Consider the following 144,179-nt stretch of genomic DNA (forward strand, 5'->3'; position numbering starts at 1 on the left):
TGCATTTTGCATATTGGCTTCTATTTCATCCAGGGGAACACAAAACAGCAAACTCTCTCTATGCCTGAAAAAATGGTGTTTGTGACCAAAAGCTTGCACAGAACAATTTTTTCAACTATTTATTTGGTCAAATAAAAGATATCACATTTACCCAAAGAAACTTGTCTCCCTAAAATCAATTTCAGGTGTCAATATGCGGACAATCCAGAGGTTCAGAGTTCCAGGATATGCCCAAAATTACCATGTAACAAGGCCCTCAGTGCAGGATAGGCCTGTCCACCAGCCATTCTACTATAGTAAAGTAAGTATAAAATAATAATAATAAAATCTTAGAAAAACAAAGCTCATGATAAAATAACAACAACAACAAAAAATCTCCTCGTATCTTTGGGTACTAAATACATTTTTTTCCTTCTATTAAAATTACTTGCTTTTCCATGGGTTCTGAGTAATGACAGAGCCCCTAGAGTTAATTTAAAATATGGCTCAAAATATTCATATCAGAGTCTGATTCTATGTTCTGACTATGTCTGATTGTAGTCTGTTGCAATATTTTAAACAAATTTGCACAGTCTGAGGCAACTAACTGGCCATGATAACCCACAGTACTTAATATAACTAATAAGTCACCCTAAGGTTTCTTGACTAGATAGCTTAAAGTTCTACTTTCAATCTCACAACCTCACAAGGAGAATTACCTGGCTTACTTGTTCTTTATATTTCTTTAGTATTCCTAAACATTTTGCAAACTAGAATCTGTATGCTTTGCAGGTTCCAACCACCCCAGCAAACAGAGACAATCTATGCATAAGACATGTATTCATATTTAAAGGGAAGGATTTAAAATAAAATAAAAATGTCAACACATAAAAGCATCTTCACTGCAATAGCTTTGGGCAATCAAGTACATGTGTAAAGGTAAGACACTCTGACATTTCTGAATGTGCTCAATTATAGAGTTATAGCTTTATTATAGAATAGAAAAATAAAAATAGTTCTCACGTGCACATGCACACACAGACACACACACAGTCTCTAATGCTTAACTGATCATGGGTGACTGATGATGCCTTGGGGGGGGCACATACCCCCCCCCCACAGTGACCAGTCAGGGACTGGGGGAGGGGGTCACCCTGTGGCCGATCTTGCTGACTGGGTGATCCTCCCGTGGCCGATCGCGAGATGGCCTATTGCTGTGGTCAATCGTTGCAGCCATTTCCAGGAGTGGCTGCAGCTGATTCCAGAGTGCAATGAAGCTGCACTTCCCGGTCAGCGCTTGCAGGGGAGGCACCTCCCTCCTGCTCCCCCCCACCCATCATGTAAATGGTGAGTGTAGCTGCTCAGGGGGTGTACCGGTGCTCTCAGGGGGTATACATGCATCCTTGTGCAACCCCTACATGTCACCACTGTATATGATAAATATGCAGCATAAACAACTCTTGAATATATGAAGGCATCTCTTTCTGCTATAAGGAAGCATAGCTATTGAGTATGAAGGAGGCCCTTTCATAGGCATATTCCTGACCAGATTAAAAATAAGAACTGAATAAATTGCTTTAGGTACCAATCTGATAATGGTATGCCCTTATAGACTTGGAATAATTATCAATAAATGTGTTTCAAAATGAAGTATTTGAAAGCAAGATATTTAAAATATTTTCCTGAGCAGTCATAAATAATATATCCCCCTTGTGAGAGAGTGTTTCAAGGGAAAAAAAGTTTTAAATTGTGAAAGAAAGAAGTCATCTCTGTAGAAATATACTTTTCATTTTTCTAAATTAAGTAGAATGAGTTACAATGATCCATGAAATATTAAACATTGTCAAGACTGCACATCTCCTCCATCATCATGTCCCTAATAAAGAAGGCAGATGTATTTATTTTTCAAGAACTATGGAGAGATTTCATTTATGCTTATGCCAATTTACCTTAACTGTGCACTACAATCCTGACTAGAGTACATTTTCCTTAGTGGGTAATCTCATTACAGAGAATACCTTTTGTTGAATACCATTTTTTCCACAACAGCTTTGGCAGTGGTCTACATGAAAGACCCATTTGAGAAAAGTGGAACAGATGCAAGGTACCATACAAAACACTTGCTTTTTCTCAGGTAGCAGTAGATGTGGTTAAAATAGAAAAAGAACAAATCTGTTTTATTAAGGCTGTTTACTTCTAGAAAAAATGAATGTATCTATGCAGAACTCAGTAAGTAGGTGCAGAATTATGGATTGAGAGATGCAAGAATTTCAAACTTTAGGAAACTTCATAGTAATATTTTTGCTCATCATAAGTTATCCAGGTGTATTAGCAGAATTTGGGAATTGCAATGAAAACAAGAGACCGATGTAAATATTAACTGTGTCCAAGGAATAAACCCCAATCTAGCCACATCTACAGTAAATTTTCATTCTTATTGCTTGATTGCTCACTCTTTTTTTTCTCTCTTCTTTACATAATCTGTTAGTATTGTGTGGCTCCTTGGGCATGTCTACATGTGCGTAAGTGTGCTGTGGTTACTGCACATTAAATTTAGTACCTGTAATGTATTAACTAAATGTGTAGTAACTTTTACTACTGTATGGTAGTGATGGCTCATGCCCTTTAAGTGACACTAATACACAGGAGAATTGGTCTATTGTGCATTTAGCATCTTATATAGACACACCCCTTGTATGTGAGCTTAGAGTCTATGTCTTTACCTGCCAGTAACTGCACTATAATGAGTGAAAGTGTTGTCCTGTGGGGCCAGGCCAACTCTCAGGTTCTCAAAATTGCACTGCTAGATGGGAGGGTGTGACACAATTGTACATATACACACACGAAAGTCAATTAGGTGCATACACACATACCCACTAGGTGCATATACCCCCACCAGGTGCATACACACACACTATCAACTCAGGCACATACACATCCAGAATTTCCAGCCTAGGCACATGCACACCTCTCACCAATTTGAGCACATACACACTACACACACCAAAAATTAGACAAAATCAGTTACCAATACCTGCACACCCAATACACATACATTGATCACTTATTTGTATATCACGCACATGATAACATATATATATATATATATATATATATATTCACCAGTTCACACACATACCACCCACCTACACATACACACAGGTGAGTTCCTAACTTGGGTGGTATGGTTTGTATGTGTGTGCTTGGGGTAACTGGGATACCTAGGGGCAGATTAAGGTGAGAGAGTGAAAGTGTAGGGAGTGAAAGTTGCTGGGATTGGTATTAGAACCAATAGACTAGAGAGAAGCTGATCTGAGGAACTGAGTCTTGGGGTTACTTTAGGTTAATTGATGATAATTGATTAGAGGACAATGGCCAAAACTGGCAGAAAAGAGGAGCAATGCCAGGGAGAAGCTGGCACAGGGGCTGGGGCCAGAGCCAGAGCTGTGGGGGAGCTGAAAGGTAAGTGGGGAGAGGGAAACTGGCACTGGGGGAGCCAGAAGGGCCAGCAGGAAGCTGGGATCTGGGTTGGGGAGCCATGGGTGCTGGAGAGGGGCTTCAGGGAGAGCAGGGAAACTTCAGAAGCTGGCGGGGAAAAGAAGGACTCCAGGGCAGCTGGAGAAGCTGATAGGAGAGGTGGTGGGTGCCAGGAGCTGGAGAAGGGCTCCAGCTGCTGGTGAAGAATGCAGGGGAGCCAGAAGGAGCTGCAAGGTGCTGGGGGAACTGGGGGGCAGTGCTGGGAGAACTGGGGCTGTGAGGGTGTGCTGAGAGGATGGGAGCTGGGTTGGGAGACCTGAGACCAGGCTAGAGGGCTGTAGGGGGAATCAGTGAAGAATGGGGCCGGGTCAGGAGACTGCAGGGAAGTACCAGGAAGACTGGGGCTGGGTCAGGGGACCCAGGGCTGGGCTGGGAGACCTGGGGCTGGGCTGGCAGGCTGTGGGGAAAGTTGGAGGCAGGCCAGAGGGCTGTGGGGGTGGGGAGGGAGTTAGAGCCAAGAGGGACTGGAATTAAGATCAGGACAGAGCTGAGACGCGGTAACACACAACCTAACTTGGGGTTCCAAATAACAGGTGGGTTTATTGGACAGGAACAGATACAATATACTGGCTCTGGACTGTATTGGTTCCTTTACGCCCACTCACACACGCATACATTCAATGGCAGCATGGGTCAAAGATGCTTGGTAGTAGGGCTGAAGTCCAGGAGGAGAGAGATATAGGGTTCAAGATGGAGGATGAAAGGTATGGGTAATATCTACCTATGCTAGGCTGAAGACCAGGTGGAAATGGCATCCCCACTGGGTCTGTCTTCACTGCCTGCATTTATAGGACAGACCTTCTTTGACCCTAGAGGCACGGACATACCCAGGGAAGGGTCAGCCCCGGTATACTGAGTATGTGCACTCCAGGCTAGGACATGCAGTTTCAGGTGTGTGTAATGGTGGTTTGGCTGGTTTCTGCAGTAGTCTTTGTCTTCCAAAACCTGAGCCAGAGAGGGTCAATGCAGGGTGATGGTTGGGTCACTGAGTTGATGGTTCGGTCATTCTGAGGGAGCTATTTTTAGACCTACTGCCATTGTCTGTCAATCACCCACTCACTCATGAAACCAGTTTACATGGGAGGAGGGTCATGAGTCACACAGTTACAACAGAATTACAATAGGGTATGCCTGGGCAAGGGACACAAGATGGACACTTGACATTACAAGATGGCGGCTTGACATGACTTATGCTGACTTACACATGGAGGCCTAAAAAAAGGTAAAAATCAGTAATACAGTAGTTACATTAATATAAACATAATAATTATACAATATAAAACTGGATATCCATAAAGGAGAGAAAAACAAAAACTTGCTACCAAAAAAAAATGCTAAAGCTTAGTCTTAGCTTACTCTACGTCTTTCTTATCTATAGGGAATAAAGAGGGAGAGAAAAAGTCAGAAATATTTGGGGAAGGGAAGGAAATGCATACACACACACACACACACGAAAAACTGGTTGTTATGTTACAAAAGTACCATCCAGCACTTACGTCCTGCATCATCTTTCAAAATGCTGAAGTGGAAGTTAAGTGCTCTTACTGCTGAACCCCACTGAGATTGAGCAGAGATTACATGTACCATAGTATTTATTTCTCACTCCAATGAACACTCAGGGAAGAATTCTAAGAGGCATGTTTTTCTTGAGTAAAGGATCCAATATCTCATTCATTTTGATTGTCTCTAGTTACCATTTGACTTCAGAAATTCATTTTTTATAGGATGAGGTGATTTATGATACTGACTTTTTACTGATGTATGTATTATCCAGATATGCAGTAACTAAAGATACTGAAGCCTTCTAAAGTTTGACTGCATAACTTCCTCATCACCCTCCCAAAAAGTTATGCCTTGTTATTACAAATTAAGGGGTTAGAGACTTTAGATACAAAATACCTTACTCCTTCACAGCCCAAAGATATGAGACACCAAAACAATTGTGTACAGAATAGTTTGAACAGTGAAGATCCTACCTTTGACAGGGAGCTGGGCTAATGACCGCTGGAGCCCTACTTTTCTATGATATTGAACATATTGGAAATAAAGACAAGTGAAAAAAACATATAAGGAGCTATACATACAATTTTATACTGTATTAATTAAGAAATTCTATTCAGTATACAATCAGACTATCAGAATACATATTCATTATGATGCAGCAGCATCTATGAAACTTTACTGTTGTAATATCTGACTTAGATGATAGACTTTTCTACTCACTTTGGGCATCATTTTCAAGCCACCTGACTTAGAGAAGACTTGATATTAGCATAATAGGGGCCACTACCTGCACCACTGTTCACAGGTACCTCTTAAACCGCTCTCTAATCAGTTATTTTCAACTTTACCTTATGATAAATGTTGACTATTGGTTTTGTGCCATTATTTAGCCTGAGATACCACATGTTTGGGCTGTATTCCCAAGCCACTTGACTCCAAAAAGACCTGATCCTAAAAAAAAATAAAAAATCAGGGCATTGAAAAATTGGATCAAGACTCATAACTGTTCCTCTCTATGGACATTTTTAGTAAGACCTAATCCTAATCATAACCTTCAAATAAATCTATCAAAATTTTATTCTGTGTGAAAAACTTTATTTAATAATAGAAACTTTTTTATAACTTGATTGTACTGAATCCAAACTCTAAACACCTTACCTAAAAATCACTAGCAGAAAGACAAAGGAAAAATCTCCACGGGATATTTATAGTTCAGGTTTGGTCACATCAGAATTGGACCTGCCAGCAGAGGATGTTCTTTATTGTTATAACAAGGCACCATCCCCAGGACAGTCAAAAACTCCAGGTGACACCCCAGAGTCCCCTTTATTCCAATTCACTTTTGGGAACAGTCTCTTCTTCATTCATCTGCCACATCTTGATATTTCTTTGGGTTCTCAAAGGGTAGTTTGCCCCAGGGCTTCCCAGCTCTGGTCCTCAATCCAAAGAACACCCTGTGGTGGGGTGCTCCTGCCTTAAAGGCTAATTTCACAACTGATTGCACATGCCTCATGTGGCGACCAAGTTGACTGGTCACGGTCTGGGCTGACACGATCGAGCAGGTGGGGGCTAGCGGGGAGAAGTCAGGTGGTTAATATTCATATGGTTGCAAAAAAATTTTATTTTTCTTTTACTTACGCCACCAGGTAAAAGTAATGTAGCACAGGTCAAGCTTAGTTACAACGACAGCTGTAAAACAAACCAATCGATAGCTAGGAGACAGACAAACGAGCTGTTGGTCGGAATGAAGTCGAGCATGCGAGGGTGGGGTACACTGGGAGATAGCGGTGGCGGAGAGATGATCACAAGTGGCCAGCCTGTTAGGTAGCTCTGGGCTCATGCGAACCAGGTTTCTGCAAGAGCTGGTCTCCGCCTTGGGCGGAAACGGGCTGGCTTAAATACTTTCCAGGTAGCCAATCATACGGTTCTCTTTTTGGAAAGTTCTAGTCAGATTACATAATGATTGTCTGCCTAGTGCATGACTGGGCATGCGTGCTTTGCCAATTCAAATATCTCACTCAAATTACATACTGACCACATGTGGGGCATGTTTGGACATGTGTGCTGGCTTTAGGGGCTTTCCACTTGCCTGCTCGCACTAGTTTCTTTTAACTCTATGTTATCAGCATCCTTTTCAATTCTGGTTCAGAAACCTCATAGATGTTACTGTCTGTTGGGACTTTGGCTTCCTTGGCCTGTGCTTCTGTACTCTAGCTAGGCCATCTAACCTAGCCCCACTGCATTGGGCCTGGCTTTGAGGCTGTAGCTCACATTTACACCAGGACCCTGGCCCTTGTATGCCAGGCCTCAGACCCCTCTGTGGCTGCCACCTAACACTCTCTCTGCCTACTCCAGGCTTGTAACAGGTTAGGTCTTCAGCCTGCCCCTGGCATGGCTCAAGGCTATCACATGCCCGTCATGCACTAATGGGACCTCCATAAACCTCCCCTTATAGTCGCAACCTGAACTGTCGATTTTAAACTACAGCATAAATGCTAAGCCTCTCAGCTATAACAAAGGAGAAAAATAATAGACACAGCATAGATTTCATAGATTTCATAGACATTAGGGCTGGAAGGGACCTCGGGAGATCATCGAGTCCAGCTCCCTGCCCAAAGGGCAGGAAGTCAGCTGGGGTCATAGGATCCCAGCAAGATAAGCATCCAATTTACTCTTGAAGGTGTTCAATGTAGGTGCTTGAACCACCTCCGCTGGCAGGCTGGTCCAGACCTTGGGGGCTCGGACAGTAAAGAAATTCTTCCTTATGTCCAGCCTGAAACGGTCTTGCAGGAATTTGTGACCATTCAACCTCCTCATCCCTTGGGGCGCTTTGGTGAACAGACGTTCCCCCAGATCCTGGTGGTCACCCCCGATAAACTTATAGGTGGCCATCAGATCACCCCTGAGCCTGCGCTTTTCCAGGCTAAAGAGTCCCATGGCTCTCAGCCTGTCATCGTAAGATCTGTTTTCCTGACCTCTGATCATGTGCGTGGCTCTCCTCTGGACTCTCTCAAGCTTCTGCACATCCTTTTTGAATTGTGGAGCCCAAAACTGGACGCAGTACTCCAGCTGCGGCCTCACCAAGGCCGAGTACAAGGGAAGAATGACGTCCCGGGATTTGCTCGAGAAGCATCTATGGATGCAAGCCAGCATTTTGGTCGCTTTACTAGCCGCAGCATCGCATTGCAGGCTCATGTTTACCTTGTGGTCAATGATGACCCCCAAGTCTTTTTCTTCTGTAGTGCTATCCAACGTAGCACTGCCGAGCCTATATGGGTGCTGCAGGTTTTTCCTCCCAAGGTGGAGAACATTGCATTTTTTGGTGTTAAACACCATCAGGTTCTCATCTGCCCATTTGCTGAGCTTGTCCAGGTCAGCCTGGATCACCTGCCTATCTTCTGGCGTGGATGCTTTGCCCCAAAGTTTGGTGTCATCGGTGAACTTGGCCAGTCCACTCCTAACTCCAATGTCCACATCGTTAATGAAGATGTTGAACAGTATGGGTCCAAGGACAGAGCCTTGAGGGACCCCACTGGTTACACGGCACCACGATGAGTGACTGCCATCAATCACAACCCTCTGGGTCCGACCACGAAGCCAATTTCCCAGCCAGCGGATCGTGGTGGAGCCAAGGCCACAACTGGCCAGTTTGGCCAAGAGGTGATCATGGGATACCAGATCAAAAGCTTTTTTGAAGTCAAGATATAGGACATCAATCTCTTCTCCCTTGTCCAGGAGATAGGTCACCTGGTCATAGAAGGAAATGAGGTTGGTCAAACAAGACCTACCCACAACAAAACCGTGCTGGCTGTCTCTTAGAATGTTAGCCTGGGCCAGTCCCTCAAGGATGGCCTCCTTAATAAACTTTTCTAAGATCTTCCCCAGGATAGAAGTCAGGCTAATGGGCCTGTAGTTAGCCGGATCCACTCTCCTCCCTTTCTTGAAGATCGGCACCACATTGGCCTTCTTCCAGTCTTCGGGCACTACACCAGAGCACCAGGAGTTTTCAAAGATCCGTGCCAGGGGCTGGGCTATGACGCTCGCCAGCTCCTTGAGTACCCTGGGGTGCAGGTTGTCAGGGCCAGCTGACTTGAAGGTATCCAGCTTCTCAAGGTGTTCCTTCATGAGGTCAGCATTGATGGAGGGTAGGGGATTCCCCTCACCCAGATTTCCCTGTCCCATAGCAGGCATGGGCATCCCGTGTGACTGATGAAAGACTGACGCAAAGTAGCTATTTAATAGGTTGGCTTTTTCCTGGGCGTCAGTTGTCAGTAGCCCCATCTGGTTTAGCAGGGGTCCAACATTGCCCTTGCTTTTCCTCTGGTTCCCTACATATCTGAAAAAGGACTTTTTGTTGTCCTTGATGCCTGAAGCTAGTTGGAGTTCAGTTGCAGCCTTGGCTTTCCTGGTTTGCTCCCTGCAGGACCGGACCAGTGTGGAGTAATCCTCCATGGAGGTGAATCCCATCCTCCATCCTTTGTAGGCCTTCCTTTTTAGCCACAGTAGGTCTGCTAGGTCTCTGGAGAGCCAGGGGGGCTGCTGTGCCTTCTTGCTGCCTTTCCTCCGTGTTGGAATAGATTTAGCTTGTGCACTGAGGATCGCTTCCTTGAGAAGCAACCACTCTTCTTGAACTCCCATCTCCCTGGGGTCATGGTCCCTGAGGGCCTGACCGACTAGCCTCTTGAGCTTGTCAAAGTCGGCTTTTCTGAAGTCAAGGACTTCTGTGTTGCTGACTGACTTGCCAGCTTTACGGCGGATGGTGAAGGTGATCAGCTTGTGGTTGCTGTCACCCAACTTCCCATCAATCACTAGGTCTGCTTAACCTGTGTCTCTTCTTAACGGGGTCACTTTGTCCTGTGCCCTGGCCTGCGGACCTGTTTCCGAGCTGAGATATTCAAGAGACCCACGCTCTGCCACAGCCTGGCCTGACTGTTCCCTGGCCAGCTCAACCCAGAGCTTATATATTGCTCTGGTCTGAGCTCTCTTCCAATCACATGACAGCACCCAGCCAGCTGACTGGCCTGCATGGCTACCCTTTAACCCTTGCTCTGCTGGCAGGCTGTGTTCTGAAGATTCTTGACTTAAAGGGGCCATGCTACTTTCTAGTAACTGGGCTAGTGTTCCCTGTTACAACCATCTTAATTTCAAGGTGGTACTATAATAATAACATTGATTCCTGCTGGACTGAAAGCGAATTGCCATTTAACACACATAATGTATTTTTGCGATTGCTTCATGCAGAGTTATTCCTCCTCTTTCTCCCCCCCATTGAACATTTCTTGCATCTTAAAAAAGGAGGAGGAGAAGATGGAATGGGGAGGGAGAGAGAGACATCATTGCAAAATCTGATTCTGCTTGTATACCAATTATAAAAATTACAAATATGGAGGGGTTAATTATTTACATTATTTGTATTCAATGGTCTGTCTTTCTCTACATACATAAGGGTATGAGAGTGTTGGCTCAAAAACTAACTAACAAAACCAAAAAAAAAACCCCCACCTAAGCAATGACCACATCAATGGTCTTCAATAGTTTGGTTTTTTTTTAAGTATATATTTTTAATCTATACTTTCAAAACTAGAAACTCTAGGAAGTCCTATTTGTATTTTTCCATAGCTAAATATATGAAAATTCATGAAAGACACAGTTATATTCACACTAGTAAACAACAACAGATGTAAAACCCATCTGCATTTGCCAACCATGTGCAATACCTATATAATGTTACACCACCAGGTTGCTATTCTTGTCTCTCCACATGCAGAAGTGGGAAAGCATAAAAGCAATGTTTTCCTGCTTGCCCTGGTGCCTTGTGGTTCAGGGCTTCCAGCCAGATCATTATGAAAGTTCAAATGCCATCAACTTATTTGTCCATTTACTGTATGATCTTAATTTTCTAACCACACTCTCTCACAGTGGTAAATCACCCTTTTCTATGACTCATGCCCCACAGATCCATCATGTCCCAAAGGAATACACAGGGTCTAGTGTTAGACCCTGGGCTCCTTACTGCTCAAACTCCATTCTTTTGGTCTCTCACCTCCCCCTGATTCTCTGTGGCCCTTACACAAGGAACTAGTATCCAGTTCATTTTCTGTTGGGATGACCGGATACATCCCACATTTCCAAACAGCACAGCAAACAGTCTTGTTAAAGGACTTTATTGGAGTAAAGGCCAGCCAGCCAAATGTTCCCTGTCTCTCCAGTGTGGAGTTAAGCAGTCTCTCTTCCCCCCAATTCAGCCTGCACAGCCTTGGTTACCTGCAAAGATATTCAGCTGTTCCCTTTCCAGTCTCACCAGCTACATAAAGTGCTCTACTTCTTTCCTCTCACCAGGAACTCCCTTTTTTCCAGCCTGCTCTCCTATTATCATTGTGAGAGGATGGGGGGTGGGTCAAGCTCAGTTTCCCTCTGAACGTGACTCCCATGTCTTGGATAAAAAAGAAGAGACATCCAGTGCTAGTTTTGGAGCAAAAAAACACCACATACCACCCAGGTGATGTGCTCACACAGTACAGGTTTTATTTCTCAGCCGGAGGTTACAGAGTTACCCCACCTCACTAATTACTCTTTAGTGAGGAAACACTGTGTCACGGGGTCACGTAGGTGCCCCATGACTGGGATTGAGATTGACAGAGCTGGCAATCATCAGGGCAGCTCAGGTGCTGGTTGCCAGGGTGACCAGGTGGGTCAGGTGGCCAGAAGGGGGCAGGGCCGGGCCTTTATAAACAGCCCGGGCCAGAGCCTGACTAGCAGTTCCCTTCTGGCAGCCACAGGAGCAAGACCTCTGTGGCTGAGCTGAGCTGAGCAGCCTGAGTTGGTAGTTGCAGCCTTACCACACTGACCAGCTGCGATGATGCCAGGGATGAGAAAACCCTGAAAGGAAGTATGGTGCAAGCCCTAGTGGGGCTTGGAATTTGCCTTACAAGCAGGGAGGCTCTATGGTGTTTGTGTTATAGCCAGTTGGCTCAGGTTTCAGTTATGGTTAACCGGAGGACCGGGTGAGGCTGTAGGAGTGAGAGGAGGCCTCACGGGGGCACCCCAGCAGCTTGGGGGTTCCCAGTGCCCAGTAGGGGCACAGTGCCAGTGGGGCACAACTTTGCGCTGGAGAGGCGTGATGTGTGGGGTTTTGGACCCCAGCCCGTAAGGGCAGTGTTTTGCCCAGTGGGGCAAAGGACCCAGAGAAAGGTCAAGGGGCCAGGCACGGCTGTGGCCACCTGAGCCCCAAGCACGAGGAGCACGGTATAGGCCCCAGAGAGGGCGATGCCCCAGAAGGGGCAGAGACCGTGCGCAAAGAGTGCAGTGTAGGCCCAGAAAGGGAGCAACGGCCATGGAGAGTGCAGCAGAGACCCCGAGAGGAGCTAGAGGCGCAGCAGAGGCCCCAAGAGGGGCGGGGAAGCCCAGAGGTGGGCGATAGGCCCCAGAGTGGGGCGGTGTGCTAAGTAGTAGCCCAATAGCATGCCGGGCCCAGGGGGCACCGGTAACAGGGCGGCGGCTGCGTGCCGGGCCCAGGGGGTGCCGGAGAGAGCACCAGAGGGCAGGGGACCACACAACGTCCCAGGGAACAGCTGTGAGGCTTGGGGCATGCTAAAGGGGAGGTTTGGAGGCACGCATAGCCCTTAAGGCAGGGGTGCACAGAGGTACCCCATATGGAGTAGGGGCAGGAACATACGTACCATTCACCAGGGGTAAAGGCAGTTTCCCATCTAAATCTATTTACCATCAAAGTCATGGTGGGTGAGAATCTGAGGGTGCTGAGTCCACTTTGAGTGACGGTAGGGGGCACTAAGGAGTTCACAGCTGCTCCTAGGCCCCACTCCCTCACACACTGACATAGCTGATAAGAGGAGTGGAGAAATCTTGAGCATGTCCCAGATACTGTAGGCTACTTTGTAGCTACTGTGTCTCCTCTGCTAATTAATTCATTACCGGGTGCGTTCTCTGCACCTCCACGAGTCCTGGACCAGGAGCTGCCTCTGGTGCTCCCTCGCTACTGAATAGTAGATGGGGCTCAGTTTGGCACTGTTCTGGTGGGGGCAGATAGCTTGTATGCCATCCTGGAGCACTCTTCCTCTGAGTCCCCCTCAGCAGGGTGGTTCCCCTGCTTTTCCTCAAGACTCACTGGGTCAGTTGCAATCTCAGTGTGTACTCCATCTTCCTGTCAGCCAACCATCCCTTCCTGGGACCTACAGTTCCAGAATCCTCTAGGGTTGTAGACTGGGGATTCTCTTTCTTCCTTTTACCATCATCCATCCACTGTCCTCCCATGCCCAAAGGCAAAGTGTGGTTGTTCGCTGCCGGGTTTATACCAGCCGCATTGGGCTGATTACCCTGAGCTTCCCCAAGTGTGATATTCTAGTCACCTGTGTAAGGTGCTCTCCCTCATTACCCACTCCCCTGGCTATCTCAGTAACAGGCCTCTTGCCTGAACCCCTGTTACAATCATGTTTATTTCCTCTGGATACTTTTTGGGTGTTGGACATCTCACCTTGGTTAATATGTCAACAAGACCATAGATGATAAAGGTCCATCTGCTCTCTTCCTGCATGTAGCCAGCCCTGGAATTTAACCCTTTATTCTCTGTGCACAGACTAATGAACTAAACTGAATAACACAATATTATAGAAACATGAACAAAATTAACATAGAAAATATCAAAATAAAACAAGTAACCTATTGCAATTTTTAGTCCTAGGTTAAGATGGGAGAGGATGCTTAGCCCCTTCTAAAATATGGTTGACAAAGTACATGTTCAAGAAGGCTGAGGCAGAAGCACTATAACTTTCAAACTTTGTTCTAAGTATCCAAGATTAGGTCAGGAGCAAGCAGAACACAGGTTATCCCTTGTGGGGGAAGAAGGGGAAGGGAAAGAGCTTGGAGTTGGCCTGCATTGGAGCCCAGCAGGTTGGGGTGGGGGGGGAGGGTGTCCTTTATGCCTCTCAGCATGCCCTGGGGGCTCCCGAGGATGCAGAAGACTCCTTAGCAGAGCCAAATAGCTGAGCCACCTCAGTTGGATAACAGGGACATCACAGCCGCCCACCTGGACCTGATGTAGCAGCAGCTCATCATGTCATGTGCCTTCACATCCACTAGCTGGCTCTCTTTTATGCCTTCCCATCCAGGATGCTCTGTGCGCAGCAACTGTCTGTGTGCGCGCGCGCGTGTGTGTGCATGTGTTCATCCATGATATCTGTATTTCCTCTCAGGTCTTCCTCCTTCCTCTCCCCTCCCCCTCAACCCAATGCTGGTGGCCCAGGCCTCACAAAGTGGCAAGCTGTTCAAATCTGGGAAGATGTAACTGACAGCTGACTCCCTCCTTACTCACATCAACTTGGCGCCCTCCCTTGGTGAATATAGATTCATAGACATAGGGTCAGAAAGGACCTAAGTAGATCAGTAAGTCCAACCACCTGCCCTGGGCAGGAGAGAATACTGGACTTGTATGACCCCAGCTAGGTAATTGTCAAGCCTCCTCTTAAAGCCTTCAAGGTAGGAGCCAGCACCACTTCCCTTGGAAAGTGATTCCAGATCCTAGCTGCCCTGACTGTGAAATAGTGTCTTCTAATGCCCATCGTGAATGTACTCTCAAACAGCTTGTGACCATTATTCCTTGTTACTCTGGGAGGTGCTCGGTTGAACAGGGTCTCTCCAGTCCCCGCTGGTCCCCCCTGGTAAGTTTGTGGATGGTCACCAGGTCCCCTCTCAGCCTTTTCTTTTGAAGGCTGAACAGGTTCAGGTCCTGTAGTCTCTCCTTGCAGGGTCTGCCCTGCTGCCCCCGATCATGTGAGTGGCCCTCCTCTGGATGTCCTCCATGTTGTCCATGCCCCTCCTGAAGTGCAGTTCCAAGAACTGAATGCAGTATTCCAACTGCAGCCTGACCAGTGTCACACAAAGGGGGAGGATCACCTCCATGGCCCTGCTTGAGATGCATCTGTAGATGCATGACAAGTTATGGTTGGCCTTCCTGACTACGTCCCCACACTGCCGGCCCATGTTCATTTTGGCATCAATAATGATTCCAAGATCTTTTTCTGCCTCTGCACTAGTGAGAAGGGAGTTCCCCAGCCTGTAGGTATGCTGCTGATTCTTCCTCCCCAGGTGCAGTACCTTGCACTTGTCAATGTTGAAACCCATCCTGTTCTCATCCACCCACCCCTGTAACCTGCCTAGGTCTGACTGCAGCCTATTCCTCCCTTCTAGGGTGCCCACTTCCCCCCACATCTTAGTATCATCTGTGAATTTGAACAGGGTGCTTTTTATCCCCTTGTCCAAGTTGCTGATGAAGATGTTGAACAGTGCAGGCCCAAAGACCGAGCCCTGGGGGACCCCACTGCCCACATCCCTCCAGGTTGAAAATGACCCATCCCCCCGCTCTCGAGGTGCAGCCCTCCAGCCAGTTAGCGACCCATTTGACTGTGTAGGTGTTGACACTGCAGTCCCCTAGTTTTTAAATGAGAATGGGGTGACAGATAGTGTCAAAGGCCTTCCTAAAGTCCAGAAAGACTATGTCCACTGCTACCCCTGCATCTAAGGATTTTGTGACCTGGTCATAGAAGGCCACCAGGTTGGTCTAAGAGGACCTGCCTCTAATGAACCCGTGTTGATTGTCCCTAAGCGTAACTTCCCCTGCTGGCCCCTTGGGGACATGCTCCAGGATAATTTTCTCAGAAAACTTACCCAGGATTGAGGTAAGATTAACTGGCTTATAGTTTCCTGGGTCCTCCCTTTTTTGAAGATGGGAACCATGTTAGTCCTCTTCCAGTCCTCTGGCACCACACCAGAGCACCATGAGTGCTCGTAAAGCCATTCAAATGATCAGAAACTGGTTTAAACCAATAACAGAATAGATGTTCAGTGCACATAAACTAGTTTGAAAATGGCTGAAACCAGTTTGAGAGAAACCTGGTTGAATGTAGGACTTAACTGACTTGGGTCAAACTAGCGTATGCAATGTCCGTCCTAACCCTCTTCTGGTTTCAGTTAAATCAGACTCCTTCAACATATATGAAATCTACATTTAAATTACATTTAAATCCCTTGCAGCTGATACCCATTTAAAATATTTTCTTCAGTATAACCCATTTTGCTTTTGATATTCACTATAATGTTTTCTCCATGAACAGGTCAGCCTATGAAACTGTACTTCATGTTATGTATAGTAAGTTACACAAACAATATAAAAGAAATATAACCAGTTCTATATTCACACTCAGATTATTGTAAACATTATTTAGAAGTTCACTTGAAAAAATCTTATGGATTGAAGATCTATTCTACTAGTTTTTAAATACATTAATGTTTTTCTATGTTTAAAGAATACGCTTGACATTGTATTTTATCATCTTAAATTGGTTATAAACTCTCTATACCCACTCCAATTGTAAATAACCATTCCAAACAGCAAATGTTTCTGCTCTGGGAGTTGCATTTGAAATCTCTATTCATTCCTAACTCTTGTTAAATGAAATCCAAGCATCCACAGTTATCATCAGGTCTGGCTTTGCTAATTTCCACTTACAGATCATCTTCTATAGAGAGATTAATTGTAAGTAATGTGATTACTTCATAAATTATTTTCATTTTATTTTACTTTGTAGATAAACACAGTTGTATGGCAAGACCAACTTGGTCATTACATTGCATTTGCTACTAATATGGTCACTGGTGCTAGTCTTCAAAAAATATTTATCAGCCCTTTCACTGATGACTGTCCTTGCCAGTTTTAATATTATATTCATTACCAAAAGGCAAATAGACATCATCATGTGCATTATTTCAAAATGAATTGATAATACCCTTAATCTGTTGCTAATCTAATAATGTCCTTGCATAATTGTGTGCTGTGTGATTGTTAGTTCTTGATTAGACATTGTTCAGAGATAAAAATAGATGGGGAGTTAGGCACTGCATTACAATTATTGATAGCTTCATCTGCATAGAAAACCAGCAGGAATTTTTCCATCTATTCAATTTTTTTTCAGATATCTTTCCCCAGTTTCCTCCTCCTTGGAAATTTCTATTCGAAGCTGGAATTTGCTTCCATGCAGAGGGCCTTCCAAGACCTACATAGTCATCCATCACACTTAATCCACATTGTCTGAAATGCAAAGAGAGGTCTTGGGGGTACCCTTCAACAACTAATAAAGCATTCCACTCCCAGATGTGGGTTTAATGGTTAATGGGTAGCAGGAGATTTTTCACAATTGGATTCTGGAGCTAATGAACCCGGTACTTGCTAATTTTCCAAACTACATTTAACATCTGTCAAAGCTGTAACAACTACACCTCAGCTAAAAACTCTAAAGCCAGATTTCCTAAGAGAAAGGTGTTTGTCATCACAAGGTTCTGAACTGATATTAAAATATAAGCATCATGGGATCTGATGAAGGATCCCAGCAATCACACTTCCTGGTTCCTACTATGCTACATGTACATGCAAGGAGGCACAGTTGTGGGATCCTGCATCAGATTCCATTGTGCCATATTGGTGGTGCAGACAAAGCCCAACCTGTGCTCCCCTGGCTGGGAGCTCTGATGAGCTGAGGGACCTCCCAGCCTTGGGAGCATATGGGAGTCTTGAAAGGCTCCAGAGGCTGGGCACTGGCTACAAAGTCAACTAAAGGTCATAGGGGAACCAACCACAACATTACTATATAAATTATGTATAATAATGTTGTGGTTATAACACATTTTTCACACCATTAATTGACTGAACATGTGGCCAGGTCACTACTTAAGATTAACTGGTTAATCGCCTCTTACATGTGACATCTGTCAGGGGCCCAAGTGATGCTCCAATTCTACTTCTTATGAAAACTGCTTCCCAGTTCCAAACCATGATCACTCAAGACCTCAGAAATTATATATGCAATATTAAAAACACTAAGTGGGACAAAAAAAGAGGATATAAAACAATACCATCCCTAGTCTGCAATAATAATGATATATCCCTAATTGGTCCAAGGCATTCAAATTGGGACTTCCTGACCTTCATGAATTGGCCAATCATGGCCTATATGGGGGTATGACCAGACCTATTCTGCATTCCCCTCACTTCTGCTCCAAAAAGCTCTATGTGGGAACCCTAGAACTCTATGGCCTCATCTAGAAGAGCGCAGACATTTGTTTCCCCGAGGACAAGTAGCAGTGGCACACCTTGTGCTGCTGCTACTCATCCCCAGGGAACGCCAATGCCATGTATGTTCTGGCATGCGGCAGGCTATCCCAGGTGGGGTAGGGGAGGCTGAGGCCAGCAACTGGACTAGCCCCTGTAGCCATGGTGCTCCTCTTGCAACCGGGGGCCTGGCTGGCAGTTGGAGCATGTCCCTGGCTGGCCAGGCTTCAGTTCTGCATGGTGCAGGTTGCTGCCACATAAGTTGCCCCGTTTTTTTTTTTTTTGGTGTGGGTTTTTTTGACCCCAGGATTTCCCATGGTTAAAAAAAAAAAAAAAAATCTATGCTGCAAGGTAGTGCAGAGAAAGCCTATTTGTGCAGTGAGTGGCACCACAAAGCACATGTCTACATTTCTTTGGACATGGCCTTTTAGAGAATTTGGAAGTGCTTCAGTTTGGGCCCAAGTGGCTTTAGCACTAATTGTGACCACAGAGGCCATATCTGGGTAAATGATTCAGCCAGCTGTCTTTCCTAACCTGGCCAAAGCTCCCATGGCATTATGAACTGCCAATGATGCTGATCAACAGTGATGCTTTATGGTTCCTTACATCATCAAGTTTTACTAGCACAGGTAATCATATCTTTCTGATAAAAAGTCAGAGAGACTGCAGATATAGGGAGAACCATATAAGCAAGATTTGTAGTAGTCTCTTATCTGAGATGTTTTTCACAGAACTGCCCATATAATAGACGTTGGTGTGTGATAAAGTGATGTATGACATTTTTAGGAATTAGCAACAATCTAAAACAATACTGAGGACATAAATGTAGTGCTATTACAAAGAAACAGAAGACACTAAACCAGCACCCACTATTCCACAACATATGTTTACTCATGAATTTTAAAGGAGAATGCCAAACACTGAAAAGTGCATGAAAAATGTCTCTAGATACAGAGGGTAAAGTTGCACAAGTGCTGTAATTTTTTATCATAACAAAACAGAGACAACATACTGACAGCAGAGCTGCAGCATAAAGCTAACATAACTGAACTGCATTTATCTTAATTTGCTTCACTGAGCTATGCATAACAGTTGACATTTAGTAATAAATTTTATATTTATGGGGCTTGACTGTGACACTGCTATCTGTTTTGCTATAGGTAACATGAGAGGTTATGCGTTCAAAATTGTTAGAATTAACTTTACTTTGGTAGATCCTCTTAATTGAACTGAATTATAATTGAAGTAGTACAATCTATGCAGCACTTTCTTTTTGCCTCTAATTGACATGGAAAAAAAAATATATAAATGTTTTTTCATTAATATTTTACATTGAAAACTACATGGTTCTTACAAGCCATAGCAACAAAGTAGTTGTTGAGTATTTATTTAATGATTTAACAACTTTCAGAATCCTGCAGTGTCATAAAACAGCTGTGCTATATTGAAACTAAATGTTATAATTATGGATTGGCATGCCAATAAAACTGAACATGGAAATTATACATGCCTTTGATATAGAGAATGCAAGATTGTGTAGGTAAATAGGTATATGTAGAATCCAGAGTTTCATTTACAATCACAATTTACAATGCCCATCAGTAGGTGTTAACATATAAGAACATATGGATTCATTTGGCATTCTACTTCTCTCCAAGCTTCACTTTGGTGGTTTCAATGTTTAACAAACATTGCCTGTCAGATAGAGTCATGTTGATAGATTATAGATCACACAAAGCTTCTGTACACAGCACAGGTTCTTATTGATGGATTAACATCTCTAAATCAGACAGTTCACCAAGTTACTTCTCCTATATAAAGTCCTATGATATCAGCTAACTTATAAGATGCCTTTGAGATATGAATTTTGAAATATATTAACTCAAAAAAGAAAAACAAAAAACAAATCCAGACATTATAACTTGTTGGGAAATCACTTGGCTATCCTGTGAAAGGGCATGATCTTTTTTTATCAGTTTTTGACAATCACATTTTGTTCATGTTGACTTTAAAATTTTAGGCTCTTTAGAGTACAGTTGTGTCTTTACTTATGAGACCCATCTAATGCATTAATGAAGACACCTTGACAGAAAAGAGACATTTCTGTCCCAATGGAAAAATTCAGTATCACCATTTCTTTTTAATCCCAATTTAGAATAATCTGTTATGAAAAACTTTAAAGCAAAAATGATGAAGTATCTTTCTTGTTCACACCACTCCTATGGAAAGGTTTTGCAGTTGGTCCAAAAAAAGATTTAACCCACAGAAATTCTTAAAACCATCAAATGTCTATTTTTTGTAGTAACCTGGATTTCTAACTGCTAATGGAAGTAGAATGAAGCCAAAAAGAAAGCAGAGAGAGAGAGGCAGTGAGCTGCTGGGAAGAGATTGCCTCCACCTCTCTCCCCTGGGGAGGAGGCTCTTCTCAGCCAGGCTGGCTGACCTGCTCCACCGGGCTTTAAATTAAGCCCGCTGGGGGATGGGGGGACTACTGCCACTGCTGGCCTGCTGAGCGACCCTTGCAAGGACAGCAAAAAGGCACTTAAGGGAGACCACCCCTGCCTCAGCCCTGGCACAGTCTGTGGGCAAGGCAAGAGCCCCCAAGGGCACACTTGCCTGCCTGTACACTAATGCCAGGAGCCTGGGCAACAAGCAGGACAAGCTCATCCTCCTGCTCAGTGCAAAGAAATATGATGTCATTGGGAAAACGGAGACCTGGTGGGACTCCACCCATGACTGGACCACGGGTATAGAGGGCTATGCCCTGTACAGGAGGGATGGTGTTGACAAAAGGGGTGGGGGTGTAGCTCTCTATGTGAAGGAAAGCTACATGTCCCTACAAGCTGATGTTGGCGACTGGCATGGACAGCTAGAGACCCTCTGGTAAAAATTCGTGGGGAAAAAGGCACAAGGGACACAACGGTGGGAGTCTACTACAGACCTCCCACTCAAAGTCCTGAGCTTGACCAGGAGTTCGCCTGGGAACTGACTGAGGCTGCTTGCTCCAGGACCTTGGTTGTCATGGGTGACTTCAATTACCCCGACATCTCGTGGGAAGATCACTCAGCAAAATCTGAGCGGTCGCAAAGCTTTCTCTCGTGCGTGGATGACGTCTACCTGACTCAAGAAGTCTATGGGCCAATGAGAGGCAAAGTGGTTGGGAAATTGGCTCCGTGGTTGGACCCAGAGGGTTGTTATTGATGGCAGTCACTCATTGTGGTGCTCTGTGACCAGTGGGGTCCCTCAAGGCTCTGTCCTTGGACCCATACTGTTCAACATCTTCATTAATGATGTGGACATTGGAGTTAGGAGTGGACTGGCCAAGTTCACTGATGACACCAAACTTTAGGGCAAAGCATCCACGCCAGAGGACAGGCAGGTGATCCAGGCTGACCTGGACAAGCTCAGCAAATGGGCAGATGAGAACCTGATGGTGTTTAACACCAAAAAATGCAATGTTCTCCACCTTGGGAGGAAAAACCTGCAGCACCCATATAGGCTCGGCAGTGCTACGTTGGTTAGCACTACAGAAGAAAAAGACTTGGGGGTCATCATTGACCACAAGATGAACATGAGCCTGCAATGCGATGCTGCGGCTAGTAAAGCGACCAAAATGCTGGCATGCATCCATAGATGCTTCTCGAGCAAATCCCGGGACGTCATTCTTCCCTTGTACTCGGCCTTGGTGAGGCCGCAGCTGGAGTACTGCGTCCAGTTTTGGGCTCCACAATTCAAAAAGGATGTGCAGAAGCTTGAGAGAGTCCAGAGGAGAGCCACGCACATGATCAGAGGTCAGGAAAACAGATCTTACGATGACAGGCTGAGAGCCATGGGACTCTTTAGCCTGGAAAAGCGCAGGCTCAGGGGTGATCTGATGGCCACCTATAAGTTTATCGGGGGTGACCACCAGGATCTGGGGGAACGTCTGTTCACCAGAGCACCCCAAAGGATGAGGAGGTCGAACGGTCACAAACTCCTGCAAGACCGTTTCAGGCTGGACATAAGGAAGAATTTCTTTCCTGTCCGAGCCCCCAAGGTCTGGAACAGTCTGCCAGCGGAGGTGGTTCAAGCACTTACATTGAACACCTTCAAGAGCAAATTGGATGCTTATCTTGCTGGGATCCTATGACCCCAGCTGACTTCCTGCCCTTTGGGCAGGGGGCTGGACTCAATGATCTCTCGAGGTCCCTTCCAGCCCTAATGTCTATGAAATGTATAATGGAAGTAGAATGAAGCCAAAAAGAAAACAGAATGTGGTAGGTCTGAGTGTTTTCTTCATTACAATACCTACTGATGGATCACTGACATGACTCATTCCCATTGTTATAATGGCAGAGGTGTCAGACTTACCTCCTGTCATGGGCCAGATCCAGACTGAAAGTCCTTGTAGGCCAGATAAAGTGCAGGGCACAGAGTGACTCTGGTATTGCCCCCTGAAGATCCAGCTCCAACCCAGTACAGTTGGCAGCCTTGGCTCCAGCTCTTTCTACAAGCTGTGTGCCCCATGACAGAACTGGAGCTGCTGCCAATAATACACGTTTCATGCTAGGGCAGTAACTCCAGCTCTGGTGTGGAGTGCATGCAGAGACAGCTCCTGTTCTGGGTTTAGGCATGGTGGACAAGGCATGGCATGGTAAGAGCCAAGGATCTGGGGCCATGGCAGGTGCTATGGGCAAAGCAATAGCAAGAAGCAAAGCAGTCAGAGGGTGACTGGGGCTATTTCAGTCCTCACTTGTCCTTCTGTTGCTTATTGCCATGTCTGCCAGGTGCCAAGGGGCCCAGGTTCTGTAACCAACCACACCCCCAAAACATTCCCTTCAACTTTCAGTGGCCTGTTTGCAGCCCAGTGGTCTGGATGCTGCAGTTCCATGGGTGTGATACAGCCCACAGTCTGTATGCTTAACACCACTGTTGTGTGGTTTTGAGGAATGCACTTCTATTTTTTTAATTTTATATTTTAGTTGAAAGCAAAAGAGAAAAAACTCCACAAATTAATAATATTCAGTCACTGAAATCACTACCTTTTGTCAGATAACAGCATTTTTCATTTTCAAGTATATGAACGCATACTTTTTTAGTTATGTATTTTGCATTCACAGATAGAATAGAGCTTTCTTCATAATTAAGATTGCAACTAGCTTTCTACTATGAAATAGATTATAACTTTAATGTATTACTCTACAATCCCACAAAATCCAACTCGTTCTGCCTTCTTTTTCCTTCATTTTCTCATAAAATGGGGATCCCTGAGATTAGGGGAAATTTTGAGACAGGAATTTAAAGTTTGTAGAGTCTGAAAAAATCATAAGGATTTCTGTTTCTTTTTAAAGTAAATAGATAAATATTTAAGTTTTATTTGGAATATCAGATAGAAAATGCTTGGTCTAGAATCACTAAATCTGATTTCAATTAGGCCCATGGTGATTCATGCTGTATAATGATTTCTGAAAAATTAGTTTGGTTAATGTTGAAATTTTTACTAGATATAGCCTGTGTGACATGACATTCATATTTTCTATGAGGTACCATGCAATTCATCTGATTCATTGTAAAGTCATAAGCACATATTTTCAGATATAGTCTGAGGATATTGTAGCAAAACCCCCAGTTTTTCTTTTTTAATACATACAGACAGACAGACAGACATATACATACACATATACATATGCATATGTATATGCATTCCCTTCCCTTCTCCAGCTCTTTCTGACTTTTTTTTCTCTCCCTCTCTAGTCCCTATAGACAAGCACAAGCAAGCTCAGACTTAGGATAAGCTTTAACATTTTTATTTTGGTAGCAAGTTTTTGGTTTTGGATATCCACTGTTTTATATTGTATAATTATTAGGTTTGTATTGATTTTTACTGTTGTATTATTATCATTTTTGTATTGATTTTTTTTATTGTTTCATATGGCTATTGTATGGTTTAGGCCTGTATTTGTAAGTGAACCAAAGTCATGTCAAGTTTCCATTTTATATGTCAAGCCTCCACCTTATGTCCTCTGCCTGGGCATCCCATGTTGCAACTGTCTGAGTCACGTACCCCTCCCATGTAAACTGGTTCCCAGATGAATGAAAATGATTGGGAATGATAGAAATACAATGGTAACAAGCCTCTATGGAATGGCCTGTAATTACTGGGCCATCACCTTGCATTGATTCATTCAGGAACCATGGACCTCACCCAGGAACAGAGACAAGAACCCAGCATTTGAAAGACAAAAGACCCTGAAGAACCAGCAACTCTCACCATTACAGACACCCAAAACTGCACACCCCTGCATGGGGCATACATGCTCAGTATGCCAGGGGCTGACCCTTGCCTGGGCATGCCTCCTGTCACTAGGGTCACACAAGGTCTGCCCCTATAAAAAGGGCAGTGAAGATAGACCCAGTGGAAACGCTATTTCCATCTGAACCAGACCAGCTTCACATCACCAATCCACCCCAGAGGCCCTGCCAGTGACCCCCTCTGGACATCACCGAGCTGAAGGAAACCCCGACTGGCCATCGAGGATCAACTTCCAGCCTGGGATAGGTAGATATTACCTGCACACCTCCTCCTACAATTTGGACTCCCTGTGTCTCTCTCTCTCTCTCTCCTTGTGGACTTCAGCCCCTGCACCAAGCCTCTCTAACCCCTACTGCCATTGTGTGTCTCTGTGTGTGTGGGTTCAAAGGAAACAATAAGACATTGTGTCACCATATCCCTTGGTCAATAAAACTACTGTCATTTTCAACCCTGAGTTGGGTCATGTTTTACTGAATCACTGTCTCTTCTCTATCTTAAATTCCAGCCTCATTCTCTCTCTCTGTCTCTCAGCTCCAGCCCCGCCCCCACTAGTTTCCTGATCTCCTCCCAATTTCGTCTCCCCTTTTATGCCACCTCTCAGCCTCTTCTTGTTTTCCTGCTGTCCCTGCTGCCTTTCACTCTCCCATGCTATCTACTGCCTTTTCCCTGTGACTCTCTGCTGCCTTTTTCTGCTTTCCCACTGCCCTGCTGCCTTTCAGTATCTCCTGCTGCTTTTCCTGTTATTTTCTGCTGTTCATCTCTCTGTTTTCAGGCTTCCCCTACACCTTCTATAGTCCTCCCCACTGCAGCTTCCCAGATTCTCACGGCTGTCCTGCAGTTTTCTCCAGCAGCGGAAGCCTTTTTCCAGCTCCCAGCACCTACTTACACTCCCTGCAACTTCTCTAGCTACCTCAGAGCCATCCTCTGGCTCCTACAACTAGAGACCACCTTTAACACCCGCACTTTCCCTTAGTCCCATTTTCCCTCTCTCCACCTACCTCTTCAGCTCCCCCGTAGCTCTGGCTGCAGTCCCAGCCTCTGTGCTGGCATCACTCCCCTGTTCTGCAGGCATTGGGCATTGTCTTTTAATCAATCAAAATCAATTAACCTAAAGTTATCCCTGAGCCTCAGTTCTTCAGCCCAGGCCCCTCTTGTCTACTGGTTCTAATCCTGATCTCAGTAACTTTCACTCCCTACACTTCTACTTTCTTACCTTAACCTTTCCCCAGGTATCCAAGTACACCAAGCATGTACATACATACATATACATCACAATATCCAACTCAGGAACTCACCTGTGTGTATGTGTAGGTGGGTGGTATGTGTGTGAATTAGTGAATACATATATAGATAGATATTGTGTGTGTGTGTGTGTGTGTGTGTGTGTGTGGAATATGAATTAATAATCCATGTATCTGTATTGGATGTGCAGGTGTTGGTAAACAGTAACTGATTCTGTCTAAATTTGGTGTGTGTAGCATGTATGGGCTTAAACTGGTGATAGGTGTGCATGAACTTAGAATGGTTATTTTGAACATGTGTGTGTCTGAGTTGCCAGTGTGAGTGTGTATGCCTAGTAGGGGTGTATGCACCTAGTGAGTGTATGTGTGCCTAATTAATTTTATGTGTGCATATGCAGTTGTACACCATGCCTTCCTGTCTAACAGTGCGATATTGAGATCCAGAGCATTGGCCTCACCCCTCAAGGCAACAATATTGTGGTATGCCTAAAGTCTGGCATACATGGGAAATATATGGTTGCCTATAATAACACACTTCCTATCCTAATTCAAGAGACAAATTTATACCTGCTCACTAGACAATACAACAACAAGAAAGTAGCTTCTTATCTTAAGCAGAAACAGCATCATAATCAGAATTCTATAACCCTTTATTTCTTATATGTAGGATGACTATATGTCCTGGGCAAACCAGGACACTCAGAGCTTCTGTAGCCCCATCCCAGCTGGTTGGTCCAAGTCCAAGAGTGGAATGTGGCAGGGATGCAGAGCAGCATGGTGCATTATATGAAGGGTGACTGTATATCTTGGGCAAATTGTGACACTTGCAGCTGCTGTAGCCTAGTCCTTGTTGGTTGGTCAAGAGTCCCAGAGCAAAGTCTGGCAGGGATTCAGAATGACATGGTGTGCCAGGGAGGTGGCCAGGCAGGCGCTGCTGCTGAGTAGGATTGAGGGAGACAGACTGGAGCAAGGTGGCATGTGCGCCTGTACACCCACCTTGCTCCCACCCAGCAACAGCAATGTCTATCCAGTGACATGCCTGGTGCACCATGCCACTCTGTGTCTCTGCCAGACTTTGCTCCAGGACTTTTGACCAATCATCCAGGACCCAGTTACAGAAGCTGTGAGTGTCCATATGCCACCTACACAAGAGAACAACTTCTAATTCACCTTCCTGTAACATGGTAATATCAACACCTCCTGCATGCTGATTGTTAACATGTACAGAGAATAAGATGAAAGTTTTTATTTATGCAAACTTTAGCTCCTTCATATTATGTGCATAGTAATAATAATAATAGGCGTATTCTGTTTGTCTGCAGCACTCTGATTGGTTGTCTTGGCAACCAATCACAATGCATACAGAAACAACTAATTAGAGTGGTCCAGGCAGACAGAATAAGTGTGTTTATTATTATAGATCCTGAGGCATTTAAAAAAGATATGCAGGCAAGTCAGACCTAGAATGAAACACCAGGGCCCCACCACGCAGAGTGGGAAGGCTGTGCCAAAGGAAAAATAAAAGCACCCAAAGACCCCAGTGAGGGGTCCGATTCTCCCTCCCCCCCCAAGCTTGCCCACCTCTTCTGTTGCCAGAGGGTGAGATGCCAGTGGGCCCTGAGCTAGGGGGGGGAGTTGATGCTTCCCTCTGTGGCATTGGCACCCCCCAAGAACTCCCAGATGGGGTGCCAATGGGTGAGTTCTGTCCAGGGGGCACCACTGACATGGAGGGAAACACTGGGGTTGCCTGCAACTCTCTACCTACCGGCAGCTCAGCTGCCAGCCATGGGAGACGCAGGCAGGATCTGGGACAAAAAAAAAAGAGAAAAAATACAAGACCCCTTGCCACTTTTACTTTTTCCTTGGTGGATCCTGCTCATGTGAGCTGCCACCAGGTTATACCACCTCTGAGCAGTGGGGGGGTGATTCCCTCCACAGTGCCAGTGCCCCCAAAGGTGCCTGGGAGCTATGCTAGCTACTAGGGTGTAGTCCCAGCTTGCAAGCAGCACCTGCTGGATCCAGTGTTGCAAAGGGCACTGGAAGCCTAGGTGTGGTTGGGGAAGTTCAGCCTTGACAGCCTTCCAGCACTCTGTGCATCAACCCCACCAATAACAGACTGCAGGAGACTATTGATTCTTAGCAGCCACTGGCAATAATTACTGTCAGAGAGAATAAGAATATTGTTATACTAGAAAATTTTAGAATTTTGGAATAAGAAGATTTTTAGAAAGAAAATTTAAAATGTCTAAAAGACTAACAAGTCCATCTAGTGATAATGAATATAATAGAATGTAAAAAAGGCAAGAGTTCTTACTAAAAAGTCTGTGTTTAAAGAAATACTTTTGCAATAAGACTTTAATCACAAATGTTTTATGGATTTCAGTTTGTATACATATAACAATGAAAACAACCATGTTTCAGAAGATTTCATTGCAAACTGCAAAGAAAACCAGTAGCTTATAGAAATAAAAAAACAAAAAAGTTATTTTGAAAATCGGTCTTTTAGTACTTTTAAAATTTTCTTTGGATGTAGCATAAAATTCAACTTGTATTCTGAATCCTCATCCTATCTCATTTATAGTTTCTCCACAAGATACCAGATCATTTATAATTATTTTTATAACTATACCTGTAGTAGGCAAACTGCAAACATAATTCAGATCACTATTGGTGTGCATATATAGCTAAAACATAAATTGTGAGTTAAATTTGATGTACCACACCTGTATTATCAATGTCTTCTTATTTCCAATTTTACAGGGATTTACCCCCTCTAACTTCATAATTTATTTCCACAGTACTTCCTACTGAATCTGAGATTCTGTATGCTATTGCCCAGTTTATATTGCTTAAGGCACATATCTTCAGAAAGACATTTAAATGTGAGGGGTGCATCCAGATGAGCCCAAATGTGCTTCTTGTAGCATCAAATGTGCTTCTTGTAGTATTTCAAACCCCTTTGAGATACTGCCAGAGGCACATGTAGGAATGATAAAACATTCCTCACACTGCCAACTCGGGATGAAAAAACCCCACAGGGAAAAAAAAAGTGGGGCAGGAGGCTGCTGGTGGCAGGGCAGGCAGCATGGTCCCTGCCTTCCTTCCAACCCCTCCCACCTGATCTCTACCATGCCTGGCCCCATCCCTCACCTGCCCCCTCAGCCCCCGCATCCCTTCCTCCCCACCCCAGGATTGGGGGAAAAACACAGGGGAGGACGTGGGAAGGCACGAGACCCTGCCTGCGACCCCCGCCAGAGTAGTCAGCCCCAGCCATAGCCAGCCTACCAGAGGCATGACACGGATGGGCACGCGCCGAACCCCGAGGGTCCCCTCGGGCTCTGCAACTCCCCCATCAGGCACCTCAGAGACGGCCACCCAGACGGAGCCCATGGTTCCAGGCTCCACGCAGATGGAGCCCCTGGCTCTTGGCTGCGGGGGCTGCCTGTCCCTTTTTCAGGCTCTGGGGCCCGGGAGCATAGCCACCTCCCCTTGCGGGGTCTTCTCCCTACTGGGGTCTCTGGCATGCCAGCTGGAGGAGCTCCAGGCCACAGTCCATAGACTGCATGCCATCAGGGACTGCGAGCAGAAGATAGACTCCTACTGCCAGGCCCTTCTCCCCCGGGACCTCCAGGGTAGAGCACCATCTCCCTCCATGACTAAGGAGGACTCTGGGACCTCCCGCTCTGCCCAGTCAGGGGCATGGACCAAGGTGGTCAAGGTCCCGAAGGCCCGCTGCATCAAGGCCCCCACCTCACTGGAGCTTAGCAACAGGTTCGCACCTCTTGCAGCCCCAGCAGAGCCTGCTCAGTTGCCAGCTCCCACAGGCAACCCAGGCTCAACCACAGCTACTGCCCCCGCTCTCCCCAAGACAAAGGGAAAGGTGTTTGTTGTGGGAGACTCCATCCTGCAGGGCACTGAGGGGGCAATCTGCTGACCTGACCCCTTAGCCCGGGAAGTCTGTTGCTTCCCGGGGGCCCGCATCTGAGACATTACGGAGAGGATCCCGCAGCTCGTCTGGCCCACAGACCACTACCCCATGCTCCTTATTCACGGGGGCACCAATGACATGGCTCGGAGCACCCCCAGCCAGGTCATGAGGCACTACAGGGAGTTGGGAGCGGGGCTTAGGGGTCTGGGAGCTCAGGTGGTGTTTTTGTCGATCCTCCCAGTCTCAGGCTATGGGCTGAGGAGGGAGAGGAGGATCCACACAGTGAACCAAAGACTGCGGAGCTGGTGTCATCGGGAAGGATTTGGCTTCCATGACCACAGCCTGCTCTTTGATGAGAGAGGCAGCGAGCTGCCTCCACCTCTCTCCCCTGGGGAGGAGGCTCTTCTCAGCCAGGCTGGCTGACCTGCTCCACCGGGCTTTAAACTAAGCCCGCTGGGGGATGGGGGGACTATTGCCACTGCTGGCCCACTGAGCGACCCTTGCAAGGACAGCAGACCAAGGCACTTAAGGGAGACCACCCTTGCCCCAGCCCTGGCACAATCTGTGGGGAAGGCAAGAGCCCCCCAAGGGCACACTTGCCTGCCTGTACACTAATGCCAGGAGCCTGGGTAACAAGCAGGAGGAGCTTATCTTCCTGCTCAGTGCAAAGAATTATGATGTCATTGGGATAACAGAGACCTGGTGGGACTCCACCCATGACTGGACCATGGGTATAGAGGTCTATGCCCTGTACAGGAGGGATGGTGTTGACAAAAGGGGTGGGGGTGTAGCTCTCTATGTGAAGGAAAGCTACATGTCCCTGCAAGCTGATGTTGGCGACTGGCATGGACAGCTAGAGACCCTCTGGGTAAAAATTCGTGGGGAAAAAGGCACAAGGGACACAATGGTGGGAGTCTACTACAGACCTCCCACTCAAAGTCCTGAGCTTGACCAGGAGTTCGCCTGGGAACTGACTGAGGCTGCTTGCTCCAGGACCTTGGTTGTCATGGGTGACTTCAATTACCCCGACATCTCGTGGGAAGATCACTCAGCAAAATCCGAGCGGTCGCAAAGCTTTCTCTCGTGCGTGGATGACCTCTACCTGACTCAAGAAATCTATGGGCCAACGAGAGGCAAAGTGCTGCTCGACCTGGTACTGGCTATGGGGGACGACCTAATAGGTGACCTAGTGATCGATGGGAAGCTGGGTGACAGCAACCACGAGCTGATCACCTTCACCATGTGCCATAAAGCTGGCAAGTCAGTCAGCAACACAGAAGTCCTTGACTTCAGAAAAGCTGACTTTGACAAGCTCAAGAGGCTTGTCGGTCAGGCCCTCAGGGACCGTGACCCCAGGGAGATGGGAGTTCAAGAAGAGTGGTTGCTTCTCAAGGAAGTGATCCTCAATGCACAAGCTAAATCTATTCCAACACGGAGGAAAGGCAGCAAGAAGGCACAGCAGCCCTCCTGGCTCTCTAGGGACATAGCGGACCTCCTGCGGCTAAAAAGGAAAGCCTACAAAGGATGGAGGACAGGATTCACCTCCAAGGAGGATTATTCTGCACTGGTCCGGTCCTGCAGGGAGAAAACCAGGAAAGCCAAGGCTGCAACAGAACTCCAACTAGGTTCAAGCATCAAGGACAACAAAAAGTCCTTTTTCAGATATGTGGGGAGCCAGAGGAAAAGAAAAGGCAACGTTGGACCCCTGCTAAACCAGATGGGGCAACTGACAACTGATGCCCAGGAAAAAGCCAACCTATTAAATGGATACTTTGTGTCAGTCTTTCATCAGTCCTATGGGATGCCCATGCCTGCTATGGGACAGGGAGATCCGGGTGATGGGGATCCCCTACCCTCCATAAATGCTGACCTCATGAAGGAACACCTTGAGAAGCTGGACACCTTCAAGTCAGCCGGCCTGACAATCTGCACCCCAGGATACTCAAGGAGCTGGCGAGTGTCATAGCCCAGCCCCTGGCATGGCTCTTTGAAAACTCCTGGCGCTCTTCGGGTGTAGTGCCCGAAGACTGGAAGAAGGCCAATGTGGTGCCGATCTTCAAGAAAGGGAGGAGAGTGGATCCGGCTAACTACAGGCCCATTACCCTGACTTCTATCCTGGGGAAGATCTTAGAAAAGTTTATTAAGGAGGCCATCCTTGAGGGACTGGCCCAGGCTAACATTCTAAGGGATAGCCAGCACGGTTTTGTTGTGGGTAGGTCTTGTTTGACCAATCTCATTTCCTTCTATGACCAGGTGACCTATCACCTGGACAAGGGAGAAGAGATTGGTGTCATATATCTTGACTTCAAAAAAGCTTTTGATCTGGTATCCCATGATCACCTCTTGGCCAAACTGGCCAGTTGTGGCCTTATCTCCACCATGATCCGCTGGCTGGCAAACTGGCTCCGTGGTCGGACCCAGAGGGTTGTAATTGATGGCAGTCACTCATCGTGGTGCCCTGTAACCAGTGGGGTTCCTCAAGGCTCTGTCCTGGGACCCATACTGTTCAACATCTTCATTAATGATGTGGACATTGGAGTCAGGAGTGGACTGGCCAAGTTCGCCGATGACACCAAACTTTGAGGCAAAACATCCACGCCAGAAGATAGGCGGGTGATCCAGGCAGACCTGGACAAGCTCAGTAAATGGGCGGATGAGAACCTGATGGTGTTTAACACCAAAAAATGCAGTGTCCTCCACCTTGGGAGGAAAAGCCTGCAGCTTCCTTATAGGCTCGGCAGTGCTACGTTGGATAGCGCTACAGAAGAAAGAGACTTGGGGGTCATCATTGACCACAAGATGAACATGAGCCTGCAATGCAATGCTAAAGTGCATCCAAAGTAAAGTGACCAAAACACTGGCTTGCATCCATAGATTCTTCTTGAGCAAATCCCGGGACGTCATTCTCCCCTTGTACTCAGCCTTGGTGAGGCCGCAGCTGGAGTACTGCGTCCAGTTTTGGGCTCCACAATTCAAAAAGGATGTGGAGAGGCTTGAGAGAGTCCAGAGGAGAGCCACGCGCATAATCAGAGGTCAGCAAAACAGATCTTACAATGACAGGCTGAGAGCCATGGGACTTTTTAGCCTGGAAAAGCACAGGCTCAGGAGTGATCTGATGGCCAGCTATAAGTTTATCAAGGGTGACCACCAGGATCTGGGGGAACATCTGTTCACCAGAGCGCCCCAAGGGATAATGAGGTCGAACGATCACAAACTCCTGCAAGACTGTTTCAGGCTGGACATAAGGAGGAATTTCTTTCCTGTCCGAGCCCCCAAGGTCTGGAACAGTCTGCCAGCAGAGGTGGTTCAAGCACCTACATTGAACACCTTCAAGAGTAAATTGGATGCTTATCTTGCTGGGATCCTATGACCCCAGCTGACTTCCTGCCCTTTAGGCAGGGGGCTGGACTCGATGATCTCCCGAGGTCCCCTCCAGCTGTAATGTCTATGAAATCTATGATAGCTGCCCAGATGTCTGGGCAGGGGGCACACATGACAGTAGTGCTGCACAAAGGCCAACTCTGCAGCCACAGACTACTGGCAGCTGGACCAGAGATATAGATGCCTCTACTGGCTGTGAGGTCCTCATCCAGGTCTAGCAGGTGCGCACCAGGTCACAGGCAGGCAGCAATCCCCGCTGCCAGACTGCTGCAGTGAGTAAAAGGTGCAGGGAACTCTCAGGGATGCTTCAGCAGTCCAGCTGGCACAAGGGGTAGTATCCTTAGCTATGAATTGGCTAGGTCCCAGAAGCTCCCCAGGGTAAGTATCCATGAGGTATTTGCCAGGGCAGCTTTTTGTACTGATGGGGCCAGGCCAGGACAGATTCTTATATTGCTGGGAACAGTACAGGTGCTGGCTCTGGGCTCTAGCTCCCCCTGGCTGCAGATCCAAGAGGAGGCAGGCAGGGTATTTTCCCCCAAGTGGCACAATTTGATCCGTAACAAAGTGCATGTCTGAACACGTGCTCTAAGGCAAAAAGCCCCAGCTCAACTTTGCACCACTTGTATTTGAGCTGCTGAAAGCATGTGTGCTTGGATGTGTGGATGCACCCAAGGGGCTCTTTGTTGTGGAGCAAATTGTGCCACTTGGGGCAAAATAACCTTGCCTGGCTCCTCCCTGATCTTCAGCCAGGAGGAGCTAGGGCCTGGGGCCAGCAGCTGTGCTGTCCCCAGCAGTATAAAAAGCTGCCCTGTCCTGGCTCCAGCAGTATAAAAAGCTGCCCTGGCAAGTAACTATGGGCTACTATCTCTCAGGAGCTTCTGGGACCCAGCCAATTGGTACCTGGGGACACTACCCCTTGTGCCAGCTGGACTGCTGAAACACCCCTGAGAGTTTCCTGCACCCTATACCTACTGCAGCAGTCTGGCAGTGGGGATTGCTGCCTGGCTGTGACCTGCTGCTCACTTGCCAGACCTGGATGGGGAGTGCACAGCCAGTAGAGGCATCTGCCCCCTGGGCCAGCTGCCACTGGACGGTGGTTGAAAGATTGGCCTCTATGTGGCACTACTGCCACGTGTGCCCACTGCCCAGCCATCAGGGCAGCTATCACCTGGAAGGTGTTCCAAGTGTGGTAGCCTCCTTTGAGCTGTCAAAGAATGTCCTCCTGACTCCATTTGGCCAGGAGGTCAGCCACAGCCAGCTGGGTCCAAGGTGCCAGCTCTGAGCAGGCAGGGTCTTGCCACTGGCCTCCCTAACAGGAATTCTGATGCTCCCTATTGGAAAACTGAAAAATCCCTGATAAAAGAATTCCCAAAGTCACTGTGTAAAATACCCCCAAATCCATATTCCTGCACAAGTAAAACAAGAGACCGCTATAAACAGAGAGAGAGAGAGAGAGAGAGAATGAGGTAGAGACAGTGATTAGTTGAACAAAGTTTTATTGATATATCTTACAGTGTTAAAGCATGTCTTCTATAATAATAAAGTGAACTCTAAATACGTGTTTCATGAATATATATATTGCTGCCCTCTCACAGGGGAAATGGCTCCTACATAGGGGATTCAGCCCCCTCACAAAATGTATGGCCCCCCAACAGGGAATTCAGCCCCCACACAAGGGATTCAGCCCCCCAAAAGTGGGTTCATCCCCCACACAAAGGGTTTGGCCCCCACACAAGGGGTACTGCTCCCAACAGGGGTCAAATGGCCACTGCAGGGGCTACCATCCCCCCTGCAAGGCCGACATGCCCCACTGCAGCCCCTGATTGCTCTCCTACATGTCCACATCCCCCACAAGCTGCTGAAGCCCCCCAATGGCTTCCCCACCCAGCCTCACCCCCTAACTTGGACCCCCAGGTTCCCATAGCTACTCCCACTTAAAAAAATCCTAGAGAAAACCCCAGGGAAAAAAGGGGAAAAAAGCCTCTTCTTACCTTAGAATCAGGGGTGGGGGGTCTTCAGGGCCACCTGGAAGGGCCCCCCAGGCAGTACAGGACAGTGAGGGGGGACAGCAGGGCCCAGGCTGGGGCTGCTGGGGCTGTCCCCCTGCCCTGCACTGTGCAGGTGGGGCCCCAATCACCCAGATGGCAGCCAGACTGCAGGTAAGTGCTGTGGGAGTTGTTTGTTTTTTTTAAATGATGAGGTGGAGGCAGGGATGGGGGGGTTGGGGGGATGAGGCCAGCCAGGGCAGGGCATGGGGGTCTCGGAGGTGCTGGTGGGGGGAGGGGCCAGTAAGGGCAGGTGTCAGGGGCCTCAGGGGGGCTGGCAGAGATTGGGGCCAGCCGTGGCAGGAAGAGGGGGCCTTGGGGAGGCTGGTGAGGGAAAGGCCAGCCAGGTCAGGGGTCAGGGGGATCAGGTGAGTGGGGGAGGCATCAGGGGTCCCCCCCTATTGTCCCCTTCTCCATCCTCCCTAACCAACACTCACTAACACTGCAGCCCTGGTTCTGAAACATCCAGCCTGGCCAGCCGTGTGTTTCAGCACCAGGGTGAGCGGCCAACCATAGAGATGCTCTGGCAGCCAGAGAATCTCTATGGAGGACCCAGCCTCTGCTTGCCTTAGGGCAGGGTCCAGGACTGCTTTTTTAAACTTTGTTTTTTTTAGATTTGTACTACTTTTTTTAATAAACTGTGCAAACAAGGTGATGATAACCACCTTGCACTTATGTTCTAGACAAGTATTTTTAGTTTTTTATAAATAGACTGAGCAAGACAATATTTTATCTAGGGAAAGAGAAAAAGAAAAAACTTTTGAAGGGGCTTAACAATGTCCTATTTTTTAGAATTTGGCAACGTAATAATCAGATTTACTCCTATGACTGTGCAAAGTACCACACTGAATAGATTCAGATATTGAACTACAATTTGTTCTGTAAATTCTATAAATAGAAGTATCAGCAGTATGTTGGGTGTAGGCATAATGGTGTAAACAAAGTTATGTAATGTATACTGATTTTCATTTTGTACTATGGGCTATATGGGCATTTTGGATGATGTTGGCAGGAAGAACCCACAGAACAAAGTAAATATGAAGTTTGTATTGTATTTTCAATTCTGCTCAGTTTGGGGCCAGTGACAGCATAGTTCCTGACTTCATTAGGAACAAGGTCAGACTTTTACTATTTTTTAATAATCTGGGCAAACAAGGTGATGATTTTTTCTATTGTGAAGCTGACATTCTAGTCTAAATGTACAAATTCTGGGTCTATAGCACACATCTATAATACTATGGAAACTGTACAATTGCTGACTTTTTACCTTAAATAAACAGTAGGCATGTCAAACCTCACAGTTTAAAGAAAGAGGTTAGAGTAAGAATATAATACAGTGGTAAAAGTTTCATTCTAAAGACTGCCTTTTCAGTTTTAGTTGTAAATTGGAGAGGAAGAAGATGCTTAGGTAGCAAGGTTAAAGCGAAGACAAAGCTGACAAGACAACATGCAATCAAAACCCTAGATTCCATAAAATAGGCTTGTTACAATCATAAGAGATGACTGCCAAAAACTTAGCAGGGTCATAACCATTAATCATTTTATTTAGCTGATAAGCAGAAGCTTGCTGACTTAATTATATGGAACAGCACTCTAAAAATTCCAGTACTTGCACAAATGTTGACAACACTGTAGATCTGTATATGGGCATCCTTGTTACTCAAGTGACTTTAGGAGTCTAAACATTAATTACACTTACATAATTATTATGCTGACAATTAATCTAAAAATCTGTGCTGAACACGAATTGTTTGCTTTTTTATCCAAATTGACATATTTAGTTTATTCCCCCAGTCACAGATGTATGACCGCCCCTTCGTCAATCTAGACTAAATTCATTATATTAATTAGAAAAAAAAAGTGTGATTTCTTTTTTCATTATGTACCCAAAGGAACAAGGAGGGCATGGTTGCTAAGACACATCCTTGAGAAAGAAAAGAGTTTTTCCCCCTACATATTTAGATTCAGTGAATGCTGATTATGTACTGAAAACATTCTTCTGTTAACTGAAAGCAGTGCACTAGATTTTAATGATTAAAGATCTTTGTGTAAAACTGGAAGAAACTTAACAGATTGGATTCTAATTTGTGATTAAAAACACCATCCTTCACCAATAAGCTTGACAGTTAAGGTTGAATTTTGTGCTACGTCCAAAAAAAAAAAAAGACATTCAAAGTGAGCATTTTTACTTTGTTTATTTCTATCAGCTACTGGATTTCTTTACATTTTGCTATGAAATCTTTAAAGTGTTTCAATTTTTATATGTATATGTATGTAATATGGAGGAAGCACAATCTGCGTACATATTTAAATTCATATTCCTTTATTTTTGTCAACTAAGTTTGAGAACCTTTTCCTAATAGATTTCTAAAAGTATAAAACAATTCCTCATAAAATAACCTTGCTATCATAGAATCATTGAAAGAAGGACCAGAAGGGAGCTATAAGATCATCAAGTCTGGTCCCCTGCCATGGGCAGGAGGTAATTGGGTTCAAACAAACTCAATGACGCATTTGTCCAGCTCCCCTTAAAGACCGCCAGAGATGGCAACTGCACCACCTCTGCTGGAAGTGTGTTTCAGTTTCCAGTTACCCATACAGAAAATAAGTTTTTCCTTATGTCCAGCCAAAAATTTTCCTCAACTAGCTTGTGTCCATTGGTTTGCATCTTTTGTGGGGAGGACATTTTCTGAACTGTTGTTCACCTAGGTCCTGGTGTTTTCCTTTGACATATTTGTAGGCGGTTATCAAGTCACCTCTCATCCTTCTTTTGCTCAGGCTGAACAGTCCCAGATCCCAAAGTGTCCCCCAGGCCTGTGATCATGCAGGTAGCCCTTCTCTGCACCCTTTTGAGATTTTCTACATCCTGCTTAAAGTGTGGTGCCCAGAGCTGAACTTAGTACTCCAGCTGTAGCATCACCAATGCTGAATAGAGGGGGAGAAACCCTGAATGAACTTGTGGTAGTAATTGGCAAAACCAAGGAATGACCACAGCTGTTTGAGTGTCCTTGGCAGAGGATGCTGTTGGCAACTGGCTTTATGCTGCCTTCACCTACTATAAATCCTAAATCCTAGATACTGCGTCTTGTTTTTCCCCAGTGCACGCTTCTGGGGATTGGCTGTTAACCCCGCCTATCTGAGTTCCTCCAGGACTTTTTGTAAGTGTTGGAGGTGGATCTCCCAATCCTGTGAGAAGACAATAATGTTGTTGATTTATGCAGCTGCATACTCACGGTGAGGTGCTAGTACTTTCTCCATTAGTCACTGAAAGGATGCAGCTGTTCCATGTAGCCCAAAGGGCATTTGCCTGAATTGGAACAGACCCTATGGGGTTCCAAATGCTGTCTTCTCTTTGTTAGCTGCTTCCATGGAGTTCTGCCAATAGCTGTTGGTCAGGTCCAAAGTGGAGATGTACCAGGCTTGACTTTTTCCAGCATGTCCTCCACCTGTGGCATAGGGAAGGCATCAAAGTTTGTAATGTCATTCACCTTGTGATAGTCAATACACAGGCATATTGAACCATCTGGCTTTGGGACTACCACCATTGGTCTCCTCCATGGGCTTTGAGATTCCTCGATGAACCCCAGTTTCTTTATTTGATCAATTTCCTGCTTGACCACAGGCCAGAGATGTCAAGGCAGCCTTCTCCAGTGGTTGCATACTATGCGCCCTGGTGCAGTTGAATTTGGTGCTTCCCCCGGCATCTCTTTAAAAATATCCTGGAACTCATTTATCAAGGCCTGCAAGTCTTCTCACTGTCTTCTCAATTGATCACTGATCCCAGGTCCCTCTGAGAAACCCATTGGTTCTTGTATTATTCCCGTATCTTCCCCTTCTCCTAGTTCATCTGGTTCTCTTATCAGCTACCTCTCCTGTTGGCACCACTGACAAAACAAATTGATGTGGTAATTTTGCTTCCTTTGGGTGCGCTTTGTCTGGAGGACCTCATAGTTCACTGGTCCTGTGCACTTAGTTATTTGAAATGGGCCCTGCCACCTGGATAAGAGCTTGTGGGGATTGTCAGGAAGTAGCACCAACACCCAGTCTCCTACCTGAAGCTCTCTCTCAGCTGTCCTAGAGTCATAATGTTTTTTTTTTGTTTCTCCTGACTGTGGCCCAGATTATCTCAAGTGATCTCTTGGGCCCTCTTCAGCCTTTCCCAGAAATCGGTCATGGCTCAGGGCTGTGTTGGGTCTCCGGCCCCTTTTCCCCATTCCTCGCATATGATGTCTAGTAATCCTCATGGACTGTGCCCATAGACTAACTCAAATGGTGCATATCCAGTAGAGGTCTGGGGTGCCTCCCTGACAGAGAAAAGTAGAGAGGGTATCATTGCATCCCAACCTTGTAGGTATCCTTGTATGCAAGCCTGGATCATCCCCTTCCTGGTATGGTTAAACCACTCCACTAAACCAACTTTATGAGGATGATATATGGAGGTTCACAGCTGCCTGATCTTCAGAGTTTGGTATGTCCCCTTCAGAACCTTGGACATAAAGTTCTTTCCCTGATCGGTGAGAATTTCTTGGGGAATTCCCACCCACATAATTCACTTCAGGAGTGCCCCAGCTATCACGGTAGCTGTCACTGACCTGAGAGGGACAACTTCAGGGAAACAGGTGGCATAGTCAGTAATGAACAAGACTGATACCCTGCATGGCTTTGGGGAAATGTTCTTGTCACATCTAGGGCAATTTGATCAAAAGGTTGTCCTGCCAGGGGCAGAGATATCAAGGGAGCTTAGCCTGTTTTCCCCCTTCTGTCCTCTGGCACTCTGGGCACTCAGCACAACATTTCTCAACCATCTTATAGAGGCCAGGCCAGAAGTCCCACTGCTTTCAGGCACACTTCAGTCTTGTCCTGGCCTAAATGTCCCCCCATGGGGAGTGTGTGTGTACTACCCGCAATAGGGCTTCCCTGTACTTTCTAGGAACCAGAATCTGGAGCATCTCCTCCCCATCAGCTTGGTCTTCTACCCGATAGAAGATGCCCCCTCTTACCTGAAATTGAGTGTTCTGCTTTGCCTTCCAGGGGTCCATCACCCCTCCTTCATCTTTGGCCATTTGAGACCGCCAGATGTTCTGGAACAGGGGTTCTTGTTTCTGTTCACCCTGGAAGTAGCCATCTCCTATGATTTCTTTGATATCCAGGTTTTCTTCCTCCTCTGGGGTCCCAAAGCAAGTCACCCCTGGGTCTTTTCCCCACTCACTGCCTCTTCTGGTTAGGATCCACATGACCACCTCCTCCAAATGAGGTCAATCCATTCCAAAGAGCATGGGACATGGAAGCATCTTGGCCAGGTCTACAGCAATCTCTTCTGTATGACCTAACACCATGAGCTGGACTCACCGGCACTCACAGGTGTACGAGGTCCTGTGGATGCAGACCATGCTCACAGGGCTCTCAGGACTCTCCTGGTGAGATGGGAATAAATCTGCGTGGACCATGGATTGTGAGCAATTGGTGTTGACCACGCCTGGGATGATGGTGTCTCCTACCTGAAGCCTCAACTACTGGCTTTTCTTGGTGACTTGGCCCTTTAAGCTGACCAAAACTGCAGTCCAACTTTTCATCATGAGTATTATCTGTAGGTGTCTCTACCTGGGACCTCTGTGGGCAAAATTAGGATATATGACCTTTCTCTCCACACTGGTAGCATATTATCTTCCTGGACTCCCAGGTCCATGATTTCTGACTGGAACTTCATGCATTCTCACCCCATCAGCCCTGGCTGGGTCCCACCAGATGGGGCCCCATTGCCAAGCCCTCATGTTTTTTCATCTTGGGGCCATCTCCATCTCTCTCAGCAGTGGCATAATCCTTGGCAAGCTGTAGGGCTTCTTCCACTGTCTTGGGTTGATTGCGCTGGACACAGCATTGGGAACTAGTGCTAAGGTTTATCAGGAATTGCTCCAGCACTATGAGATCGATCACTTCCTAGTTGTTACAAAGTATGAATTGGGAATCCAGCATAGAGAGGCCTTACTGGCAGCTTGAAATGTCCTTGCTAATGAGGTAATTAGCAAATAAATTGTAACAATACAGACCTCAGCAAACAAATGAAGGCTATGTTGTGAGAGTTCACCACCTGAGTGTTATTTACAGTGCCTTACTCAGACAACATCACCAAACCCTTCCTTTTCTTTTCTATGTAAGTAGTGGCAGGAGAGGTCAAGGGGAGATGGAGCTGGAAATAACCCCTGTGCTCACAAAATTGGTGCATTGGCTGGGAATGACTGTTAGGAACCTGAGGAGCCATGGAATTGATGGACACTCAAGTCACAAATGACTTGCAACAGGTGTATAGTATTACTCTACATCTTCTACAAGGGCAGCAAGCACATATGGAGGTGATCATCAGGGCATACACCCAAGAACCTGAGGCACAGATTTGACTGTTCTCCCATCAGCAAGACCTATGCAAGAAACTGAAGCCCAACAGATGTCAATAGGGAGGGAAGGAGAAGGGAACAGGCTTCCTCAGATGTCTCCATAGGATGATGTGGAAGGCTACTTAGAATCCTTTAAGAGGACAGCCATGGCTGCAGAGTGGGATCCCAGCAGCTGGATGGTCCAGATCATCCCCATCCTCACTGGGCCAGCACAAGCCACCTACCATGCACTCACCAGAACCAAGGCCACAGATTATCAGAAGGTAAAGGAAGCTATATTGTACCAGTTGGAAATTTTCTCCGAGACCTACCATCAAAAATTCCAAGCTTGGAAGGGAACCAAGAAGGCCCACCCTCACCTACTGGACCATACACTTAGGGATCTGGCAGAGTGGTGGCTACAACCTGAGACCCCACGGCTCATCGCTGAGCTGGGGGGCACAGAGGGAGGTCCCCATGCACTTGGCAGCAGACCTAGAAGTGGACTGAAGTACAGTAAAAGCTCTGTTATCTGGCATTCCCCTGGAATGGGGGATGCCGATTAAAAAAAATGCCAGTTAATTGATCAGCCCCGGCTGCTGCTTCTCCCTCCCACCGCATCTGGGGTGTCCCTCTGCCTCCCCTGTGGCATTGCCACCCCTCCCACTGCACTGCCCATGCACCCTGTTATGCCTCCATGCCATGGGGGCCCAGCAGCACAGGCTGCTTTGCCCCTGGCTGTGGGGGCTTGGAGACTGGAAGTGCCACAGTGGGCACTTCCGGTTTCACTTTATCTTACAAACTGGAATGCCAGTTAGTGGAGCATGCCAGCTTGTAAGATGCCGGATAGCATAGCTTTTACTGTACTTCCAGTCCACTTCTGGGTCTGCTGTCCAGCATGCAGACCCCTTCCGCTCCCCCCCACACTCCTGTGGGATGCTCTATCTGCCCCACCATTTCACCTTTCATGAGCTGCGCCTGATACTTTGAGGTACGTAGAAAAAACATTTAAAGCTGTGTCTATGGCCGAATCACTGTTTCTCTGAGTCAGCATCGAATCTTCAGATTTTGATTAATCTGAATTGAATTAAGCCAGTGATCTAAATCAACAAATCAAATCACTGTCTCCCGTATCAGGCCAAATCTGAATCCAAGTTGAATATGGCCTGCTTTGCACACCGCTACTTTCCAGTGGCTTGTGATAACAAGTTCCTCTTCTATTTCAGCATACCTTCTTTCTATATTTTTCAGGGCCCAGCATGCAAATGCTATGGGTTACTAGCTCAAGTTTCTCCTAGGCCTCCTTCTAAGGCATGACATCATAGTTGCAATTGCTCTTCTGAGTTGTAATACTTCAAGAATGGTGTCTCATTTATGAGTTTTTTTATACTTTCAAATGCCTATTCCTGAGCTTCCACCCAGTCCCATTGCTGCCTCCTTGTGTGTTAGCTTTCTCAAAGGTTCACAAACCTCTGATAGTTGTGCCCAGAATCTGGGAATATTGTTAGCTATGCCTATAAATCACTGGACTCCTTTCACATCTTGTTGTCTGGGCATTTCTTTAGTGACTCTCAGCTTCTCAAGGTTAGGCTGGAATCCTTTTGATGTCAGAAGGTGTCCAGTATATGGGCCTGAATTTTCCTCAGCTATATCTTGTCTAAATTCAACTTAATTATTTACTCTCTAAACCTGTTTATGAGCTTAGCATCATGATCTGATTCTTCCTTGATATTTCTGCCCCCTCCACCAGGATTGTTATCTGTTACAATCCTGATTCCTGAAAGTCCCTCTAGTCCCTGATTCAGTTTGTGCTGAAACACCACTAGGGCAGAACTGATGCCCATGGGCATTTGTACTCAGCGTTTTCTGGCAAAGGTCACTGCTATGGTTATCAGATGGCTTGAAGGGTCATCAAACTCAATATGCCAGAACCCATTCTTTACTTCCTAAACCATGAACCCTTTTGCCCTCAATAATTTATCCAGTATGTCCTTGACAGTGAGCAATGGATAACGGCTTCTTTTTAATACCCTGTTAAGATGTCTTGGATTCATACAATCTCCATTTGCTAGATGGTTTTCTTACCACTACCAGGTTGCTAATCCAGTTGGTACTAATTACCACTGATTTTTATAATGCCCCTTCTTGTTAGGCTTATTAGTTCCTCTTTGAGTGACTCCATCAGGGCTAATTTTGGCAATTGCACAGGCTGCCCTTGTGTATCTATTTTTAAATTAAACTTTCTCTCTAGGTACTCATCTACCTCAATATAAGAGACTTTGTATGCCTGTAAAAACATCTGAGAAGAACCAGGCTGTGCTTGCCTCCTGGATCATGTAGAAGATATTCTGGTGTTGCACTGAAATGAGGTCTATGGCTTGCACTGCTTGGCTGCCTAACAGTGAACAGCACTTTTCATTGTCCAATTCCAGAGAGTATTGTTTTCAGTTCCGTGGATTTTGTAGTTATAGTCTGCATTTACTCACTGGCTGTACACTTGTTTTATTGCACATATCCAGTATCTGCTCATATATCTCCAATCTGATATTCGTGTTGAGTAATTTTGCATGAATTGAATTGCATCTGGCTCCACAATCAAGCCAGCATCTGACTCGTTGCCACTCCACTAACATATCTGAAAATATATTGGATGGATGATGTTGACACTGGATTTTAGGAACCCAGCCCCTATACCTTTTTTCTGGGTGAACAGAAGCCTCAGACTGACCACAACACCTGCCAGTTGATAATAGGTGAATTTATTGATACTGAGTAAGAACAGAAAAGCAACAATACAAACAATTAAGTGATTCTATATCTACCTGTCCTAGGGCTCTCATCAGAGTCAACATACAACTGGTCAAGATGCAGGCTTCACTCTGAGGCTCTTTCTCTGAGGTGTCAGCTCTCTGGAGGTGGGATACTGAGGCCAATATCCCCCCTCCAGTGGGGTCCATGAGACGGGCTGCTGGTATGCCCTTGATCCATGGTGGTCTCAGAGACCCTTCTCAGGGGATGGGGATGGGGATAGGGACCCCTCTCAGGGAACAGGATGGGGAGGGACAGGGAGGAAGAGAAGGACGGAAGGGTGGGACACTGTTAATCTCAAATCTCTGCTTTTGTATTCTCTTTCCCCCTCAATGACTCCTGATGACTCTTCATGTATGGCTAGCTCTGGTTGATTGTCTGTCTGTGGTCACACATCCACGTAGCCTTCTGGGTCTTCTCCTAATTTGGTCTGTTCCCACAAAACCGGGACTTAGCCCCTCCCCCCCAGTCTCTCAGGCCTTGTTGCTGGTGTCACTTATCTTGTGTTATGGGACAGTATGGTACATACTTCTTTGGTTCCCAGGCTGTGTCCCCCTGTTGTGTTAGACAACCTGCCTGCCTTGAAGGCTGTGATTTTATGTTATGGCATGCCCTCCTTCATTCTCAGGCTGCATCCATCCATTGGCCTTATTGTGCTAGACAGTCTGTCTGCTTTCAGTTTTATGAGAAGCTGTGTGTGTATCTTCCAAGCTCTTTATACATCCATTTAACCCCTGCTGCCCATCTTGACCCCTTGTAATGCATATATCTATATCTATATTCCAATTACCAAAAAACATGCCTTTAAATACTGTTTGTAAGCCAAAAGCTCCTTAGCAGCTTTCTCTTGTAATTCATATATGTTCAAAGTATTTATTTAGAATTTGTTAAAGTCATGGAAAATACCTCATCTTTCTTGTAAAAAAAGTTATTGTTTTCCACTACTGGGTGTATTGTGACTTCATTTCTCTTGGGGTTGTTGAAGCACTTGAAGACAAAATGGTTCTGTTCCTGCAGACCAGGCATTTTTGCCCATAAACTAGGCATTTCTCTTTCTGTATTTCATGCTGCTTCCTTGGAACCTACAAACTACATTCTCATTGGGCCTTTCTTTGTTCTGTTTCCTGGGTGCCTTTATATGAAGGCTGGGCAAATACAGTCTATGGACTGAATCTGGCCCACCAGCTGATTGGATCTAGACCACAGGTGGGAACCCATCAAGTGAATGAATCCAGCCATGGGCAGGTGGCAGCTACGGCTCTGGCTCCAGTAGCCACGTGGTGCCAGGGGGTCAGAGCTGCCACCCACATGGAAATGGAAGTATGAACCCACCCACAGCTGTAGCATGTCCCAGCCAAAGCCTGAACCTGGCAGCTGCCAGCTATGCCCACAGCTACCTAAATTCAGCTAGCACCTTCTGGGTCAGGGCTCTGGGCAGGGGAGAAGGGTGTTGGAGTGTGCTTAAACTGTGGGTAGGTTCAGTCTTCTATGCTGGTCACAGCCAGGGGGAGGGGGTCAGAGAGGGGTGTGACCATTGGCAGGTCACCAAAACTCACTAACTTGCCTTTCAACCCAGATAATTGCCCACCCTTCCTTTATATTCACCTTGTGTATTGTTTTCACCAGCAATTGTTTAGGTTCTTTCAGAAGATAAATTAAGCTGTCCAGGAAATTTGGACATACTTGTCCAGTGTTAGATCAGCCTCTCTCAACAATGTCTCACTTAGCTTAGGATCAGATCTCCTACAAATAATTCTATTAAGGTTATTTTCCCCAAAATTGCACCTGAATGTTTTCAGCTCCATAACAGAATTAACTATTCCTCCTTCTGGATCCTGATTCTGGGGTCACAGTATTCATCAAAAGCCTTTATCAGCTACCTTAATGTGTTGGATCCCTCCGTTAAAAGTGTTACACACACTCTTCCATTTGTCCTATTAAGCTAATGGGAAAGGTTTCCCTTCATTTTATCATCATTGTACACCACAGTAAGTCATATGTACAAGGGCAGATCTACTTTCCATTGCTTTCATGCTGCTGTCAGATTCTTTGGTTAGAAATGCAACATGAGTACCTCCATGTTGACTACTCTGCTGGGTGAATTATGTTTTAAATTACATACTCTTAACTGTGGTTCTTACCTGCTACTATTTTTTCATGCACAGATGTCTGTGCAATAATAAAGGGACTCCATTTAGACTGCAAGAACTTGGAACTATATTTGAAGTACCATATGCTCAATACTGCTGCTTGTATCCATGAGGTGCAGCCTGTGCTTGGCACTACTGCAAAATTCTCCAAGCATGTGGAGCTTCTGGGTGTTGCCCTCCATACAATTCCCACTACAACTTGTGCTCCAATCTTCAGGAACCTAGAGCATGTTACAGTATTTTCCTTCTTTTCTCACCAGAATGAGGTTAGCATAGGACCAGGAAGCTTGTAACCTGTGGAAAATTATGCCCCCCAGGCACATGCATTTACAGTTTTCATATGTAGTCTAATCCCTTTCAGTTGTCTGGAAGCAATGCTCCATTTCTACGAATTAGACTCTAGGAGATAGGTAAGATAAAGTTGTCAGTATAATTGGTCAGACCCAGAGGGTAGTAATTGATGGATGTCAATCATCATGGTGCCCTGTGACCAGTGGGGTCCCCCAAGGCTCTGTCCTTGGGCCCATATTGTTCAACTTCTTCATTAATGATGTGGACATTAGAGTCGGAAGCAGACTGGCCAAGTTCACCGATGACACCAAACATTGGGGCAAAGCATCCACACCAGAAGACAGGTGGATGATCCAGCTGACCTGGACAGGCTTAGCAAATGGGCGGATGAGAACCTGATGGTGTTTAACACCGAAAAATGCAAGGTTCTTCACCTTGGGAAGAAAAACCTGCAGCATCCTTATAGGCGTGGCCGTGCTACATTGGCTAGCACTACAGAAGAAAGAGACTTGGGGTTCATCATTGATCACAAGATAAACATGAGCCTGAATTGCGATGCTGCAGCTAGTAAACTGACCAGAAGGCTGGCTTGCATCCAGAGATGCTTCTCAAGCAAATCCCAGGATGTTCTTCTCCCCCTGTACTAGGCCTTGGTGAGGCCGCAGCTGGAGAATTGCATCCAGTTTTGGGCTCCACAATTCAAAAAGATGTGGAGAAGCTGAAGAGAGTCCAGAGAAGAGCCATGCACATGATCAGAGGTCAGGAAAACAGGCTTTACAACTACAGGCTGAGAGCCATGGGGCTCTTTAGCCTGAAAAATCACAGGCTCAGGGGTGATCTGATGGCCACCGATAAGTTTATCAGAGGTGACCACCAGGATCTGGGGGAGCGTTTGTTCACCAGAGCACCCCAACGGATGACGAGGTCAAACGGTTATAATCTACTGCAAGACCATTTCAGGCTGGACATAAGGAAGAATTTCTTTACTGTCCAAGCTCCCAAGGTCTGGAACAGCCTGCCAGTGGAGGTGGTTTAAGCACCTACATTGAACACCTTCAAGAGTAAATTGGATGCTTATCTTGCTGGGGTCCTTTGACCCTGGCTGATTTCCTGCCCTTCAGGTAGGGGGCTGGACTCGCTGATCTTCCGAGGTTCCTTCCAGTCCTAATGTCTATGAAATCTATGAAACTGGCATGAAATAATTAATTATATTCTTTTGCCAATTGAATTCATATCCAAAAGATGATGAACATTTCTACAATTAAACCAAAGACGCTTCAAAATATCAAAGATTCTCTTCTAGCCTTTAGATAGTACTCTGCAACTAAGGAATAAGGCTTAGAGGGGAAAGAAGGAAGGAAGGACTTTTTAAAACTACTTTATTCAGAGGAACAGAGATACAAAAAGAGTGCCACTTACAAAGCAAAAAACAAACAAATAACTATCAAACCAAAAACACCATGTCATACTATTCATCACATCACACTGTGATAGACACCTTTGATACCTTCCACGTCATGCCTTACATGCTAGTTATGTGGCTGAAATGCCAGCCACATGGTCATAACTATGAATAAACTATTCTTACCCTGCTCTATCCAATCATACATGTGACAACACCTTCAACTTCCCACACAAAAAGAAAGGAAAAAAGCAGCCTGGCGAGGGCCCAAGATGCGGCACAAGGTGGAAGTCACAGTCTGACACCGAGCCAGCCCAATTGCCCAGATCGGTCATGACATCAGAGAGCATATTTAAGACGGCCATCCTCCATATGGCACAGTGCTCCCTCAAGGGCCCAGCATGTCTCAAAGGTGGGTAGCATCTGCCAGAGCACAATGCGCCTCGAACTCCAGTGAGAGGCATGCCTGCACCAGGAGATGGAAAAGCCTCAGTGCATCATCTGAGCCAGTGCTGGAAATCTGGTCTTGGCAGCTCTTGAGGACAGCCAACATGGCCTGACCCAGTAAGAAGTTTGCCAGGCAGATGGGGCCCTTCTCAGCTGCCTGGTATGGGTAGGAGCACATGTAGGTGGTCTCCAAGAAGCTCCTGCCCAACGCTTGCAGCAGCAACTCGAGGTTGACAAAGAACAGCTGCAGGCGGGGACAGTCAAGGAAGACATGAAAGAGGGTCTCAACACCCCCTGGGTAGAAGGGACAGGCAGTCAAGGCAGCTGGGTCAAAGTGGGATGCAAATGTGCCAGTGGCTAGGATGCCATGCAGCAACTGCCACTGCAGGTCACCAGTCTTCTTGCAAGTTGGCGGCTTATACAATGTGTGCCACGCTGGGTCGGCTGGTGGGGAATGTGGCAGCCCCAGGCGCCATCACCATGGTGTATCGAGGCAGCTCGCCAGCACTTGGGCATGGCAGACATGAACCACCCAGGCATATAGACTTGTACACACATAAAAGCAAAGGGGCAACCCATGTCACTGTCAGGAGGCACAGGGAGCATCAGCAAGGTGCCAGGGCCACTAGGCAGCTTGCCGGCCATGGCTGAGGTGACTGGTAAAGCAGGAAAAGCCTCACTCGGGGCATCCTCAGTGCAGGGGACCTGACCCACCCAGAGATGGTCATCCATAGTGGCTGCTGCCTCCAATTGGAGGGCAGCCCGGATGTCACACAGGAGAAGGCCCACGCTGCGGACAGAGCACATGCCCAACCAAGTGGTCAAGGCCTCAGGCGAGAGCCAAGCTGACCAAGCGGGGTCAAGGAGATGGCTCAGGTGGAGAACACATGCTGGAATGAGAACGGCTGTGAGACCGGCAGACGCCAGGCTCGGCATGGGGTGCCTCGGAGCTGGGTTATGCACCAGGGGTTCCCTCAGCAACTGCAGCAACTGCACGTGACGGGCCTGGGACTGGAGGTGGAAAGTGGCTTGCCAGAGTCGTACCATGCCACAGTAAACAGCCAGAAGCACTGCCCAGTTGAAAAGTGTAAGGTCCAACAAGAAGACCTTTTGGTCAAAGCCAAGGGCCCTCACCCTCTGCAGAAACCGGCATGCCAGTTGTTGCCAAGGTAGGTGCTCCTCACTGAAGGGCCTGCAGGCAGGCAGCCTGCAAGGTCAACCAAACTCTGGCCCCCCTCAGCTACAGGTAGGTAAAGGACACCTCGTGGGAGCGAGTGGCGCCCATCCCAGAAAAAATTGACCAGGAGGCACTGGAGTCTCTTGAGTAGGTCTTCTGGCAGATTGAGCATGGTGCACCAGTGCTACAAGGTCACCGCTGCTAGGTTGTTCACGATGAGGACACGTCCACAGTAGGAGAGGCTAGGTAGGCGCCAGTGCCACCTTTGTAGGCAGGCCTCCACTCCTTTCTTGAGGCCATCCCAGTTGCGCGCCATGAAGGTCAATGGCCCTAGGAACACGCCCAGGATCTTAAGGCCCTTGCAGTACCAGGTGAGGCCCCCTGGCAAATCTGGGGGGTCATGGTGATCCATGCATCAAGGAACAGGGTATCACTCTTAGCCCAGTTGTTACGGGCAAAAGAGGCGCATTCATAGACTTGCTGGCAGGGCCTCCACATCTTTCTGGGTGTTAAGGAAGATGATCATGTCAGCTGCATATGCTGATAGCCGGAGTGGAGGGGCAACGGACAGGCCCATGGCTGGTGGCAAGGCCACACTGCTCAGGCAGCGCCACAGTGCATGCAGCAGTGGCTCAATGGCCAGGGCATAGAGCATACCCAAGAGGGGGCCGCCATGACAGATGCCTCTGCATGCAGAGAACGGGACACAGAGCACCCCATTCACCTTCAGCAGGCTGGTAGTTTCTTGATACAAGACCTGGAGGGCCCCTGTGAAAAGGGGCCCAAAGCCAAAGGCCTCCAGGGTCTGAAAGAGGTAGGCATGGTCCACCGTGTCAAAGGCTTTCTCCTGATCCAGAGAGATTAGGCCAATGTCTAGGCCAAAGAGTTCACTGGCTGTAAGTAGGTCATGCAGTAGAAACAGGTTGTCTTGGATGGTTCTGCCTAGCACACAGTAGCTCTGCTCAGGCCCAGTGATGGAGGGCATGACAGTGCAGAGGTGGATGGCCAGTGCTTTGGCCAGAATCTTGTAATCCACGCACAGCAGGGGGACCAGCTGACAGTTCTTAATGCAGCCAAGGTCTTTCTTGGGCAGCAGCGTGAGCACTGCACGGCGGCAACTAATCAGCAAGATCTTGTTGGTAAGACTGGGGCTTTGCCGGAGGTGAGGCTAGCTGCGGCCACTGTCAGCTCTGCCAGAGACAACTCCTGCTCAAGCTCACTGGCCTCCAGGGCACCAAGACATGGCAGGCCCGCATGGGGTTCCCGCATGGCCTCAGGGCAGAAAGTTCAGCTGCAAAAAGGTCACGATAGAAGGCAACAGCATGCTCATGCACTTCAGCTGTATCAGTGATTACCTGGCCCTCAGAGGTCTTAAGGTGATCTAAGACTTTGCTCGCTGCCCACCATCACTCCAGGTTGAAGAAGAAGTGAATCAGGGCATCTGTTCTGGCCAAATATTAGCAGCAGGTGTGGATCCTCACTCCATGGGCTACACTCTCTGCCAAGTCATGCAGGCACTTCCTATGGAACCGGAGGCTCTCGCCCAGCACCGCATCACTGCCGGCAACCAGCAGGATAGCCTCGAGCTCTACCACATCTTCCTCCACCTCTCTGATACAGTGGCGCAGTTCATTTGTGGCCAGGTGAGTGTATTGCTGGCAAAAAGACCCAGATTTGTATCTTGCCCACACCCCACCATAGCTTTCAGGAGGAGTAATTGAGTCTTGTAGCCTCCCAGCCCTGCCAAAAGTTGGCAAAGCAGTCCCAGAAGTAAGAGTCTTGAAGCAGGCTGATAGGGAACTCATGTGCAGGTTCTCCCCAACAGGCTTAATTCACAGTAAGCCAGGCCGTGATCTGACAGGCCCAAGGGAATGATGCAGCTGCTGCGTAGGAGTGGCAGGTGGTGCCTGGTGACATAAATGCGGTCAAGACTGGCACTCATGCAGTCAAGACTGGTGGTCGAGACCCCCAGCACTCATACTGGCCCAGGTGTACTGGCGCGCATGGGGGTGCAGGGCTTACCAAACGTCAATGAGGCCTGCAATCTCCAAGATGGACAGCGGCTTGCGGGCTGAGGGCAGGCGAGGCTCAGGCCCCATACATTCGAGTGGGGTATCAATGGTATAATTAAAGTCCTCACCAACAAGAAGCAGCTCATCATCCTCACTAACATTGAGCAAAAGGGTGGCCAAGGTCTCGAAGAAAGTGACCCTCTCCTGGTCATCAGTAGGTGCATAGACGTTGAGTAGTAGCAGATGGTGTTGTGCTAGGATGACACAGACCCTCAACAGGTGGCCAGGGACAATCTCCTGTGCCACCACCGTGTTATGCTGTAGTTGTGACAATAACAGAGTCGCGACCCCAGTGCTAAGGTTGGTGCCATGATGCAAGAACAACTGGCCTTGCCAGGCAGTGTGTCAAGCCAACTGGTTGAGCCTGTCGGAATGTGTCTCCTGGAGGAAGCTGACAGCCAGCCACAGGAGCTCCAGGATGGCCCCCTGTTTCACCGGATCTCGACAGCTGTTGATGTTAAAAGTGCCAATGGTTGTGGCTTCCATGGGTGTGGGTGTGGGAGAGGAAGAGTGAGGTAAGGTGTAGCTAAAAGAGCAAGCCCCCAAGAGCAGAGCAAAAAGCAGAGACAGGTCAAAAAAAAGCCTATTGTGCTGTACTCTACTCCAGGGACCCCGCCAAGCCCCAGTCATTTCTCACCCAATGTGCGAGCTTCCCCAGACAATAAGCCATCTGCCTAGTGCCTACGTCTTGCTGCATAAGTTTGGCTGCAGACCTCGTGGCCTTGATAAAAACTTTAGGGTCTGTGCACCATTCGGTGATGCACCCTGCTATGTTCTTCTGTCATTTCATCTATTTTAAAAAGGTCAGGAGCTCCCCATAGTCAGGACCGACCGGGGGGGTCTGCCAACATGGGCTGCATGTTTCCAACAGATGAGCATTGAGGCTGCACACTAGTTGGGAGCTCAGCATCTACACCCTCAATATCTGAACCCATCAACCTCCCTGGGTCAGACCTCCAGAAGACAGACATTGTGCATATGTCTTTCTGCCACTCATCTCTGAGAACTGGGAGATAGGCAAGGGGTTAATGACTCCTGCCTTCGCCTCCCCCACCTCCAAGCTACCCTCATCCCCAGTCAACAGGGTCATTGACATGACAGCTGGGGCAGGGCCAGGCTCTCCAGCAGCGCCCCCCCCAGCACCAGCTGAGGAAGGTCTCAGTAGGGATGGGGAGTCCTGAGTGGTCCCTTTTGCTTTTTACTCTTTGTTCTTCTTTTTCTTCTGTGTGGCAGATGGCCCACCCTTCATAGAGGATGGGCCAGACTGCTTCTGGCCTGTCTCCCCAGGGCCAGCCACCTCAGACAAAACCGTGGTGGAGGGCAACTGGCAGGAGGCCTGAGCCCCATCATCCAACGGGGCCTTGCTGCCACAATCGCTGACCACCCCAGCCTCAATCGGGGAGGTCAGAGCAGGCAGGGCAGAAGTGGAAGCATCCACCTCTCCACCTGGTGGCATCTCTGTACTGGTGGGGGTGGGCACCGTAGGTGGAATGAGTGGGGGGGAGGGTTGGGGCCTAGCCCCGCCCCTCTGCTGGACAGCATTCTAACGCCAGAGACTCCAGCCCCCTCAGATGGAACAGGAGCAGGAGGAGGTTGGGAAAGGCTCCCGGCATCACTGGGTGGGGCCTGCATCCTGGAAGTGGATGGGCCGTCTGTCGGCATCGCTGTAGTTGTGGACATTTTGGCCAATCCCCCCCGTGGGCACTGAGCTGCTAGGTGAGAATAGCTCCCATACTGAAAACACGTGGTCTCCCCACAAGAAAAATAAATCACATACCTCCATCCGTTGGACAAGAGGCTCAAGGATTGAGGCAGAGACCGTGAGCCCTCCCTAAAGAGCATGAAAACCTGACTTAAAAAAGACAGGACATGCCTCAGTTTGGGGTTTTTACTCCCTATGGTCAACTGGCGAATGGGACTCATATGCACCCCATAAGGCTCAAGTACCCTGGCCAGGTCTCGATCAGTCATGTGCAGGGGCACATTAGAAATCACCACCCTCACCGCTAGGGTGTCTAGCAGGGTGACAAAATAATGTGCACCCGCAATGTCCAGGCCTTCTATGCACACCCTGTGAATTAGGGTGGGATCGCTCAGGCAGAGCATCAGGACCGTGTTGACACGACCTGCGTAATGGATGGTATGCTGTCCCAAGAGACCAGCTAGAGCATCCACACAGTGCTCAACCCCAATGAAGGGAGGGGTGTGCACCCTCAACCCATAGGTAATGGGGAGGTTCTGGGAGGCATCCTCATGCCAGCTGCTGGGTGTAGGAGCAGCCATTCCTGATAGGACAGGGTTAATTCCCAACTAAGCAAAGCAACAGCAAGAAAAGTTTATAGTAACTAAAAAAGATAAGTGTCCAGGAATGCGGCCACAAAACTCTAGATGGGAGGGGGGAAGGGGAGGAAGAAAAAAAAGCGGCTGGGGTTTGAAAAAGCGAAAAAAAAAGAGAAAAACAAAAGGGGGGGAAGGGGTAATTTAGAGCACCCCGCGGAAGGCAAGCTAATGGAAGATAATTCCCCGCTACAAGCAAGCAGAAAAGAAAAGAAAAGAAAAGATAGAGCGAGAAAGAGACAGTAAAAAAGAAGACTGTGAAGACAAAGAAACAGGAAGTACGGGGGGATGGGACAAAGAGGACAGAAAAGGGGGGGGGAAGCTACAAAAAAGCAAGAAAAGAATCAAAAAGCGAGATAAACAGAGGCTAGAGACCTTTAGACAGGTGGGAATGAGAAAAGAAAAGAGATAGGAAGCCGGGGAGTCTTATGCTCGGGATCGCCCCACACAATTCCAAACGAGCCTGGTCCAGTGCGTCCAAAGCGGAAGGAAGGAAGGAAACTTGGAGGTACCTAAATTTCAATGAGAAGTTTGTACCATGCACCATGACAAAAAGTACCTTCTGCTGTTACTTTCCTTCCCCATACTTCAAGGATACTAATAAAATGACAAATTGTACTACAATTACATTTCTAAAAGATAACGTAAAAGGAAAGATTTTCCATTTTTCCCTATTGCTCTTCACAGCCTCTTTTGAGAAATGAGCAGTTCAACCTTTTAAAACCTTAAGCAGAGTGAAAAAGAATCCACTATATCTTTCATGACAACATTAACATTAACAATCTGAAAGTTCTGTATAATCCTTGGAGTCTTAATTCAGGAATGAATTTATTATCTCTTCATGTTAGATCAGTATACATTGGTACTATATTGGCTAAAAAGGCTACCACTTCACAGTTTATGGCTTGTCAAGTTTAAATACATCCACACTATTTGACATGACTAAATTGTACATTACTTGTCATTTCAGTACTATTGTTGTTTGAAAATATTATGGCTCTAAGCAGCACACATAAATCTTACTCTTTTGTTGTTATTAAAACCTTCTTATATATCAGCATAAATGACTTTTGAGAAGGCTTAAGAGGCAGAGCTATGTTGGTATAAAACTAGTACTTTTCCCTTAAATATTTGGCATGTAATGGACATATTACAGACCAAAATGATGATAAATAAATAAATAAATGACTAAATAAATGTTAAAAAACAAATCAGCAACTGCTCTTGTTTGACAAACTTCCCAATGAGGTAGCACTTGGTTTTCTTACTTAATATAATTCTAGGAAAGCTATTTAGTTACAATGAATCATACTCTCTTAAATAATAAACAGTCATCCTTTAAGGTAAAAATGGAGGGTGAGGGTTGGGGGGTTTTGGGGGGGAGGGGGGAGTTAATATGTTCCTGCTTAGAATGGGACCATAGTAGGGCAAAATAATGATAATAAAGGAAGTTTAGGAAAATATTTACCTTAAGGTCATCTCCAAATTACTTTTCCTGTAGATCAAAATATGGATGAATGTATGATATTTGCATTTATATAGAGCTGTTTATCCAGACAGAATCTTAAAGGGCTTCAGAATAGAATCATATCGCAGCCACTGAAGTGCAGCTACCTCTGGGGGTACAAATGGGGTGGTCTTTCTGCACTAGTAACCTTAACAAATGTGGAAAGTAGAATGTGAAGATACATATATAAACTTTAAAATCATGAGGAGAATTTAGGCAGACTGGGCTTTAGTGGAAATAAAGGAAACAAAACTGGGTTATGCAAAGTCAGAGTTATAACATCCTTAGCTATTATAGTCAACCAGAAACAAAAACACCTCATATACAGAAAAAGTGCCTGCTCTCAAATACTAATGCACTGAAAAAAAATCAGGTAGTATATACTGGTGTAAGTCAGAGAAGACTTTGGCTCATGGCAAAAGTTCAAATGCGTAGAGTACATGTTTAGGTTGATCATATGCCATGCTTCTAATGCTGATAAATTACAACAATAGACATGATTAACCTATGTTTGTCCTTCATGCAGTACAATTTAGATCATACAGCTCTGGAGCATTTTTTGCCCAATCCAAAAAAAGGCTTTCTTTCAGAATTTTCATGAAGCTAATAATAAGAGGAATTCCATTTGTTTCATTAGCCAATAGATTTGCACTCAGTGAGGCATCAGCTGGTTAAACATCTGTGAGTGTGGCTGTAGAACCAAATTTTTGAATGATAGTCCCTTTCACGTTTATAACGTATGAAATTCATATCTAACAGTCCTGAACATGCTGCAGGGATCATATTACATGTCTTAACTTTCCTCCCTCTCTTCAATATAGAGTTTGGGCCTATTCAGTAGAACACAGAATTTGAAGGTGTTGAACACAAAGTTGGATGTTGCACAAATACATGTGGTGTGAGGCTCATGAGATTTATTTCTTCAAAAGCCTTCAATTCATGCTTAATTGTTTCCAAGTGCTTTGATCCTCAGCAATCCTCTCCGAGTTGTTTGGCTCAATGCCACCTTCTCTCTTTTGCAAACATCTCTGCAGTGAAGAAAAAGTTCCTGGCATGGTCTTCCTGTAAATATTACTCCATACACAAGATCCTTGAAGCCATCCTCCATTTTCCACATATGACCAAAACTTTAACACTGACACTGACTTGATGCTGATTGTAAGACCAAACTCTTGGCAAACATGAGTGAAATGACTGATGAGGCTTTGAAGGTTATCCTCTGTGTGGGCTATCAGTACAGTGTTATTAGCAAACAGCAGCTTATAAATCAAATCTTCTTGCACTTCAGTAGTCTTCATTTCAAGGCATGTGGAGTTTAATAATTTCCAACATGAGCATGTATGTTAGATACATTCCTTTAGTGGTGCTCCATGAGTGTACATCAGAACAGAAACAAAAATTCTGAAGAGGGTTAGGGCAAAGACAGAACCCTGCTTAGCTCCACTTTGAATTCCAAAAGCCACAGAGGTTGATCCATCACAGCTGACTGTTCCCCACATTCCATCTGGAAAGAGTGGATTATGCTGAGATGTCCTGGTGAAAAGTCAATCCTTGCCAATAATTTGAAGACATCCTTTCTGCTGATAGGGTCAAAGGTCTTGGTCGGATCAGTGAAAAATGTACAGAAAGTCTCATTTGTTCTGTACATTTTTCTTGAATTTGTTGAAATGAGAAGATCATATCTATGGTGGACCTACTAGCTCTGAAACTACACTGTGATTTAGGGTAAATAGCCAGCAAGGATCTGAAGTCTTTTGAGTGCCACCTAAGCAATGATCTTTACAAAGACGCTTAGTAGTGAAATGCTATGATAGTGGTTACAGTCGCTGTAGACTCCATTATTCTTGTACAGAATGACTATCTTGCCATTTCACATGTCATGTGGCCCTGTCCCTGCTGTCCAGCAGTCAATAAGAAGCTTGTATAGGTGGGGAAGAAGCACAGATTTCCCATACTTAATCATTTCTGTAGGAATACCATCTTTTCCTGGGGTCTTGGCAATGCCCTGATTGATTGTGGCCTCACTTAGATCCTCAACAGTTAGAATAACATCAAGCTCTTCAAAGTTAAAGTTACACCACTTTCCCTTCAATAGAGTTCAAGGTAAGTGTTCTATCCACCTTTCCATTTGCTGCTTTCAGTCTGTTACGACTTCTCCTAATGCAATCTTTAACAGAACTGAACTCTTTGCAGTTGGACCAATTGCATTCTTGTGCCTCTGATGCTTCTAGTGTCAAACACACACTGAATTTCCTCACATTTGCAGCCAATAATTACTGCCACAGTGTCTTGCAATTTGTTGGACGGCACTCCTTGCTTTACTGAACAGGATTTTATGAGGGTATTATAGGATGGAACTATTTTAATGTATGTTACCCCATCATAATTCTGTCAGCAACAACTTAGAAATTACTGCGATTATTTGCAAAAGCTAAACAGCAAACCCAAAAAATTGCTACTGTGAATGATCAAATTAAGTTAATTGAATTAATGTTAGGCATGGCTAGTTTGGCATGACAATATGATGTACTGCAAGTGTGACAATATGTGCTCTAAGGTATATGTAATGAAAGGTGGATTGTTCCTATGAAGAGAAAAGAATATCCGTGCACAGCCTATTAATGTAAAGAGACATCATAGGTCCCTCTCATGCATTATTATCAAATTTGACTTCATACAAGAATAAATAATGCACTGTGTTATTAGCAAAACTAGCTCCACGGCCCATTAAGAGCATGATCTATAATCTTTCTGAACAACCAGTGCAAACTTGGAAGCTTAAATACTGGGGGGGGAGGGGAGGGAGAGAGATGTAGCCATTACTCTTTTAGCCATGGCCTTTGGCATTTCTAATCAACAGTTGTGTATATCAGGCTTATCATTACGCAGCTAGCTTCAATTAAAGTGCCCATCTGTTTCACTATATTTTGAAGGTAATGTTACAACAAGAAATTGTATATTCTGTATGAATAAAAATCATATTTGTATGATAAACCATACAGCCAACACATTTAAAAGTCAATAGATTTCTGTGAAGAAACCATTTAATCATTTAGCTGGGGTTATCTTGTCAAGACTAGCAAGTTCACTTTAACTCTTTTCCCCATAGCATTAAAATTTGTAAAGTGGGCAATTTCAATTTTCTTATGTTTTTCTGCCATCAGTAGTGCTCATATGTTTGATAGCTTGAATTTTATCATGTCCTAATCAATTATTTGATCTCTGGGAAGCCAACATTAATTCGGTCAAGCATTTCCACCAGATGTTCTTTTACCATTGTGTGTTTCTAAACTAACAGTTATGTGGCATCCTCAGGATTTTCTAGTATTTTTAACTTATTCCAGTTCTTTTCAATCTTGGTCTTGTTTGGATCTCATCAGAGATTGATAAACCCAAATATTTTATTGATATGACTAGTGAGTTAACTATCAAATTATTTAAATTGGAGAGAAAAGTGCACAACCATGTCAGATCATTTAACCTTATTTTTTAGTTCCTACCCTTTAAAAAAAACCAAAAACTGAATACATAACTGCTTATACACATCCAAATATTGCTATCCTTATTCACACTGCTTAAATCTGTACTTCAAAAGAAAAATCTACTAAAATCAAAGGAACTTTGCAAAAATTGATATTACCCAGTTTGTAAAAAGTCAGTAAAATTTGTCCGTGTTGTGTGTGCATTTTCTTTTGGGGGTGGGGGGGGGTTGGCTTATTTTTTCTGAGGTGAGAGCAGAGGATGGATTGAGTGGTTTGGTTTATAAATTACTTTGAAGATTAAAATGAAGCAAAGCTTGATTGAGCAGACCTTTTTTAAAAAAAATAAACTATAACATAGCATTCACTTCAGGCTGAACCAGTACTTTTGAAAAGACAAGCTGCTGCCTTCCTCAACAAAAATTGAAAGCTAACAGCCATTGTTGACAAGGGAATATTCACAAGTGCAAGTTCAGCACTAAAGGAAGAAAAACCCAACCAGATGGCAGAATTAATACAGAGTACATGTACATATTAGCAAGCAAAAAAACTCCTCAACATAAAAGTATAAATCAAAAAATTAATGATTATCTTCAGTGACAGTAGTGAAGATTCAGTAACAAAAACCAGTAAAACAAGATTAGCTTTGCACATATATCTTCAAAATGATAATTTAGTTATCTACAGCCATGCTAATAATAGCAATAAAAAGAATTAGAATTCCATCTTCTCATTAACTTATTCTGGGATTTTAACAAATAGCTTTAGTGCTAAGTTACTGAAACCTGACATCAACGGGTGCCTATACATGTGCACCAAGGCTGCTCCGTGGCAATCACCATACTCCAGCAGACTCCAGCACCCCATGTATCTGCATCCTCATGCTGAAAAATGGTAATGGGGGGCACTTTCAGCTAAAGTTCATTCAATGAGCTTTAGTTAAAGAGTGCCCACTGCCCTTTTTCAGCGTGGGGACATTGATACATGTGACACGATGGGCACTTTAATTAGACCAGCTCTCAGAGACCCCCAACCCCCTTCCCTACCTCACAGAGCACATGTATAAATGAAAATGGGTAAGGTTACTAACATGGCATAAAAACTGGTAGATGGTGCCCATAAATTTAGTACAGTTTGTAAATTTAGAAATAATATTTTCATAGTTAGAAACATTGTCATAAGGACTGGACCTATTAAACTGATAACCAAAATATATCTATATCCTGTTCTTAATAGAGTCTCTTCTTTCCCTTCTACAGCAAGGTTTAGGCTCACTAGAGGCAAACATCCCAAGCAACAGGCCTTCTGATTTTGGCAAAGCTCTTCAAGGTGCTGGTGGTAACACAGATAATACTGACAAGCTGACATAAGAGATTAGTTTACAATTAATATAACTCATATATCCAGACCATCAAGTGAGACCATCTTTACTATCTTACTCACCACAGAACCCTGGAGAGGGACATATGTAAACATTATGTATAAGGGGAAAGGGCCTAGTTTTTGTATCAGAAATGTAGCTAAGAATTAAGAATTTTACAAAAAAAATTAAATACATATTCTTTTTTATGCTGCTGTTGATTTTATTTTTGTTCAATCCTCTTTTCTTTTTTAGTGTCTAGGTGGTAAGTGTGCAGATTCCAAAAATGGCAAGTTTTTAAAATTCCCTATAATTACAATGGCTACTATTTATGAAACTTATATTGGAACATTTTGATCCTAATAACTAGCAATTCTAATAAGCGCTGGCAAAGTAAAATAAGAGAAGTAAAAAGCCTGTATGCAGTTCCATTTAAAAAATTGTACAGAATGAGAACTTCACTGTAGGGTACTAATTTATTATTAGGGTCTTTATCCTACGCAGCACCTGATCTATAAAGCAAGATGCTAATAAGCAGTGGAAAATACACACAGCACAATGTCTTTGCCATCTGATGATGGAATTTTGATTCTAATACATGGCTGATTCTACTAAGCACAATTTTAATAAATAGCAGACACTAATTGGAAGGATATGGGTAACTGAAAATCTTAAGTATTTCAAAGTTCATTCCTCAGTAAAGTGTGAAATGAAGAATACATAATATTATCTTTTCCCATTTAGGGAAAAGTAAGTTAGGAAATATTTTTCCCTATAAAATTAATATATTATATATACTACAAAGAGGAGGTAACTATTTCTACAGTAGCCCCCTACCTAAATGTTATGGGTCACCCTCCTAGAAGTTGCCTTGCTTTAGAAGAGTTGTTTTTACTTGCTTTGTATTCCATGGTAACATTACACTTAGATTGTTAATATTATAAACAATAACTATATAGCTGTCTATATTGTTTAAAATAAAATTAACAGTTTTCCTTAAAAGGACCAATCTGTCAGTCTTAGAGGGGGAAAAAATACTCCCCCAACTATTAATTTATGAGATTTTGCACTGGCTCACTTACAGTGGTATGAGCACTAAGGGTAGCATAATAATGCCTAAATCTGGAAATACATGAATATGGTCTTCCAAAAATCTCTAAAAATAGTAAATTGGATGGAACAAAATGAAAACTGCTGTGTTCTGCAGAAGTTGAGGTGGATTCTGTACATGCTACTCAAAAAAAATAGAGCTAGCCTAAAGCATTTTAGACTATTCCCTGTCCTAGTTTGCAAAAAATCCATTTTCCACAATTTTGAATTTATCTTCTTTAAGGTTATCCTTGAACTAAAAGGAGATGTTAATAAGCTTAGTAAGGACACAGTACCATTCATAATTCATCAACAGGTTAGCACATCTTCCATTGTAATGTGCCCAAATTCCACTTGGTGGGATGAGAACTTATCCAGTTTCTAAACCAAAGTTATTAGTGACAGCCATGGTGCTGGTATTTGTCATGCTGAACAGCTAAACATTTATTTATGAAATAAAATTAAATTGTCAAAAACAAAACACTTAATCTGTTGGCAGCACTAAGTCATTGCTGCCTTAAGTTTAATGGAATTTACAAGACCTCTATTGATTTTTTCCTCTTACTCAATGCATATTTTATATGAGTTGCCTTTTGGCTGCTTGTGGTATATCTTTTGGAGTTGTACACATCCCTAAATCCACACTGAGAAAAGCATTCACTTTTTAATGTTAAAAGAAAAAAAATACTTTCATGCTATGAATGTGTAGAATTTACACATCTAACTGAGACCATTCACTGGGTAGATCTGTGGCCAGCTGTAATGAACTTCTTGTTTACAGTCTCTTTTGATCTAAGTCCTGATGAAAGTTCTAAGCAAGTTTCAGCCACAGAAGTCACAGATAGGCACGTAAGTGCTTTGTTTGTTGTACTGGTTGACTAATTACAAATTGGAGTTCAGAAATACCTTTGGTATGTTTGCATGGGAATGAACCAAAGGGATTTAAACAGTGCAGGACACTTACTATGAGTCTCTACACAAATATTAAACACATCAAACTATACAACCATAAATGTCAATTTATTTCAATGTCAAATTAACAGGACATGGACTAATAAACAATCTTCATTTTGATAACTGAAACTGGATGGATATGTATGGGAAACAATTATCCCTTTCTATGCCTAGGTTTTTTCTGAGGCTCTGTTGCCTTTATCCAACACCTGTTTTAAATGTATTTTGGTCATAGTACTAGGGGATGTTTATTCTCAAACTCAGTGAGAAAAAAAGAAAAGAGTTTTGGTCTTTTGTGTAGCCTGGGTCAGATAATAAATCATGCTCCTGAAAAATATTCAGCTTCAATCTTCTTATTCTCTTGGCAGCAAATCAATGTACCACAAGAAACAGATGCCCTGGAATCACTTTTTAGGTGGAAAAAGCAGTTTTCTCTATGAAAAACCATTAGTTTAGAACTTTTCCTAGGTTCTTCTGAACACTAGTGCTTAGTCTTTAGGGAAGAATTGAGGGAGTGACAATAAAGAAATGAACTGGTTCCCTTTTCAAATACCAGTGTGGAACTAAGAATAAGATTTTGTTGAAGAAATCTAGGCAAGAGGAAGTCAAATAGGTGAGGAATACAAATCTCTTTCTCGTGTGAAGCTACCTACTTTATTTCATTTTTATTTATTGCAATCTGAATGAACGGTCAAAAAAATTTAAAATAGCATGCCTGAATAGGATTTTTTTTACTGCAATCATTCTCCAGTATTTTCTTATCTGTATGATCCAAGTGGTTCTGTGGTTCCCCTCAACAAACTTTCAATGTGAGTGCCAGTAGGACAACATGATAAATTGTTTATATGGCAGTAAAGGAGAATATTTCATTTTCAAAGGTTTACCTCTACAATTTCAAATTTTCAAGTTTTTCCAAATATTTTGGACCCAGTATTAACAATTAAATCTAGGGAGCACCTAAAAACATTTTAAGCAAAGGATGGTTTTTAAAACAAAATTTGCATAGAACTTTAGATAATATATTTCAGGATGGTCTTTTGTAAGAGAGAGAGAGATTGTTGACAAATAATTATGGTCCTTGTGCATGTTTTCACTGTAGTTGGTAACTGTAGACAAAATCTGAATCATTTCAAAGATTTTAAAAAAGTAATTCAGAATTCAAGTTGCATACTAGCAAAAATCAACCTTGTAAAAGATGGAATTGGACAACTGGATTTTACCAAAATGTAGTCACTGGCTCTTCCACTCTGGATACAGCTGAGGTTTCTTTAACAAAAACAGATCAACACAGGAGGTAGGCCTCTGTCCCTGACAACACTGTGCATCCATGAACTGTGCAAGTGCATAAGTTAATGTTTGCAGTATCAGGCCCAAACAAGTTCAAGTTTACAAAATTCCAATGATCCAGTTCAAATTTAAAAAATATTAAAAAGTAATTATTTTTAAAACCCAGATATCTTTAGACTTAAAAAAAGGAGATCACTGTTACAATATTTGCTTAGAATTATTACAGTATGGAAAAGGTGATTTATGTAAACTTGAAGACAGACATCAAAAGAAAATAGAATCTCTTCATATATCATTTCTTTAGTCTTTACACTGATGTTTGAAGTTTCAATTAAAAAATAACATTGTTAAAGAAACTTATAGGCTACAGTGAATTGAACATGATGAAACTACAATTATACACAGGTTGAGATATATAAAACACATGACATTTCTTTGTCCTCCAGGAAAATTTGAAAGGTAAAACTAATTTATTCACAATATACAATCTGATTTAAGGAAGTTATCTGTTCAGAAAGCAGAGATAATCTGATCAGGACAATATCATTCTTTCCTCAACAACTACTCTACTCATGATTTATTAACTTTTCATTATTACCACAGTTCTATCTTTCAAAATGAGTTATATACCTTTCCAATTTACTGTAATAAAAACTTAAAATGATACTGGCAAGGAGTGTTTAACTATATTAATCACTGCTTAGGATTTTATATAGTAATTTTTCTTTAAATCTGAAACAAACATCTGCTTCATTAACTGTCTCATGAATCAAACAAAGGACCAATCTTAAGAAAGTTGGTTGAGATTTATACCACAAAAGACAACAAATGAACCATCCTATCCCTTCCTTGTGTAAGATTGTAAATAATTAGGGGAGGGAGAAAGTGCAAATGTTTGCCTTTACATAAAAAACACACATTTTATTCCTTTCTTTTTTTATCATCATGCTGCAATGTTATATGTAAATTGCTCTTGGTGCCTTTTTTAATATTAAGTCATTAAGTAGTTGAAACAAAAAAGTATGAACTTGCATCTTTGAAGCCATCGGGACATTCTTTAATGGCTCTGCAACCGTATCTCTGTTTCCAGATTACAGCTTGTAAATATATAAAGCCAGATCTGGAAAGCATCATGCATTTATGTCCAGGAATGGTGATGTTCTCCAGCATGTCCAAATGAGAGGACTGTTATCAATTAGGGATCAGAGGATTTATTTTTTCTCTTACACAGGTGATTGGTACATTGTAATCTAAGTCTCTCAGCAAGAAAAGGATCTCTTAATAGCCAGTACCTCTTAATCACTGAAAGAACTCAATTCATAACCATGTTACTCATCTGACATTATGCCATATAAATATTTTCAAATGGAAGGGCAGCTGAAAAACAGAAGTGCGAATATTTTAACAAGCTATACATTTCTATTTGGCCCATAATAAGTTCCATCTTGTTCTGAATCCTCCTATATATGAAAAACAATAAGAAAAGCATTTTCCTTAAGGCAGTAGTTCTGAAAGGGTGTGCCATGGCACACTAGTGTGCAGCAGGATCAATGAACTGTGCTGTGAGATTCACCTGTGTGAGGAGATGAATACTCTCCTGTCCCAGCTACTCCAGCAGTTGATGGCTAGAAGATGTTTTGTAGATATTTGCTTTTAGAAATTAGCTTACATTAGAACAATGGTTGATGGAAAAGGCAACGATTAATTGGTTTCTAAACTTTGTGGCAAAGATTCATGTTCTCGGCATTTTAGCTTTCAAGGGTCCAAAGTTAGCAGACAGACAGGCACATAAATCCTGGGAAATTGAAAACTTGCAGCAGCAAAACAACCACTATGTATCTGATAGGAATGTGCAAAAATAACATCACAGTGTCCAGCTATAACAATGGTAAACCTTGGAATCACCAGTTTTGGGGGAATAAGCAAATTAGGAGACCAGGAATGCCCAAATTAAGGTACTGGCAAATGATTAAATTAAGATGCGGGTACATGATGGCTTTAAAAACCAAAGGGTTAGGTAGACAGAGCAGAATGTGAACAACATGATAACCAATGGGAAACCAATCAACAGTACACAGAAATGAAGAGTCATCAGGAGTAAAAGAATACAAAAGGAGGGATCTATGGGGCAAAAATCGGGGCATTGGCTCTCAACCTCCAGGGCTGCTGATGTGCTCACCAAGAGATTGAAACAAGAACCATGAGGTGGTGTTTGTGTACTGGCCAAACATACCGTTTCCTTCTGAAACCCCAGGACTAGTAAATAAGTAAGACTGTGTGGTCATTTTGCTTGCATTCATTTTATTTGCTATCACTATATGTATGTGTATCATTAATGTGTCATAGTTACTGCACATTAAGTTTAGTTCTTGATTAATCAAGTACTAAATCAATACATAGTAACTCACACTACTGTGCAGTAGTGTTGGTACATAAGTTTTTAGTGACACTTACTGAGCAGTAGCCTACTACTACGGTGCAGTATCATATTAACATGGATTTTGGCCAGCATACTAATGCACAGTCAGCATATTATGTAGACACTATGCATCAATAAAATTCTCCTCTTATTTAATAGAGGGGTTGTGGTCAGTCAATTAGAAAGGCTTCGCTCAGCCAAAACAAGGTATCGGGACTCGTTCGTAGATCCAGTGTTAATAGCAGTGTCTTCCCTCTCAGGAATACCCCAACTACTTGTGTCTTTCCCTGCTCTTTTCCACCACCAGGCAGCCCCTGTGCCAGCCCCCACCATGCTTCCAGCAGCACACTCTTCAACTTTGCAGCCCAGCTCATCCTTTTCACTCCTCCCTCATTCCTGGTGCCATCAGGAGGTATGGAGGGGGTGGTTGATGGCATTTGAGATCCTGCAGAACCAGCCTCAAAACCAGGTGCTGGTCTTGCTTCCTGAGGTACAGACTAGGTGTTGGAATGGGACAGATAGTGGAAAGCACAGGGCACATCAGAGCTGGTGGGGGCAGTGTTTAAGTGTGTGCATGTGCACATGTGCTTTATTTTTTCTTCAAAATGTAACATATTCCATTTTCCTGTCAAGGGAAATCATACTAGGGCTGCACTGTTAAAAATGACACTAAATGGACTCACAGCAGTACAAAATGTAAGTCAGTGCTGATAAAATGGCATGCTTTTGAACTAAAACACCTTGGAGATACTTTTGTTCAAAAGTGCACCGTGCCATTTTCTGTGCTCTGATGTGCATTTCGCCACTTATATAACTGCACCCATCACAGTGCAAATTGCCTCATCTTGTGTTGAACAAACTCAATTAATCGAGTCTGCTCTGAAGCAGTGGCTCTCTGGTATGTTACCAGAATAAAAAGGCAATTTATAAATACCCTTTATCAGTGGTTCTCAACCTTTTTAACCTCAAGACACTCCTCCATAACTTTACTGAATTTTGTGGCACCTGGCTGAAAATCACCAAATGAGATGTAAATTTGGAAAAAATGGAGGGAGGCCTTGAGGAAAAAAAGTTGTTAATCGTGATATAGATGGTGCCATTTAAGGTTGGTGAGAGCAACACACAGACACAAACATATAGACACATGTGAACATGCACACATATACTCTCTCTCTCTCTCTCCCCCCTCCCCTCCTTTTCAGGTATAAAAGTGAAGTGTGCCACCAATTTCAATCCAGGAAAAAAGTCTCCCAGGTATAAAAAAGTTGGAAAACACTGCCATAAGGAAATATGGATGAGCAAAAAGATAAGAGTTTGTACTTCCAAGACTAGAAATAAAAATATATAAACAAATGCATTATTAAGCATCTAGACAAAGATGTAACTTAATTTACATACTTGAAACTTCTTTCTGCTGATCCACCAAAAGAGAAACAAAGTCCCTCAAAAAAGTAAAATCCTATTTTTCTATTTAGATTGGCCAATTACAGTGACTCAAAGTTAATCAGAAGTGAGACTAAACTGCTAATTTTAACTAGTCAGGAACTTCCTGCTATATTATTAGAATTTCTTTATTTCTCCACCATGTTATTCACATGGCTTCATCCCCAATTATAAACTGTACAATTGCAGATAGATGAATCAAACTGAACACAGAAGACTTAAGATTGCCTTGAACAAGACAGCCACAAAAATTGTTCAAGAGCCAGAAAAAAGTGTTACATAGGTTACATCTATACAACACAATATAATGCTCTGAGTAATACCCACATTAAGTAAAGTACTTGAAGCAATAGACACATCAAAGTCTGGTATGTTAAGCACTACATTAACATGGCCTATACAGCTTCTGGTGTCCCAAATAATTCAAATATCTCTACAATACATTTCACCGTGTTATGTAGACACACCCAAGATGAGATTTTAAATGAACAAACTGAGCTATATAGCAAACATATCAAGAGGTGATATAATCATGACACACGAGTTCTTTCACAGGAGGCAACTACTGAAAGGGTGTTTTATTCTGGCCAAAAAAAATGAAACAAGCAATGGATATTACAGCAAGACAAAAATCAAATGCAAAATTAGACTGAGATTTTGAACAATGAGAATGATTTTCAATTAAGCAGTTATGCCAATGCAACACTTAAACCACACTCTTTAAAAATATTATGTATCAAGGTTTGCTTTCATAAGCAATTCCTTACTGAGGTATTTGGGACAACATACCAGATTTAATTATTATTAAAATGCAGAACCACATACAAAACCCTAACTGAAATGAACAAAGAAAGATATATTTAGGAGATCTAACCGAAACAGAAGCAAAGAAGGTGGCTAGGGAAAAGAAAATAGACTCTAAGGACAGAACTAGTACTCTCAAATTGGAAGTATTCACAAGAACAATGTTGATGAGGTAGGCAATATGAACTGCAGCAGATGTCAAGATGGAAGTAAACTCCCAAATTTAGAATTTATGACAATTCCTAACTGGGTACTCTGTTAACTTCAGTGAAAAAAACTGCCTATCCTTTGCTATATATGTAATTATAACCAATATACATATAAAACGTGAATTACGATCAAAGAACAGCACATTTTTAAATTAATAAAATAAAACTCTGGGGCCATTCCTCACCACATATGCATGAACAGAAACTGTATTAGCTGTGAAAATGATGAAAATGTATGTTCAAAAAAGCCAGACTGTTTTGTAGGACAACAGAAGTGTGTTAGCCAGCAACAGAACTGAAATTTTGCTCAGATCTGAGTTTGCAAATGGTGTTGTACACTTTTGTAGGAATATCAGTTTTTCTAATCAAATCCAAAGCAAAGTTCCTTAAACTTTGTACATCTGTAGTATTTCACGATATTATTTAATACTTCTTTAAACAAATTTAAACATGTTTTTACATAAATATAGACGACATATATCCAAAATGGTATTTCTGTAGTAATTAAGGTTTACTCAGAGGTACATATTGTGCCCTGTATTTTGTACAGTATATTTAATTATCACAGTTTTAGGCTTGGCATTCCCAGCTTTGCATGGTTTCTAGGCATAATTACAACAGTTCCAACATACCATTAGAATCTAGTGGCATGCATTCAAAACTGATTATTGTTTCATATACAGTTTACTGGTGAACTGTTGTTCCCAATTAGCTAAGGGTTTACAGTTGTAGGTTGTAGTTATTGCAGAATTACCATGACTCACAGCTAAGAAATCAGAACCCACTAGCATCAGAACAGTGAGGGGTCAAGTCACCTTTTCATTATAAATCCTTGTAGTCTATGAATAGTAATCTTCTTGCGATCACCATTATCAATTCTGAGAAAATGCATGCGTATATACAGTTTTAAGTGCTTTTGTTATTTTGTTCCAAAATTATTTTGGAAAAAAACCCTGAAAATTACTAGCATATGTTTACCCTATTTGATTTCTTCTGAATTGGTTTCTTCCCTTGTCAGTGGTATTTACACTAGCCAACTGCAGAATAAATAATAATAAATTTTAGTAGAATAATTAATAATAGTTTTAGTAGAACAAATAATAATAAATTTAGTCTTATTATTTATTCTATGAAAACTGATTAAAATACCCTCAAAGGCAATTCAATTGCCTGGCCAAAGTGCAAAACAAAATGAATGTACTAACTCCAGAGCCAAACAGAGCAACCTCATCCTGATATCTCAGGGGCAGCTAATTATTTCAGCTGGAAACCCACTTAATGAGTTTTGGTGAGCTGCCTAGGGCCACAAGGGTAGCCCCATCCCCTGATGCCATCTTGGGACCAGAAATAATGCCTATAACCCCTGACCTTTGCCACCGGAAGTCCCTCCACTTGTCCTAGAAGCACTCATTTGTGTGTGTGTGTGTGTGTGTGTGTGTGTGCGTGTGTGTGCGCGCGCGGGGGGGGGGAGACATTTTGAAACTTGTAAAAAATATATACTAAAAAAAAAAATCAATCATCTACTATAATTTATTTTAATGGGTTTTTTAAAATGTCTTATTTGTGTACATTTACATAGTGTATCTAGAGGTGATTACATAATAGCTCAAAATACAGCCTTACTTTCGTATAGTGTGTGGGGGGAGGTAAGGAGGTGTATATGGGGGGATGCTTCGGGAGTATGTGTGTATGTGTGTGGTGGGCTTTGTGTGGTAGGCTGTGTGTGTGTGTGTGTGTGTGTGTGCGCACACACAGTGTTGTTCTGCTGGCTGGGACATGTGGGGTGGGTGAGGATGTGGGTGTGGAGGGTTATGGTGGAGGTTGGTGTGTGTGTGACAACTACAGGAGGGTGTGCATGTGTTTGGGGGTATGGTGGGGAGTGGTGTGTGTACGTGTGTGTGTGCACATGTGCACGCATGTGGGAAGAGAGTGTCATAGAACCTGGAGCTGCATGTTGTAACAAAAAGTGGGGCAAGCCCTTCCCAGCCCCATAGTTACAGTTGCCTCCATTCTCGCCCTAGTACTCAGTCACAGGTGGTGGCAAGGTGTGGGGCCAGTCCCACCCAGCCCTATAATATACCCAAGTCCCTGGCTCCACATAGTGGCAGTGTGTGAGGCCAGCCCCACCTGGCACCATAGCACTCCTGCCCATGTGCCTGGCCACACATGGTGTCAGCACATTGGGCCAGCCCAGCCCAGCCCCCTAGCACTCCTACCCCAGTCCCTACCAAAAACGGTGGAGTGGCCCCATACCGCACAGCTCCTGTACTCCTGCCCGAGTCCCTGGCTCTGTGGTAGCATGCGGGACCAGTTCCACTCAGCCCCATGGCACACAGCTGCTCATGCTCCCGGCCCCCTTTCCCCCAGTGGGAGTCTCTGGCCCCAGCTCTGTGGAACCCTTAGCCAAATTTCCAGTCTCACAGGCAGAGATGTTGGAAACAACCACAGGGTTGCCAGTAAAGATCTCTGCCAGGCAGAGGCTGCACTTCTCTAGTGCCCTGACTTGGGGCTGGGGTAGGGAGGGTGGTTGCTTAGGAACCAGAGCTGTACCCCCTGCATGGAGTTATCAGCTTACAGAGGGGAATCCAAGGGTCACAGCTTATGGAGGGGCCCTGCAGGCTGGATGGGATTGTCTTGTGGGTTGGATCTGGCCTGAAGGCCATTTTTTGCTCAGCCCTGTGGTTTCTAGTACAACAAAAGGGGTCTGAAAGGAGCAGGAGTGGGAAGGAAAGAAAGAATGTGACTGGAGCATGCGTCTAGTTCACTTGCATCTGGGTTTAGGTTACAGCAGCCCAATTACTGCTTTAATTAATTCAGAAATACATTTTGTCTCAGAAAATGCAAAGATCATCATTTTCCCCCACTTCAAGTAAAACATAGGTACAGATAAAGACCTACACTAGAAATACAAACAGGAGAATCTAAAGAGATGAAAGAAAGTAAGGAAAGCTCTGAACCTTATAACATGCATTGGGTATGCCCACAGTACTATTTAGAAACAGTGTTGACCCTGTTTTTATCATTTATTTAGCTCAAGGTACGTGGCCAAATCTCATCCATAACACCCAGTTACAACTGCAAACCAAGCACAAAGGAAGAGCAGGTAGTGGACAGATTCTTAGAGCATATCCACTTGAACTCTTGCCTCTTCTGTGCTTAGCTCTTGATTATACATCACAGTCACAGAACATAGGATACAGAAGAGCCAGAAACTTATTAGTGATGGACACTTTCTGTTTTAATTCTTTAGTCCAGGTAAGAACTGTCAAGGTATGAAAGGGATACACTGGGGACAGCTCAACCTTAGACCATGATGCTTAGAAGATCTCCTGGTTACTGCTGGGAGAAAGGGAGGATAGAAGAGGGGTTTCTGATGTGGATGGTGAGCAAGTTTAGGCTAGACTCCTGACTTGAGAGTGGCATGAAACAGCACTCAGGACCTGCTTTGACTGGTATAGTACAGAGTTGCGCCAGGTTAAATTAAAGCATCTTAACAACATAGGTTTCAGATCATTTAGATTTCTTGTGAGTCTGAAAATAGGAAACAATCAAAAGTGACAATAATTTTAAGCATCTACATCTACAATTGTGCTTAAATATAGAAGCACATGCAAGTTGGAGTAACACCCTTTTAATCTCATTTTTACATATAAACATCATTAAACATTGTGAAGACAGTAACTATTTAGAGCTTTTGATTTCTGCATAAAATAGTTTATATTGTGTTGTTTAATGGACAAGCTAACCTTATATTTTTTTGAGGTGGGGGAACTTTCCTAAGTTGGAAGTGGCTATTGTCTCCTACAGTGATATCTTTTATTGCACCAATGGCATAGATGGGACAGAGTTAGACAAACTTTTGAAAGCAAGACATTCTTTATCAGGTCTCTAACTCTACCCTATCTGTGCAGTTGGACAAATAAAAGATATCACCTTAAGAAATCTTTGCATCTTGAATAATAACTGAACCATCACATCTACAACTTCACTCTAACACTACCATTTCCTAAGTCTGGCATTTATAAGCCAAGCAGAAGTGAAGGATTAATATATACATAGAAACTAAGATTTGCTACACTGATGGATATATTTTTTTCCTTTTCCCCTTTGAATACTAGATACATTAATATCCCAAGCACAGATCAATGTTTTAACTGGGATTAGAACTCAGGCTTTTTCAAATTCTAGTCCTATTCTCAGACCATTAGGCTGAGTATTTGACTTACAATGCTTCATGTAAAGTACGCTTTACAGAAGAAGGACAGTGTGGCAGGAAAGACTTGAAGACAATTTTTCCTTTTCACAATGAATTATCTAAAAAACAAATAACTGGATAGATAAAGCTAAAAAAAATAAAAGAAAGTAGTTTTATTTTTTAATATTAGATCAAAATATCAGTAAACCATGATGTTTTTTCTTAAAAAAACAAACAAAACCCCAAAACCAGCTAGTAAATACAAGGAATGGATATAGGAACAAGTGTAAGATAGAAGAAAGGCATACTGTATTGCCTCTCAACTCATTAGCAGCTAATGAAGCATAGAATAACAGGAGTCCAGAAGGAGATAGTAAATGATTCAGTTGAAAAAGGCCAAGAAATGAAGACAGATAATGGATGTAATGATGCAGTACAAGAGCTTTCAGGTTTGTAAGTTTGGATTCATAGATAACTTCAGATGTTTTTCCCCCCCAATTTGCCCATATCATAAGAACTATAGAGAAAAATCATCATCTTCTTTATGGTTGATGTTTTCTCATTTTTACTCCAAGTCAACAGCAAATGGGATTATGTCTAGCTACAATTTCCTGTGTCATAATACATGGTTAAAATTGTTTTGGACAGAACATGAATGAAGATTACTGGCACTTAAAGTAATAAACTCTCAAGAGAAAGATCAATACACTGAAACATCTCCTTTGGGAATTTTGTATGTATTACAAGGACAGAATCTGGACAAAAGTGCTGAAAAGACAGCTGAAAAACTTGTGGTTAGCATAATTCACAGTAAATCATCATTGGAGATTCATGTTTATTATGTGCAGATGATATAGGCTTAGCTGAATTAACTGGAAACTGTGCCATAATAAAAAGCGAAAGTGGACTGACACCTTTGAAAACAGCCTGAAAAAATACACTGCTGTTAGGGATTTTAAAATGGCAATCAATGTTGTATGTTTCCTCAGAGCTACAATATATTCATCAGCTCTTGAGAAAATGAAGAACAGAAACCTAACAATACAGGTGAAAGCTTGTGTGTACACTAATACAGGCCAACAGAAAGCAGCAAAGTAAGTATCTATTTCAGACAGGCTTGCTAACCTAGTAAGGAGGGCTTTAAACTAGAAGCTAGAGAAACAAGCAGGAGAATTGGACATCCTTGCATAATCATGGAAATTTGATGTGATCAGATTAACAGACTTGGTTGGATAGCTTGCATGAATGGAGCACTGTCATGGATGGGTACAAATTGCTCAAAAAAGACAGGCAGGGAAGAAGTGGAGGAGGAGTTGCACTTTATGTAAAAGAGCCATATGATTGCTCAGAATTCCAATACAAAGCTGGAGAAAGGCCTATTGAGAGTCTTTGGGTTAGGGTCAGAGGGGAGAGCAATACTAGTGATGTCATGGTGGGGGTCTGCTATAGACTACCAGACCAGAAGGAAGTGGTGGGTAAGACTTTCTTCAAACAACTAGTGAAAGTTTCCCAGTCACAGGCCCTGTTATCCATGGGGGACTTCAATCATCCTGACATTTGCTGGGAAGGCAATACAGCAGTATGCAGACAATCCTGGAAGCTTTTGGAGAGTATTGGGAACAACTTCCTTGTGCAAGTGCTGGGGCAACCAACTAAGGGCCATGCTCTTCTTGACCTGCTGCTCACAGACAGGGAAGAATTGGTGGGGAATGTAGCAGTGGATGTCAGCTCAGGCAGTGACCATGAGATGATTGAGTTTAGGATCCTGAGGAAAGGTAGCATGGACAGGAGCAAAGTAAGGACCCTGGACTTCAGAAAAGCAGATTCTGACTCATTCAGGGAACTCATGGGCAGGATCCCCTGGGAAGCCAGACCGAGGGGGAAAGGAATCCAGGAGAGCTGGCTATACTTCAAAGAAGCCTTACTGAGAGTGAAGGAACAAACCATCTCAATGTGCAGGAAGACTAGCAAGTATAACAGAAGACCAGCTTGGCTTATCAAGGTACTCTTCAGTAAACTAAAGCACAAAAAAGAAGCTTATAAGAAGTGGAACTTGGAAAAATAACTAAGGAGGATTATACAAACATTTCTCGGGCATGCAGGGATGAAGTCAGGAAGGCCAAAGCACAATTGGAGTTGCAGCTAGCAAGGGATGTGAAGGGTAACAAGGGTGTCTAGAAGTATGTCGGTAGCAAGAGGAAGATCAGGGAAAGTGTGGGTTCCTTACTGAATGGGAGAGGTAACGTAGTAACAGAGGATGCAGAAAAGGCTGAAGTACTCAATGCCTTTTTTGCCTCAGCCTTCAAAGGTAAGGTCAGCTCCCAGACTACTGCACTGGGTATCACACTTTGGGGCAGAGATGAGCAGCCCTCAGTGGTGAAAAAACACATTGGGGACTACTTAGAAAAGCTTGATGTGTACAAGCACATGGGGCCGGGTGAGATGCACCTGAGGGTGCTGAGGGAGTTGGCTGATGTGATTGCAGAGCCACTGGCCATCATCTTTGAAAACTAATGGTAATCAGGAGAGGTCCCAGAAGATTGGAAAGGGGCAAACATAGTGCCCATATTTAAGAAAGGAAAGAAGAAGGATCCAGGAAACTACAGACTAGTCAGCTTCAGCTAAGTCCCTGGAAAAATCATGGAGGAGATCCACAAGGAATCCATTTCTAGACACTTGGAGGAGGAAAAGGTGATTAGGAACAGTCAGCACAGATTCACCAGAGGCAAGTCATGCCTGACCAACTTGATTGCCTTCTATGACAAAGTGACTGGCTTTGTAGATGTAGGTAGACTGGTGGACATGGTATACCTTAATTTTAGCAAGGCTTTTGATATGATTTCTCACAACCTTCTCACAGACAAGCTAAGGAAGTACAGGCTCAATGAATGGACTGTTAGGTATGAATGGACTGTTAAGTATTATGTAAGTTAGTTCCATTGAAACGATTTCACTGGGACTGGTCTGCTTCTCGTTAATAGAAAATCAGGTGAGATTTCCAGTTATAAGATCTTTTGAGAGAATGGGGATCTACTGAGAATAAATAATGAACAGAACCTGAAAAAAAATTCATTTTACTTAACTCTGACTGTTAATGACTTTTGGTGGCTCCCTTATCTCTCAATGTGTGGAAGTTACAATGCTGATAGTGTTGTTTACATGCTCATTATGCATTTGTCTAATTTCTGCAAAGTCTTTAGTAGTTGAAGTATAGTAAAAGTTATTTTATCCGGCATCTTACAAGCCGGCATGCTTACTAACCAGCATGCTAGCTCATAAGATAAAGTGAAACTGGAAGTGCCCACTGTGGCACTTCCAGTTTCTGAGTCCCCACGGCCTGGGGGCATAACAGGCTGTGCAAGGCTGTGGGAGGCATAACAGGCTGTGCCACAGGGCCTGTGGGAGGGGCAGTGATGCTGCAGGAGGGGCAGAAGGATGCCCCAGATGCAATGTGAGAAGTGGCATCCGGGGCAACTCAATTAACTGGCATATTTTGTTATCCAGCATCCCCCTGGGGGATGCCAGATAACAGAGCTTTTACTGTACTAGCAAAAGAAGCAGAACCTTTCATTAGCTATGACAAAACTTTGTGGCTTATGCTCAATATTTATAGAGGCATATTTTGAATAATAGTAATAATAATAGTAATAATAAAAATGGTAATACTAATAGTAATAGTAATATGACTACTACTACATATTAGGCTTGTGCGAAGTGGAAGGTATTTGCTTCAGATTCGGTGATTAGGCGGGACAATGATTCGATTTAGTGATTCCAATCACTGTCCCAATTCAATTCAACTGAATCCGAATCTGAAGATATTCAGCACTGAATCTTATTTGGCCATAGACTGTACAGACAGGCAGTGATGGTGGGAGCAGCTGTGGAAGCAGCTGGACAAGCCCCAGCTTGAGCTGACAGCCCCAGGAGAAGCTGTGGCTCATCCAGTTGCTCCCTTAGCTGCCCCCACCACCGGGGTGAGGCAGGCAGTGCTGGCAGCCCCAAAAGAAGACACAGAGGCTAGAGGGAATGAGTGGGGAGCTGAGAGATCAAACTGGTACCTGCAGGAGCTGGGGAATCAAACCAGGAACTGGGGAATTAAACTAGGAGCTGAGGAGAAGCCTCTGTTCATTTCCACAGCCCCTGATCATTCCCCCCAGCTCCCCAATCTTTCCTCCAGATCCACATCATTCGCCCCAGCCAGCCCCCACAGCTTCTCCTGGGGCTGCCAGCTCAAGCTGTAGCTTGCCCGGCTGCTCCCCTAATTAGCCCCCACCCCCTCACTGGAGCAAAGCTGGCAGCTCTGGGAGAAGCTGTGGGGGTTGAGAGGAATCATTGGGAGCTGGGGGATTGAACTGGGACCTGCGGAATTGAACTGGGAGCTGAAGGGAAGCCTCTATTCATTCCCCCAGATCATTCCCCACCAGCTCCCGATCATTCCCCACATCTCCCAATCATTCCCCCCAGCTACTGTGGCTTTTCCCTGGGCTGCCATCCCTGCCTGCCCCATCCTGGCATGGGAGAAGCTGGGGGAGCAGCCATATGAGTTATGGCTTGACCTGGCAGCCCCAAGAGAAGCTGCAGGGGTAGGGAAGAATGATCAGGAGCTGGGAAATTGAACCGGGAAGTGGGGAATCAAACTGGGAGCTGGAGATTTGAAAGGGGAGCTTGGGGGAAGTCCCTGCTCATTCCCCCAAGCCCCTGATCATTCCCCACAGCTCCAAGTTTGATTCCCCAGCTCCCGATCATTCCCCCAGCTCTCCAATCATTCCCTCCAGGCCCTATGTCTATTCTGAGAGCTGCCAGCACTGCCTACCTTGCCCCAGCAGAGGGGCACCCATGGCTTCTCCCGGGGCTGCTGGCTCAAGCCGGGGCTCGTCCGGCTGTCCCCCAGCTGCTCCCGCCAACACTGCCTATGCCTGCCTATATGGCAGAATCTCCAAATCTCTCTAAATCAATTCATAGGCTTCCAATTCAATTCAGAGCAATTAATGGGTCTCCTGATTCGATTCAGATTCTGCCACCGAATCGGGCCAAATCTTCTCTGAATCTAATCGGCTATCAAAGCATCTCACAGCCCTAATAAATGTGACCTTTTATGTCAAAAATAGATAAAAGAGGGAATTAATGACCATGAGCTCCAGTATAGAAAAATCTGGGGGCACTTTAAAATGGATTTACAAATTCTCCTCACTCCTTCCACCTCTTACAATTAAGCAAACCTTGGTTAGATTTTTTATTTTTAAAGAGAAGTAGGCATTTTAAATGAAGAATATATTAGTTTAATGACATGTTTCTGTTAACAATCAGTACTAAATGATTCAGTAAAGGAAACATTATAGAAATTACGGAATATACAACCCATAGTTTCTTTTTCTTGGTAGCTCATCTTTGAAGTATTACCATTTATATACTTTACTTCATTATATAATAACGTCTATATTATATCCTACCTAATGTAACTGCAGATGTTCTCATTATCCTTACAAAGGTCTAATTCCTTTCTGAATGCCATTAATCTCCTGCTCTATATGATATTTTCAATCAGTCTGTGTCACGGGTTAATTACATGCTGCATTAAAAATATGGTACTTCTTTTAACAGTTTCTATTTGTTGTCTTTCAGTTGCTCAGAAAGGCCCTTTGTTCCTCAGCTAAGCAAAAGATGCTCCATCTATCATCTCTATTGCATGTTTTATTTTGCATACCTCTACTATACACTCTCTTATTTGTTTTCCCTCTCACCAAATCCCAATATTTTCAGCCCCTTTTTCTCTTGAAGACTCTCTATTTTTGCCAATTACCTCTAAATACTTTTACCATAATAACTTTGAAATAGGGTTACCAGAATTTAACAGTGGATTTCAGAAAATTACATGTGATTAATTTATGCAATGACATATTATTTTCAAAATTATTTTCCACTCCAATCTTTGCATTTCAGTATTTTGCATGTGTTTTCCATTATCCCTGCACATTGAAATGTATTTGATGAGCTGTCCATGTGGTTCAAATTAATTTCCATGAGGGCTTGCAATTAATTTAAACCAGAGGTGCTCATGCTTTGGCACATGGGCCAAATTCAGCCTACAAGGCATCCAGCCTGCAGGGCTCCCATGGGTCATGAAATTTGGTGGTGGAAGAGCAGTGGCAAGTAATATTGCTACCCCTCCTCTTCTTCAAAATTTGCAAGCTCTGTAGGGCCTGTCTGGGGCAGGCTCTGACCCCTCCCTCCTAGTGCTTGGCTGGATTACAGTAGGGCCGCACCCACTGCTCCTTCCTGCAGGGCTGGGCAATGCCTTCTCCTTCCTGTGTGGACAGATTGGATCTGGGACATGCCATTTCCCCCTATGTGGCCGGATTAAAGCTGGTCACTTTGTGACCCTTGCCCCCACATGGCCAAATGAGGTCCTGCATCACTGCCCTAAGTATAGGTCACATCAGGTTCGCTAAGAAGGAAAAAAGTCTGGGCACCACTAATTTGGACTTTTAAATATATCTAGGCCTTTCTAAAAGTTTTAGCCCCCTGTCAGACATGCAGGTAAAGGTATGATAGAATCTGATGCATCATCCACACAAGCACACTTCCTACCTTGCCACACATGCATGACATAAAGTGTGTGGGATCGAGCATCAGATCCCTTCACACCTTATTCCAGGTGTAGGGGAAGCCCAGGATCATGATCACAGGCTTTCCACTGCACCCACAAGTACCAAGGTCCCATGCCTAAGATCCCCTCTTCTGATGGGCCTCCCAACCACATAAGATACACCATATGCTCCTGTAGCTTGAAGTCCCATCAGGTGATCCAGGCTCCCAGCCACAGAGGCACACCATGTGCTCCTCAGCATCTAGAAGCCTCATTGGCTGATGGGGATTCCAGCTGTGGGGCGAACATCTGGTGACACATTTAAGTAATGGAATGATAGACACCAATGACAAAGTTATTACACATTTTTCATTAATAAATCTATGGCTTATTCTATGTTTTATGACACCATTAATTGATTTAATGTGTGATCAGGTTATAAGTTAAGATGTGATTAACTAGTTATTCACTTCTTAAGTGTAACTTGTGGCAGAGGCCTTAGTGACACAATGCTAAGTTTAGGAATGATTCTTCCAAGGATGTTAAAATTAAGTTATGGTAATTGTATTTCATGTCTTGATAAGAACCCTCAAAAGAATAAAATACATTCTTGTGACCTCTGTTTGAAAACAGAATGCCTGTTAACTTTTAACATTAATGAGCAAGATTGTCCTCGTCTCCAAAATACTAGGTCCCATGTGCTATTTATTTGATCCTGTAAAGTATAAATTGGATTCAGGATTGGCCCTATGAGTAAAAGTAACTGTCTACAAAGAAGAAGCCTGGTCTGTAAAAGACTTAGGAGCTCTCCTCCTCTCCCCCATATTTTCCCCTGGATGCTATTTACTTCTGAGATCTGGTTTCTTTAAATCCATTTCTAGTACAGATCACATAGGGTGACAAAACTTCAGGCTCTGTTTAAAAAAATAACATCTCTTCCCCACCACCCCTTTCTCCATATTAAAATGAAAGATAGGCATGCACAAGATATTCCAAAGGAGAGGAGAGCCCCGCAAAATATTTTGTTCCTTCTGCCACTAAGAAAAAACTAAACAAACAAGCAAGCAAACAAAAATGCAGCCCTGCATCTCAGAAAAAGCAATTGATAATTTAATTATCAAACTATATGCGGCTATGGGAGGCAAAGGGAACAGCAGGGGAAGCAGTATCAAGAAAAAAAGCGCTTCATGCCCAGTTTACATGCAGAAAAAGCACAAAAAAAAAAAAAAGCAAAAAAATCAGTTAATTCTCTAACAACCAGGGGGAAGAGACCCCGACCAAGCAAGCCTGACCCTCCTTTGCTTTGTCCTTTTCCACCTCCTATCGGTACAAACAAGTCTATTCAGCCACCTAAAATCTGTATAATTCTTTTCTTAATCTTATTTCATTGTGAAGGCTGATCAGTTTCTATGCCAGGAGTTACTTCTTGTAGCTCTTCTTTAGGCAATTTTACAGGAGCTGATCATGTCACATAAAATTGCTTTGGATATTTACCATGGGGCATTGTAGTTAATGGATCATGAAAAATTAGTCCAAAGAGAAAAAGAAAATCAGTCATAAATCCATGGGTGAACTATGTAAGTAGTAGTATTATTATGATTTGGAGATTGTCAACAAGATCCTATGTTATTTTTTTTAAGACTAGTAAAGATGAAAACAACCACAAGCTGACAGTATTTGACAATTTTTCCCCCTTTCCAGTTTCCTTGAGACTCTTAGATGAACACTGGAAAATTAAAAACTAATCTTCCCTAAAGGCAGAGCTATTCAGAACTGTGATGCAATTTATAGAAATATTCTGCAAGGTGCATTATGCACCGGTTTTCCACTAAGACCAAACCATTATTTATGTTGGTAAAACAGAAACAGCCTATGAAATAGGGAAATGCAGCCCTTTATCCTTCACATACACACGGACAGCTTTTGCCAGGATTTGAAAGTGGTGTTCAAAAGAGTCTAGATATTCTACAAGTTTTGACTTCATCTAGAACAAATGGAATAAATTATATTAGCATTTTTTTACAATCAGACAACTGCTAACATAATGGATTAAGGGGAAAGGATTATGAAGGATAGTAGATAGTACTCATTTGTAATACACACACACACACATACACGTATGTATTGTATACTTTATCACCTCCATTGTTGGTTGGCTGCCTCAGTAGTGTTATATGCATATATAAATCAGTGAAATAATTTGTTTATTTTCAGAAAAGCAAAGCCAAATTTTGCCTTTGGTGATACCCAAACTGCTTTTATTGAATAAAACAACAACTATAAGGTTGAGGATGGTATTTGGACGAACAAATCATCATGTTTTAATTAAAACGAAAATTCTTTGCCATGCTGGTTTTAACTCTGAGGAATCCATGATTTAATTAACTGGAAAAGGTGCCAATTAGGCCATTGAATGTCTTTTCCAAAAAGCAGACAATACATCCTAACAGTATGAATGAATTCTCCAAAACCAGTGCTGCATTTTTAGTTAAAACTGATGAACAAACAAGCAAAAAACCTCTTAATGATACATTTGTACTTGCCAACAGTGTTTTGTGTTTGAAGCCTGAGATTTGTCAGGAATGAATGAATAGCATTTGGCTAATAAGTGCTCTCTGCTCATCCATTCAACACTTCAAAAGATAACTTTTAGCCACAAAACCCTCTTTTTGCATTACAATTTTATCCACAATATTCATAGACTATAGTCCTTAACATGATCTGTGTTGCAAAAATCCCCAAAATGCATATGCTTACCATAACACTTAGCTACAGTGTAAACCTCTAAGGCAGTAATGTAGTATTTGCCCTCAGTTCAGCTGTTGGTTCTGTAGCAAATGATAAGCTGACAACTACATGGTTATTTTTAGACATTTAAGTAGGGACACATCTGCTGAAGGGGTGTTAATTAATGAAGTGTGTTAAAACTGGTAAGACATCACAGAAATCTACAGAGGGAAAAACTGAGTCTTTACAATATAACTGTGAAATATTTGGCCTGATATCCTCGTGTGCTGTTTTGAATGCCTAGTGTTAATAATAATGATGAATCTCACTTTGGCAGAATATTCCCTTTGTAATACCAGCCAGAACATCAGGATCTTTCAAGGTGTCAACACAAATTTCCAATCTCAAATTACACTACTTCAGACATTTGAAAATACCCATAGAACAGTGTGAAACGTCTCATGCATGAACTATATTTGGCATCATCATCATCAACAGCAGCAGTAACTATTAGAGTTAACTTGGAAGTCATTTATGTCTGCACAGCACTGTACTGCTACTGTTGACTGATTAACTAACCATGGAAAGTTCATATCCATTATGATACACTTTTTCATGTGACAAAAAAATACTGTTTTCAGTTAATTAAAAAAACCAAAACAAATGACACAATCTTTTTATTTTAAATGAGGTACCAAAACCTTATATAAAATATTAATGCTTGACCATTATGATCGCCAAAAGAAATCTTGAAAAACTCTCTCCTAACAGAAACACTGGGTTGATTTTTCTTTGTTATTCCAAAGCTGAGTATTTGTTCATTCAGTTTCAAGATTTTAAGCAGTTTTATTTACTCAGAAAAGTCTTATTCTCTTTAACTTTGGAACAGTGATAATGCACATCATTAAATGCACATGCATAATCCAGCAGAATATGCCCCAGCCTCTATTTTGTATGCTAATTTGGTTTCCCGGTGTGCCCTTTGTTTTTCATTGGAGTTCTCAGGCAGAAAGCAATTGTTACTAATACAATGGAAAAAAAAAACAAAATTAAAAAGGAGTTGCAACAAATGATTTAAGCAAAAGTTCTCCTGTGAGAAAGACAGAGATGAATTTTTATAAAAGCAAATGTGCGCGGAAGAATCAGATGCTGGATAAATCAAGAAGAGGCCACCGACTATGGTTACATGTACTGAGAAATAAAACTAAAAGCATATTAGCACAAATAATTTTTCATTATACACCCCATAAACCTCAGACAGTACAGCTGGGGGACCAGGACATCAGGGCCTTCCCTACCCATTTCCCAGTTTGAATGGCCTGTACAGCTCCTCTTCCCAGCCCCACACCCCAAGCCAGCTGTCAGCTCAGTGACAGCAGGAAAGGATGGGATAATGGGCAATAGAGGCCCTCTCCCCAGCCCCAGCCCCAGCCCCCATGAAACCTGAGCCAGCACAGCTGGGAGTGGCTTGAACATCAAAGGCTCTCCAACCCAGCCCCATCACTAGCAGCTAGCTGTCAGCAACGGTGCCCCAACCACAGCTGTTTTGGCTCTGATCTGGGGGGGGGAGGCGGCTGAATCCATATGGCATGGGCCTCTGCTTCCACCCTCTCCCCTGCCACCACCAACAGCCAGCTGCTTAAGCTGGGTGGGGTTGGGGAGAAGAGCTGCACTGGCCAGCCAGGCTGGCATTAGGGTGGGAAGCCCCCACTGCACAGGGTCCTTCAGCTGTGCTGGCTCAGGATAGGGCTGATCCAGCTAAGGCCACATTCCCATCTGCCACCACCAACAGCTGGCACAGCCTCCAGTCCCACCTCCTCCCTGTAGATGACTCTGTGAGAGCCCACTTTGCTAGAGTGGAGGAGCATGGTCAAAGCTAGTACACCACCCCTGCTTTGGGGGTTAGTAGAGCCTGGGATCCTAATTGAATCAAGAGGGGATCTTGTACAGAAGTTCAAAACTAAATCACTTAAATCTGATACTATATCCATCCAGACCTATCTTAGGCTGGGTTCTTCCATTTTTAAACCAGTCTATGTACACCAAACTTCTGTACTGTTATGAGTTTAAACTGGGTTTTGGTGACTTGTACCAGTTTATGTGTAATGTCTGCCCCTGGTCTATGTGAAGGAATGACTGGCTACCAATATGACATCAACTCCAGAAAGACACAAAGGCCTGTGGTAGTCCTCTTTAAACTCCCTAGACACTTCATTGATGACCTTAGGGTAGATGTTCATAGGCAGGAAAACTTTAAAAACATATTTGAATGGGAAACTCCAGAACAAGAAATCATCCACAGACTGGATTGTTAAGTATTGTTTAAACCTCCTCTTACTCTGTCCCATTCTACCATTATATTCAAATCACTCACTTCCCCAGAGTAAATATATACATATGTGTGTGTGTGTGCGTGTGCATGTGTATATATAAACGCATACACAGAAGACAGTAAAATCCCTGTTTTCCAGCATACTAATAGCTGGCATACTCTATTAAGTGGCACTGCACCACTGCTGCTGTGCAGCCACCATCCACCACTTTGCACCACTGCCGCATGTAACCACCCTGTGCTGCCCCCCACACTGCTGCCAATCACCACCCCATGCCACTTTAAGCCTCATGCATGTAAGCTGCATGTAAGCCTCAGGCCCCCGGCTCCAGTATTTTTAGATAACCAGCATTTTAACATTAGTGGAATCTAGCATTCCCTACTCATGCTGGATAATGAAGGTTTTACCTTGTGTGTGTGTGTGTGTGTCTATATATAGAGAGATAGATATAGATAGATACAAATAGCTAAATAAATACATATATATGTCTATACATCGACATGTCACAAGCTTTCATTAGCTGACATTCGCATGAAATGAGCTTCAGGTTATGAAAGCTTGTGCTATATATATCTACTTTGGTTAGTTTATAATGTGCAAATATATCCTTCCTTCTGTTAGAAGTGTTGTCAGCAGGGTATTCAGAAGTAGTTGGAACTGCTATTCAGAAGCCAGCATCTACCTTTCAAGTTTCCAGAGGCATTTATTTAATATGTCACAAGACACATTTTCCAAGTAATTTTACACCTCCATCTGGAAGTCCTTCCCAAGTCCTTTTCTTTTTCTTCTGCTTCAAGACCCCAATCCTGATCAGGTTTCTTGGGGGTCATAAGGACTGGGAATAATGCTAAGAAGCTTTGTAAAAATTTTAAAGATGTGAAAGACAGATTCTGAGTTAGAATTCTGCCCTTTATGTCTTTGTATCACACATACTTTCAATTTAAATGTTTATACCCATCTCTTCACGGCCCTCTTACAGCCAAACTATCTGTTTTCCTGGTGGTTAACTCTACATAACCTAACAAAACTAAGGGTTGTACTTTTTTTTTTGGTGGAGTGGGCCTTGACTATGTGGGATGCCACAAAAATTCCAGTGAGACATTTACTTTTATTTTAAGCTAAGGCAATATTGAAAGGTATTTGCTTGTTTGAGGAACTTGCATGATAAGAGGGCAGTTATTCTATGTCTCTGGAGGAAAACCCTTACCATCTTAATCCATCCACTTGAACACCTTTATTGTTTCCTCACTAAATAAATGTCTAGTATGGAACAATTAGCTGAATGGAAATTTCAGGCTATCGATAAGTCTGAAAGATTACACATCAGAATTTTTCTGTTACTGTATAACACAAGATTAAAATTTAGGCCAACACATGGAAGGAGATGCAGATGAATCCATCCAGCAGATTGTGCATCTCTATTTTTCATGCTTCCATGGTAGTCAAAACCTAGTCCTGTAATTCTGAAAGCCTTTCAGTTCTTTTGACTTCCAGTCAGGGAGGTGACTTGCAGCAGACTGATTTATATTGTTATCAGACTCTATATGTAGAATAATACCAGTCCAGGTTACTGATGTAACCAAGAATAACTTGTATCTATCCCCAGTTCAGCACTACAGTTCTTGTAAGCCTGTGTTAAATCTTGCATGCATGGAGTAATTTAGTGCATTTTACCCTCAGGGTATATCTGCTCTTCATCAGAGAGTAGTTGTGCGCGAAACAGCTTTAAATTAGCAGCATGCTACTGATAATAGTTTAGCTATGGCACAAAAAAAAGCTCAGTGTGCTTGCAGACCCAACCCTTACCTTGAGGACTGAACTGAGCTCTAGGCCACAAGACTAGTACCAGTATCAGAGTTGGCACAGACACATTCTAACGCAGAGGTCAGACTATCCCCATGCACATCTGGAATTCATCTGGATGGGGAAGAGGGCAAGGAGGAAGAGAAGGCAAGTGAATGACCACAACAGGATTGTGGAGGAGGCAAAGTGGGGAGAGGAGGGAAGATGATAATATGCCAAGCAGGGAAGTAGTGTCACCATTACTGAAAAGCACCAAGGAATGGATGGCAGTTTTCCCAAATCCTGCAAGAAGCTGAATGCTGAAGTACCTAAAAACCAGCCTGTAGTCACTGTATGGGGGGTTGGGGAGGGTAGAGAGGGTGTGTGTGACTGTTTCCCTTTCCCCTGGAGGAAAGGTGACATGAAACAGTATTTAGTGGTGGAATGAATGTACATGTTATACAATACCTCCCAATTCAGATTGGATTTATATGCAATGATGGGCCTCATGTCATCTCCCTTTCTATACCATACCAGTGACAAATCAAGCCGTTACCTTGATAAAGTGATGGCTGGTTCCTCCACACTTACTTTTCTCACAATCATCCATCTTTCATAGTCTAGTCTGTGAAAAGAGTGGCTGCAACTCTAGATAGCTACTCTACCTCAGTCAAGACTTCTTTGTCCATCAATAGTTCCAGCTGCAAATCCTCTGATCAGTCACACATGAGCTGTTGAGTATTTTGGCAGACTTAGAGTTCTGGCCATTTGCTTTGTGGTGCAGCATCTTCAGGTATTTGAGCTTCTTCTGGCACTGGCAGCAGGAATTCACATTTCCCCTTTTATACCCCTCACTCCTTGAAAGCCTAGAATTATTATATCAACTAAACAATCAACTTCATGTCACCTCAAATGCAAATCAGAAAAAGGGTGCTTCCAACTGCCATATAATGGAGAAGGTGAAGGGAAGATAGAGAATGCAAGAGGTGAAGAAAGCCAGGAACAACCAGTATATCACTGTTGAAATTAACTACTAATTTTTTACTGAGTAGAAAATTAAATCTGCCAGCAGGGAGTCAAAGACAGCAAATGCCATTGGTCGGAAATTTAGAGATGCTTTTAGCTCAGGTCCCCACCCCATTACCTGAGATTCAACTCATAATCCCAGCATGCTTCCAAGCTGAATGTATTCATTTATTACAAACAAAGAATTTGTAGGGATAGGGACAGGATTTAGGGCTGGGGTAACACTCAATACTTAAATTAAAACTGCAACAAACAACAGCCCACAAAGTGTTGTTCACTTACAGGAATTAGTGAGCAAGAAATGAAGCAAGCTTCTTGCTTGTGTGGATATTAAAAACAAAATTAAAATCAAGATTGAACAGAAGCTTAACAACTGACTATATATTTTTCATTTCTAGCATTTGCTAAAACTTAGACCTTACTCCTTGAAAAAATAGATACTTTGCTCACACATTCAAGATTTGTTATGTATTTTCAGGATAGTTCAATTTTTATCTTAGAAGGCAAGCTTATTTTTCTTTGTTTGTTTTCTTTTCTTATTCCAAAAGAAGTAACCAACATGGTTTTTAGGAACAACCCAAGTATAGCAGTTAAAAAAAAGTATATTTTTCTGTCTTTATTTATTTTTAACCCAGCCAATAACAAAACTTGGCAACTGTGAGCCACGCAAAAAATCTACCATTCCTTTTCCCCCACCCTCCCAACAAGGACATCTGGAGCCAAAAATGAATTTCAGTAAAGGTTTTCTTTTTCAGGGTCTCTGAAGGACTTTTTAAGAAAACTGATTTGTGATAAAACCTTGAAGTCCATGGAACTTGTATGCTAAGACACTTCTGAAAATGGGGGTTAGAGACTATGGGGATGGGAGTGCAAATCTTTTAGGTCTTTAACAAAGAAAAGTTAATTTAAATAAGTATCTAAAAGCAGCATTTAACATGTCAGGTACAACAGACAAAACTAAGACCCTCAAAATAGATTCTTGGGACTAAATTGGGACTATGTATATTAAAAATACACATACACAACCCCCTCTCATAAAAACCAGGCTGAAAAGAAATAGGTCCTATAACTGTAGGCTACATTTTCATAACAAAACCAGGTACCTTGTATTATTTCATTTCTATGGGTTAGAACTGTTTCTCCAATACACACATTTACCACAGCAAGCAAGATTAATACAACTCTCCCATTGTACTGCCAAACAAATACAGTACAAGGAAGGAGACAAATTACTATTTCAGCACTTACCATTCACCAGCACTATAGGTTCACCTGTTGCCATCTTCCTTTCAATTTGTTCCATTTCTTTGTGTTCTGAACTGATGGTGGTGATGGTGGTGAATTTGACAAACCTCTAGAAAACAAATGATGTTTCACTTTAAAACAAGATTCTGATTTCATGCATGATAAAGTATTTTGCATCATTTAACAAGATTTGATTTATGACTTAGAGACGTAATCTACAAGTCTATTGTATTTTTTGTTATGAAGAGGAATTAGATACTGAAAAGATGCTGATGGGTTTGCTTTCCTGGATATACTGACAATCGTACTTTGTGATCTCCTTTTCCACTCCATTTCACATAATGCACTATGGAGTTGTCCTGCCAACTATACATTGCATGCATCCAAATTTTCTTCCCCTTCAAATCATACAGTATTTGCTTTGCTATATGGGTTAGAAGCACTGTAGGCAGAAGTGACACCACACCAAAGCCTGGTCCAGATTCTTAGTTTATTTTCTTTTGCCCTATCCTACTTGAACCTGGCCTCTTTCCTTGAGGTCTTTTACAAGCATATATTCATCCCTTTGAAGTTTCCACTTAACAAGCTACTGAAAATTACATTGTTCAATGGCCTCCCACTAATACCAACTTACATACTGTTCCAAGTACCTTTCTACCCCAACTAAGATGCTTGCTGTCTTCTGGAAACACCTGATTATTAACTTTTCAGTTGCAATGGGAGTCCGCTAATCTCTCACAGCTGAGGCTGGAGTCAGCTCTTCTTAAAGGGACAGCCATTTCGTGGCACACTGAATTATTGTAATATAAAAAATATATATTCCTTCTTATTTAAACATATCTGTCTTCTAAAATAAGTACCAGTAGCTAACCTGATTCTGCCCTTATATTTTAAATTTAAAATTTAAAATTATTTTGAAGATAAATGAGAGCTACAGACTATTGAGCTTTCTGCAAATCTGGCTCTTCTATCCTTTTATAAAGACTGGGCCCTTAGGAAAATAACAATCTGTAATAGTTTTGTTTTTAGTTCAGGTTGGTGTTTTCACCCATAATCCCAATTTTCAAGGAAGCAGGTTTTTCATTATTTTAAGCTTTTGTGATAGTAACTTTTCCAGAAATCTGACATTGAGGCTATTGAATATTATGTTTTCTCATGAATATGTTTTGTAATTAAAGACTATTTTTAAAGTTAAATGTGCAACATGTCACTGGTTTTACCGTGAAAGTCATTATTTTGTGTCCATGATAAATTAACAGAGAGAATTTAATTAAATGTACTATCCTCAAGCATATGCTTAAAATAATTCAAAAGGAATCTACTAATATTTTTTAACAGTTACCTTCAATGGTGGCAAAAACATTTTTAAGCAAATAAATCTTTCCACAGCTCACCTTTGCTTGAAACAGCTGAACTAGTTTATTATATAAAGGCTGTTTATTTAGATACACTTAATAGTTCTAGATGGTGAAACCAGGATTTCACTGAAATGGTGTAACTAAAAAAAATAAAAAAACCATTTAGCATACACAATTCTTGTTCCTCACATGCCTCTGCTAGTATTAACAATTAGCTCTCCAAGACTCACACTGTATATTAAACTGTATATAGTTAACACCAGATTGAACAGCTCCTATGCTTTGAAACACTATACTCTGAAGGCTGACCACAGACTGGATAAATAAGGCAGTGAATACAATATCTGGATAAAAGAAATCCCTGCAGAAGAAATCTCGGTTGCAATTCGATGCTGCATCTACCAAATGTTTTAAGTAATCGTAGCATTCTCAAAATTGTTAGCTGTTGCAGGGCCTAGTAGTTGTTCCAAGTTATGGGATACTGTGCAATCTACACAAGAACCTCAAGAATCTGAGTCTTTGCAATGGAAGCATTGTCCTATCATTTTTCCGTAGTCAAGAAACAAGTGAAAGCTAAGAACTAATAATTTCAGGAGGGAGGTGGAGGCTGGGGAAGCAGGGTCTAGCCTTGAATCTAGCATGGTTGAGAACCATTGAATTATAGCATCCTCCTGAGAACTGCCACCACTCTTCAGAAACAGAGAACCTCCATGGATATTAGCAAGACACATATTCTACCTCCCCTCTTCCATCTACTTATCTTTTAGGATCCCTAAACACCAAAGTGGAGAGGAATCCTTCCTTTATATTTGGAAAATTTTGGAGGATGTCATATAAGAACTAGCAGACTCACATCTTTCACTGATGAGCCAATTCTATCTAAAGTAGGGAAGCAGCAGGTGGTGTAGCATATCATTAAGAAGAATACTGAAATGAAAGTTGACAAAGACATTTTTACTCTAGAGATCTTGGTTCAGTTCACTACCTTGCCATGAATGCCCTATGTGACCAAACTAACACTCATTCTGTGTTTAGTTCAGTCTCTCATCTGCAAAATGCAAGCAACAATACTTCCTTATCCCCATTATGTCTTCTTTATTCATTTAAATCTAACTCATGTATTAATCACAACATTTCCAAAGTTTAAAAGGATGTTATATCCCTGACATTAAAACATGTCCCATGTAACAACACAGATTTCCTCATGACATAAGGAGACAAAAGTAAAAAGAAATTTGAGCTTGAGCTATCTTGCATGTAGAGCTCAGTGTCAGGAATATGTTAAATTGCTCCCACATATTCTTTAGAAAACTCACATTCTCTGTTGTTAGACCCCGACTACATGCAGTGCCCAATGACTAGGGAGACAATGGTCCAATTGCTCATGGGTCCTGTTAATCATTAGCCAGAGCAGGCAGGGAGCAAACAGCAGTACACATTGCTTGCAACAGCTTTATTCAGAATGGAGACAGCTTTGGACTAGCTCCCAAAAAACAACAAACCAGGGAACCCCAATGAACAATAATGTTTTCCCACATTTATACACTTTGGTTTATACTCATTAACATTCATTCCACCTCTGTCCCCCCTGCTGTTCCACCCATTTCTCCTCCCATCTCAAGCTCCACCTCTGTTTACTGTTGGCTTCATTAGGATGGAATTGCCTATGCATTTCATTCATTTACATGTCTTTTTGCTATGAGTGCATGTCTAAGACCTTGACTCCTGCTCTTTGGTCAATGGGCAGACTTTGACCAAAACTTGGAAGCTTCTGGAGTCTTCTTCACCAATCACCATTCACCTTTTTGCATATGTTCATCTTGGCTTCTGTTATCAATTACATATTGTTTTCCATATTCTGGTCTGTTTTTGTGTCTCAGGTTGTACCATCTTTCACCTTTTTTGGGCCCCTGTATCTTATCTCATTCCTCACTGTAGCTGGTTCACAGCACACAGGCTTAATTGCTGCTTTTTTCTCAGAAAATGGTTGACACAGTCAAGATGGTTATTTACCATAAGCAAATGGCTGACTTAGCTATCATTCTGCTTTGTGGTCAGCAGCTTTTCTAGGCCACAGGTGAAAGCCTTTATTCAGCTGCAAATCCAGTGCTTCCTAATATCCAAATTTTGTCACCCTAACACCTGTATGTTAGTTTACCAATCTGTAAAATTAGAAAGGGATAATAACTATTTCATCCTTTTCTAAAAGGTCATCAGGTTGTTTCAAATAGGTTGTTACAATCTGACTTATTGCCTTTCTCAGAGAGCATCAGGGTCAGTCATAATCTATATCAGTAGAGTCTCCAAATCCCACTTTTGGTAGAACCACTGATCATACCCCAGTGGATCATAGATTCATAGATTGTTAGGGGCTGAAAGGGGTCTTGTAGATCATTGGGTCCAGTCCCCCTGCACTAGGCAGAAAAAGACAACTGGAGTCAAGGTATCCCAGTGAGGTTACTGTTCAGTCTCCTTTTGAAGATTTCCAAGGTGGATGACTGCACTAACACTAAAGGGAGTTTATTCCACAGTCTGGACACCCTGACTGTGAAGGAGTTTTTCCTGGAATTGAGCCTAAAGTTGCCTTCCAGGAGTCTGTATCTATTGCTCCTGGTCTTCCCTAGGGGTGCCCTGGTGAACAGCTATTCTTGATGTACTCCCCTGATGTAGCAGTAAGCCACTACCAAGTCCTCTCTCAGCCTTCTCTTCTGTAGGCTGAAGAGGATGAAGTCCCTCAGCCTCTCCTTGTATGGCTTGCCTTGCAAATCCCTGATCATATGGGTGGCTCTTCTCTGGACCCTCTCAAGTTTTTCCACATCCTTGTTGAAGTGTGGTGCCCAAAGCTGAACTCAGTACTCCATCTGTGGTCTCACCAGTGCAGAATACAGTGGGAGAATCACTTCCTTAGTTTTGCAAGAGATGCAACAGTTAATGCATGCCAGTGTATTGTTTGCCCTGGTAGCCACAGCATTGCACTGCCGGCTCATGTTCATGCAATGGTTGATCACTACCCTAAGGTCCCTTTTGGCTATAGTGCAAGTTAAATTGTCACAACTGAGCCTGTAGATATGTTGGGGATTATTTGCCCCCAGATGGAGCACCTTATAATTCTGAGTGTTGAAGTTTATCTCGTTCTGGTCCACCCAGCTCTCCAGCCTGTCCAAGTCTGCCTGTTTAAGTAACCTATCTTCTGGCATGATCACACTCCCCCATAACTTGGGGTCATCCACAAACTTGGCCTTCCATCACTGCTGCAGAGGGAGACACCAGCCCCCCTCTGCCCTGCAGCACAGGGACCACTCTGCCCATCAGCAGTTCACACTCCCCTCCCCACCAGAGAGGCAGGTAAGGTATGTGCATGGCACAGGGGTTTAATCAGCCCTAAATTGAAGCAGTGTTTTTTAAAACTCACAGCTTCAATTTAAAGCCCCCATTTTGTCTACACACATCCCTTGTTCCTAGTTAATAACCCTATAGACAAGACCTCTATTAAGAAATGTTAAACAGAGACAAAATCCTTACAAACTCTGTTGTTTTAAATAGTCTATGTCTGCATTATTAAAAGCGTCAAACAACTCACAGGTGAATTTGAGTCCTCATATTACAACTCTCTAATTAGGCCAAAGATATCTTGCATTGGCCATAGTTACATTTCATCTCCCGTATTGAATAATTACCACATTTATTTAAAAAATTAAGTTAATGTACAGGATGTATTATGATTGCACACAAACTACTGTTAAGGAACACAAAAATTGCAAAGACACAAAATTAAAAACTAAAGAGAGACAAAATGTCCAATATTAATGTGGGCTGTGCAACCTTAAATAAGTCCCCTTTTCTGCATGCTTTCTGCTACAGATTTCATTCAGCTTAAGTACAGACATTCAATAAGCCTAAGTCTGAATTGATTCAATCTTTGCAAGTTAGTCTAACCTATGTAGATTGAACCAAGAAGCAAGCGACTTTCACTTTTAATTCTGGAAATGAAGCCACATGCCTGCAGTGGCTCAGGCTATAACCTGGGGGGGCGTGCTAGAGTGATCCCTCCCTTCCCTTCAGCAGTGGACAGAAGGCTGGAGGGAAGCTGATCTGGGGGAAGGGGTGGAGGGAGGTGGGGTGTGGCCAAGTTATGGCAGGCTGCTCAGTATGACTGGGGACATGTTTAAATTCCAACTCTAGGCTGCAGTGTCTCTAGCCAGGGTTTGTGTGGAGGGGAAAGGAGGAAGCATCCCTTGCTAGGTTTGTCCCCAAGTGGCAGGGGGCAAGGCCAGATGCCAGCCTCGGCAGAGCCTCAGGTGAAGGCAGGGAGAGAGGGGGATTAATCCACCACCTGCCCTCTTCCACTGGCATGGGACCCCAGTTAGGGTATGCTAGCTTTTTTCCCTTGTTCACTTCTTGGGCAACAGGAGACATGGCCAGACATTGGCAGCATCATCAGTTAAAGAGTGCGGGAGGGGGTTAACTCCCCCTGCCTCCCCTCTTCCACCGTGGAATGGGACCCCAGCCACGGTCTGTCCTACCTTTCCTTCTCCCAATTGTTGCTCAGTGACAAAGGGTTTGGCCAGATGCTGGCTTGGGCAGTGGCTGAGGCTGCTGCCCAGGCCAGCATCTGGCCAGAGTCCACAATGTTCAAGCCACCAGTGGAGGGTAAAAGTTGGGCAGACCCTGGCTGGTATCCCGTGCAGGTAGGAGAGGGGAGGCAGGGGAATTTAATCCCTCTCCCCATTTTTGTGAGGCTGCTGCCTGAACTGGCATCTGGTCACCCCCCCCAGCTGGGGTCCCATGCCAGTGGAAGGTGGGGGGAGGAGGGATTGAACCTCCCTTCCCACCTCACCCTGTGTGCCTCAGCTGGGGAATGGCTACACTCTCTGCTCTCCACTAGAGCAAGGAGTGAGTGTGGGGGGAAGAAGGGTGGCAGCCTCTCTCCCACCCACACAGACCCAGACTGGGATCTTGTGGGCCATGGAGGGGATTTAAACCTCCCTCCCCCACTCTACCTGAGCCTGCTGGCCCCTGTCCCCACCCCCTCCACTCCAGAAGGGAAAAAGTTTGGCAGGAACTGCTCTGCTGCCACCAGGCACACAGGACTTTTTCCCCAGTCATGTTTTATACAACCGCCCTCTTTTCAGCCAGCCTTCACTGCTCCAGCCAGAGAGCAGAGGGATGGGGCCAACTCTGCTCAGCTCAAGCAGACAGCACAGACCAGCTCAGTGCTCCAAAATATCCTGGGATGCTTGGGGACTGTGATTTAACTTGAAGCAGGAAGGGGCCTGGTAAGAAAGTTCCATAAACTAGTTTGACCTAAATCAGTTAAGTCTGATACTACATTCAACCATGTTTATCTTAAAGCATTTTAGCCTTTTTTAAACTGGTTTATGTGCACTGAACTTCTGTTCTGTTACAGGTTTAAACTAATTTCTGATCACTTAAACTGGTTTATGTGCAGCTTATGTCCCTAGCCTCAATCACCATATATTAATTCTTCCATCACCCTTATTGTAGTTATTTCATAGATTAGTTGGGGTGCCATATTTGTTGTTTTCAAAGGCAACATTTTCTGGGTATTCCTAATTCAAAGGAAGTCTTTCCAATTTTAATTCTCAGATTTATTTGGATCAAAACCATATTTTGAAACAAAATTTTTCAACGAAAGTTTTCCACTTTGAAGAAAAAAAATACTTACGATTAGGAAATCTGAAATGATGACTTTATGACTAGCTGTTGGCTATTTCACATTCTGTCTTCAGAGGGAAAGGAAAAATTGACAAAATCTTTCCAAACTGAAGGGTAGGGACTGGGCATAGGTATCAGCTTTTCAGTATCTGGACTGTGGGGGAGGGAGACAGACAGACAGGCAGGCAGGCAGCATGCTCTAATCCTGTCTGCCTAACAGTTGGGATCTGGAGAATTCAGCCTTTTAAATAGTTTAAAAAATATCATTTCAGTTTCCCAAAATCAAATTGATATGAGAATCTCTTCCCACAACAAAATAGGGATTTTTTGTTTTGTTTTTGAAGAAAACAAAAAACAAAACAAAAAAAAGAAAAAGAAAAGAAACAAGCTCACTGCAGAATTTGGTGTTTTCTTTCAGAGGGATTTTCAAGAAGAGGCATTAGTATCTGTATGGTATGCTCCTCAATGCCCCTCTGAACAGACACTTGATGCCCCTTCCAATTCTTTGTTTCCAGGTGATTCTTCTTTTTTCTGTACCTTTTATCCTTATTTGAGGTTAACTCAAATTTCAAAACTGAAATCTCTTTCTTGTACCCAGCTCTAATATTTAACTCCATAGCAACTGGCCCCAGGCTTTCATTCAAGGTCTCTTAACCAAATTCTAATCTAAGTCTGTTTTTTAGATTTTCCAAACTAAGAAGACTCAATGTTCATAACCAAAACACAGGGATGACAATTTTATGCTCCCTTATGTTAAATCCGATTTGCAGTTTTCATACTACCCTGTATAATATATTTGAATGTTGCAATGTGTTGTCTGCCATAAATAGCAGCTTCTACACTTTTTGCAGTTATACTATATCAGCCATGCGCTAGGATAAACAACACACCATAAAAGAGCAGAAGGCACAGTTAAGATAGAATCATTATGCAAATAGGTTATGGCATGCTTTATACGAGAACAGCTTCCCTAAAGAGACCTAATGGGATGACTGACCTATAAAGCATTTAATTTGTTGTTAGCATTTCATTTAATCTTCTTCCAATTCCTCTAGGAATAAAACTTTTAATTGTAAAAACTTCTAAATGACACAATGGTTGATTTATTTTTCTGTAACTAACAGGTTCCCTCTCGTAGTAATAAAGAAATAAAATAATATAATTCTACATTATAATTATACACTATTTCCATAGCTATGCTTTTAAGGCCAAAATTATTGCAATTGTATTGTTAACTGGCAACATTTGAGTTATAGGATAAACTGTTGGGGCTAGGGGGAGCAGCAGGGGTGACACAGGCATGGTGAAGGAAGACTGTGTATCTTAATATTTAGGCATGGAAACAGATGATCAATTTTTCTCATTTACAGCCACTAAAGTAAACTTTGGATCTATAGTCTTAGCACAATTGATTATTGTTTGAAGGTTACTTACAGAGAAGTTTAAAGCATAATATGTGAATAAAATCTTTATCACACTGACCCTAAATTTTTAACAATTAAAAGATATTCAGATAAATAACTTACAAAGGTCCTACCACCTCCAATATAACTTTTGTTCTGTAGTATTGTGAAACACATCCATTTTCTCAACAAAAAAAGTATTCTTTGAAAGATCAGAATAGATAAAGCACAGAAATCCTTTATGGAATACAAAAATCAATCATTAAATATAAGCTTAATACATTTTTCTCTTTGTAGATTGTGCAGTTTTTCTATATATTCATTGTAGCCTGGAGGCTGGACTAAATATTATACTAGATATCACGAAGGGAAAGAAGACTCATTATTATAGTCAGTTTTGGTATGAACAACTATCTAAGTTGAATTTACTAAATAGTTTTGAGAGAAAAAAATCAGGTTAGTTTCTTAAAACTGGAAAAGGAGGAGATTCCCCATTTACCCAATAAAACAGTGTTTACAGCAGTGAAGAGAGGTGGGAGGGATTTGAATTCTAACCCTCTGAGAAGCATCCCAGCCATACAGCTATATACCATACTCACCAAAGCAATACTTTGCATATTTCTAACCCTGTTATCCTTGATATGAGATATGTGCATTGTAGAGATGGGAGGCTCTCTCTCTCTACTAAATCTCCCTGAAACACTGGAAGGCACAAGGGTTTGTTACATCCTTCTTCTCTTCCTAATAATGTACTCCCAGTGGAGTCCATACATGGAGGTGAGTTATACCTGTGCAAGCAGCAGGTTACTTTCAACAGAGAAATGGGGAAGTTAAGAAAGACTATAATTTAAAGCATCCTTTTGAGTTCTTTACTCAAATAGGATTGTAAACTTGCCACTAGCCCTAAATCTATTCCTTTTACAGTTATCTGTCTGACATTATTTTTTCTCCCTAAAAACAACCATTGTTAAAAAAATCAGCTGTTAGTAAGGAGTATCTATGTGCCAGCAATACCACCCAATATTTCTAAAAAATAGAATATACTTTGAAGATTGATTCAATATTCTAAAGATAAAGGTTGTCAAGTGCCTGAGAGAAAAAAACAAACAAACCCCACCCCCCAAAAAACTTATTTCCTCTTGTAATGGTGAGGGACATAGGCAACTCATGAGGAGAGGCACAGGGGGACATGTACCCCACACCGAGATTACCAGCTGCCACCGCCGCCAGCTTCTGTGGGTAGTTGCTGCTTGGCTCCCCCGCCTCCCCCGCCCCGCCACTACTGCTGTCTGTGGGAAGCCCCCACTTGCTACTGCCAGCATCTGTAGGTGGTCCCTCCTCACCGCTACCACTGATGCCTACAAATGGTGACCCCCCCACAGGGTCAGGAGATACCAGTATTTCATGGTGTGGGAAAATCAGGACATTTTTCACTGCAACACCTCTAATTACACAAAGAAACTAGAGTTCAGTTAGTTTCAGAAACTCAAGAAGGAATTGGAAATACATGCTTGGGACCACCATAGCCTTGTCTGATCTCTGAGACAGTTGCCTGAGGTCAGCTCAGGCTTTCCTTTTAGAGCAAGGGGAGTGTGCAGATTCGGTGCCGCTCTAAGACTGACTTTTCCTGGTTCTCAATGGCCCTGACTCATGGAGCCAGCGTCCCGTTCTATTCCTGAGAGAGGGGCTCCACCTACTGTTGGGAGTAAAGCAGTTCCAAGCAGCACATCAGATAGTCTCTTCAGTAAGGACATGTATTGGGGTGAAAGCCAACTAGCCAGAATTTCTCAGTCCCCTCTTAAGGGGTCCAGCAGTCTCTCTGTCCTCATTTTAGCCAGCACAGCCCTAATCACTCCAAAAGATACTCAGGTGTTTGGGTGTTCCCTTTCCAGTCTCTCCAGCTCCTCAAAACTACTCCACTTATCTCACACCAGAGACTCTTATGTTCAGGAACCGCTAGGCTGCTTGCTTTTTTTCCTCTGACTGCTCTCTCATTGTCATGTTTATCTCTTCAGGGCACCTCCTGGATTTCAGGCATCTCATATAAGGACATGAGATGTGCCATATAGGGTCACTTTTGGTCCATTTAGCCTAGTACCCTGTCTCTGACACTGGCAGAAGTAGATACTATATAGTTATAGGTAACTGATCCAGCTATCTCTAGACCAGGGAGGGCAAAGTCCAGGCCATGGGCTGAATCTGGCCAGCAGTAGATTCTATTTCCCAGCAGCACTTACCTGCATGTTTGGGGCTGGACTCCACGATGACCCCAGCCACAGCTGCACTGTGATGGTGCAAAACTGGGGTTTCCGTGAAGACCGACTCCAGCTGTGCTGGCAGGGTGCGCAGCAGGGCAGGGCAGATGGCTGCTCCAGAGCCCCTGGGATCTTGTGGTGGGGGCATCTTTGTATGAGGCCAGGGCAGAGCCATGATCTGCAGCCTACTTGCTCTGGGCAGGGGCATGCAGGCTGCCGATTGCGGTTCTGCCCTGACCCTGGACCATGCTGCCCCCACCGTAAAATCCCAGTGGCTTTGGAGCATCTCCCTGTCCTGCCCTGCTGCCTGCCCTGACAGTCTGGCTGAGGCTGGTCTCCATGGCAACCCCAGCCTTGAGCTATCACAGTACAGCTGCAGCTGGTGTCTCCATGGAGACCAGCCCCAGCCATGTGGGCAGGGACTGCTGAGAAATAGAGTTTGGCTGCTGGCCAGACCTGCCATTTTTCTCACCCTTGCTCTAGACTGATATATACCTAATCAAGACCATCCTTGACATCCATCATTACTGGTTTAGAGAAGCCAGAGGAAACTCCAACCATTCTGTTTATCAGCCATTACTAGAACTATCATACCTGCATTTATCTAGTTCCTGTTCAAACCTGGCTATTGTATCCACCTCTACCACCTTGCATGGCAATAAATTCCATAAGTTTAACTGTGTTGCATAAAAAGGCGCCTTTTCTTGTTAGTTTTAAACATGGTACCTACTAACTTCCACAGGTGTCCACCAGCAGTATTTGGGACTTGGTGAACAAAAGCATCCTATTCACTGTGTTCACACAATAAATGATTTTATAGATTAAGCCCTCCACCGCCACCTTCTCCTAGCCCTAGTCTTTTCAATATCATCTAGTATGGCAACTGCTTCAGGGCCCTGATAATTTGATTGTACTTCTCTGTACCTTTTATAATTCTGCTACATCCTTTTTGACATGTGAGATCAGAACTGCACACAGTATTCAAGATATGGGCATAAATTATGTAACAGGATGATGATGTTCTCTGTTTTCTTTTCAATCCCATTCTTAATGATGCTCAATATTATATTAGTTTTTTTGGTCACTGCTTAAGATTGAGCTGACATTTTTTAGAGAATTATCTACAGTGTCTCCAAGGTATCTTTCCTGCATCATAGCAGCTAGTTCTAAACCCAGTATTGTGTATGCATGGCTGAGGTTATTTTTCTCCAGGTGCACTTATTGGCACTGAAGTTCATCTGACTATTTTTTTTTTTGTTCACTCACTTAACTAGATCTCTTTTCAGCTTTTCTTCATCAGTTTGGGATTGACTACATAGAAATGTGGCTAACTCCAATCCCATGCTACCACAGGTTGTTTTTTTTTAAATAACTTTGGTAAAGGATCTTGTTGAATGCTTTTTGAAAATCCAAATATATTGTCAGCTGATTCCCCTTTGTCCATATGCTCATTAAGACTCTCAGAGAATGAGAGCAGATTGGTGAGGCAGGATTCCCTTTTACAAAAAACATGTTAACTCTTCCTCAGAAGATAATATTTGTCCATGTTGTTATAACTAACTTGCCTACCAACTTGCCAGGGATAAAAATGAAACTCCCTGGCCTGTAGTTCCAAGGATCACCTCTGGAGCCCATTTTGATGAAGGGTGACGTATTGGCAACCTGCACAGAAGCTGTTTGTAATAGTGGGTTACATATTTTTTTCCAAAAAGTTGTGCAGTTTCATCTCTGAGTTACTTCAAAACTTTCAAGTGAATGCTATCATTAGTTTTCATTGGTATTTAATTTATCAGTTTGTTCCCAGTGTGATTTCAGCATATTCTGAGGTAGAACAGACATGATCTTTGTTGCTAGACAACTGGAGAAGTGTTGCAAACAACAGTGAGATCTTTATATGACCTTCATTGACCAGACTAAAGCCTTTGAATAAATCAACAGAGAGGCTTTATGGAAGATCGTGATGGTATCTGGATGCCTGCCAAGCATTAGTGACGCATACGGAGTGCACACGGCAGTGTACCCCCTAAGAAAAGTGCCTACTTTTGCTGCTTGCCACCCCCCCCGCTTGCTGCTGTCATCACTGGTGGTGTTTGTGGGTGGTCGCTGATCACCGCTGGCCACCACTGTTGCTGCTAGCAGCATCTGTAGGTAGTCACTGACCACCAGCCGGCAATTGCCACCCCCCTCCTTGCCACTGACACTGTCACCTGTGTGAGCTCCCCACTCACTGCCACTATACTCCCGCTGCCGCCACTGCCTGCGGGTGGTCGCCATGCCCCCCAGCCTCCAGGGATAAACATCATTCATTCGGCCAAGACTTCTTCATGATGATATGACAGCAACAATCCTAAGCAATGGCTCAGAAATGGACCCCTTCACCATCAGAACTGGAGTTAAGCAAGGACATGCAATTATGTCAATTTTGTTTCCATCTATATTGAAGCAATTACACATCTCTTTGCTGACAGACTTCCTTCTGGAGTAAGCATGTAGCATCATATATAAGGTAATCTCTTTAACATGAACTGCTTACATTCCAAGTCTGAGCTAACTAATAGTTTCACTACTGATCTTCAGTACACTGATGATTGAATTGTGTATGCTCACACAATTGAAGAACTCAAGGTCACTCTCAGCTGCTTCTGTTAAGTGTCTGAAATGCTTGGACTCCCCACAGTTTCACAAAAAACATAGTACAGCTGCTCCTGAACATAATACAAGTAGAGGGAAGCACTTGGAGAATATTGAGCATTTCCAGTCCTTGGGTTGCCACCTTTCCCAAAAGTAAACATAATAGATGATGATATTCAACACCAACTAAAACCTGCCATTGCTGGCTTTGGGTGTCTGCAATGATCATGACAGCAGGACCCAAATTAAGCTTCTTGTCTACCAAGCTGTTTTCATCCCAACCCTGCTGTATAACATATCAGAAACAGCCAAAACAGTTCATGTACTCTCAACTTGCCAAAGTTCACCACTGCAGAGACAGACAAAAGAAGAGATTCAAGAACACCTTGAAGGTCAATCTGAAGAAATGCAATATTAATGTCAATATGAACATCAATACCTGAGAGCAACTAAATCTTCCACAATGGTGCTGTGAAGGTGTTGAACATTTCAAGCAAACTTTCCTCATTATGAAGGTGGACAGGTGAGAGAGAAAAAGAGAAATCTGTGACCCAACATCACCAAGAACCATTCCTTCCTCTAGGAATTGTATGCCATATCTGCCGTCAAACATGCAGGTATCTGGGTGGCTTCTTCTGTCATCTCCAGACTTCCCTGTCTACTGAAAGACTGTCATCCTCATATTGAGGGACTGCAAACAATATTTATTTGTTCCAAAACTTCCTCTTTTTCCACTTCAATGTGTTCTAGCACTTTAGACCAGGACCCATATGCTAGACAGGATTTATATACCATGGGAATTTCCCCAGTATCTTCTGTGGTAAAAACTAAAGCCAAGAATGTATTTAGTTTCTCTGTGTGACAGGGCACCAAGTCTGCTCCATCACAGAACTTTGGGGGAGTGACGGAAAGCAGACAACTTATCTTAGCAACCAGACCCAGGAGAAAAGGGGTGGGACTACCTGGATGGGGGAGAGAGAGACCTGGATGAAAACATAAAGAGAGCAGCACCTGCAAAGGGAGAGGGGAGAGAGTGCTGGCTGTGAGAGAGACAGCAGATGGCTGGAAGGATTTAAAGGGGAAGTAACCCAGATTTAGCTGGAAAAAGAGAAGAAAGCAACCCAGAAGAAACAGGGAGAAACTACAAGAAAGAGAAAAGAGAATGTAAGAAGGGTCCTGGAGAGAGACTTACCTGGGAAGATGTAGTGGGTTAACAAAGGAGGACTTTGAGAGTCTTAAAATTAAGAGAAAGGAAAGAGAGTGGATGAAAAGTAACAAAGAGAAGAGAACCCCCAGTTTTGATATCAGTAGTAAATACAAGGTAACTTAGGATTGCTATTTGCTTAGGACCCATGTGGAGGAGAATGGGGCAAGCAACCAAGAAATTGAGAGTTCTCAAATAGAGAGGGAATTAAATATATATAAGATGCATTTTATCTGAAACATAATAGTTGTGCAGAATTTTTTTTTGTAGAATCTCAGATGTGATATCTTCCTCATCTCTCAAGACTGTGTTTATTTCTGTATCTTATTCCATCAAAGTCATGGCGGGTGAGAAATAAAGGAAATTAACCAGTTCACATTAAAACAAGAGATAGTGATTTATTTTGCGGGTGTAGCTTACTCTCACACTCTGCTATGGCATTATCAGTCCTGACTTCACCTTTCACATCTTTCTGTGGTTGGCTTCCCGCTTCTGATGTATTTTGCTAGATGTTCCTCAAATTATTTTTTTTCCCTGCCTTATTCCACTTTTGCAGTTGACCTGCCAGAGTTTGTGTTCCTTCCTGTTTTCCTCATTTGGGCAAACCTTTCATTTTTTGAAAGATACCTCTAAGCCATTCAATACATTGATGTTAAAGATCCAGCTCATCTCAACCTGCAAATAGCCAGTGCTGGTACATAGCCCTTCGTTCTCTGTACATAGGGTAATGGGGTAAGTTGAGTCATACCACCTTATAGCAATGTGAACACAGTTAACACAGAACTATCACAATAAAAATCATAGTCTGTCACAGTGCTCTGTTGGCATCTTTTCCATACAGCTGCCAAACTCATGCATCTTCTTTTAGATCCCCCTACTTCAATTTTTAACATGTTACTACAATTCTATGTAAGACTGTGTAATGTGTAGCACTTCATTATTTAAGCTTTTATTCATCCTCTCAATGTACACAGCAGTGAAGAGAAAGCAGCTTGCTTTTAAAGTTAAGTACCCAAGCCGAGGCAACAGCTAAATTTCACCTATAAGGCACATAAGCAAACATAGGTATCTACGTCTATTTCCTCCTACTCAAGTTTCTCAATAGTTAATACAAAAGGTAGACGGTCATCTTGTCCTCCACACTGTTTTTTATTACTGAATCTTAAGATAAAATTACCTTATAATTGAGTCTGGCTCCCAGTGTCTAATGTTATCTGAAATTCTATCATTTTTCATACACCTGTGACAATAAAATAAAAATACAGAGTGCTGTTAATAAACAATACCTCTGAGCATTTTACAGTAAAATAAAACAAAATAAATTATTAATCACATGCTAGGTTAAAAAATGAACTAATTTGATCTTGAAAAAAAGGATATGAATGGTTGATTCTAAGTAGCAATGAGTGCCATGAATAGGGAAGAGAAGAAAAAAAAAAGTATCATATACTTAATTTGAATTCTGATTAAATAATAGAATTCAAGAACAGAATTAGAATAATAGAATTAGAACTAGCCCCTGGTAATCAAAAACAATGTTATAATAATATAACACTAAACTTAACACACTTGGATGAGAAATGGTCTGGGAACCAAAAGGTCACAGTGTTAAGAGGTCATAAATTAAAAGTTACAGGAGTGGTAGTATTCCTCACATACCCAAAGGGATATGCATTAGTAACTCACATATATCTGTTTCATACAGATTAGATAAAATAAGATTATATCTCTTTGCAGACATAGTCATTATTTTGAAAGGTACCCAAAGCTGCTTGTTCATTTATTTTTAATGAACAAACTTCAGGTGGATGATCACACATCAGGTGTGTACAGGCTCACATAGCTTTTTTTGTCTTTGCAAAGTATGAGAAGTGTTATGAGAAGTTGTATTATGGTTGCACCTAGAAGCCCAAATCAAGATCGGACATCATAGAAAGCAATGTATCAAACACTGGGCAACATATACCATGAAGATGGGATAACAAAATAAATTAGCTTTAGCAGAAAAGGGAAAAAACAGACCATCTTAACTTTTAATTACCCTTGTCATTGTCATGGCATCCACCTGAAGTCATCAAAGAGATGGATTGGCATCAAAGAGACCTCACCATCTCAGCTGCATGAGATATGTGTAATTTGTCAGGAGAATCCCAGTAGAGTAAATTAAGTATGGAATCAACACTGGTAGTTTTCAACTATTCTTTTTTTAAGGTATTAAACTCTACTTTATATAGAATAGTATTAAACTATGCCACCTTCACTGATGTATACTCTATCCCTTTAGTATGACATTGGTTTAGCTTCTGCATATCATGTGTGTTAGACTGCCAGCCCTTGGGCTATTAACAATAATAAATCCAAAGTTTATTTTCTAAGGCCTATTGCTGCTGCAACAATTTTGCAGTTCACACCAATTTCTTCTTAGATTCATATGCTTAAAAATGTATGTGCCCTCTACTCATCAGGAACATTTGAAATGTCTCCCTCCAATTGTTTTTTCCATCATTTTTCCATTATCATCTCATCTGTTTCCTTTTAGTTAACACTAGCTATTCAAATGCTATCACTTCAAACTACTTACAAATTAGTGGTGGTTATCAAGTCATTGAAAAAGGAAAGCATATGGAGTTTTGGCCTTTCCTCCATATGTTTCTCTTTATGATTTTGTCCCGGGGAGACGGGGCGGGGCTCGCCCGCGGAGGCGGCGGAGCCCGAGCGGGACATCCGCCGCTTGTTTATGCCGGAAGCCGGTGCCCGTGCCGGTGGCCGGGAGCCGGCAATAAAAACAGCCGACTGGAACAGACGCGGCGGGAGTCCGGAGGGGGGACTCTCTGCCGCGGAGACAGGGGCTCCAGAAGGAGAGACGGCAGGGGGACCTGCACCAGGCGGGAGCGCGGACCCCGACGGGGAGTGGCCGCTTACCCCACTGGGGGGAAGGACAGCGGCGGCAGCTGGACCCCGAACCCGGAGCAGGGAGTGGCAGGTTGGCCCGGAAGACGAGGATTCCAGCGACGGGGAGTACTGGGACTGCGTCCCGCCTCCGCCCGGAGTTTACAGATCGGAAGCCAGCGCAGGGGCCTGGGAGGGCACCGACAAGGCACCATAAGCGCCTGGACCGACGCCGGACACCAGCGGACCAGAACCCGGAAGGGAGGATCCCCAGGAGGACCCAGGTCGAAAGCTGGGATGCCAGCCGGCTAGGTTTCTCCCCCGGGCAAGGGACCTGGTGAGGAGCATCACCGGGAAACCCCGGGTGAGGGCCGGGGTCTCGCCTACAGGAGATCCAAGGGGGCGTAAGGCCGGGGTGTTAAGGGGTGGCGGAGCCCCACAACGTGACCGTCGGGGATCCCGGGCTACGGAGAATCAGGAGCCGTCCCACTGAACCTTACAACAAGTCGTGGCGGGCGAGAACCAGGGCGGGGACCTGATTACCTTACATCTGCTCCGGACCTAGGAGAATAGCACCACCCTTCCACCATGACGCTGTTCCGAAGGGGGTGCTCCCTCCCCCTCCTCTAGCCCGACGGTCACAGATTTTATTTAATTATTTGTCACTAATCAACATAATTGACTGAATTTTTCCTTATTTTGGTCAGTATGTAATTTGAAAACACTGAATAGAATTTAATATTTAAAATCAGATATGTTATATTTCTTATTTTTGATACCTGTATCAATCACATGGTTTCTATTTACTGACTGAATAAGCATACAACTTTGATCAGTTGTATTTATCTAAATATAAAACAAGCATTCGACTACACTCATTTCAGCCACGAGAGAGAGGATGAGAAAGACATGCTCCGTGCCACTGTGATTCATGTTGTTTAACAGACAACTAGAAGGCTTTCATTTACTAGGTTGAAGAGCCTGATATGGGAACAGAATTTGAATGATAATCTTCTTCTACAAAAGCACTTGTGTTTACAATAACAAAAATAATTGTGTAAAAATGTCCCAAAGTTAACTCAAAATTTCCTTTTTCTAACAACCTTCCTGCCAATGAGTAGCACATTCACAGAATGAACACACTATTCACAGACATGGCTCTGCTACATATATATTTTCCCATGAGTTTTAAGAAAATATTTTCTATTCTGTTCATGGATTGCATTTTTGTCAGTGATAAAGACTCTATTAAACAGCATCTGCCTGTTATTCTCTATTTAACTCTTCAAATACTAAAATGTTTTACTTCTTCCTCTCCCTAAAAGTAATCCTGTGTCAAGCCTTCTATACATCCAAATAATAACTTCCAAGTAAGTAAAGAAGCACAGTTTCAATCATGTTACAGGACTATATGGATGTGTATAGTTAGTGACTATGAACATGTGTAACAGCAGAATGCTGCTGCCACTGCTTGGCAGTTAGCTTTAAACTCTGGATGGACAAGGAATCAAAGTGGGGTGCATCTGCACTGGCCCCCTTGCTGGAATTTTCCTGATTGAAGGTGTCCTCGGTATGTGCCACTGAGCTAATCAGACCACTCTTGCCTCTCAGAATCTGACAGCGGTGTCATTAAAACAGTGTGATTGGAATACAATGTATTACTGCAACTTTATGATTCTGCTATCCCATTCAACTGACCTGTAGGTATGAATTAATGCACGTGCATATTATGTGCCTGGAATGATATTCATGAAAGGATAAAGTATTAAGTTATGCTATAGAAACAATATGCAAGTAAAGCATACTAATTTAACTAGCTGTTCACGCAGGAGGACAGAACGTATGTCAAAAGGAAAGCTGAGAAAACAAAGAATCTCCTTAGCAAAACCTAGCAAGAATCTAACATGAGTGGGGTGATAGAAGCATAACCAAGGAAAGCTATATATTGCACGCAATAAGAGAAAAAGGTAATTTATAAATGAACGAGTCATTTAAGGCTAACACAAATGACCAACTATTGAATAAACATGTAAGCTAATTAATGCTCATATTTGTATATACATTTTAAAAACAATATATACAATCATAGAAAATTAGGGTTGGAAGGGACCTCAGGTGATCGTCTAGTCCAAACCCCTGATCTAAACAGGACCATCCCCAACTAGATCATTCCAGCCAAGGCTTTGTCTAGCCGGGTCTTAAACAAGACCTCTCTGGGTACCTATTTCAGTGTTTTACTACCTTCCTAGTGAGAAAATTATTCCTAATATCTAACCTAAACCTCCCTTTGTGCAACTTGAAATTGTTGCTCCTTGTTCTATCATCTGCTATCACTAAAAACAGTCTAGTTCCATCCTCTTTTGAACACCCCCCCCCCGCCCTTCAGGTAGTTGAAGGCTGCTATAAATCCCTTGTCAGTCTTCTATTTTCTAGATTAAATAATCTTAGTTCCCTCAGCCTCTCCTCAGAAGTCATGTCTCCTAACCCCCTCACATTTTTGTTGCCCACCTCTAGACTCTCTCCAATTTGTCCACATCTTTTGTATAGTGGAAGGCCCAAAACTGAACACAGTTCTCCAGATATGGCTTTACCAGTGCTGAATGGAGGGGAACACTATTTATAATATCTTATTTATAAACGATTATACTTATAATAATACTTATAATAGCACTAAAAGGAATTTAATGTCCTGAAACAGAACATACTCATTTCAATACAAAATCTCCAGTAATTAAGAAATCTCAGACATGGAGTTCTGTCTGTTTTGTTTTTAAATGAAACATAATCTTAAGAAACAATAAGAGAAGAAAAGGTAACTATATTAGTAAAAAAAAATTACCACTAATATAATTTTAATGGTTTAACCCCTCAAACCTCCCACTTTGGCATATGAAAGGAAAACAAATTTGCTGTAAAATAGACTCAGATTCTGTGTCCAATCAACCTATTAGTTTACAGCATATATCAATAGTATAGATACCAACAATATCACATTTGAAGAACTAACTGCTTGCACTAGAGATATATTTACAAGACTAGTATTGTGATTATTTAAAGTTCCTGCTTGTTTACTTTTAAAAACAAAGCCCCTACCTTTTTTTTTTTTAATACAAAAAATATTGTATTAGATTTCATCCCTTCTGACCTCTGCTCTGCTCCTAGGACTTCTTATCTAACAGCACCAAAATATTCATCAGAAATCAGTTTTGTATTTCTAACATAATATTGTATAATGATATATTAAATCATGTGAGAAGAATCTTAAAACCAAAGATGCCATGTGCCACCGATGGAATCAACATGATAATCTCTCACCATGGAACCTATCTTTGTCTATGGCCCCTGACAGATGTTACAATTAAGATGTGATGAAATTCCTGATTGTACCATACATACTGATGCCGAAACACATTCAGGCAGCTAATAGCATAACAAAATGTAAAACAAGCCACAGAAATGTTCCACAAAATGTGTAATATTTTTGTAGATAGTTTCCATTGCATCTTAAACTGAACATGTGGCATTTTCAGCATCAGTTCTTGCCAGCTATGGGCACCCAACTTCCAATCTGCCAGTGCAGTGCATGGGGAACCCAGGAGTATGATTCCAGGATCTGCTTGTGCTGACAGGTAGAAAGGGCCCACTTGGTATCTGATCCCCAATCTGAAGACTTTGATTGGTGAAGGAGTGGTTGTCGGAATCAGACATCAGTTCCCATTGTATCATTAAATGAATTTATTCCATGGGCCTATCCTATACAGCCCTTGTCACCATAGTATCTGAACACCACCATAATATGAATAACTCTTCTCTCTCCTGTCCTGTAGAAGAAAGTTCATGTTGCACTGTGTATTAACTGGGAAACTTTTCTGAGAGTACAGCATTGAAATAATATTGTCACAGTGCTCACTTTTTGCTTAAATGAGGAGAAAATATGCATTTTATATTATTTATATTTTATCAAGGTTCATTCCATTATATAATGAGTTGCGATAATAAAGCTAGGAGGTGGGTGGAATAATACTCACTGTTTGGATACTCAGTAGTGCTGAAGAATTCATACGGTTCCAGGATTAAGGTCCAGCTTTAACACTGTCTTTGAAATGCTAAATAGAGCTCATCAGACAACTCTGAATTATTTGAAAAATTTACCCTGTTCCACCAAACTTAAGAAACAACTGATTTGTGTATAAAACATATTAATAAAGTTTAATTCCATATTAAAGTAGCAGTCTGTAAGCAATAAACTTTACATTGTACCAGTTATTAACTGAATTGTATCTCAAAGAAACAGGGCTGAGTACAATTAAAGTACATTAGCTACTTATATTAAATCACACAAGTGATATGCATTTCAAAATGAATAAAAAGAATAAAGGAATAAAAAACACTAAAAAGACAATGTAATACGTGTTAAGGCTGCAAATAAGAATGCCTTAAAATCATGCATTTAAGGCACAGTAGTAAGACTCAGAGATTCAAGGTTAATTTCCAACCTTGGAACTGATCTCATGTATAACTTTGTGTAAATCACCTTTTTCCCCCATAGTTCATTTTTTCCCACCTGACCAGGGCAATATTAAGATAAATTATTTTATGTGTCTAGGGTACTAAACATATGAGAACAGTAAAAGATTTCTCTCACAGGGCCTAAAATTAGTAAGAGGCTTGGCTACTCAACAATTTATAGGAATAAATTAAATAAGTGGCCAGCATTTATACAAAATGAAAACCCAATCACAGATACATTGTCTTAGCCTAAAAGTGAAAAAACAAAAAGAAACATAAATTAGGCTAAAAAATTGATATGGATAGCTTGCATTCTCTATGTTATCCCAAACCTTAAGAATAAAAATAATTAAAGAGACTGAATTAGAATTCTGGTAAGAAAAAATATGGTATCTGTTAGCTGGTAGCAGCAGTGATTTGGGGTTTTAAGGTGAATACAATAATATGGTTAAATTAAAGATTCATTGTACACATTTATAAGGAAGAAAAATAGAGAAAGGATACTGTTAGCTTAAGTTTCTGTTAAAGCAGTGATTAATTGTATATTATAAATAACAAACAGACTAAAACTGAAATTAAAGAAATTTCACTTAGAACTTTATTACTCAATTACTTCAATTAGCAATTTATTTATTACTCAATTACTCAATAGTAATTCACAAATTCGGTGTTAATTTCTATCATTTTGGAAGATGGATCATTTGTAGATCCTTACATCTAATATAGCCATGGGCATGGATTTGAACTTGGCTCTTCTGATTTCATTACTAATCAATTAAAATTTGTTTAAGACAAAAAATTCCAATGTAGGCACAATAAAAAATCCAAGCAACTACAATTCTTGTGGATAAGTGTTCATAAATTATTTAGATCCTTTAAAAAGCTGCTCTTGCAATTATTCTTCAGAAGTAACACCGCATAAAATACAATTGTTTTGAAAGTAAATTGTGAAAATAAGTAGGAAGAAAATGTTAGGAATTATTTAAGAATATCACACAGAGAACTGGAGAATTCTAAGAATCAATTCCTATTGAATCATTTTCTGTTTCAAAAGTTTAATTAAATAAAATATACTATATGGATTTTGCACATCAACATTTTAATTTCCCTTTGTCTATTTTCCTGGATGTGAATTATAGTGTTTAATGATTTTAGACTATGTCCTATCCATCCTGCTTTCTACAGGATTCCTCCCCTAAACATTTCCACAAAATAGAACAATCATATAAAGTTATGTCTTGATTACTGTCTCTATTTAAAGTACTGTTAAAAGTCTTGTTCTGCTAGGTCTAGAGCTGGTGCTCTTAAATCTCTTACCATGGTTTACTGTTTGCAATTTTATGACTGTTCAGCACTTTGTGGTCTACAGTGAAATTCTCTGAAAAATTGAAATTGATTTGGGAAAAGAAGTCAATTTGTACCAGAGACATTGCAACTAAACACAAATCTCATGGAAGTTATCTTCACAATATCTTGTGCCAGTATCATTTTGTTAAGTAAATAATTTGAATCCTTATGAGATCTAGTACCAACTCTAAAAGAAGTATCAGTATTGAGGATCAGAAACAGTTACAGAGAAACTAAGTATTTATATTCCTAATGAGTAAATGGCATGGAGAAAATGAGGGGATTTCTTATGTCACTACACATTCCCTCAAGGAGTGCATCCACACATGCAAGCACGTGTGTTTGCAGCAGCTCAAATAGAAGCAGTACAAATTTGAACAGGGGCTTTTTGCCTCAGCGCACGTGCTCAGACATGCACTTTGGTATGAAGCAAATTTTGCCACTTCGGGCAAAATAACCCTGCCTGGCTTCTCCCAGATCTGCAGCCAGGGGGAGCTAGACCCTGGGGCCAGCACCTGTGCTGTCCCCAGCAGTATAAAAAGCTGCCCAGTCCTGGCCTCATCAGTATAAAAAGATGCCCTGGCAAGCAGCTCAGCGTTACATGCTCTCTGAAGCTTGTGGGGCCCAGCAAATTGATACCTAGGGACACTACCCCTTTTGCCAGTTGGACAGCTGCAGCAGCATCCCAAATCCATTTTGTAAAATACCCCAAAATCCATGTTCTTCCACATTTAAAACAAAACACCATTCTACACACACACACATACATATGTATCTATATATATATAGAGAGACAGTGATAAGTTGGGTAATGCTCTATTGGTATGTTTATAAAGTTAAAGCAATTTGGAAGCCTACCAGTGTCTCTATCATCATGAAAAAATAAATTCTAAACACCTATATGTGTTGATCTGTGCTTTTGGTTTCCTTCACACATGATGGGTGTGTGATGGGGGATGTGGTGTTTGTAGAAAGGGGGTGATAAGGGGTGTGGGGGAAGGCAGGTAGGTTGATGTGGAGGGATGTGGGCTGGTCTGTGGGTAAGCATGGGACAATTGCTGGGGGCACTGTGGGTGTGGGGGACCTTGTGTAGGGGCTGTTCAGGAGGGATGGGTCTCCTGGCCCCCACAGGGTGCAGCCCCCCTCCCCAGAAAGCACATGGAATGCCCCCCAGCTGCAGAGGGGCCCCAGGACCTGGCTGGGCCTGGCACATGGTCCTCACATGCTGCAATGGGTCCTACTGCCACAAGACCAGCCCAGCTGGGCAGAAAGACCTGCCTCAGGGCTGGCAGAATCAGACTGGGCTCAGTGCATTGTTCCCCTGCTGCTGCTGTTAAAGGTTAGTTATGAGCCCTGGGCAGGGGGGCTGGGGCCCTGTGGAGGATAGGGGCTGTGGCCCTCCAGGGTAGAGCTGGGACTAGGGGTGCATGGGGCCATGTCAAGCCAAGCTGTGTCCTGCCATCCCCAGGTAGCTGCAGCACGAGCAGCCCCATGGCCAGCAGGATCCAGCTCTTCTACATGCAGTCCCTGTGCATCAGACCAGGTCCTGCAGCTATAGGAAGGGCCCAGCTACATACAGCAGCACCCAGCGCTGCACACAGGAACTGCATGCTGCACCAGCTCCTGTCAGCATGGGCTGGGCCCCAGGGCCAGCTCCCACCTCTGCCCCCTGTGCCTGTGGGGGGCTGAGGACCTGGCTCAGCCCCATGTGGCTCACAAGTCTGGCCTTGCACCAGAGTGGGTCACAGGGCTCTGGAAGGCACAGCTCCTGTGTGCAACTTTCGGAGCCGTGTGACCCGCTCCAGTGCAAAGCCAGACTAGTGAGCTTCAGGAATCTGGGCCAGATCCTCACCCCACCTGCAGTCCCAGGGACATCCCTCCTGCCACTCTCCAACCCCCCCACATCCCTCTGACACCCCTCACCCCCCCAACACCCGTGAAACCCCCCCAAATTACCTTGGACAGCACTGGAGGCAGCAAGAATGCAAAAGAGATGCTCTGGCCAAAACCAGAGCATCTCTTTTGAGGATTGGCTGCAGGCATGGTCTTGAACCGTGCCTTGCTCCGCTCTATTGCGGAACAATTTTTTTAGACCGCTGGATATCTAGGGGTCTAATTTTGTCCCTGCGCTGCAAATTTTTTCATTCCCACACTTGCCTGTTGCCCCGCCTCAAAGGGGCACATGTGCGCTCATCTGGATGCACCCAAGGTGGTCAAGAAGAGAATCATACTAGGGAACCATGGAATACAATTGCTTCTACACCCTTCTTTTTATTGAATTAGGCTTCAGCATTATTTATCACTAACTGCAGATGATGACAAAATGTTTAGTGGCTTGAATCCCTTCACTGGGTATGTATATGAACTGAAATAGCATAGATCTGAACTGACTGCTTGTGGATTTCTGAATAGCTCTGAAGATGCTAATTATGACCTATCAGCCCCAAATGACTTGAGACTTGACTGCTCATCATTTGTGTTTTCTATTGCACTTGCAATCAGCAGGGAAGCTAGATTTCTCTTGGTTTAGAATGGAAGAGGATGAAGTTAGCAGGTTGGTCTTTGTGAAAGATTCTCACTTTTGGAATCCTTCTTGACCTATTCTGAACCTCAACGGGCTGAAATTCCAGGCATTCTTCAAATGCATTCTTACATAGTGTTTTAGCTGGAAATGATGACTGGAGTTGGAAAGAGTGGGATTTTCTTTTTAATAATTTTTTGCAATAAAGATTTTGCTGGTATACAGCAGAGTTTCTATGTGACTTCTTCTGAGGTGAACTAACTTACATTGGGTTCACCATTTTTTGGCTGACTTAACCCCTGTGAATATCTGCACAAGTGGGCATTTAGATTGACCTAACCTCTGTTAGGTTAATCTAAATGTAACACTGGCACATATCTCATATTATTTTAAAGTACATTTTAAAGGGATTTGTAAGCTTGGAATACATACATTTTTATTCTCCCAAAATACAAATATGTATATAGTCAAATCATTTCCTGAACTTCAATTTACAAGGGAAAAAATTATTGGGCCACTACTTCCACACAGAATTCAATTCCATTCAATTTATTTTAGCTCTGTGGGTGCCTACATTTAAAGGATATATAAGCTGTTTAGTTATTTTGTGTAATGTATTATTTCCATAGATAGTCATAATATTACAAACATTAGTTTCAATCTTCCTTTTGTTGTACAGAAAGACTGGATTTAAACAACTGGAAGAGGTTACCCAGAAAGGTGGTGGAAGCTCCATCTTTGGAGGTTTTTAAGACCAGACTAGAAAAATCTTTGGCTGGAAAGATCTATTTGGGGATGGCCCTGATTGGAGCAGGGGGCTAGATGAGCTCCTGAGGTCCCTTCCAACCCTAATTTTCTATGATTCTATGATTCTAAAATATATTAATTATATGAATAATTAATTAATAACATGCTGTCTAATAATTAACAGTTTCTGTTCATGTTAGCCTTTTAGTGAATTCCAATTTCTATTGCAAGAAAAAGCAGTACAATATATGTGAAGAAAGTCTGCCATCTTTTATAATAACTGAATGCAGTAAACTTAGAAGAAAGCTGAATTCAGAGTAAAGTTTTGAAACTGCTGCCTCTGATGACCATGCACCAGCAGTAAATGGATTGCTATTTGACATGCTAAATGTTACATGCTCTACCAAGCTTAGCCAACTAATATAAGGAATATTCAAGTCACTGCTAATCTGCCCAAGGTTTAATAAAATATTGCATTCTATCAAATATCTCCAAGGCCATCAAGCACTCCCTAGTTTTATCCTTAATAACATAGGGTTTAATGCATTAAAGTTTCACAGGAAAATTTAATTCTACTTGACAAATTAAGAAAAATTTAAGTAAAAGCAAAAAGCAAACTAAAAGTTCATACACAAGTTACCTTATTTGACCTATTCTGCCGGTTTTATGAGATTGGACATTGTCATCATGCATCTGCCTTAAATTAAAAAAAATTGAGATATATACCAACAATCTTTATCAGAATGAACCTAAGAGTGAAATATTAGTTGAGAAAATGACAATGTTTCTTGTTGGTGATTTATTCAAGCTTCAGTTAATGTGTTTTCTTATGCTTCTGGATTGTGTCATCTTCATTCTAAATTGTTATGTTTCAGACATGCAGCTATATTATTAAGAATTCCTTTTGATAGAATTAGACTATCATTACCAGATAATGAAGAGAACATTACTGACTTTGTGAGGAATTATGTCTTTCAGACTTTTAATCTAAATTAAACTTTGGTCTAACTTAAAAGAATACATTTTCTCTGAAGTGTATCGTTTCCTTGGTGATATATTTTTATTCTGGTGTCGTAATGTGAAGAAACATGGAAAACATTTGGGGACTTTTGTGATATTACTTTCTAACAGTGCAATCTATTAGGATCGCACAGAAATTTCATGATACCAAGTGAATGCAGTTATGAGTACGCAATTACAACTAGAGTGGGATTAAACAAGTAAAGGTTAAGTACTGTGATGAGATGACAGAATGTGGAAGAAGGAAGAATTTCAGAAAGCTTCTTTTCAAAAACATTTATGTAAGACTACAAGGAAAATACTGTAACAGAATGTAGAACAATACAACATCGGTTAATGAAATAAATGATCAGAAAGTAGACACATAATGGAAGAAAGATAGTTATATCAAAAGTTGAGGTCATATTGTGTAAAATTAATTTGCCTCAGAAACATGCACACACAGTCCATACCGAAAGAATTTGAACTGCACTATATAGTTTCTTAATGCACTGGGAAATGCACAAAAAATCAGTATGTCCCCAAATATGTGTGTGTGTGTGTGTGTATATGTGTGTATATATATATGTGTGTGTGTGTGTTCACCTTTCTTTTATAAAATCTCAATTATTTTCCAGAATTAATAATTAAGGAAGACTGTGAATTATGGAAAAGTCATAAGAATGGATTATACAAAGAGCAGGAAAACATTATTTCAGAGTAACAATGAAGTTTAATCATAGAATTTCTTAAGCTCTTTTACAGATCAAAAGTCCTTGAAAATATGAGATCTCTCTGTGTTTGGAGGAGTTCTGAATAAAACAAATTTTGACAGATTATATTATATTTTTCTCCATAAAGAACTATTATGGATACACTAAGTGATATCTTTGAAGGCTGTGTAAATTTTCTTCTATCACAAATTTTATTGTGATGTAGCCTGAAAACACTTGACTGTAAGGTAAGGTTAAGAACAGATGTTGCATTTATTACTGGAGAAGTTAAACTGCCTGTGTTTGTCCCAGAACAGAAATATTCTGAGATTGGTGCATATACATATCTGACTTTGCTTCTAAAGTCTTCATTGTAGTCTAGGTGATTTTTGCTGTTTTGCACATGCTGATTACTTGAGATCAGGATCTTCAAGTAGTCTTTTCCTGAGCTACATATCTCTGATTCTTATTAATATCTGGTCTCTAATTGATAATTCAGAGTGGTCCAAAACTGCAGGATTGATTCAGCAGTCTGAGATACTTTTCAAATTTCCCAAAGAGTTCTCCTTTGTTTTGTGACCTCATGTGGAACTGATATATTTCAAAAGTCTCATTCTTTTTTGGAACGAAATACTCTTTAAATTTTCTGAGCACTGTCTCATAATAAGCCTGCTTTGTTCAGTTCAGCTGCAGACTGTTATATACATCCAGAACCTCAGAACCCGCTATATTTAGAAGAAAATAGTACCTTTTGTAGTGACTGAGAAGCTAATGACCACTCACCCTTATGTACAGATTGAATTATTGCTCAAACCTCTCCTGTTCTCTTCCACATGGCTGGAGAGTTTCAGCTCTGTCAGAGCCCATGATTGTTCTATTTTTTGCATTTCCCCCCCCTTAAAGGTCACTCCATGCAATGCAGTCACTTCTTTTCAACTACTGCTGGTACCATGTTGTATTGTGAGTTCTGTTCACTGAGACAGAAGACACTTTTACAAAGAGGTTTCTTATTTCTGCTAACAGTACATTGACCTCAGACTCTTTCTCTCAGCTCTGTCCATCTAACTCTTAAAGGATCACAATCACTGAGGCTAATATCCACTTCTTGCCCATAAGATAGATATAGATAGGCAACCACTGATCCTTTGGAGTATGGTGCATGCGTAAGAGTTCTAGTCAGGTGTCTAATGAATCTGCTTGTGGCTGACAAGTGACAGTCACGCTCAGTCTGAGAGTGACAGTTTGTTACAAGTTATACAGATCCATGTGTTGTCTGAATTTGAGCCCAAGTTTACAGCATGCTGCTTCCATCCTCTGGATCAAAGCAACTTCATCATGTGCTGCACCTAGTGCCAGATGTTCCCTCCCAATTGGATGGTATTCTGTTCCTCCCAGCTTTCTACAATAATGTTGAACAACTTCATATAATATGTACACATGTTGTGATACCACCATAAAGAACGACCCTGCTTTCTAGAGTGGTCTCTAGATAAGTTGGTGAATATAAAGGGCCAGACAGAGAACTACTCAGGGATCTATACGTGGAGATGCTGTTTTCGGTGCATAGATCATTCCCTCACATGCTGAAATGTATTTTGTGGGAAGTGCTAGAATTTTAATCACAAAATGGAATGAGCTGGTGCTAAAGGAACAACCATCTAATATTCTGAGGAAGATTGTTTTGCAACCTGTAGAACACACAACATTGTCACCCAGAGAAACAATTACAGCCAAAGCAGCAGCAACAGTAGAGCCCAATAAATAAATGTTTTAAACTACAAGCTATCCCAGTTTCAGCTCTCTTAATTTAAATTTGCTGATGACACTAAGATGTGAGGAGATATGGGCATGCTAGAAGGAAGGAATAGGCTACAATTGGACCTAGACAGGTTACAGGGGTGGGTGGATGAGAATAGATTGGGATTCAACACTGACAAGTGCAAGGTGATGCACCTGGGGAGGAAGAACCAGCACCATACCCACAGGTTGGGGAACTCCCTTCTCATCAGTACAGAGGCAGAAACAGATCTTGGAGTCATCATTGATGCCAAGACGAACATGAGCTGGCAGTGTGGGGATGCAGTTAGGAAGGCCAACCACACCTTGTCATGCATCCACAGATGCATCTCAAGCAGGTCCAAGGAGGTAATCCTCCCCCTCTATGTGGCACTGGTCAGGTTGCATCTGGAGTACTGCATCCAGTTCTGGGCACTGCACTTCAGGAGGGATGTGGACAGCATGGAGAGGGTCCAGAGGAGGGCCACTCACATGATCAGGGGGCAGCAGGGCAGGCCCTATGAGGAGAGGCTACGGGACCTGAACCTGTTCAGCCTCCACAAGAGAAGGCCAAGGGCGGATCTAGTGGCCTGTTACAAACTAGTCAGAGGGGACCAGCAGGCATTGGGGGAGTCCCTGTTCCCCCGAGCACTGCCAGAAGTGACTAGGAATAACAGTCACAAACTGGCAGAGGGTAGATTCAGGCTAGATATCAGGAGGTGCTACTTCATGGTCAGGGTGGCTAGGATCTGGAACCAACTTCCTAGGGAAATGGTACTGGCTCCTACCCTGGGGATCTTTAAGAGGAGGCTAGATGTACACCTTGCTAGGGTCGTTTGACCCCAGTACTCTTTCCTGCCAAGGCAGGGGGTCAGACTTGATGATCTGCTCAGCTCCCTTCTGAACCTACCAACTATGAAACTATGAATTTAGGAACTGTACAGGCACAATATTCTAATTTGATTAATACCTCTGGCTGTTCTTGAGGTTTTTTTGTTTGTTTGTTTTTTGCCATCCCTACATAGCCTCCACTTCTTTAAATATTAATTTAAAGCTAATTAAAGATCACCAGGGAGACACACTTCCACAGCCTATGCACTTAAATATGTTTCACATTGCAAAGGTGATGAATTAGGCCTTTATTTTAAGTTGCATAATGTGGATTTTTCTATCCTGGTAAAAATTTTTAAAGTCCCTGAGAACCATGAAAATCCATTCTTACATTAGCTTTGGCTCAAAGTCTATAAAACTTTGTGGAAGTCTACTGAAGAGGGATAGCCAAGAACATGCCACAGTCTCAGGGACTAAATTATCAGTGCATGAGGCAGCTGATAATTTTCTATTAATGAAGGAAGAACATTTGGAGTGAGTTGGCTTTTGGCTTATGTGAGGACTACAGGTCATTATCTGGAATAAGCATCAATCTCTTTTGGAAGAGTTCTTACATTATGAAGTGAGATGTTGAAACTAAAACCCTTAATTACTAGGACCTGTGCCTAATTTCCCCATAGCTGAACATTTACTTGGACTTTGGATTCAACACAACAGGGAAAATAGCTCCAACAATAAAATCAACCAGATTAGAACATGGGAGTTATCTTACTGGCATCCAAAATGGACCAATAGAAGATTCTAGCTCTAAATAAATTGAAGGAAAAAGCATACAATGTGTGGAAATACAGTCATGGTATAAAAGAAGTTATTAGCTCTTCACTTTAAAAATACCTAAACAGCTGCAAAATCATAGGGGCAGTTCTACTAATTTTCAATTGATTTTAAGTAAGCAGTATAAATCCTTCATTAAATTAATTTGGTTTGTTTGTTTTTTGCTGAAAAGCTCTGTCTAGAGAACGTTAGACCCACAAAGGAGGCCCCTGTTTAACCTGGTATTACCAAATTACACTTAGCTAGCCACATAACTGCCATTTTTGGCAGGAAGGCAGAGCCCTGGTGACAATGTGTAATGTACTTGACTGTAGTCCTAAAATTGTAGCCTGACAAAAATGGGGCTGGCAGCAGGAGGGGTGTGTAGGAGGCTGTCTTACATTTTGGCCAAATAGTTTGTCATTTAGAGCACTTACTCAAAAGCAGCAGATTCAGGTTTAGTCCCATTCATTCAGAGGGCATATGAACTTACCTCCCTTCAACTTTCTAGGATAGTGTTCTAAATACCAAGCCATTTGTAAGGCATTATCTAACCCCTCTTCTCAAGACTGCCTCATGAAGCCAACATACTGCAGCTTTTGTTTAATTAATATTGAATAACTTGGATGTAGAGCAGTGTGGAAGTCTCTCTCCATTAAGAGCAAGTGTTCAGGCTAAAATCCTGCAGCCCACTTTCTTCCAGAGCTGCAATCATTTCACAGGGGCATAAACTGTTTAGCTTGGTCTTTCTATTAGCAGTCCATAGGACCAGTGTCAAAAGGATTGCTAGTGACGTGTCTGGTACAGCTATGCAAAGCTTCAGGTGGTGATTTGTTTCAGAGGAGATTCGGCCTGATTCAGTGGCCAAATCTCTGAATCTGAATCAAATCAGGGGACCAATTAAAAGGTCCAAATCTATTCAACGCTCTCCAAGTCTTCAGAAAACATGTGGAGAGCTTCAATGATTCAAACAGTCCCCAGTGGCTGCAGCAGGGAGCTGCACCCAGACTCAGAGCTGGTAAGTAGAGGGCAGAGAAGGGGGCTGGGGAAGAGGGAAGAGAACCATGGGAGGACTCCTGCCAGGCCCCATCCCCTGCTTTCTCCCCCAGCCCTCCCCCAACCCCCACCCACTACCCCAGACCCCAAATGGATGCCCAGCCTGCCCCAGCTCCTGGCCCTTTAAAAAAAAGCCCTGGTGCTTACAGGGTGCTGCTGGGGGGGGGGCAATCCCCACTGCCCCCCACTGCCCCTCACTCCCCCTTCAGCCACAGAAGGTGTGGCAGGCATATGGGCCCAGGGCAGGGGAGGAGTTGGAAAGGCTTGTGGAGAGGCCCCCACACAGTATGGGGCAGTGGGGGCAGTGGAAATTGCCCCCCACACCTGACAGCAGCTGGTGAATCAGAGCTTTTTTCTGTCAAAGTGCTAGAACATGGGTCGGGTTGGGCAGCCATTGCTGGGCTGAGGGGGATGGGTCTGTCTGATTCAGAGATTCAGCAACAGCCAAATATCCGAATCAGATTTAGCTGAATTGATTCGGGACTGTGATTCGAATCACCAAATCAAATCACTGTCCCCCAAATTGGCCAAATCTGAATCTGAAGTCAATACTAGTCACTTTGCACAGGCCTAGTGTCTGGATGTTGTTTGACCCATGGCCTGGTAGTTCAAGTGTTACACTGGAAAAATTTTTAGGTGCAATACAGCCCTGTATGAAAAAGGTGTACCCTAATCAATGTTTCAAAAGATTTATCCTAAATTAAGAATTATTTTCCTTCGTGTAAAAACTATTACTGAATGGTTTTCTTCTAAAAGGTATGTATTCTTCCCATTAATGTACCTTCAGATCTCTTTGTAAAACTACTTGTCCAGGTATAGGGCATGACTTGAATTTATTTTAAAGTTTTTCTTACACACATCATCGTAACTGGATACATCTCACAAAGTAGTAAAATCATTTTCAAAATCAATATGATAATTACAGCTAACTCAAAAACAATTTTATGGGCAACACTTGTATCCCAAATCAGGACAAAGTGTCCACAAGTGAAAATATCCCTAAAAGGTAAATTCTCATAAAACGCTCAAGGTTTAGAAAGACTAAAAGAGATCTTTTTTTTTACTTCATTCTAAGGCCTCACCAGGAAGTCAACTCAAGCAGCTCAGAGGCCACAAAACAGGTTGATACAGTGGTAGGGAACATGAGATCTTGTGGGAATGAAAACTTAGAGACACCCAGATCCATAAGAGCCTGACAGGAGGTCTGTTGAGGAGACTGAGAGTTAAGTGAACAGATTGGAAGTTTTGATAGAATTAATTTGTTCCTTCTGAACATACTGGTTTTGTTGAAAAAAGGCAGCTAAGATCTGGAACCAACTTCCAAGTGAAGTGGTGCTGGCTCCTATCTTGGGGGTCTTTAAGAGGAGGCTTGACAATTACATAGCTGGGGTCATATAAGCCCAGTATTCTCTCTTGCCCACAGCAGGGGGTCAGACTTGATGATCTACTTAGGTCCCTTCCGACCCTACATCTATGAATCTATGTATCTATGAATATGAATTTTTAAAAGGAAATCCAGTGGAAAGCCACAGAAAGCACCAAGCAGTGCTGGTTCCAGCTCCGCCCCACAGATGCTGCCCATTTCATGCTGTGCAGATCCAGGGGCACATGCTCCTTACCCCACCTTCCTGGGGTGCAAGCAACAGTAGGAGTTGCCCACCCCCATGAGCTGTGCCTCCATCCCATGCTCCCCCCAGCTGGGCATATCAATGCCCCTGCCCCTTCTCTCACCATGGGGGCATTGATATGCTCCCCCGCCCCTTCCCTCCCCCTTCCCTTTCCAACTTACCAGCTGGAGGCAACTCTCCACACTGCCGGCTTTGCTCCATGTTGTGCTGCAGCTGCATGCAGCATGGGTATTTATTGGCAACATTATTGGCCCCATATGGCCAATATTTGATATAGACAATTTTCTTTATATTGGTACCAATCCAATATCAGACTGGTGTCTTGGTACCCCTTTTAGAAATAAGAAATGTTTTCTACCTTATATAACTGTTATCCTCATATTACAGTTGGGGAAATAAAGAACAGAAGTGCCTATTACTCATGTATAGTGGTAAAGCTTCCAAGAGGTGGTGTCAACACCAACCTTCATTAAAATCACTGATAATTGAGCACACACAGTCCAACAAGATAATAAACCCAAAGCTGTGAGCACTGTAGCTAATTGGAATTTTTCACACCACACGATAAATTTGTGAGTGTCAAGTATATCACCAATAGATCCTGAGTGTAAATCCAGTAATCCAAGCAGAATACTTTGTTTTTTGTTTGTTTTTTTGTTGGCAAATTGCATCTACTGCAAATGTTAACTAAGATTTTTTTTCCCATATCCTTTCTATAAATTAATATAACAATCATGCATGCTCTTAGCAGATGAAAGGTCTTAGGGCAGCAACAGATGAACTTTGATAGTAGTTGTGGGGAGGAAATGAAAATAGCTTAGTGCAGGAAAGGTTTCACTCTATTAAATTTAATCTGCAAATTAGCAGCTGAGCATTGGAGTCAAGTGGCAGTGAGTAAAGTAAATGAACATTTACAATGAAGTAACGTGGTTTAAATAAAGAGCATGAACTTATGCATGTGAAGAAAAAAGATGGTCTAATATGCTGTTTTAAATTATTAAAAACTTCAAGAAATATTGAAACAGTAAAAATGTTGCTATTATATTGGAGTCTCCAGGATTCTTCAGAATTTGCCATTAGATCTATAGCCACGACTGTTTTAGAATGACTACCAATTATCCTCTAACAATTTTTGTAACTCTAGAGATGTAACACACACAAAAATAAGCAGCTGGCTAAAATAGTAGAAATCCACAAAGCCTTTGAGATATTAGGGTAAGATGCCAAAAAGCATCTTTTGGGCATTTAATCGTGTATGCCAATGTCTATATTGCACTTTATATGCTATAAAGCCACAGTAAGTAGGTTATGAATTTACATCTTATATTACAGTATAGTATTTAGAGATAAGCAGCCTTATTCCTGGCATGGTGCATGATAACTTCAAATCTCATCAAGCTTTTTAAAGACACCCAAAGCAAAGAGACCACGAGTAAAATAATACTAGTAAATGTAGAAAAAAATCCTTGAAATCTGTGAAACTCTTTATAGTCACATACAAAATAGGACTTATCTCATCCTATCCTTGCTTCACTAAAGATATGTTCCTACTTTATCTACAATGCTGTCTCGTTCAGTTTTCCCTCAATAGATTCCAAGTACACAGCCTTCCATTGTAGCCAATCCCACAGTTTAATTAAATTCAGAATTAGGGAACCAACTTCTGTTGTCATTTACACCTGCACAATTCTTCCAGAAATGTGTTTTAGCTGCAAAATAATTTCCTCATAAATGTATTTTCCTTATGCTTTGGTATTGTATGCATATGACTGTTTCTGTCTGTCTGTCTGTCTGTCTGTCTCTCTCTCATTTTACTTACAGATTACCCCATCTTGTTGTTCTTAGGTCAAGACCCCAATCATCACAGATATTGTATAACCTTTTCTTCATGTAATCAAGCTCTGATTTAAAACCACTTAAGTTTCTTGTCCTTACTTCTACTTGTGGGAGGTTGTTTCTGAACATCAGAGCACCTATAGATGTGCAGCAAGGTTCCTCCAATATGGTGTAATTACACTGTGTCTGAGTAGACTTGATTAATTTAGTTTGCTGAAGCATAGTAATTACCAGGGTTGTGCAAAATGGGCTGTATTTGAGTTGGATTTGGTCTGAATTGGGGGACAGTGATTCAATTCGTTGATTCAGATTACTGTCAAAATTTGATTCAGCCAAACCTGAATCTGAAGATTCGAGACTGACTTAGAGAAGCAGCAATTCAGCCTAGAAACAGCTTTAAATGTTTTTTTCTACATACCTTGAGGTACCAGGCACAGTTCGTGAACGCTGAGGTGGCGGGGCAGATGGAGCATCCCACAGGAGCATGGAGGGCCCTTCCATGTGCTTAGCTGTGAACCCCTCCACTTCCCCCATCTCAGTGATCAGCTGCAGGGGGACTCCAGGTGCCCCCAGACCCAGGAGGCACAAGTCACCATGCCAGGGAGTAGAGAGGGGGTTCCCCCATGTGCCCCATGGTGGACCTGGAAGTGGACCAGAAGTGCTTCTGGTCTGCTTCTGGGTCCACCGCTAAGTACGCTGAGGACCGCTTGTGTTCCTGTAGGATGCTCCATCTGCCCCAGCATCTCAGCATTTACTAGCTGCCTGGTACCTTGAGGTATGTAAAAAAACATTTAAAGCTGTGTCTATGTCCAAATCATCGAATCTCTCCAAGTCAATTTAGAGAGTTCTAATTCAATTCAAAGAAATTAAAGGGTTTCCTGATTTCATTTGGATTCAGAGATTCCAAATACGACATTGGCCCTCTTCCAATCATCGGGCACTTCACCAGAGTGCCAAGAGCTCTCAAAGATGCATGCTAGGGGCTGAGCTATGATGCTTATCAGCTCCCTGAGTACCCTTGGGTGTAACCCACCAGGGCCGGCTGACTTGAAGGTATCCAGCCTGTCAAGGTGTTCCTTCACAAAGTCAGCTTCGATGGAGGGCAAGGAATCTCACTCACCCAGGCCTCCTTGACCTATAGTGGGCAGGGCCATCCCATGGATTTGGTGAAAAACTGATGCAAAGTACCCATTTAGCAAGTTTGCTTTTTCCTGGGTGTCAGTTGTCAGTTGCCCCATCTGGTTTAGCAGGGGTCCAATGTTGCCCTTGCTTTTCCTCTGGCTCCCCACATATCTAAAAAAGGGCTTTCTATTTTCCTTGATATTTGTAGCTAGCTAGAATTCCCTCAGAGCCTTGGCTTTCCTGATTTGCCCTTTGCAAGTTCAGACTAAAGCAGAATATTCCTCCTTGGTGGCAGTTCCAGTCCTCCATGCTTTGTAGGTCTTCCTTTAAAGATGCAGGAGGTCTGCCAGTTCCCTGGAGAGCCAAGGGGGTTGCTGTACCCTGTAGTGTAGGTACAATGTAAAATGTGTATTAAAAAAAAAAGAGTCAAATGAGAGTCTACATGATTACTAAACTAAAACATCACTCATTTCATGTTATTATACATTTATTGATCCCCTGCATCTGAGTAATTTTCCTAAGGTGTTTTTTTTAAATCCAGTAGTTAATTTTGACATTGTGTGTTGTGCTTTATTTATTAATGTACCATGTAAACAGTTAACAGGTTTATTCATTAATGCTTTTTGATACATTCATATTTATAGAGGAGTGTGGGGGGCCTCCAATTTTCTGTCTGCCAAGGGCCACAATGAACTTTAATTTTCTTCTGGGCCCAGGGTCTGGTCAGCATCAGGGTCAGGGTCCCTCATGGAGAGTAGTGAGATTGGCCATGCAGCTGTGAGGTACCAGGGAGCAGTCAACACTGACTGGTGCTAGGTGGCAATCACTGCAGCAGTGAAGCATGGCAGCAAACAGAAACCCGTGGTACACATCATCACTCCTAGGGACTGAGGATGGAGCAGCTACTGCATGCTGGGCATAGGCTCTGCAGGCAGTTATAGAGGGCTGAGATAGCACACTACAGACTGCTCTGACCAAGAAAAGCAGGTGGCCAGGGAACATCTTGCAGGGCTGCCTTTTAAAGAGTGTCCCTCGCCCCAAAGGAAGTTATGGCTGGAACCTCCAGTTCCCTTTGGCTGCTGCAGAGGGATGGACCAGTGCAGAAAAAGACCTGGTGCAGGTACAGCAAATCTGCTCCCAAAAGGTTCCATGTGTAGATACTTGCCCAGGGCTGGCTTACTATGCAGTAAAATCAAATAGTATTAATTGCACATGTAGACATGCCCACTGGGAATGCATCACTGGAACATCAGAGGCAGAAAGATCTGAATTTATTAGGTGATCACAAAATGACTATGGGGCCCAATGTGCTGCTGCTGTGGAAAATGCAATGTGATTTTGGATATGTCAGTAAGGGTTTTCAGCGTATACAGAAAAGTGTATGTGTCACTGATCAGGACACAGGCAATACCTAATTTGGAATTCAAAGTGCAGTACTGATCACCAGTTTTCAAGAAAGCCAACGTCAAACTAGAAAAATGCAGAAAAGGAAAATGAAGAGTATTAGAGGAGTAGGATAGACTCTCTTTTAAATAGAGACTGAAGAGAGTTGAGTTTTCTCTTTAAGATTGGAACAGGGAAGGCATTTTTACATGTGCTCCAGAAGTGTGTGTGTGGGGTTGGGGGGAGGTGCTTTAATTAGAGTGTCTGGAGTGTCACATGTATCAGTGTCCCTGTGCTGAAAAATGGTGGTGCAAGTACTTTAACTAAAGCTTTAGTTCAACAAGCTTTAGTTAAAGTGCCCCCACCACCCTTTATCAGCACGAGGATGCTGATGCATGTGATGATGTAGTCTGCTGGAATGCAGTAATTTCTAGGGCTGTGTGAAGTTTTGGTTGCTGATTCAATTTGGCAGACATTCATCCTGATTAGGCAGCCACAAGGCTCTGTCCTAGGGCCTATACTGTTTAACATCTTCATCAGTGATGTGGACATTGGTGTCAGAAGTGGACTGGCCAAGTTCGCCGACAACACCAAACTCTGGGGTAAAGCATCCACACCTGAGGATAGGAGGGTGATCCAGGCATATCTGGATAGACTCAAGAAATTGGTAGATGAGAACCTGATGGTGTTCAACACCTAAAAATGCAAGGTTCTCCACCTTGGGAGGAAAAACCTGCACTATGCTTATAGGCTCGGCAGTGCTACGCTGGTTAGCACTACAGATGAAAGGGACTTGGGGGTCATGATTGACCACAAGATAAACATGAGCCTTTAATGTGATGCTGTGGCTAGTAAAGCGAGCAAAATGCTGGCTTGCATCCATCGATGCTTCTCAAGAAGATCCTGAGATATCATTCTCCCTCTGTACTCGGCCTTGGTGAGGCCGCAGCTGGAGTACTGCAACCAGTTTTGGGCTCCACAATTCAAAAGGGATGTGGAGAAGCTTTAGAGGGTGCAGAGGAGAGCCATGCGCATGATCAGAGGTCAGGAAAATAGACCTTATGATGACAGGCTGAGAGCAACGGGACTATTCAGCCTGGAAAAAAGCAGGCTAAGGGTGATCTGGTGGCCACCTATAAGTTTAGCAGGGGTGCTCATCAGGATCTAGGGGAACATCTGTTCACCAAAACCCCCCAAGCGATGAAAAGATCAAACAGTCACAAACTGCACTGTGACTGATTCAGGCTGGACATGAGAAAGAACTTCTTCACTGTCTGAGCTCCCAAGGTTTGGAACAGACTGCCACCAGAGGCGGTTCAAGCACCCACTTTGAACACCTTCAAGACAGACTTGGATGCTTATCTTGCTGAGATCCTATGATCCCTGCTGACTTCCTGGGGCAGGGGGCTGGACTCGATCCTCCGGGGTCCCTTCCAGCCCAAATGTCTATGAAATCTATGAAATACAGTAAACTACTATAGGAAAAATACAATACCCTCAAGTACAAGTCTAAGAATTCCATTACTGATTAGTGCAATTTAAAATAAGGCAGTAGGCCTACACAATGCATCTCATTTTTTAAAAATGATTCCTGAAACATTAAACATAAAAGATATTGCCTCTACCCAAAGACTGCAGCTACAGGTCAACATTTCCCTCCCTTCACCCCTACCTGTTTCTTAACCAATATTTTGTGTAATTTTCATTGACTGGCATTCTTCCATATTGGCTTCTGGGAAAAGCCATCCTGAAAAAAGAATCAAACTGGTCAGGAGGCATGCTCCATTGTCTTTGTAGCTCAGTACATAGCAAATGCATTCAGACTGGTAAAACCACCACTATAATCTATTGTTTATTAGGCCAATTTAAATGGTTGGAAAAATTATTTTTTGCCAACTTTAGGATACAAACACCCTTGTTCAAGCAAAGGGAGCATCTGTACGTGTTTTGTGCTCTTCTTGGATGATCCAGGAAGGTGGAGGGAGGTTAATGTTAACCTGTAGCTGTAGACTTTGGGTAGAGGTGATATCTTCTATAATACCAATTAAATAGTTGAAAAAAGTTGTGATGTGTAAGCTTTCCGACACACAGAGGCAAAAAAAAAATGGTGAGAGATATGAAAGATGGTCAGAAATCCCTCAGGCATAAAGAAGCCAGTCTTTAGAAACCTGTTCTACAGGAATGCAAATTTAGGAGAGATGCAGGGAATAAAATCAGGTAGTTTACCTGTAGATATCAGATGTCAATCAGGCTGAGGGTGTATAAAATCAATGCAGCATTCTAAACTGCATCGTGTCAAAAACAGAGACAAATTCTTAAAAATAAAGAGATTTGGTATGTACATCATGAGAGGCTATTTTTAAGTGTGTGTGCATGGGGGGTGTATTTGTGAAGCTGTGGGGGAATATGAATGTGTGGGGGGGGGTTGGAGTGCTGTTTGTATGAGTCGTCTGTCTGCTGCCTTTGTCAGGGCCCTGAGTCTCCTAGCTGCCCTGCTGGGTAGGGTGCAGGGCCCCTGGGGAAAAGGCAAGAGCATAGAGAGACCCAAGCAAAATACTAGTCTAAGCAGTTGACAAATTATTTTAAATGCTGCATATCTGAAGCTAGGCTTTTAAGTGAATGAGGTTCTTAGCATACTTGAAAAATCTTCAGGTCACTTACCTATATACCCAAAGCCTTTAAAGTCTAAATGTAGGGCTCTGTGTTTTGTTTTTTTTTTAAATGTAGGTGTATACTTTTTAAAAACACAGGGCCCATAGGCAGTGGAAAGCTAGGACTAACAGGGCTTAACCCCCCCTGCCCTCCCCCCCACCAAATGCAGGGCAGCAGTGGCAGTGGGCAGGGCTGCAGAGCAGCCTGGGTTTGGGCTCCAAGAGGCTGTTAAAGAGGAAGAGGGTTGCACACGGACACAGACATGGAGCCAGAGCTTGCAGCAGCCTGGCAGCATGTGGAGTGCCCCCTTCCCTCCCTGAGGGTAAGTCTGTTGTGGGGAAGTGGCATGGGAGGGCAAATCAAAGCCCCAGCAGTGAGGAAGGGTGTGGGGCAGAGGCAGAAGTGGGCTGCTACTGTGGGTTGGAGTCTGTGCCCCATGCATGATAGGCACAAGGTGTCATACTACTCCTGGATAGCAACGGCAGGACACAGAGTCCAGCCCATAGTGGCATCCTACCTCTGCCCCATGCACAGATCCAGGGGGCACAGAGACAGGAAGGCAACAAGTGGAAAAGGCCTTAGGGTTACAGCATAATTTTAAGCCTAGGCTGGGGCAGGCAAAGAGCCATACAAACCCTGGGGACGGAGAAACTCCAAGTCCCATGCCTCTGGGCAAGCCCTAGGATTGCCCCCCTGGTGGTGGGGTTGACTAGGAGCAAATTTGCTGCATAGTAACTACTGTGAGGTTAATTTGCTACCTGCATTTTCAGGTAGTAAAATAATTGCACAGTAGACTAATTTATTGTACAGTAAGTGCCTGGATGTGTAAATGGTGATATTTTATTGCACAGTAAATTAGTCTACTGCACAGTAAATTGTCTCATGTAGACACACCCAGTATGCAGCAGACATGCTTGATAGTAGCTTCTTATGCACAATCTTGTACTTTAAACTATTCTTATTGGTACAATTCTATGACCAGGCCTCAAGGTCACCTGATACTTCTTGCAAGATATTCCAGTCTTCTCAACTGATGATGTCTTCAAGACTTTGTATCATCATGTTTCATCAGAACACTAATTTTTTGTGTTACATTAGATCACTCAGAAGAATGGCTATAGATGAACTCTACAAAGGACTCTCTATTATTTCTCCTTTCATCTCAGTCCACTCCCTTGTCTCATTTAGCCAATCCTTAACCTAGTTTACATATCTGGTACTAACCTCCACCTTCTCATTATGCCACCTGTTTTACTGATTATAAAAAAAATTATTATCTAGGAAAGAAGGGATGTTAAACTGACACGTTCATGTTTTGTAACCTGCTGGTCCATTTTATCCCCTTTTACATTAACCTTCCTGCCTTTAATTATTATTTCCCTCATAAGTTCTTTTTGAGTCTTGTATGCCTCGGAGGTCATATTAACCAGTCTGCTTTTGCCTTGATTATTCTTCCCTGTCTTAAATATTGGTGTTAAGTTTGCTGATCTGCAGTTAAACAATATTTCAGCCATTTTAATAGACTTGTTTAAAAAACCTTGTTACTGGAGGTGCCAGTTCCTTCAGAATTCTAGGATGAAAATTATCTGGCCCTCTCAATTCAACTTTGCTTCTTCCTTTTTGTACATGGTCATTTTTATTTCTATTAAAAATTTGTATTAGCCATTCTGTCTTTGTCCACATACAGCATATACATTTGGTGTTTGGGCAACAGTAATTATCCGAATAATTTTCTTGATCTATTTTTAACATTATGGTTATCTTTTATTTTGTAAATGTTGTGAATTTAACCGTAACTTAACTTTTCCTTACATTTGATTAATAAAATGCATCTTGCTTTCTTAATCTTTCCTACTTCCCAGCCCTTTTTTAAAAATTATTTCTTAATTTTCTTAATTTTCTCTCTCTTTCTTAATTATCAACTCCTCTGTTCCTGGCTTTCAACCCCCCAACGTTGCCCAACGTTGCCCAATTCCTTATCAGAAGCAAACACCCCATTGCTCAGAAGACTGTGGGACAGCCTTGCCATAGCAAGAAATGCCTAACCTGTCAACACATTTCCACTGCTACTACAATCAACACTTTCCATAACAAAACCAGCCAAATCCTTGGTCCTTACACATGTCTTTCCTAAAACATGATATATCTGAGCCAATTCACTAATTGCCTTCATGGCAGCTACATAGGTGAAACTAAAAAGCTAATATGCACAAGAATGAACTGTCACAGAAAAACATGAGAGGGACAGAGGCACACATACACCGTTATGAGCATTTTTCACACAGAATAGTCACTCCATCTCTGACCTCATTATCCCCCTGCTCAAGGAAAATCCACCCAATATCTTTTAAAGGTGAATTTGGGAATGGAAATTCATAAGCATTATGGACACTAAGAACCAAGGACTCAATAATGATATTGATTTTGTGGTACTTTATAAACCTCCATGATTCCTGAATTCTTCCTACATATAAACGATGAGAAGATCCTCTGTTCTGAAAGGCCTTAATCTCCCTGTAATCATATTCTTTTCTTTTGTTGTTTGCCTGATACTTCTGGGGGTTTCTCTACACCTTCTTCTAACTGTTTTGTTTACTGTACTGGATTTGTTTTTACTCCTCAAACCTAAATAAGACTGTTTTTCATTCCAAAGCTTGTCTAACTACCCCTGCTATGCAGTTGGTCCAAAAAAAAAATCACCCTAAGGAATGCTTGCCTCTTACATCTTTCCTTTTTGGTGGGCTCTTAATTTACTTCTAGTATTTTTTCTGGAGTAGTTAGTTATCCTACTAAGCCTGAACCCTTTCCCTGAAGACTGTTTCCCCTAGGTTGGTAAATACATTAAAATAGTTTTTTCATGCTTGACTTAAAAAAGACTCTGCATTTAAGTCTCTAAATTTGTCAGTCCTGTAGATTCCACTAATTAGCTGCCTTCATTTCTCAGACTGCCCTTTTGTAATTGAAAACCCTAGTTCCCATCATGGTTTTCTCTTTTATGTCCTTCCATTTAAATTAAACTGAATCAAGTCCTGATCACTCATTCCAAGTTAATTTTCTTTGATCAAATAAAAGTTTAAAATACCTTCAGTCAGTGACTACTGGAAGAATCTGTTGATTATCACACCCCAAACCTTACCATTTTTAGTAGCATGTGTTCTCCGTTCTGTATCTGTGAAGTGAACATTTCTGTAAGCCACAGGGCTCAGTACTATATTGTTCTAGCTATAAGTCAACTCCTTTTTAAGTTCAGTTTTTAAGGAAACATTTTCCCCCAAATATAATATTTAATGTACTAAAAATACTTTAAAAATACTTTGTACCAAATGTTGGCCAAGACTAATCATAGAATCATAGAAAATTAGGGTTGGAAGGGACCTCAGGAGGTCATCTAGTCCAACCTCCTGCTCATAGCAAAACCTCCCCCAACTAGATCATCCCAGCTGAGAAAGCAGTTAGCTTTCTTGGCAACAAGGGCACACTTCTGGCTCATATTCAGATTATTGTCCACTGTAACCCCCTAGCCAGTCAGGCTCCAGCCTGTACCAGTGCATGGGATTGTTCCATCCTAAGTGCAGGACTTTGCACTTGTCCTTGCTGAACCTCATAAGATTCCTTTTGGCCCAATCCAGCAATTGTCTAGGTCACTCTGAATCCTAGCCTCCAGCATATCTACTACTCTCCCAAGTTTGGGGTCATCTGCAAACTTGCTGAGGGTGCACTCTATGCCATATTTCAGGGGGGGTTGACAGAGGTACCCCCATGGTCCTCTCCCCTAGCACCCCATTCCCTGCCGCTAGTACTTAACAGCTCAGAGTTACTGCAGCTCCCTGCTGCAGCCACCAGGAACTGCCCAAATCATCAAAGCTCTCTGAATTTTTGCCAAAGATTCAGAGAGCTTTGAATCGATTTGGACCTTTAAATTGGTCCCCTGGTTTGATTCAGATTTGGAGATTCGGCCACTAAATCAGGGCAAATCTCCTCTGAATTGAATCACCACCCAAAACTTTGTACACCCTAGTGCCTGGCACTTTGTGGTGTACAGCTGCTCCTTTGCCACCATGCACAGCACCAGCACACACTCCCTAAGGCCCTAAGGAGGAGGGGGCAGGGGTCGGGCAGGGCTCCATCCCCCCAAATAATATTTTTCCCCACCACTTATGCCTGGCAGCATTGGTATCCTGCCCTTTTTGCTAGGAAGAAGTGGATAAGACTCTTTTCCATACTTTCCTAGACTGCCCCTGGATGCAGTCACTCTTTGTTGCCCTCAGCATCCTCTTTGGCATGCTGGACTTGGACTATGTACATTTTCTCTATCCCGTTGCAAGGGGCAATTTCCTTTTGGGCCAGGTTAAGATGCAGCAAAACCCCCAGTATTTTCTTTTTATTTATTGCATTCCCTCCGCTTCCCCAACCATTTCTAACTTTTTGTCTCCCTGCCTATTCCCTATAGATAAGTATAAGTGAGCTCAAACTTAGGATAAGCTTTAAACTTTTTTGTTTTGATAGTAAGTTTTTGGTTTTGGATATCCACTGTTTTATAATATATTATTATTTGGTTTATCTCAATTTTTTCTGTTGTATATTATATTATTATCATTTTTGTATTGATTTTTATTGTTTCATATGGCTATTGTATGGTTTAGGCCTGTGTTTGTAAGTGAACCAAAGTCATGTTAAGTTTCCATTTTATATGTCAAATCTCCATCTTGTGTCCTCTGCCGAGGCATCCCCTGTTTGTTGCAGCTGTATGAGTCAAGTATCCCTCCCATGTAAATTGGTTCCCTGATGAATGAGTGTAACTGGAAATGGTACAATGGTAGCAGGCATCTACTGAATGGCCTGATAGGACTGGGCCATCACCTCGCATTGATTCATCCAGGAACCATGGACCTCACCCAGGAACAGAGACAATACCAGCATTTGAAAGACAAAAGACCCTGTGGAACCAGCAACTCTCACCATTACAGACACCCAAAATTGCACATCCCTGCATGGAGCACACATGCTCAGTATGCCAGGGGCTGAACCTTGCCTGGGAATGCCTCCTGTCACTAGGGTCACACAAGGTCTGCCCCGATAAGAAAGGGCAGTAAAGACAGACCCAGTGGGATGCCCTCTCCATCTGGACCAGCACCATGCCACACCACCTATCCACCCAGATGCCCTGCCAGTGACCCCACTCTGGACAACATCTACTGGACAAAAATCCCTTTCCAGCCTGGATAGGTAGATATTACCTGCACACCTCTTCCTACAACTTGGACTCTTTCTCTCTCTGTGTCTTTCTCTCCTCCTGGACTTCAGTGGATTTCAGCCCCTGCACCAAGCCTTACAAACCCCTGCTGCCATTATGTGTGTGTGAGTGTGTGTGGGTGGGTGCAAGGGAACCAATTTGGCATGGTGTCACCATCTCCCCTGTTCAATAAAACCACTGTCATTTGCAACCCCGAGTTGGGTCATGTTTTACTGAATCCTAGTCCCTTCCCTATCTTAAATTCTAGCCTCATTCTCTCTCTCTCTCTCTTTCTCTCTCTCAGCTCCAGTTCCCACCTTCTCTGCTAGTTTCCCGATGTCCTCCCAATTCCATCTCCCTTTTTCTGCCACCTCTTAGCCTCTCCTTGCTCTCCTGCTCTCCCTGCTGCCTACTTCTTTTACTGTGATTTTATGCTGCCTGTTTCTCTGTTTTTAGGCTCCCCTTCACCCTCCTCCTGCAGCTTCCCATCTCCTATTAGGTGTCCTGCAGTTCTCCCCAGCTTCCAGCACCTACTGCTGCTCTCTGCAACTTCTCTAGCTGCCCCAGAGCCATCCTCTTGCTCCCCACACCCAGACCCCCTCTTTAACACCCACACTTTCTCTTAATCACATTTTCCCCCCTCCCCATCTATCTTCTCAGCTTCCCCCATATCTCTGGCTCCAGTCCTAGACTCTGTGCCAGCATGCTTCCCTGTTCAGCATGCTTTAGGCATTGTCTTTTAATCAATTGAGATCAATTAGCCTAAAGTTACTCCTAAGCCTCAGTTCTTCAGCCCAGACCCCTGTAGTCCACCAGTTCTAATCCCTGTCCTGGTAACTTTAATTCCCTACACTTCTACTTTCTTACCTTATCCTTTCCCCAGGTATCTGAAGTACACCAAGCACATACATACCCAACTTAGGAACTCACCTGTGTGTATGTGTAGGTGGGCAGTATGTGTGTAAAATAGTGCATACACATATATATACATATATAGATACCATTGTGTTTGTGTGTGATATATAAATTAGTAACCCGCGTATGTGTATTGAATGTGCAGGTGTTGGTAACTGGTAACTGATTCTGTCTAAATTTCGTGTGTTTAGCATGTATGTGCTTAAACTGGTGATAGGTGTGCATGAACCTAGACTAGTTATTTTGAATGTGCGTGTATCTGAGTTGCTAGTGTGAGTGTGTGTGTGTGTATATATATTACGTATATATTATATATGTATATTATATATTGTGTGCATGATATACAAATTAGTATTCTGTGTCTAACTTTTAGGGTGTATAGTATATGTGCCTGAGCTGGTAGTGTGAGTGTGTATGCCTAACAGGGGTGTATGCACTTAGTAAGTGTGTGCTTAATTTATTTTTATGTGTGCATGTGCAGTTATACATGATGCCCTCCTGTCTAACAGTGCAATATTGAGATCCTGAGCATTGGCCTGACCCCTCAGGGCAACAAAGATGGCAGCTCTGAAAAGCTGCAGAAACTAGCTCATGGAGACTAGATCTGATGATACCCTTCAAATCTTCTGCCTTCTGGTTTGGGTGTGTGTTACATTTGAATTTTGTCAATTTACCTTGCAGAAAAAAAGCTGGATTAGTTTGTGTCACACTGGACTATTGGTGGGACCTCTGCAAGGCGGAAGGACAGTAGGGCTGTACAAAATTTTGCCACCAGTTTTGTTTTCATGCTGTTTCTACCCATTTTGAGGTTGAACAGCAAAATTGAAATGAAACAGATATTGTCAAAACAGCCTTGAAACAAAATGAGGCAAGTTGAAATGTTTTGCCATTTCAGTGCTGTTTCAATATTTTGCCCATAGGCTATAATGGGAAATGTTGAAACAGCCTATAACTTTGTAATTTATAGCCTGATTTAGATTAAAATGGGAGGAATGGTATCCCCTTTTGAGGGCATGTATCCTGCCAAGTTTCAAGGAGATGGGTGCAGGGGGATTAGAGAAACCACACCGCTAATTTTTTAAAGCAAAACGTGTGTCACATGCATGTATTAAGCCACAGCAAGGTCAAAACTGCAGGCATGCTAGCCCCTGCTTAGGCCACAATATCTGGTGACATCTTTTCTGTTATTAATAAGTATTTTGTGCTCAGCGTCTGGGAGGGACACATGCCCTTACCCTTGCACCGTTTGTTTTTAATATTTGTTTAATAAATTTTTTAAAAAGTCAAAAGGAAGTCTCTCTCTTTCCATGTTTCTCCAAATATTTTTTGTTGAATGGAAATGTTTTACAGGTTAAAAGAAAGATATCTCTGTAACAGCAATAAAATATATTACAAAAAACCTTGCCTCTCACATATTTTCCAGACTACAACATTTTCAACCATATTACCTTGTTAAAGATTTAAATAGCATTCTTAAATTCAAATGCCATTAGATACATGCAGCTAACCATCTCTTTTTAGATCAAAATCCTAATTTTCCTAAATTTTTTGAGGGATGCAGAGAAGGAGATAGTGAGTGGTTATTTATATCATTATTATGTGTAGGTGATAGCTTAGATTTAACCTCTCCTAAAAGTGTGAGCAAAGTGCATTTAGTTAATTTGTATTTGGGAAGAATGATATATAGAACTGTCTTTTAAATATTTAAAAGTTAACCTCAGACCTGTTTGTTTTAGTGCAAGAAATGTTCAAGATCACTAGTCTTTTCCATATGAAGTCCACTGAAAGAAAAAAAATCAGTTGAAATCAACTCATTTTTAACACGTCTACACTGCTGAAAAGTGGCTCTGCATGGTTTGAGGCCAGAAAATCTTGCAGACTATTTCCTGACGTTCTGGTTCCCGTGGTGACACATAGAATGGACTGCCCCGGGGTGTACAGCCAGAGTTCTACAAATCTTACCGAGGAGCAGGGCTTCCCATGCCAGTAGAGTAGGGCAATTTAAATAGCATTAGACAGATACCGTGTCACCAGGAACACAGGGGAGATGCTAATCTCTGCTACCTAGCCACTGTGGCTTTCCACTGAAAGCTAAGCCAGTGCTACCCTCCCCCCCCCCCCCATCACCATTTCAAGACACATAACACTTCATGTTACTTTAGGGTGTCTGTTCTGGCACTCTGACAGTAGCAATAACCATCCTGTACCACATTTCTCAGGACAGCAGAGCAGATATTCCTCACCATGATTCGTAAGGGTGCCATATAGAGTTCTCTGCATTGCAGAGTAGAACTATACTGCTTTGATTACAGGTTGTTATAGGTAAGTACAGACCTTAAGGTCTTTCTTCTAAATCTGGAAACCTGGCAGCTATCTTCGACTGTCCACTCTTCTGCTATGTCTTGAGGGGAGAATATGTAAATAATCTAACAAAGATTGTAAATCATATAGCCAAGTTTATATTTTCCCCTCAATGTCTTCTGAGGAAAGTACTCGATGTGGTCACAAACAAGGAACCGTAGTCAGTAGGGTCTATTTCAATACTTCATAGTCTTTACAGCAGGTGGACTGCTATCCGCTCATCTCACCTTACAATTTATCTTTCTTTGTTCTTCTTCCTTTTGGGTACACCTTACAGTTTAAGGAATTCCAGCCTCCCCTTTCACTGGAGTGGTCTCACCTCTCTCTCTCTCAGGTAAGTTGCCTCTGTTTTCCAGGAAAGCCACTCCATGTCTCAAAAACTGCTGTTACTGACATCCTGCATCTCTGTGCAGACTGCCACAGCCTTCCTTGGTTGCTTTTTCACTCATTCTGTCCTGTTCTGCGAGTAAAAGTGTGCTGGCAGCAGTCTTTTCCATGCTTCCATCTAATTCCCATTTTGGTCCATAATCAGAGTCTCTCTTTAGGTGTGGGATGCTCACACCATAGGACAGAGCCAAATGATGTCACCGTGTGCTCTGCATCTCCATCTCCCTGTAAGTTTACATGGAACATCCCCTGTAACAGGTCCAAGCTTGCCTCCCTGTTACATAGGCCAACCTCAATGATAAGGTGACTGGGATTTTATGGCTCTTTTTGAGGGAAAAAATAACTCAATAGGATATTATGGTAGTGTTCTATAGTTCTCTATTAAAATTCAACTGTAGGATCTTAGAGGAGACCCAAAGAACTCCTTTTGCAATCCTTCCTCAAAGAACTTTTGCCCGAGTCTCACTCTTATCATAATCATTAATGTGTAACACCATTGATCCATACCTTTACTTTTTCCTATCTTTCCTAAAAAAGTGAATACCCTCCATACATATGTCATGGCTACAACTGCTATCCTATCACATTTCTTTATTCTCCATTCAATCTGGCTTTATGACTTTTACTGGTAGTTCTATTTTCCCATTTTGTTGTGTTAGCATGCAAATATCACAGCTGGTTATCACTGACCTCATCCAATTTCTTAGCTGATTAGCTGCAGCCTTTTCATTAACTCAATAATATAGCTAGTTCCTTTTTTCCCATCATTATAAGTATTGTCTATCTCTGCAGTGTTTCTTTTTCCCTTGCTATATTCTCAGTTACTTGAGATGGCTCTTTCTCTGAATTAATACCAAGCATGACATACATCTCTCCCAACCTCCTTCCTTTATGTCTTTGTTTAAAGCATTTCTTTGTTTGAAGCACATCAGCTTTGATCTAAGAATTAGAAAATCTACATATTTAGTTAGAATCCATGGGCATGTCCCCATGAGCAGGAATATGCATTTTTCTGGGAATAGCAGTGGCAGTGTTGCCCTGGGTGGAATAGGGAAGGCTAGGCTGGCCCAATCAGCCCTACCTTGGGTCCTGAAGGCCTCCAAAGGATGCAGCTGTGGCAGTCTGGCAGCAGGAAGCCTAGCCAGGAGCCAGAGCATGGATTCAGCTGGCTAGGCTCCAGTTTTGGGTGGTGCACACTACCACCAAGTGTGCCACTCCCCTTTTTTTTAGGCATTTTTTTTACACTAGGTGCAAAACCCTCCTCTCACCCCCATGTTGCAAATTAGAAGTTCAGGGAACACCTGCATGTGAGGCACATGCAGTATGCAGCACCGCAAATTGGTCTGTGGTGCTGAATACCACATGTGCACACTCATCTAGATGTGCCATTTATGTTTGAACAATCGGCTTTCTGTGAATCCCCTTGCAGGTAACTACTTGAGCCTGTCTACCAGGCTACAGCAACAACAAGAGTTGTTGGTCAGGACCACATGTGGTAATTACACCCACCTTGTTTCCTACTCAAACAAGCACCTACAGGAGCCGAATGAACAGGGCCCTCCCTGCAACATGGTGATTGGTACATGCCACACCCATAGCCTCCCTGATCTGGATGGACCACCCCAACTTGGTACCTCAGTGGTCTTTACCTGGACAGAACCTAGGGTCCCAGCCTCTATGCAGATGGAACCCTTGTCTCTAGGCTGTGCAGGCTGCCTGGCACATCTGCTGGAGGCTTGGTTCTGGGGTTCAAGCACTCCCACTTGTGGAATGTGCTGTCTGGTGGAGACTGTGGGGGCCTGGGTGAGGGAGCTCCAGAAGGAGGTGAGCAGGCTGCGAACCATCAGGGAACACAAGGTGGATATCATCGCTTACTGTCAGGCCCTACACCTGGAGAAAGATGCCACAGAGACCAGGCAGAAGAGTGGGTTTGAGCAAGATGCTGTAACTGAAAGTGCAAGAAAACTGTTCACATCAGGCCCAAATTTCCTGGCAGCTATCAATGACCTGCTCTTGACACAGGCTGTGGAAGGACTGACTAGGGGTAAAGCGACTCTGGACTTAGTGCTTACCAAAGGGGAAGACATGGTAAGTGACCTGAAGAGTGAAGGTACTTTAGGTGATAGTGATCATGACCTGATTAGGTTCACTATCCACTGAAAGGCTGGGAATTCAGCCAGTAAAACAGAAGTCCTTGATTTCAGACAAGCAGGTTTGATAAACTCAGGAGTCTAGTTAGAAAGGCCCTCTGCAACCAGCAACTCTATGATTTGGGACTTCAGTATTGGTGGAGCTTCCTTAAGGGGGCAGTTCTCACTGCTCAAAAAGAGGCCATTTCTATGTGGTCAAAAAGTGGGAAAGGCACCAAGAGACCTGCTTGGCTCAACAGGGATATCATGGAACTTTTGAAAAAGAAAAAAGAAGCATATAAGCATTAGAAACATGGTATAGCATCTAGAAAGGAGTATAATCATATGGCCAGGGTCTGCAGGTCTAAAGGTATGAGATGCAGAAAGCCGAGGCAGGCATGGAGATCAAGCTGATAACTGAAATAAAGGACAACAAGAAGTCCTTCTATAGGTACATAGAGAACAAGAAAGAAAAAGAAAAAAGCTCCATTGTGAGACCCCTACTGAATTCAGGGATACAACCCACTGTTGATCCCTGCAAAAGGAGATACTTACTTCACATCAGTGTTCCTGAAACAAGACAGGAGCTGTTCACCTGTCCAGAGGCCCAGAGAACATAAGGAAGACAATAGCCCACATGGAATCAATCCCAAACAGGTGAGGGTACTCTTAGAACATTTAGATATGTTCAAGTCTGCTGGGCCAGATGAGCAACATCTGAGAGTCCTAAAAGAACTGCCTGAGCTCATAGCAGGGCTTCTGGCAAAGCTGTTCAAACAGTCATGGAATTCAGAAGTGGTCCTGAACAACTGTAAGAGGGCTAACATGGTACCCATCTTTAAGAAAGAGAAGGACAACCCTGAAAACTACAGACCAGTCAGTCTAACCTCAGTCCTAGGAAAAAAACTTTGAAAAAATTGTCAAGGAGACCATCTACCACAAGCTTGTAACTGGTGGAGTATAAAGAAGTAACCAGCACAGCTTTTTGAGGGTAGGTCATGCCTAACAAATGTGGTGTCCTTTTATGACCAGGTAAGTAACCAGCTGGTCAAGGGACATGAGGTTGACATCGCTTACCTGGACTTCAGCAAGGCCTTTGATACTGTTTTCCATGAGCGCTCTTTGATTAAGCTGGAGGTTACTGGCCTAGACCAGTCTACAGTGAGGTGGGTTGACAGTTAGCTCAGAGGCTGATCCCAGAGAGTTATAACTGATGGGATGACCTCATCCTGGAGGACTGTCTCTACTGGTGTCCCCCAAGAATCAGTGCTTGGGCCTGTGCTCTTTAACATATTTATCAATGACTTGGATGAGGGGGTGGAATGTGCAGTGATTCAGTTTGTGGATGACACAGAGCTGTAGCCAAATGTGGGCACATCTAAGGATCCAGGATGACCTTGAGACATTGGTCCTATGGGCCAAATGCAATCAGATGAGGTTCAATAGGGACAAGTGCTGAGTCCTTCACCTGGATAGGAAGAACCTTGACCACAACTATAAAATGGGTGGTAGTCCACTGCCTGGTTTTGCATCTGAAAGGGGCCTGGGCAAGACAGTCAAGCAGAAGGTGAATATGAGCCAACAGTGTGATGAATTCACAAGTAGGGCAAATAGAACTCTGGCATGTATCAGGAGGTATGTTCCAAACAGATCCAGAGAGATACCTCTCCCCCTCTATTTGGTGTTGGTGTAGCCACAGCTGAAGTACTGTGTCCAGTTCTTGGCACCACACTTCAGGAAGGATGCAGAGAAGCTCGAAAGGGTACAGAGAAGGGCAACCATAGGATTAAGGGTGTGGAGGATAGGTCCTATGAGGAGAGACTCCTGGAACTTTGTTGTTAAGTCTGAGAAGAGAAGACTGACAGGTGACTTGTGTGGCGGGCCAGTAGGGGACGCTCCTGCATTGAGCTACCCACCTCCCTGCACCCAACCACCTTCCAGGATCCAAGTGCCTCCCTAGGAGTGCCTCATGTCTGGCTGTCCCCCTTCCTGAAGCACACTTGCTAACCTGGGGGTAATGTAAGCTGCCACCACCCCAAGAAGGGACTGTCTCAGCCCTGTGTCCTTGGGAAAACACAGGCTTAATAGTCCTATGGGTACTCAACTCAGTACAGGCACTTGGGGCATTTCCCCAAGTCAGGGGTCAAAAAAGAAAAGTCTCCCTTAGTCCACAAACCTAAGAGGCCTCTGAGGCATAATTTATACCCACCCCTCAACAAATCTCCTACAACGGTCACAAAGGAGAACTTTACTGATTACAGGGGTAGGGTGAAAATAGGGTACAAGACAGAGCAACATCATAGAAATCCCATCGAGCAAAACAGTCTGACTGAGGTAGCCTTTTGATCATGCATCTGAGTTACTGCCAACTATCTATCTAACCAGATCTTGAGTAGCTTACTCACAAGCATCATCCAGAGGCTGTTGGAGATTCCCTCTGGAGGCAGGCCATTCCTAGCTCATGAGTTATGGGGGAGAGAGCCAGTTTCAGATGGTAAAGCTCCTCTCTAAGTCCAAGTCTCCTGCATGGCTGCTGCCCCTTCCTCCTGGGCATTCTTAACTTATATAGCCCCTGCAACCTCATTCACCTGGTCCAATGGAGGCCAGCACTTGTTGGCTGTCGGCCAACCAATTTGAAATACATCATTAGTTGCCAGACAGACTCTAGCCCACCAGGTAGAATCCCCTCACCCAGGTAGCTGATACCAGTCACGTAGGCAGAGGGTGCAGGTTTCTCCCCTCCCTCAGGAATGTAGCCAGCTCAGGTTACCTAAAGAAATAGGGTAAAGGTGCGTCTCCTCTCATGGGCCCATCCTAATCAAATTGTCACAGCACAGAGATTTTGGGGAGAAACAAAGGTGGTTTCCTGCCACAACTTGTATGTCAAGGGTGAACACCCTTGATCTAGGGAAGCAACTCCTCAGAAAAACACCCCCAGGGAGGATGAGGACCAATTGGCACAAGCTAACTGAGGAAAAATTTAGGTTGGACATTGGAGAAAACTTATTCTCCTTAAGGTTATCTAGAATCTGGAACACACTTCCAGCAGAGGTGGTGCAGTCACCATCCTTAGAGGTTCATAGATTCATAGATACTAGGGTCAGAAGGGATCTCAGCAGATCATCGAGTCTGAACCTCTGCCTATGCAGGAAAGAGTGCTGGGGTCAGATAACCCCAGCCAGATGTCTATACAGCCTTCTCTTAAAGACCCCCAAGGTATAGGAGAACACCACTTGTCTTGGAAGCCCATTCCAAATTTTGGCCACCCTTACGATGAAA

Source organism: Crocodylus siamensis, chromosome 8 (assembly GCF_052110815.1).
Source record: "Crocodylus siamensis isolate JL-2025a chromosome 8, ASM5211081v1, whole genome shotgun sequence".
NCBI lineage: Eukaryota > Metazoa > Chordata > Crocodylia > Crocodylidae > Crocodylus > Crocodylus siamensis.